Here is a 144,179-nt window from a genome sequence, read left to right as displayed (position 1 = left end):
CCTCACTTGGTTGGTGTAGAATGACAGTCCACTGTTTGTAGGGTAGTTAAGAATGTGTGTGTGTGTGTGTGTGTGTGTTTTTCATCATTAAATCTTAATAAAAATCATCAACCGTGACAGTGTAATGCAATGCAACTGAGACACAAACAATCCTACCTTTGTGAAGCCTTAAACAGCATCAGGTTTGATGGTTCAACCTGTTGTGTTTGAGGAAGTTTACAGAGACTGTGATACTTACAAAAGTGCGTTACAGGGTATCATGTCACTGGTGTGCTCAAGGTGGGGTGCGGGGGCATTGCCACCCTTGGTTCCCCCATGTCTGAAAAATCGCAGTGAAAGATGCCCCTGTCGGTGATAAAAAATGATAAAGTGCCCTCTGGGTGTCCTTCCAGTGGATAAATGATACATGTTGGAAAATTAGTTGGCCTCTGCACACTCCTCCTTGTGAGACAATGTGCCCTCATGGTATGCCTCTATAGCTAAAAATGCCCACGTTATTGTTTCGCATCACAACTTTCTGCACGCTGGTGCCCCATGGCATACAGCAGGTGCCCCCTATTTTTTGCCCCTGCCCCTAAAACAGCCTGAGTACGCCACTGATTCATGTTATTGTGTCCACCGCTTGTCCAATCTCAGATCCCATCGGCTACAGTCTGAGACGTTATTGCCTCTGGGGACACCGGTGAACATGCCGGGCGGTAAGTGATAATCGACTTCCTGTAAAGACTTCCTTTTCCGCGTGCTGCATTGTTACAGATAGAGAAAACGTTTTCTTGTGATTTACTTGTTATTAACGGGTCTTCTTTGCTGAAATGTCATCATCATGATGCAGATTTGTACTAGAAGTAAGAATTCAAGCTTTGTCAGGTCTGTCGTCAAGAGGAGAAGAAAACTTTTAGAATGCTCGTTTGTTGAACCGAGGTCGGATTGATCTGATGCATTCGCGGAAGTTGCGAAATCTGTGCGCTGAGCGGCTTCCGTGACATAGCATTAAGGGAATTCATCTCGAGTTAAATTTTAGCTCTAGAACAGATTGTTAGCTGTTAGCATGCAGATGTCTGTTTATAGAGATTAATAAGAAGCTAAATCGTAATCAGATGACACTGAAGGGAGCTGGGATGTCATTGCGGCGGATTAAGTTCCGCCTGGGTTTGCTCTCCTCACAGCTTGTTGATACTTGATTGGTCAGTATTATTCGGACTACAAGCGAAGTTCAAACATAACACTTGCCTTCCCAGAAATCCACGATTCTACATTTCTATATAGAATCTGTAAATAAAGATTACCCCTTGTCTAATATACTGTGATTTACACAACAACAATATTAACAGACAAGGACTTAGGTTTCATGACAGAAGATTTCAGCAAATGGCTCTTCTGCAGTGAACAAAAAAATAGATGAATTCTGTGTATATTCATTAAAAACTGTTTGGAAAAGATGCATCACAGTGATTAAATTAAAAAGAAGGGAAATTAAATGGAAAATAGGCTTAACTGTATATTTGCACATAGTCTGCAATGAAATTTCACCACAAACTATTCTGTTAGAGTTTGTTATAATTCAAGAGATAAAAAGTTTCAGGTGAAGTTAAAGGTTAAAAACATGATTATAGATACTGCGACACATGCAAACTGCACTCAGAAACCAAAGTGTTCATTTTGTGTGAGATGAAAGCCTTATGGTGCTCTCCTCTGAGGTGTGCACTTTATTTAACAGTTTTAGGGGACATAAAATCTGCTCCACACCATTGCCATCATCAGTATCAAGTCTAATTTAATTTATCCAAATCTCCATCATCTGTCCTAAATTATCCCTCACCTCATTGCATTAAAAGATTGGACCGTGTCCTTTTCAGGGCCTGGAATGACATTTGGTCTCCCTGAGAAGAGGAGATCAAATGTAACAACATTCCCTTTGTGCTTCTCTTCACTACCCGGTCTCTTGTGCCCTCATCCTTGAAGTCATTATTAATCACTCTCCCCCGCTGTGACTTGAAGAGCTTGAATGCAGATGATCGCACCACGCACATTAGAACAGGACCTCACTTTTCCGCTCATCATGGGACATTTGTTGCGATGACAAATCCTAATGCAATGAAATAAAAGTAATTGTTTCCTTTGCAGCGGCTTAGATTAGCTATGTCAGGCTTTCATTGGGTCCAATTTGGGTTATATCCGGCTTTCTTCCCTTTAGAACGACACTGTAAGGTTCTGCATCAAAGGCGGCGCTAGGTTAAACACTGTGATGAACCAAGAGGAAATGTCCCAGAGGAGCTGCAGTTTATGATTTTTTAAATGTTTCATTTGACAGTAATTATGGTAAATTATGGTTAAATTTGACATTGGTCTTTTAGCCAACTGATTATATCTCGATCATTGGAAAAATAAGTAAGCCAAAACATCCCAAAGGAAAGTTGGAATAATTTACTCAGCTTTTTCTTTGCTACGATCTTCGTGTGACTTTCAAAACTTTACTTCATCTTTAATGATAGGATATGAAGTAAAATGTATTTTATGAAACTCTTCAATTTTATGGTTCTCTTTAAAGTTGTAATCTCGAAGATCTCAGTTTCATTGTTTTTGGCGGCACCTATGGTGGTGATTTTCCTCGCTGAAGGTTGCTTTATCTGAGCGTCGAATTTGTTTCTTTTTCTTCGGATTTTTCACTTATTTTTGAAGTTGTATCTGTAGTAGAGGTCTTCACGGGTCTACCGAAACCTGAGGACCCGGGACCCAGCCCGGTACCCAGATGGGTTTGGGTCCGCGCGTAGCCATAGTAGATTACTGTTTACTCGCAACACTTGCAGAGACTGGAAAAGCAGCCGCTTAGCTCCGCCTACCCTCTCTGGCAGACCAACCACTGTTGGGTGATGAAAACACGTCGCTAACTGGCCGCTGCTTGTGATTTTTACCACGAAAGTCATACCAGACACCCAGTCTGTAATAATACTATATACTGCAAATGCAAAAGCTTTCATCAGTGGGCCATAGGTTTAATCACCATTGTGTTACCTCATTCGGCGATAGATAGTGACTTAACAGACATTTATTAACATGAAAATCATCGAGAATATACCCAAGCAGAAAGCACCCAAAACTTATTTTAAAACATCAGTACCTGTATATATACAACTTGTGAATTGCCAATCTACAACATATCTCAAACTATCAGTAGTAATATACCAATTTACTGCTGCAGTTTTCTCAATATCACCGCTCAACTCAGGGCTTTCCAGTTCAAGCCAGCATTTTTTATTCCACCCTTTTTGTCTGTTCGGTTCTTCAAAGGTACTTTGTATGGGCCCTTGCTCACTGAAACCCAAATTCAGACAGACAGAGGAGGAAATCAACACTCAGCCTGCCAATCACATACAATTAAACCAAAATGTCTCCTGGTCCCTGGGGCAATCTCGCACATCCATCGGTGAAAGATCAACAAGGCAAAGAGAAAAACAAAAAGAGGAGTTGTTTGGAATTCAAATCCGGGCCTTGGATGCTGCTGGATAACAAGTTGGCTGTCCATTTGTTTAGCCCTGATGTCATTCCTCTATTCTGCTCCTCTGTGAACTCTGCTTGTTTCATGGCAGAGTGTGAGGTCTGATAAATATTTATGCCTCAAGGTAGCTAATGTGATGAGGGCCTTTCAGGAATGTCTTAAGAGAGACTATTCTGCTCACAGTTCAGTTAACTGTTTAGACAACAAGAGTAGAAGAAAACAGGATACTTGAGTGTTTAAGACTTTAAGGAGAAAAGCAAGTACATTGATTTTGGTAGCACTTTTCATGTGCACATGTCAGATAGTCCTTCATGAAATGGCAACCGACAAGTATGCAGACGTACAACACAATGAAATAGAAAGAGATAGAGATATAACACAAAGGCAACTGTAAACAGATGGGTCTTGGGCTGCTTTCAAACACGTCCACACATTCTGCAGCCCTGAAGATCAAACGGAGAGAGTTGAAAAGTTCAAAAACCAAATCCTCAAAAGCACATTCCCCCTCATGTTTAGCCTAAATTCACCAACGACCAGCAGACTGTGATCAGAGCACCACAGAGAACCGCTGCTAATGTAGGGTTTAAGTAGACCTCTAATGTAAGCATGTGCCTGACCATGCCGTGACCGTCGCTATGCCGTTACAAGAACCTTGAATTGAATAATAAATATGATGGGAGCCATTAAAGAGAAAACATGAGCACCATTAAGTATATGGTAAATGTATGTTCCAATGATGGTGGAAAATATGAGAGGGCCTTGGGAGATGTTCATATTTAAAAGCTGGAGGATATGGTTGGAACATATGGGGAACAATGTAGCATGCCTGCAGCGGTTGCAAATAGAAGTATTTGTAGATGCACTGGTCTAATGTATTTATCCAATGTTGTAGCCTCTTGTAAAGTTCAGCTTAGGCCTTTTACAACCCTTGTTAAAGATAAGTTGTTAATAAGATATGAACAATAGATGGACAATAGATCTATAGTTTGACTCATGTCCCATCTGTTAACATGGAGGAGGCGGGCTTTATGACCAAAACTGCAGCCAGTCAGCAGGGGGCTCGACATGTTTTGGCCTCACTTTTAGGGAGCTGTCATGTCGTCTATCTTTTTATACAGTCTATGGATATGAACTGTGGCATGAACATCAATCATGCTATCTCAATATGGCCGTTGCTATAGTTTTGGATCACAGTTTGTAACATATGGTCAGAGGATAATATATTTTTCAAATTTAAGCTCCACTTATCCTAAAGGCACATCTTACATCTTTACTGACTGTCTCTGTAATCTTCTACAAGTTATCGGCAAATGTGTTTCTACTGGTAAAAACTTACCAGGGACCATGGAAACTAAAAGTCAGAAGTAAAAGACTAAACCGTTTTTAAAAAAGAAACTGCACTCATAAAGTGATTATAGTGATGCAAAGTGCTCAGTGGGGGCAATGAAGAAAACTGCACACAGGCCATGACTCCGCTACCGCTCACACAGGGAGTAATTATCCATGATATTCTTGTGGTTACATTATTCCTGGAAGAGGTTCACAGCCTCATCACACGTCCTCCAGGTGTCCATAACAAAACAGTACACTGACTAAATTGCACCTCAGCCAAATAAGCGTGTTTTGTTTTCAAGAATTGGTGCACATGAGAAATAACTCTTTTCTTCTGCTGGATGTAAATTTACCTACAAAATCTGTGTAAAAATGTTGACGTAAAAGCTAACTCACAGTTTGTAAACCATGGTAAGCATGGGTGTCTGCTCGGCGGGGGCGTTTCCAGGGGATGGCATTAACTCCCCTGAAATCTGATTGGCCACCCTAGCTGCCACCCCATAAACTCAAATTATAAATCTGCCTGGTCAGAGCAAACCAACTTTTTGGCTGTGTTGCAACAATTATGCACGAAAGATATGTTGAAACTCTGTTGTCCATTCATCCATCCATCATCTATACCGCTTATCCCGTTCAGGGTTGCGGGGGGCTTGAGCTGATCCCAGATGTCATTGGGTGAGAGGTAGGGAACACCCTGGACTGATCGGCAACCAATCACAGTGCTGACAATTAGAGACAGACCTATGGGCAATTTTAGAGTCACCTATTAACCTAACGAGAATGTCTTTGGACTGGGAATGCACACCTAGGGAGAGCATGTAAACTCCACATAGAAAGGCCCACTACATCCAAACTGGGATTCAAACCAGGAACCTTCTAGCGCTAACCACTGCACCGCTGTGCAGCCGAAACAACTGCACGATACCTCAATAGTTAAAGTCAATAAGATGAGTGGAGACAGTATGGTGACTAAATGCTATTCAGACATCAGTGTGAGCACACACCACTTCAGGTGACCTCTGCACGACTCTTTGCTCCCGTATGGCCATCCTAGCCAAAAAAATGATGGACATGCCCCAGCTGTTCAGGCTTTTAAGTCAGTTTTTTTTTATTGTAAAGCCCGAAGGTTTAGGTGAAATCAGTGGAACTCCACCGACACAGGTCAGTGTAGGCTTTTAGCCATGGTGGAATTCAAAGAGTCCCCTACCGCGGTGTGTAGATTCAGGCTGTGAGCGGCTTTAAGTACGTGTCAAATGTAGAATAACACGAGCCGAGGCAGGCCAGTTATTCCGTCCGAGGTAAGCATTTCAGCACAAATACCATATCATTTCGTTAAATCTGCCACACACTCTCTATTTAGAAAAGCTGCATGCTGTATATTACTGCTTGACAGAGAGAAAGTGCAGCACTAACATTTGTATATGAAGCTGACACCCACAGATTCCATCTGTTCAGACAGTGCAATTTGGCCCTTTCTCCTTTTTTTCTGCATTCCGGTGCCACATCTATTTAAATTAAACTTGTCATGCTCCAAATAAGGTGGCTGTCAAAATACCAGAGTGAGCCAGCAATGACTTGACAAGGAAATAAATAAATAATACTTCAGCAGGTTGTGGTCAGCAAAAGCGTCTGCTGCCGCTCCCCCCTGTGCTTTCCTTTTGCCTCCAAAAAAGATGTTAATACTTGCATGGACTCAGCAGTGCCAGGCTTAAGTTTTAGGATTAGGTTGTCAGAGACGGGTTGTATTTTTTTAAGGGATAGTCACGCAAGTAGGTAACCCACAGAGTCGGCATGTAGCTTTATACAGGTGTGTTATGTGATTAGAGCTGTGATGAGCCGCTGGTGAACATCCTCTGGCTTTGGACAGCTGCAAAGTTATCGCAGTGCTAATTTCCCCTCCAGAGCGAGGACTGCTATTAGAATTGGCAGCAGTTCAGGCCTGAAATATGGGAGGCGAGGGAACAGAAAGCACAGGAGATAACAAACACGTTTGCCCCTGACGAGCTGTACCTCCAGTGAAGCCGTAATATTATGATATTTTAATCCATTTGTGATAATTATTGTTTATCTGTTTGCGATTACTTATTGCTTTTCAAACACCGCATTTCCTTGCAGGAGGCCCTGATTGACTCATCCTTTTGAGGGCAATACAAGAGGCATTTTCATAAAGCAACTGAAGGATAAAACTATCCCATTAAAACAAACCTTTCTCAGAACATTTATCCCGTGCTATGCATAAAAGCGGTGAACACAAAGCACACAAACCACAGAAGTTAGGATCAGAGCCATCAAAATTATGCAATTAGGGCGGAAACGACATCTCTCAGCCTCCCTTGACGAATTTCCTTTTTATCATAGACCAGCTAAAAAGCTGCAGAATTTCAGACTTTTATGTGAAGGCAGCGATACGCTGGTTAGGCTGCAGCTACATCATGTCACCAAAGGAGCTCTCATGAAATGATTTTCTGAATTTAGCAGTTTTATTATTATTTTTATTCCATTATCATCATCTTTATAGATAGAAGACATATGAGGCAGTGATTTCCCATGCCTTACCTTTTTATGTTGCATTTGGTTGAACCTCACACAATACCCCGGCTCCTGCAGGATTAAAGGGTCTATTATAGCCTGCAGCCAGATACAGTAGTGCCTTAAAAATAATCTCTGGAATATGTAAAATCACTTTCTGGGCTTAAAAGCCAGCGCGGCAAGGGGGTTGAAAAGAAAAGGAGGTTATGTAATCACAACTCCAAGTTCTGGTGAAAGTATTGTTGCAGCAGAAGATGGAAAAAAGGCCAGCCGAAGGAGAGAGACGGAGGAAACTAAAGTTAAAGTTTATTCTACATAGATTATGTTAGATCCTTTTCACATGGAACTATAAAGCAGCTTTCACATCTATTAATAGATGCAGAAAGTGAAGGAGGTAAAGTGTGTAGATCAGTAATTATTCTCATGTTAATATCAACAACTCATAACCAGGCATGAATTGCAGATGCTCTGATCTCTGTCTTTAAACAAAGAAAGGTATAGGTTGCGTAACAATAATGAACTATATTGTGTTTGACAATAACAGGATTAAATGGAAAGGCCAACGCAGTGCAATGCACAGGATTAGATGATAATGGAGACTTTCTCGGTGCTACTAAGAAAGTTCTGCAGGTGAATTGGGACGTAAACAATTTAAGTGCTCTGTTGGTCCCAGTCTTACATGTTTGGAGGCAAAATGGCAGAGTTTATTCTATTGATTTCCACACAGGTTCGAAATGATTCAATTATTGTCCAGCAGTTACTTATCTTAAAAGACGACCCCGGGATCGGCGCTGCCTGAAGGGCTGTCTTAGAAACTGTAGATTTTCTCAAAAATATTGTGGAGGGTCATGAAAGGTATTATTGTAGCTCTTTTGAGTTTTTTTTTTTTTCTCTAGAACTGTGAAAGAGGATTAGGAGGTAGGCCCTGTGGCTACTCAAAGAGATTCAAGGGACAAATACTGGCTTTATTAAATGTTTAAAGCTGAATGGTGTCCAAAGAGGGCCTGAATTCAGCGATTGTACTCATGAAATGTAGACAATTTTCACTGTCATGTCATGTAAGTTGATGACAAGTCTACTTCAGGGGTCCAAGAACAAAAAACACTAAAGAGTTGTTATATATAGCATACAAAGTATATAGTAGTTTCTCTGATGCTTTTGAATGGCAACCAACTTAGATCCCAAAGTGTTAGACATGTATTAAAAATTGTTGGCGACATCTTAGAACTCTCTACTTGCCTTGGGTGTACTAAGCAGGTAGAGCTTTGTTGTTGTTTTATTCGTTGAATTCTTTAAAAAACTCTTTATTTTGTGTCAGCTTTTTGCTTTTAGGTCTTTGGATGTTTGAAATCACTAAAATGTCCCTACATTGTCTTCCATTGTTGAAAAATAAGTTATAATGTCAAATTGACAAGAGCAACCGAGATACATTCATCCGTCCGTCCGTCTGTTTTCAACACCATTTATCCTGTTCCAGGTCACGGGGGACTGGGTCTATCCCAGCTGTCATTGGGTGAAAGGCAGGGTACACCCTAACTGGTCACCAGTCAACACAGGGCTATAAAGATACATTATCCTCCGATTCAAACTTCACTAATGACAACCTTCCTTGTGATGATCTGTTGTCTCCTAAGCTGAAGGTATTAAAGGTAGCATATGGTCGGCTGGTTGGCTGTTAAAGGGGTGTTTTGCCCTTGAAGCATGAGGTAAAGAGTTGTACTTTGTCCGATTCTTACTATGTATCTACACCAACAAAACCTGCCTGCTTTGAATTGAATGCCCCTTACCACCTTTGGTTGTTTAGTTTTACCTCAGTGAAGTCTCTGAGAGAGAAAAAAAAAGACACTTCCCTTTTCAACTTTACAGTCGGAGAAAAGAGATGGCTCTCTTTTTTCTCTCCCGCAGTCAGCACTGGTGTTTATACTTTGGCCCTCTGGCACCAAAGCTTCTTACTGACTTTTACCTGAGAGAGCCTGAGGTTTGTGGCTGTTGTTGTGGCTGTGGTTCGAGAATGAGTCAGACTCAACTACATGGGCTTTGCAAGGCCACTTTCCCACGGGCAGCTCCCGGGGCAGAAAGTCACTTCTCTCCAGAGATTGTGGGGTCAGGAGAAGAAACAAACACAGTGAACAGGTGCTCTTTGAATCGTGGATTTGTCGGTGTGCACTGGTGTGTAATACGGTGGTGGTTGTGCTGGATGCATGATACTGCATGTTAGTCTTAGTTGCAGTATGTTGCCAAAGCGATACTTCATACCACCATATGATTTCAGTTCCAGTTTCCAGAAGCACTTGTGTTGGCACGAGGCATTCATCTTCACAGACTTGCTGCTGTGGCCTGAGGAAATTAATTCAATGATGTCATCAAAATTAGGTAGGAATCATAGATCATAATCTGGTTACAATCAGTCACCTTCACTGCAGACCAGGCGATCGTATGCAGTCTGAACCAATGGAAGGAGGAGGTTCAACTCCTTCAACTGACACAGGAAGTTTATCCTCTGTGGGTCTTTCTCACTGACAGACCTGATGTTCTCATGGCTGAATGCTTGACTTAAGGCAAAGAGACTAGTCCATGGCAGTTTGGGAAACTATATCAGCACACTAAACAGGAAGCTGGAGACACTGTTGATTGCCATCAGTAGCAAAGTGTACAACGTGTTTATCCATCCATCCATTTTTAACCACATTACTGGAGTCTGTGTTGAAGTGACAGCACACTAAACCAGAAATCCTTTACCCTATGGCCTTATCCACTCGTGGGGATATCAGAGGTTTTTCCAAGCCTGTCTGGCTCTGCTGGAATGCCTCCTTTGGGAGTTGCCTGGAAGGCATCCTAATCAATGCCGGATTCACCCCTCACGGCCCTTTTCAATGCAAATGAGCAGAATCTCTCCTCTGAGCTATTTCAGGATGTTTGAGCTCCTTGCACTTCCCCTAAGCTGATACTTTCACAACCTGTTAGCAAACTAACTTTAGTCGCTCCCGTCCATTCTTCAACTTTTTATCTGTTCAGGAACAGATGGTAAGCATTTGTAAGGTTAAAGACTTACAGTAGATTCTATTGGAATCTTTATGCCCGTCTCCTGTTGGCCATGCTTTCATGACAGCAGCTGCTTCACTGTTCGCCTGTTGTTGTGCTCCATTTTAACCTTACTTGAGGCAACTCCAAACCAGAAGGAGAAATGCACCTTTTCACAACAGACAAACTTACCCTTAGGTCAGAGGTTCTGCCCTCTATCCCAGCTGCTGTACACACAGCTGCCCCTGTGTGCACCTGATATTGCAGGGCTTATGACGCCAGCATGACTACTTCAGAGATGCAGCTCTGCAACCGCAAAACTGAACAACTCTGCCCATGAAAGTCTAAAAGACACCAGGTGACGAAGCACAACCTTGGCAGAGACCAAATCCCACTGAGAGCAGACATGACCTATATACCCACGATGCAGTCACAGCCAAGGTGCCACTATTGTAGCTACTTGTCACTGTGTGGAACGACGACTTAACCTGCTGTAAGCGTACTATGAATTTGGAAGCGAGACGGTGATTGGAGCAGACAGTTGTCTTCCCATTTTGACACATCAGTCAAGGTACATGCCATGCCCTTTAGCCACCAGGTACTATAAGACAGACGAAAGAGCACCACATGCTCCTGGAAATAGCTCACTCATAATCCTTACACACACACAAAGGCCAAGAGCAAATTTCAGGCCTGCACCACGTTATTGCAATTAAGTCTTTTAATAAAGAATCTGTTTGATTCAGGCTACAATGGGTTTCTATCTTTCACCCACACTTACACTGAAACACGTACATTGGCCAGTGGTTATTCTGAATGTGGTTACAGTACAGACTAAACTAGAGTAAATTTGTATGGAGAGTAGCGCTGCATATTGATTTTTCCTTGTGACAAACGCCCTGCAAAAGGTGAAAGCAACATATCAGTGATTACTGATTAGGCCAACTCAGATCAGGAGCCCTCTGCTACTGAGAGGTTGTCAGTTTTCCTCTCCCGCTCCATCCTTTTATTCCTGCCTGTCGGCCAGCAGACCGGACAGAAGGTCAGAGAGTTGATCTGTGCCAAAACTCAGAGGATTTTACCCCCTCCTCCCCTTTTTTCTCTCTTTTTCCCTTTCAGATATGCAGATTCTGGACCTCCTAATGAGAATATGTTACTCCCAGATACCATCTGTTCTGTTTGCACTCTGTATGAGAAAATAAAGAACATGTGACATCATTCCAATGAGACTGATTAATCAAAGTCATGGGGTATTTGCCCTTTGGAGAAGTGTGTCACAGTCTGTCTACAATAGGTTTCCGGTGTATTACCAAAAATACATGCAGATATCTATCGTGCATACGGACAACGGAACATGTTTGGTGAATTTGTGTGTAGGAATAGACAAGCTTCATACTGTCAGGCTCAGAACCAATATTCTCACATTTACGCACAACATGCACAAAAATACCTCAACACAAACACACAATAGCCCTGACTATAACTGGAATCCCTCTATTTAAAGCCTACAAACTAATACTGTGCAATAGAAACTAGGTGTTCCTGCCTCAGAAGTGCTAGATGTCTTAGATTTTGCTAACTCAAATCTTTGGTGTCTAATGTGACTGATATCTGTATTTTTGTGTGTATTCTCCTCCTCAAATATAGGCATTTTTCTCCATGATTTCTCCATGTACCTTGCTTCTATTTCTGCCGCATCTCACGAAGCATTCTGCAGTCACTGTCAAGACAGACATTTCTGCCTGCTCGGTGCACACCAGTGTTATTCCAATCAAATCCAGTCCTGTCTGTGGGCATGAGCATCCCCTCTTTCCCAAATAAGAAATGACAGCCGAGAGTTCTGCTCTGGTTGGCCAATCAAAGAACAGCTCCAGGATGTTTTACAGTGATTACCAGGACAACCTAGGCTCGGCCAGAAACAGGCCAGGAGCATTAGGAAGAGAAAAGTAACTTATTAACACTGTAACAGCCAGCAGTCATACTGTATGGTAACTGAGAGGCCAGCTGAAAAAGCGGCTATAGGAGAGCTATGAGCTAATATTCATGCCACAGGGCTCAGCAGAGGTGCCCACGTGAGGGTAGAAGACTACAGAGATACAGAACTATACAGGGACATTAGTGCAGGTTAGATTAGAAGTACAGGGTAAAGGCTAGCTGCCATTAAATAGGAAAACATCCCAACAACTACAAAGACATCAGACAAAGCAGTTAGCTTAAACGTTTAAGCTACTAGTTTGATGCTGTAGGCCAATTTCATGTCAAAAGTCCTGTCCTCACAGCTAGCTTACACATTTAAACAAAACAGCTGACTCTTTACAAGAGCTTGCAAGATAATTAAAACTCAGTGTCTCCTCATTTAAATACGCCAGACACGCTGTATAAAGAGCAACACTTTGGAGTTGTTGGCAGGCTTTTTACTAGGCTAGCAGTTTCCCTTTGCTTCCTTTTGTTTTAAGCTAACCAAGCATCTGTGCACTGATTGAGCACAAACTAAACTAATATTGATCGTCTCATCTGCAGGAGGACAGCAATTAAGTGCATCTCCGAAATGATCACAGTGTTCCCTCAAAAGACAGTGTTAAATTACAACGTTGGATGCATTCCATAGGTTTAGCTTCAGGGGCCGCAGAGGCTATGACACAACTTCTGAACCAATTAATTTCTTGTTATTGTTTAAAAAACATGATTTTTTTTAAGTGTTAGTTTGGTGTTATCCTAGTACCTATTTTTTTTCTTATTAAATCTCATGAAAAGATCAAAACCAGCATTGTGTTCAGGGTTATCTCTTAGGCTCTCTCTCCGTTCTTCATGGATGCAACACTATGAATGCCTTTGAAAGAAAAGTTGATAAATGTGCGCTGTTAGTCCTACTGGTATGATATGATTTTCTTTGGGGGGGGGGGGCTTTTTGCCTGTATTGATTGGACAGTGGATAAAGTCAGACATCAGGGAATGAGAGAGTAGGGATGACCTGCAGCCAAGGGCTGAGGGTTGGAGTCAAACCTGGCGCTGCTGCATGGAGGATTGGGCCTCTGTACATGGGCCTCATGCTTAACTGCTGAGCTAAACTGGCGCCCCTCTACTTGTATGATTAATACAGACTCTCACTCTCTCTATGACACCAAGCTTTTCTGCCCAACCGCAAGTGAGACTTTTCAGAGTAGCTCGAAACACAGATGTCTTCCAACGACACATTTAGCATTCTTCTGTGTTCAGTCCGTCTCTCAAGTCTCTCTGACAACCCTTCGCAAGCCCATATGTTACACTAAAGAAGTAATTCTCTGCAGTTGTATTTCCTAAAGTGGCAGGAAACTGGAGTATATATCACTTAGCTCTTAAGCTTTGTGTGAGAAACAATCAAAGTAAAACTCAGGATATCAAAGAATAAAAGATTTTTTGGCCGCCAATTGGTTGGACACTGCCGTCTCTTCACGGTGCTCGGCCTGAGTTAGTTGAAGTACTATCCAGTAAAGTTTAAAAGGGTTAAAGTGAATTTAATATGGTGCAAAATGCCAAGCGTGAGTGCATCGAAGGCCTGCTGCCACTGAAGCTCTTTCACTTCATTTTGATTGTCCCATTTGAATTGCTATTTGAATTTGGACTCCATCCCACAAATATCCAACAGTTCCAAACCAGTGAGCCAGAGTTGACAATGGGAAACGTGCGTGGTGTATCGGGATAAAGAGCTGAAATATAGACATTCAGAAAATAGGCCCGAACACAACACTGCTGCTCTGCAACACTAACTGCTGACAACGTCGCTGCTTGACTAAGTCTTTGGATCTCTTGTTACGGGTTTTGGCAACTTGGCATATAGTTTCACAAATATGGACTAAACTTGAGTCTGACTGCATGATGTAATATTTGAAATCACTGTAGTCATTTCTATTTTAAGATCCCACCCTTGTAACAAAGTCATTTCTACTCAGACAGAAAAAGCACCCTCTGGCAAGCTCCTTCTGTTGTTCATTTCAGTGTGCATGTCAGACTTTCACAGTTCGTCATTTTGCTACTCTAAAAACATTTCTGATGAGAACACATTTATATGATGGCCATAAACACACGTTTTTTTCTTATGAATATCAAAATGTGTTACAGTTTAAAACACAAAACTTTTAGTCAGTCCTCTCTCCAGCAAAGGCCTACGCTGATCACATAAACTCCACAATGTCACACTTAAAAGCATCGCTCTTTCAAGCACCAAAGCAGTGATTAGCAAATAGCACCATCTTTCATGAGGGATTGAATTAAGAAAGTAATTGTTAACAAGTTTAAACCGCCTGACCCAGCCGGCAATGTGCAAGACATTGCCTTTTTTGTCTTTGTAAAGCGGGGCTGCGCATGTTTAAACTTTGACTGCAGTAGCATTTTCAAGCTTCCTCAATCCGTTTGTCACAGAGACGTTTCACATCCTCTTTTGAGTGATTTTGTTGAGGTGTGAGTGTGCTTGCAAAGTACGGGAGAAAAGATAGGCATCAGTTTTAAAGTGAAATATGTGTCAGTCCCTCTGCAGGGGTACCGCAGTTTGTTTTTCTCCTCCTATCATGACAAGGAAAATCCTCCATGAGTGTTGTGGTCGTTTCACATGATGGACCGCGAAGAAGGCGTGACAGACCGCTCGGCTCTAGGTCATGTCCCGCGCATCTACATTCATAATGTGAGTGACAAGACTAACAGCTGTTGTGCATCTGCCATTGTGTCTCAGATGCATTAGCGGAGCTTTCACAGCGTTGTCCTTGGCGTTTTTGAATGAGCGGTCCATCAAATAATTAAGCTTCCACCTGCAGTGGTGTTTGTGGCTTTGTTAAATGCTACAAAAAGCTGTAAGTATTCAGTGACACAACCAAAGCAAGCAGAGTTACTCCCTGATTGTATTGTCTACAGTTACATTCATGTTAACAGAAGGCCATATCACCTGCTGCCAAGTTTCTTTCAAGTTGCATCACAGGAATTACAGACTTTAAACTTAATCAGTAAGCCGAATACTCTCTTTTCATATATGTGCAGGATATTGGATTTAATTAGAGAGGCAGCACCGACAACTAATGATGTATACCATCTTTTGTACAACAGGTTTGGAGGTTTAGGACAGTGCGTCACAGCCAAAACATATTTATCTCTACACGCCAATGCTGCTATGGAAACTGCACTGTGAGGAACAGCAACATGTGAAATAAACTCAGAGCCTTGAGATGTCAACACACACAAATTGACTCAAACAGACTAAGAATGTCTAAAATGTATATTCAGACATTGTTATTTCTGTAGGACAAACAGACCATCACCCACATGCAAAACGACTTGTGTCCTGTTGTGAATGAAGTTGTGTAAAGGTCAGATGTCAAATCTTATTCTGCTAGCTACAGTTGTTTGCTTTAGTTTGTAACTTTTAACCTGTGTTCAACATGTCTTGTGCAAAGTTGCCTCATCTGTTGAAGGACCCAGGGTGTTTCCACACCTAAAGTCTGTTTGATCTGAATCAAAGAACAAATTGTTACAATGTTGCATTTTGCCTCGAGTTTGGTTTGTGTTCACACGGCAGCTTTTACCAGCGGACCAAAAGTTTTCATGCGTGAGAAAACGGCTCTCTGATTGGTCGGAATTTCCACTTGGGAAAACTCGCTGAAGTAAATAAAGAGGGAGAACAAGAAGAGAGAGAATCGTGGACTTTAACCAGCATTGTTCCACACTTTGATCTACTCCGTTAGTTTTTCACTGCACAGTTTGAATACCTCTGTGTTCTTGTCCGTTTTCTCAAGCATTGGTGCAATAGTTTGGTCAGCCCATATTTCTATCAGAGCCCTCACCTGGTCGCTCCCCCACATCTGTCCTCTACTCATCTTGCTGCCTGGCTGTGGGTGTGTCTGCAAGTTTCAGCAAAATGCAGTTTTTGGTTTGCTTTCTATATTGGGTCCTACTTTGAGTCTGATTATGTTCTCACCTGTATAACCAGGCTGTGGTTCATTTGGAAAGGTGGTTCATCAGGTAGTTTGGTCCGCACCAGAGTTCGTATGCTTGTTCTCACCTATCCAAACGAACTGGACCAAAGCTGCCCGGTCTGAATGCACCCTCCGATGTTGTGGTACGAACTTGTTCCACTGAGGAAGATAAATCTGCACCGAGACTTCTTCTTAAACTACATAACAACTTGCACTCCTTGACTCATCAAGGTAATGTATTCCACACATGCAAGCGCTGGTTTAAGAGGCAGTTACACTTGTGCATTAATCGCTCCGCTGCTGTCCGCTTGCTAGTAAAATACCTCGTTAAGCAAAGTTCAAATGTTTTTCCAACTTAGTTGTTTTCACATTAAACATTCCAGTGGAGCTTTAACCGGCATTGATCAGTTTGGGAATCAGCAGTATAACTCCTTGAATGTGCGGATAGTACATCATTAGAGTTGTATCACAAATATTCACGGCCTGGAGTCAAGCGCTTCATATTTGAACTTGATTGAGCACCGAGGTTTCAGATTCTTCCCCTTTTTTATTCTGCGAGTAAGAACATGCTGCAGGTCTTCAGTAAAGACAAATAATTTACCTTTTGTGTCCTCTATTTTACTCCTCTGAGTCTTCCTGGGAAAGCTATTGTTAAAAGACGGACACAGAGGTAGAAAGGAAATAGAGTAGAGGGGAAAGGTGTTTTTCATCTGGTTGTATTGTATGGTATGGTAACAACAGCAATTGAACAGGCTCAGTATGATCTCTGTTGAGCTTTATATCCCTTGTGAAAAAAGGCCTTTGCTAGTCCAAAAGGAAGTTCCTGTAAGAATTCAATCATAATCCAACGTGCTTCTGAACAAATGTTTAAGACACTCCGTAAGAGCTGTGAAAGACAGAGATTTATGACCATATGGCGAAGGAATGGGACTATTGAGTCAGACATCCTGAAAGCTTTTAATATCCCCCTGAATTAGGTTTATATGCAGTAGTATGCAATTATAGTATAAAGAAAAGCTTATGGTCTTTATTAGATGTCATATTCAGGAAGTATGGGGCACCCTTTCAATGAACAATTTCTACTTTTGCCACAAACTATGCAAGCAACCCATTGTATCATTAAAATACTGCTATAAATCCCTTTTTCCATATTGAATCTGATACAGTATTGTATCCTATAACTTCTGCCTTCTATTGTCAGCCATGGCCTCTACTTGATGTTATTTTTTCCAACCCGCAGCTATGCACGAGTCCATCTCTCATGTTACTTGAAATTAAAAGTAATCATCGAAACAGATGGCACGACTCGGATCCAAAGAGAATGCCAAGAATTTGTCTGTACATGCTGAGTTTTACAGACATCTCGTGCAAGATGTCTTTTCACAGACAGGGACCGGATCATTTTAAGGAATGATTTGCATGGTTAGATCACGCTGCTTCAATCCGTCCCCTGTTCCTTCAGATAACACCTGGCAATAACACTCTTTCATCCCAAGGACATGTGCTGCATCAGATGGGTGGTGTTGATCAGATCTCAGGCTGCTCCTCTCCCGACAATTTGATGTTGATCATGTGCAGTTTTTTTTTTACAAAATGTTCGTTCTGTTTTCCATTACAAAGCGGTATTGATGTTTTAAATGCTGCATCATTTCATTCATTCATTCATAGCTTGTGCATGGGTTTGATTTTATGATGTCATCAGCGGTATTGATTTATTGCTTCCAGAGTTTCAAAATAAATGCATGTAAGGAAGACCAACATATTCCATTCGGTTCAATGCTATGTTCTTCGCATTTGTTCCAACTAATGGCACAAATATGAGCCAAAGAAACTACAAAACAAGATGGAAGAAAAACACAGTTGGACAGAGCGCTGTGTGCCTGCTCAGATAGGAGAGCATGTCTTAAAATAATCATAATGACAACAAAAAAATTAAACAAAACAAGCATTTCCATTTTCTACTTTCATAATTTTGCTGTGATCGTCACATAAAAAGTGGTTGCACATGACGTCCAGGCATTGGTTCTTATTGCCATTCACTCTGCATCTGACAGTTGTTGTTTAACTTCATTCTTTAATTTGATTAACATTTCTGGCATGGACTTGTCGGCAGACTGCTGTCTGCTTAGTGTATTATAACTCGGCTAAAATGTACAATGTCACAAAAGCCATCAAAGCCGACAAATGCATCCTCGATTTCCCCGGCAGCAAAGGATCCATCGCGTGCATCGTTCGTGGCCCATTGTATCCCAAGATGCATTGCGTGCTAATTCAAACGAAATGGTGGACTTTTAAACGGCCGAGGAATACACTTTAAAATGTAAACGTTTTTGGTTTCAACTCAATCGAATAGCCAGCGTTACACATGTTTAAGAAAACGAAAGGGCCCTTGAAACATATAAAAGGTTAAGTTACGCAACATTAGTTATGCTAGCTAATTAGCCCTCTAGCTACCTGTTGCTAGGCAACAGGAGCCGCATTTGGTGACGCAAGGGTAGACCAGACGGTCTCATTTTAGTTTGGCTTTAACGGTCATTGCAAGTCTCTTTGGACCGCCTCCCTCGAAGGCTGCAGCCTGTGGATTGGGACACAGCTATTTACTTGACTGTTCTTGCTTGGGCTTGCTGTGGGCGGCTGTTGTTTAATGGTAGAGTCAGTCATCTCTTGATTGAAAGGTTGGTGACTCGACCCCTGACAGTCACATGTCGAAGTGTCCTTGGGCAGGACACTGAGCCCCAAATTGCTCCTGAAGGCATAGCCATCAGGTATGAATGTATAGATCCTGATTGGAGATTAACACTTAGGCCTCTGTTATCAGCGTGTGATTGTGTGTGAATGGGTGAATGTGACATGTAGTGTAAAAGCGCTTTGAGCAGTCAGAAGACTAGAAAAGCGCTATAGTTCAGGTCCTTTTACCATCCATTGCTTGTTCCTGCCCAGGTTTCTCCCTGCAGTATCAGTAATATTAAAATTTGTCTCGCTGCCGTTGCTGTTTTCTACAAAGCATACAAATGAAGAGACAGACTTTTGTACGTTTCCCTTCCTTGGAGTAAAGTTTAAACGCCTCCTGGCTGGATTTTAGATGTGGAGAACTTTGCTGACTTTGTGTTTTCTTCTTGCAAGCGTCCTAACACTAACGTTGCGCTCTCAAAAGGTCAAAGGTCAGCGTCAAAGTCTTGCAAGATTGGAGATGCTGAGCACTGGGTGCAGGGTTAGCAGCAACTAGTCAGTAAAATGATTCTTAACTTCAGAAACTTCTGTCTACGTTTCTTTGCATAATTAAAATAGTAGCTAACCTGGACCTGCCACTTTACCTGCAGCCTATGATTACAGGAAAAAGGTCAACATCATGAAATCTTCTGAGAATAGCATACCTGAGTATGACGGTAATAAAGAATGACCAGCTTGAAACCTGCCTGCTCATTTTACACATAAAGGTCATTTCCTTAGAAGAGCAGTAATGCTGAGGGAAACGAGAGAGGTTTGAATCCAAGCCCAGCTACCCTCTCTTATATGCTTTAGCAATCCTTCCTCTGAAGCTTCCAGGAGAGTCTTTGCCTGTTTCCTTATATAAATCGGTCTCCAACCCTGTTGTGCCATGTCCGTCTGTCCATCCATATGGTTCAAGAGACTGTTTATAAATGCCTAACAAATAGTCGTATTGATTTACCCGGCTTGCGCACAGCATGTCGTCGAACAATCGTGGAGAGCTCTTACAGCAAATAATGGATTAAAAACCAAAGAAGAATTGGGGCGCTGTTTAGCTCAGTTGGTAGAGCAGGCGCCCCATGTACTGCTACAGTCCTCGTCGCACTGATCGCAGGCTCGACTCCCGCTCTGCCGATCATTTGGTGCATGTCATCCCCCACTCTCTACCCCAAACATTTCCTGTCTATCTTCAGCTGTCCTATAAACAAAGACAAAGGCCAAAAAAATAATCTTTAAAAAAAATAACATAGAAGAACGATAAGAAAGTATGGGAAGCAAACAAACACTATATGTATTTGGATTGCGACCAAGACCAAAATAGCAATCTAGTGATGAGTTTATAAACAGACCTATACAAAGTTTTGTAGACCACAGGATATATCTTCTTGATGATTTTTGCAACTTGTTTTTCCCCAGTATATGTAGCCAAGACACGTCCGATTCCACTATACAGGAAACACATTCCCCCATTGGATTGGATTGTTTATCGGCCAATGAGCTAAAAAAAACAAAACACTTTTAGTTTGTTTTTGTTTTCTAATTCAAATGACTCAATTTTTTATGCATTCCAAGTCGCATAAAATCTTTCTGCCGTTTCCAAGCTAGCAGAACAGCAACTAATTGACAGTCTAAACAGAACAACTTGTTACAGTTCCAAAGTTATTTGAAATAATTAAACCAGGCAGCAGATTGCTGGCATCTGTTGTTTGTGGCAAACAAATAGCAATATGCACAGTATCAACTTAGAAAAAAAGAATTGCTCCAAAGGTTTTGTTTTGCTTTGTTTTTCTGAGTGGTTAGGTCTCCATCATCTACTTGGATGGAATGCAAATACAATAAGTCCCAATGAAACACAACATAGATACAACTTAAACGGTCTAGTTGAATTCTGTGTCCTTTTCCAGATGATTGTGCTCTTATATAGCATTCACATGGATTAGGGTTAGGGTAAATGCACAGAAGGTTTTCTCGACTTTCTCTTCAGACAGATCATTGACAGGTCATAGCTAAGTTGAGTAGCTATTGCAAACTGAAGACACACGGCAGCATCATATACATTTACATACCAGAGCATTCTCTCCAGCGTCTTCTCTCAGTGGATCTACATCTACAGTCCCTCTAAGGCGCTGTGATCATCAAAAGCTGCAGATCAGACATGAAAAAGTACAAATCTGCATTACCTGTGCGGATTTGTCTTCAGTTCCACATTCATCACAGCGCTGAGGGAATTCCACGAGGTTGAAGAAGAAAAAAACATCTAATTTGCTAATGTGGAGATGCAGGTGTCGGAACGGGTACAAAATCTACAGCTACATTTGCTCAATATCTCTGGAGAATTGGGAGCATTCAGTAATCAAATAGGTAAAATTAAAGGAGTTTTAATCTGATTAAATACACTGAGTGAGACCCAGAGGTATGCACGTCTTCCAAAGTGTATTTGCTAATTTTATTTAATCACATTTTCCTTCTTCGAGTGATTTCAAGTATGCTGCTTCATTTCCCTTTTTACAGAGTGCGTCATTTACCACTTATGGCAGCATTTTATCAGTTTGTTCTGGAGCTACCTTTAAATGCTAACATGTACAGTCCACTCAACAGCGGCAGTGGGACCACAGAAAACTGGTTCATTTGGAATCATACGCCAAGCATGTAAAAAACCCCAACAGAAGATACGAGTAAAACAAAGCAGCGGAAGTTACACACGAAATCCTGCTGTCAAACACCACACAATGAAACACCATTTCATCGCCAGGTCGGCGTTTGAACGGGTAGGGCTTTCCTGTAGCGTCACCAGCAATATGATGACACATAATGGTGCTGAATGGACAGTTACATAACGGAAATAACACAAGAGACTGCCTCTTTATCGCTTCTTCCTCCATTGTGTCATTGGCCCATTCATTCATCCATCCCTTCATTGAACTACATAAACAACCATCTAAAGTTAGAGTACTAAAAGATTATTCAAACAAGCGAATATAATAGCCAGCGGGGGATTATCATTTCCCCTGTTTCCAATAAAAATCAACTTGTTCTAAGGCTTCTCTGTCATTTCCGTGATACCTGTGGAGCGCTTGCATCATTCCATCTTGTTTAAAACATTAATTAAAGGCATCTCTGCAGGACTCCTGCAACAAAGGAAACTGTGATGAGGACACATTGGTCTTCTCACTACATTGCCAGATTATTTCCTGTGTTGAAGCCCCAACTTTATAGACCGACAAGCACTTATGGTAATGTGCTTATTTAACTGCATGTGAAGGGTTCTGTGCTTTATCAGCAGATTGGCAACATTCTCATCTTACCTCATCCTTTGTCAGATCTGACAGTCCTGCAGTGAGTGGGAGGATTGCAGTGGCATAAGAGGGATGGAAGGAGACAGAGAAATAACTAAGGATAAGGCCTTTGCTCCGTACCTTTAGCAGCGTAGCTCTTAAGTGACACCTTCTATAATAGACGGGGCATTAAGGGGCAGCAAGTACAGACACATCCAGGCACTTTTACCAAAGTTCTCTTCACAAAGGAAAAAGAAGTCGTGGATACAAATCTGTAAAATGTGACTAAAAATGTTGCTGCTTGTTCTGACTTTAGCGCCCATTTTAACCACATACATGACCACTAATGTGATACTTTTGGAAACTCATATTGCTTCTAAGACGTTTGCTTCTATTGTTATTGAATAACATATACTTGTATGTTTTTGGGGACTATTTTATGTGACGGTTTCCAAGGGTCAGCTACAATGAAAGAAAACCTCATTGGTCGACATGCAGCCGTCTGAGCCTCCAGTATGCCCAGAGACTCTTAATCACTCTGCAGACAAAAGCAGCGAGTGAAATAGATAACACTCATTAGCATTCCACGCTACACCCCTGCTGTTAGCTGTCTTTTAGCTGCTTTCTTTAGGTATACCTTGGATCACCTCCAATTGCCGGTGAATCATCACTTTGGGAGTAGCGTTGCCAGTCGATAGGAGGGCGAGTGAAAGTTGGTGAAACACGGTACGAGGCAGCCTGAAAACACTTGTTTCGTGACCGTCTCTCTGGCCTAGCAGAGCTCTCTCCTTCTCCCCATGTCTCTGTCTAATTATGTGAGATCTGCAAGCTGCCATTTGGCGATATCGATTTGCACTACCTGTTACTCGCGAGGCACCGGGCCCTCAGGATAATGTCCGTGGAGTGTTTGCCCACACCGTGTAGTGATTATCGGCCAACTTTGTTGGTCAGGGTATGAATGAAGTGTCGACACTACAGGTAAGCTATTATCACCAATGACGTGTCTCTCTTGAGGTTGTTTGTGTGAGCGGAGGAGAAGAAGTGAGAGAGAGAGAAAGAAGAGAGCTCTGAAGCGCATCACTTCATCAGGAAATGTTCAAAGGGTTTATGTGTTAGGGAGAGACAGAGGCACATGACAATGCAACAAAAGAAATTAAGAAGTAATGTAGCATGTAATTCAACCATATGTTGTTGTGCACCTGCGGGGGAAGCAATATCACAGCAACATATGTGTTTACATTTGAATTCCCCACCCCTCCTGCAGCCCCCAAAATCCCTTCATAATTCTTTTAAGTAAAAAGAAAAAATGTTTAAAATCTGTTTCATTAACTGCAATGTGTAAAAAAAATAATTGCAGTGAGTATTGAGGAAAGTTTTCATTGACTGCTGTTGCATGTAAGGCCCGAGTACATAGGCAACTGTTCGCTAGGTTTTTAATAAGCCCACATTCACAACCCCTTAACCCAAACTTCATCAAACAACCTTCTGCATCCACTACAACCCCAACATCCCTCTCCACTATCCACCATCACCCCCACCAACAATCAGTATCCGTGAACAGGATGTGTGTCAGCTCCTTCAGGGACAAAAGATCAGAAGGCAGCCCAGATGGCTTCTCATCCTCCCCCTGACACTATTTGCTATCTTCAAGCAGATCTCCAACAAAACACCAGAGCTGTGTGAAGTCTCTTCATGTTTCAAACGCTCTCCAATCACCCTTGTCCCCCCAAAAAAACGCTCAATCACAGGATTAAATGCCTACAGGCCCATTCCCCTGACTGTGGTCAAGAAATCCTATTAGGGATTTGTGTTCACACACATGAAGGAGCCCTGCTGGGCCCCCTGCAGTTTGCCTACCAGGCAGGCATGTCAGTTGACGAAGTGCGTCTTCGCTACATCTCACAACACCTCAGCACCTTGGGGAGGTAGACAAGGATCCTGTCTGTGGAGTTTAACTTGAGTCAACACCATCATCTCAGACATCCTTCACACCAAACTCACCCAGCTCCCTGTTGAACCTGTCAGGAAGAAAATTCCCTTTAGCACCGGCTCTTTCTCTTGAACCAAACGACTGCACCTCCGGAGACCAGGAGTCTCAGGAGAAGTTTGCAGACAAACTGATAGTACCCATTTTTTCCCCCCCAGAATGGTGAAATGGATACAGACAGGAGGTAGAACAGCTGGTCCTAACAACTAGTTTACTACTCAAAACTTTGGAGACTAAATCTGCTGTGGAACCCTTCAGGTGTCATGGGTTTGCAATCACCCAGGACACACAAAGTTGGCGTCCAACACAGACGCAATTACTAAAAATTCTCAGCAGAGGATGTACTCTCTGTGCCAGCTCAATGTTCAACCTGCGTTTGGAGCTACTTATCCAGTTCTACTCTGCAATAATCCAGTCTGTTCTTTGCACATCCCTCTCTGTGTGGTTTGGATGAGACTACAATGGACATTCATGACTGCAGAAAGAAATCCCTGGTGCCAGCCTGCCCTTCATTCAGGACTTGTACATCCCCAGAGTCTGAAATTGGGCATGTCCACTGCATACCAATCACACCCTGTACACATTGGGCCCTATCTTACATGTAGCACAGAGCAGCTCAGTGTGCAAAGCAACTGTCATTGTTAGTTTCAGATCAACGCAGTCATTTCCATGCCCTGCGCATGCATTCTTTAAGTCAGGGGTGGCCAACCCTGCTCCTGGAGAGCTACCTTCCTGCATGTGTTAGGTTTCTCCGCACTCTAACACACCTGATTCGAATGTTTCGCTCGTTACCGATCCCCTGAGACGCTTCAGTTGGTTGATAACGAGCAGATCATTCAAATCAGGTGTGTTAGAGTGCGGAGAAACCTAACACATGCAGGAAGGTAGCTCTCCAGGAGCAGGGTTAACCGCCCCTGCTTTAAGTGGTTTAAGTTGTGAAAGTATAAAACTTTTGGTGCCGCTTTTGACTGACAAAAAACCTGGTGCCATATTTTCCTGTTTGAAAAGCACATTATTCACATAGTGAGATGCAACTACAGAGGGGGGTTCGCAATGCAACTACACTCTTCTTGTTAGACAAACAGGGATGTGTACCATGCTTCTAGACTCCAGTTAAATCAGTGCTGGATTGGACAGAGGAATTTCACCCATCTCCTGATATAATTATATCCCTCCTGCTTCACCTTAGGGAGCTTTGGGAAGTCCTGAGACTGATACCAAGTTCTCCCAGATTTCATATTTTATTTTGATTAATTAATTGATATATTTAATCAATGGGGATTCTATACTCTTCAGCCTGAAACTACACATGGGGTTTAGGACCTCATGTGAGGTTACTTGAGGGCTTCTAGTAAAACTAATTAAATTACATTTACATTTGTTTTATGTTTATTTATGGAATGAAAACACATCATTTACATATAATGGTAGTCCACATGGAGCTCCCACCAGGCATAGAATAGAAATTAGGCCACAATTGCAATTTTACAATAATTTTTAGATTCACAAAGGGGTGAAGATTGAGAAACAGAGGTAAACCGGTTTAAATAATTTACAATGGGGCGTCGGTTTAGCTCAGCGGTTAAATCGCCGACCATATACGGAGGCTATAGTCCTCGATGTGGCGGCCTTTGCCGCGTGTCATCCCCGCTTTCTCTTCCCCCATTTCCACCGTTATCCATTGTCCTCTCTCTAAAATTAAAGGCATAAATAGCCCAAAAATAAAAATCATAAAACAGGTGAAAACAAAAAAATGCTCATTAGATAATCTCCTCTAATGTTAGAGTGAATGTGTTTCATCAACCAGAGCGCATTCACTAAACTAAAAAGAAAAACATTACTCATGCACGCTGAAGATTACTGAGGCTGTGTTTCTGTCGCAGGCTGCTGGATTCTTGTAGGAGAAGGGCCACTGGGCTTCTGTTGCAAAGTGATTCAGCTTGTGACTTAGCAAATCTGAGTTCATTGCTTCGCTTTATATAAAAGCCCTGCATGGCTGCAGCTGTGGCTGTGGGAAAACAGTATTAGACAAATCTGCTTTGCTAAGTGTACAACGCTGCAAAGCATGTGTGTGCGTGTGTGTGTGTGTGTGTGTGTGTGTGTTTCTGTGGGCATGTTTGTCAGAGAGGGGAGGAGGATTGTCTCACCACTGTCCCTGTTTATTAATGTGGCCCTTTATTGCATTTAATACATTTGAGCCAGGGAATTACTCAGAGAAATACCAATGACTTTGATGCACTGTTGTTGACATTTCTGGAGTCGACTGATGCTGCTCTATTGAACTATTGTGAATGCAGTTGAGGTCATATATTTAGACACACCTGCTCTCAAAAAATTCAAACTCAATTTTTTGCTACTCCCTGTACTTCATGTTGCCCTACAATTCTCATGTTAACTAAATAGTGTATTCTACTTTATTTCAATAGTAGAGAGATTTCAAATTATACAATGTTTATTGACTAAAACAGATTTTCTGTGGGTCAGAAGTTTATAGATACTCTAGTATTTGTTGAAATGAACTTTTAATTGCTTCACTTTAACCCATACGTGCCTTCAAATACTGTGCCAAAATGTTCCCATTCTTCCTGACAGAATTGATGTTACTCTGTCAGGTTTGTGGGCCTCCTTACTCTGACATGAATTTTCATTTCAGTTTGCAATTGGATTCAGGGATTCATGGTTTTGTGATGGCCACTTAGATACATCACGAAGATATATATATTTACACTGCCTTGCTACATAAAAAAGTATCCACCTGGATTTAACTAAGCAAATAGGTAAGAGCCTTCCATTGGAAAATGACTGCAGTGGTTAATATGTTTCAGCTGGCAACAAGTTATTTAACCCTAACAGATGCAGTGAGTAGCCTCTCATTTCTTCAACAACCATGTCGGAAGACATATCCTGTGGTTGTGGAAAAGATGTGACTCTGTTTCAGAAGGCTGAAGGAGATGCTGAAACGACTAAAATTGGGTTAAGAAGTTTCCAAAACATTATTAAAACCTTGAAGGTTAGAGGTGAACCATCATCGTCAAGGAAGAAATGTGGTCGGAGGAAAATCTTGAACCATCTTGAACTTAAAAGTCGTAAAAAATCAACACTATATATGGTGGTAGCTCATATATATATACTGTATATATGTGTATGCACACAGAGAACTGCAGTACAGAGTTGCCTAACAACATCATTGTAACATTATTACTAAATAGCATGAAACATGACCCCCTGTAGGCTATGCCACCAAGGTTAAAGGACTGTGGAAGCTGAGACTATATGTTGTATCATTATGTTGGTTTCTGTCATAGACGCTGTCCATGGTGCTGATCCTTCTGTCTGCCAGCCTCTCAGCATCTCCTCATCTTTTTCCATTTGTTACTCCTCAAGATACAATGCCAGCATATAAAACAGAGAGCCCTTATGTTAACTGAAGGTAATAATACTTCAGGTGTATACAGTTTATTTTTTTGCGCCAATTTACCTTTGTTTGCCTACTATTTTAAAGTAACCTGGTTATATTCCCTAGTTACTCGATTGTGTGTGCGTATGCTCTGTGTCAGATGTGACCGCACGTGTGTACTGTATGCATTCAAGTTTGGAAAATTGCTCACTGAACATGCCACATGTTTTTAAATGATGCATTAGTGTTATATACAGTAATAGTTTTGGCAGACTGTACAGGGAGCAGATTCAAGCTGTGAGTCTAATGTGTGTTCTTTGTCTCCCAGGGCCACAGAGACACAGAGAGGAGTGCTTCCAAAGCATACTATAAAAGATGAATTTAAAAAAAACAGCAGTCCCTCAACATATACTGACTCGAAGAACACTTAGACTAAAGAAATAGACTCCAGCTTGCCCTTTTCCATGGCTTTCCTAAGATTAGTGAAACATATGTTGCACACTTGGACACAAAAGGGACTTCCAGGCGTGCATGGGTTTTTAACACTTTTAATCCTCTCTCTGGAAATACAGAGACACAAGCACATCAGCTCATCGTGGCTGCATACTACCGGACATCTCAGTCTACTGAATGACGCATATGCTTCACACTCTCGCTCACTCAAACATAAGGCTTTTAATGTTCGCTTGCACTGTAGTTCTCGCTCACACTCTGACAATATTCATCACACTCACACAGCTAATATTTTAGCAGGGCACATGTGGTTACGTTACTGACTTCCTAACTAGCAATCACGGCAGGTGCGGCGGTTTAAAGAGAATCAATTAGCTTGCAAAACTTTGACAAAACCGACTTATTTGCAATAACAGTCATACGTTTCTCTCACACACTCAATATACATTTGTGTCGCTACTTTTGTACATTGTTTCATCACTTTTGCTCACCTGGAAATACAGAAAGACAAGTACATCAGCTCATCGTGGCTGCATATTACCGGATGACGCATATGCAACGTTCATGCAAGACCCCTAAGCTGCCCAGAAGAGAGATAAACCTACTAAAATATTACTGATGCTTTTGTACATGAATATAAATCATCTTCTGACTAAACAAATATATTATATATATATATATAGATATATATATATCTATATATATATAATAGATATACAAAATAATGAAAATTAAACATGAGGTTGGGGGTGGGGTGGGGGGGTGCCGTTTATATGCTTAGCATCACCATGGGTCCCACACATAACAGCTGAAAGATGTTCATTTGAATTTGTTTTTTCACAAATTGTGCAATTGATGTGTAAAATGAAGTGTAAGTCCTCGACTGAGACGCTGTGATTGACCAGCTTAAGTGCACAGGATACATGCTTGGATTGTTATGCTTCACATGTAAATAGCTCGAGCCTGATGGTGTTTATATGGTTGGTAGACGGCAGGGTTTGGAAATGGTGGAGAAGAGCCGGGGCATCAATCTGCAAGGGAAGATAAAGATATTAAAAAAACAATCTGCAGACTAATCGATGATGAAAATAATTATTTGTTGCGACCCATGAGAACACGTTCAGGCTAAAGATATGATTATTACCAGACAGAAGCGATAAACAATCGCTACAACTGTCTTTCTGCTAAAGCTGAGGGAAAGCCTCAAAGATATAAGAAATGCATATTTATTTTGAAAGGCAGCATGAAACACAAACAGGCTCCTCTTCTTCCTCTCACACGTCCTTCAGGGATGTCTGAAATGAGCGGAATCAAGCATTAGAGATGCAGCAAAACTGTCGCTGCGTGTTCCAGAAAATCAGGCTGCATTGTGGTTTAAAATGATCTGTTAGATCCAGACTTCTGATACTTGTATTTACCGCCTAAGAGACCTGCATCCATACTACTCAGTCACAAAGGTAAATCCTTACTTATCCTCATAGTCAAAACACTCTAAGCTTGAAATGAGAGACACAACAGAGCTTAAATACACATCAGTCTGTCAAATTATACTGCAGGATGTTTAAACCCTGATCTTAAACATCGATTCTCTCTGTGTTTTCAGTCTGTGCATGCGCCACCTCTCTGTCTCCACTTCACTCCTGGGGTAAAGTGGTGGTAAATAGCAAAGAGGTGTTTGGATACACAAGTAGCCACATAGGTGGCTTTTACTGGGAGTGAGAGAAAAGTAATCACTGGTGTCAATAAAAGCACAACACTAATCCCCCTGAAATACATGGCTGTAGTTTGCTGCTTCAATGAGGTGTTGCTGCTGGTTATTAGAAACGATTCTGGATCCCTTCCATTCAAATTTAGGAATGGGCAAATTGTGAAAGTGCTTTGAATTATTCAGACAAAAGCTTTAATTCGGTTGATTGCAACAGTTTAATGTGAATGTAAATCAAGCCGTTGTTAGGTATGCATGCACTGATATCAGGAATGCAGTAATGGTAGGAGACACTCTGCCATTAAAGTTGAGTTTTGAGCCTATCAGCAAGATCGAAGGAGCTTATCCCAGCTGTCATTGGGCAAGAGGCGGGCAACAACTTGGACTGATCGCCAGTCAATCACAGGGCTGACACATAGAGACAGACAACCTTTCACACTCACACCTAAGGGCATTTTTAGAATCGCCAGTTAACCTAACGAGCATGTCTTTGGACTGTGGGAGGGAACCGGAGTACTTGGAGAAAACCCACGCGCAAACTCCACACAGAAAGGCCCCCCATGTACGATCCTTGATTTGAAACATGAACCTTCTAGCTGAGTGCCAGTTATCACTATGGTTACAATCATTATAATTTGTGTCTTTCCTTGCAAACCTTGCATTCAAACCTAAAGAGGTTACACCACTAAAAAGATTTGTTCATATTATTTTACTGTAAAAGAAAAAAAGTTCCTCCAGTCCTCATTGGCCAAATGGAGGTCCCTCCTAAACAACTTCACTGCCAAAAGAAACAGACCTCATTCAGAATGAAAACGACTGGTCGGGGATAATAGGAGGCTTCGGTGATATGAGATATTCAAGTCAAGTGGATATCTTCCAGAGTTAGTGTTCACACTGAAACAAATCTCTCTAGAGGATTGGATGAGGGATATAAACAAGTAGAAGGATTTTTAGTGCTAAAAAGATTGTAACTTTGGAGGATAGCCACTTCATTTATCCAAATCCCACCACTGATGCCAAATATTTGCTGCGGCTAAACTAAGCTTAGGAATATATATTTGATTAAATAATTGGACTGCATTTTGTTCCCAAACCACTTACATTAAAGGGGGGGGGGTATTATGCTAATTTCAAGCTTCATATTTCACTCTGTGACACCTGTGGAGTAGCTTAGCATAATCTAAAGTTAAAAAAACTCATTTTTCTCACACTGTTGCTCCTTGCAGGCCCTCATACAGCCTCCGCCTAAAATGACTCAGCCAGCGCTGTCCCTTTAAGAAACCCCGCCCCGACAAGCCCGCTTTCTTCTGATTGGCCAGCTCTCTGAAGCCTGCTGTAAAAAAAAAACTGTGTGAAACCTGGCGTTCACAGCAACCTGCATAGTGAGCTGAGAAGCCTGGGGATTGCTCCAACATACTTGGCCCATTTTTAAAAGCATGTCCAAAATATCATCAAGAAATGAGCACGCTTTCCTTTACAATTAAGGAGTATTACTGAACCGCGTACATTTCATTCGCCGGTGGCTGGGTTGGCATTTGGCTTGCAGAACATTATCAGCAGGGCACATTTTGAGAACTTCAGTAAGGGTAGATACTCGTCTGCATGTCAGCCAGTAGTGAGTCTGGGAGGGATTATGGCAAAGGGCAAGGCTTAAATTGCTGGCAGAGAGTTTGGAGGAAAAGATTATCACTGGTGTCTGTGGGCTTTTGTACAATGCTATCCACACAGGGTCAGACTGAGCTCCCGCACTTAGATTAAATTTAGCACAGACACACATCCAACCACATCCTCCGGTATGTGGTTTTGTTGTTTATCTCAGACTGCTGAGCCTTATTAATTAAGCAGATCTCAAGCTGCAAAGAAGATTAGTTGTTTTTCTGTCTTTTTCTTTGTTGCCTTGACATTTGCTTTCTCTTTTTCTGTTCCACTGTTACTTGTTCAAACAGTCACGACACCACGATTCAATGACTTGCTATATTAGTTAAACACAGCTAATGTTTTAGTGTGACTTTGATAGGGAGGTGTTGAAATGCAGTCACAGTATTAGAGAAGTGTTGTGTTGAGGTTCTAAATAGCAAGAATGCCGTTTTTTATTGAATTGCGTGTGATACTTTGTCCTTCGGTTTTAATGAATGCTTACTTTGATGCAGATACAGCAGAACAGCATCCTGCAGTTTGACTGATAGAAAGTTGCAGGTCAACGAAAGCAGCTCAAAGTTTTTGCTTTGCACTCATGACTTTGTGTGGTCTGTCCTCACTTCCCACTTGCGAAGTTTTTTGGCACAGGGATGTGTTTACCCAGCCCACTTTCGTCCTCTTCCAAACAGAAATACAGCATTTTAATATTGTTTTTTATAATTCATACAGCAAGTGGTAGAGATCAAGTGTTTTTTTTTATTTTCTATTTATTTTTGCCAGCAGCTTTTTCCAGTGCAGGGAAGCAGCCGTCGAGCTGCAGCTAACCCCCCAAAGAAGTCTGAAAACAATCTTTACATTTCAAAGGGAACACTATACAAGATACCCTCCACGTTTCTGTCAGCACCTTTAAACATTAACTCCAGTTCATCATATTGATTGTCCATTTGCAGAAGTAATGTATACTCAGAATGAAAGGCGCACACATCTGCAGCGCTGCACTGCATGTGTGTTTGGATTAAGTGTGGACATGTATTGCAGGCCGCTTTGGATATATTGGACTGTAGGAAGGATATCACTTAAATATATTTCCCGCGCAGCCGTCTAGCCGGAGATGAAAAATTGTTTTGATGACAGAACAATAACAGATCAGTGCAATTGAATTTTATTGTAATGTGCAGGGGTGATTTATTGTGCTGCGGGTGTTTTTGTGTGTGTGTGAGAATAACACTCACCGAGTACAATGCTTGAGTGGAAAGCTAAAGATGCACGAAAACGCCTTTAGAAATGCTTCCGCCTTGTGTTTGAAGTGCATAAATACTTTTGACACATATATTGTAATGTATTGCGCTGCAAACGGCAGCTGCGGCTCAGAGGTAGAGCGGGTCGCCCTCCAATCGGAAGGTCTATGGTTCGATCCCCATGTCCTGTCGAAGTATCCTTTGGAAAGATGCCGAACCCCGAGGTGCTCCCGAGGCTTAACCATTGGCTATGAATGGGTGTGAATGCATTAAAACGGTGATGGGCCTTGCATGGAACGGACATGAACGTATGAATGTGTGTCTTGAGTGGTCAGAAGAATAGAAAAGCGCTGTATGTGCGAGTGCAGTCCATTTACAAATACATTCATTATCTAAAAAGAGCTAATAACGTACTTTTCTTTATATCATTGTCATACTGTATCACACATAATTACTGTATTAGAATTGCCTGATATACAATGACCACCTGAGGCCTCCTGCCTTCACAAACGTGAAAAACTTAAATATCCTGTTTTTGATTGCCACTAATCATTATTTTTCAATCAATCAATCAATCAAATTTTATTTGTATAGCGCCAAATCATAACCAGGGTTATCTCGAGACACTTTACAGAAAGAGCAGGTCTAGACCGACTTTATTTTCCCTTTTTTACTTTATGAACAAACATAGTTTTTATACGACTACATCAAGTTTGCACACATGGCTTTCTTAGGTAAAACAATTGTACAATAAGACTTACATGCATCAGATGTGCAAAGGCAGCCGTGTTGAGTTGTGAAATGTATGGCAGGTGAATAGTTGTCCGCAGTAAATACGTTCCTAACTGTAAACATTTACAAATATCAAATCCCATAGTGAGTACATATGGGTCATGCTGTGTGTTAGAAAGGGTTTGCGTAGCTTGTGCATCAAAGGGTTAAAAAAATTAGCCCATTTTCTTGACTGTCACATTTATTAGTCAGTTTTAACAACGTACCCCAAGTTGTACCATGGCAACATAACACATGAAAACCGTCAAAACTGCAGCTACGAGGTTTCTGCCTGACACCAGCCATCTGCTGCGCTAACTCCAAACCATACATCGCTGATGCAGATGGACTGGAACTACTTAGCGGGGGCCATCTGATTTGTCAGATTGATTTGAATTGTGAAAAAAGGTTAAAAAGTAATCATGAAGTGACCATTTAGTAAGCACAGAAAGAGCAGAGGTGGTGAATTACTCTCCAGTCATCCTCCGTGTTTAATGGTCACACTTTTTCATGCCATGTCACATCTGGCTCCATATTCTATTGCTCATCTCGCTAATCTCTTTAAAATAGTGTTAGCTTGCCCATTAGACATTACCACAAGCAGCTCTTATGAATGTCATCATTTACCACTCATTGATTCTTATTGTCCGTAGTTAACCAGACTGTAAAATGACCTTTCTGGGAGAAAGATAATGAAGGCAATCAGAGTGGAGCTCATGGTGTTTCATTTTTTTTTTTTTTTTTAAAAACCTTTCAAGGTGATACCTTACAGAGGCAAATAGAGCTCGGACTGGACTCTTTATCCCCTTTTAAAGTTTCATTCTTCTTCTCTTAGCAGACGAGGCTTTATGATTTCAGCTGTTCTTCCTGAGAGCTGGGACATACAGTAAAAGCCCCCCCTTATATGCATCTGTAAGCCTTATAGAAAAATCTGGTGTATGTGTTAATGATTGTCAGCAATCATCACAGTTGTGCTGACATAAGAAAATGAAAATAATCATAAGAGAGTTTATAATTTTGGACATCAGAAAATCTCCTTATATCTGCATACAACTGTGTTACACCGTTATAAAGCCTTTATTACATGTTTATAAATGCTAAATAAGGTGATTTCAAGTGCAACAGATAAGACCTGATCTATTTAAGGTGAAAGTGTATTATCAAATCTTTTAGTATCTGAACTAAGCCATGTATGAATAAACAGCCGAAGCCAAGCCACTGCAAAAATCCTGTATTCTTTTCAATCCATTACTTGGCACGACTTCTCACACACCCATACAATTAACTGTTTTTCCATTTGTGTGTTTGTGATACCTACCTGAATGGACACTTAATTTAAGAGCTAATCAACCTCCATCCCACTTATTATGAGCGGTACACTATTGGCAGCAAACAAAGCTGATAAAATGTGCAATTCCTCCTAATGTTTCCCGTTGATTATATGGGCATTTACTCTGTGCTTTTTTTTTCCTCCTCTGTTTATCTGCCCTATGGCAGGCAGGATGTGAATGGATGGCCCACTCGATCCCCTATGTGTCTGAGCAGAAAGACAAGCGCGCGGAGGATTAGAGGGAAAAGGGGATCGGCCGTCACATCCAGATGCTGCAAATCTGCTCCCTGCCTCACATGTGAATAGGTACGCCATTGTCTGGAGCGGCGCTTTGCATGAAACAGCCGAGGAGATAAACAAGCTGAAAGTGAGGTTACACCCAGTCTAAATCTGCTATGATACGGGATTACAAGGTTTATGTCATGCTTAAAGCTTTATCCTCTGATTGTCAGTCAAGATTTTCTCAGTAGCAAACTTAGTAAGCCTTTAATGGCTGTGCATTAATAGACAATTCTATCAGGAATAGGAGAGTTGTTACAAGATGCACAGCATACTGATTGTGGACTATGAGTGGGAGGAGGCGCTCTGAACTGTATGTGGTCGGATGGTTGCAAGAATATGGCTCAGAATGGGCTCTATGTGTGAAATATGCTCAAAACCCTGCAGTGCATGATGTATTTTAATCATAATAACACATATTTGGACGCATTTATAGATGCCTTGCTTATCATAATCACAAAACCCACTTAAAAACCGTCCCGTCAAAATCTGCACCTACGTACCCTCTTTGGTTTATCATGCATAGAGTAATTCTCTCTGCTTTTGTTCACCTGCGAGGAAACAGCCAGTCATGCTTGACTTGAAACATCATTTCTTCAGAGGATACACAATTGAGGTTAGAACATTTCTAAATCCGTCACTGCGATACAACAGAGACATTCATTCGTAAACTTGACCTGCTTAAAGCATCAACTTTCTTGTCAGCTGTTATCGATTTCTACAGCGTTTTGGACAGGGTGTTTTACACGGTGTTTGATGGATGGAGCAGCAGATAAAAACAATATATGAACGGGCAGGCAGCGCTCTACATTCTGAGATGAGGACATTAAGAATATTCATTGGGGGATATAAAAAAAGTGTGATGAATGATGGAGGAAACTGCTAATGACTAATAAATCCCAGCTTAATTCCGGAGATAAAAGTGTTCGGGATAGCTTTGGTCACTGCGTGATAATCTCTCAATACGTTCTTCACTTGCAGCAAATAGAGGATGTTTCTATGCAGTATTCATGTATAGTGAGGACTGATTTCGCTTTCTTTCCCCTTAAACAATGTGAAACTCTCTCATTGTATAGACAGGCTTTGTCACCCCAAACTACAAAAGAATAAAATAAAGAAACAAAACAATTGTGTGTTAGATGAGGAAGTCCAGGCAATTGACGTGAGACAGACGGATAGATAATTCTTCATTGTCAGACCAAGTCTGACTTTTTCTTGCATCACAGCAGCTCCATGTGCAACATAAAACTTGAGGTTAGGATACAAAAAAACATTGACATAACATTTCATAACACAGAAGACAGTATTCATGGCCCTTTGACATACTTTATATCTGGGATTAAACTCTATATGTTTAACCTTACTTTATAATCTCTTACATTACACTACATATTGCTTTGGTATCAATAAATCAACCATTATTTATACTTGAGAGACCATTGAGGGGCAACCCTCATTTACAATGATATCGAGTAAATTACAGAAACAATAAAAAGACATTTTAACAAGCATTATAAGAAGCAGAAGAATGACGATTGATAAAAGGCCAATCAAATCACCAAACGGGGGATATATTCCAGTGTAAACGTGAAGACAATTAAAAGATAAAATAAAATATTTTGTATTAGATGAAGCCTAAAATGTAGTAAAATAGTTAAAGGGTCAGTTCGCTGATTTTCAACCTCAGTCCTATCATGTTATTATGGGGAGCGAATGCCATTGTGGTAGAAAGAAAATGCTCTGTGCCTTTGGAGGACGCTATCCACTTCTCCAACGGGCCCTGGAAAACGCTAAACGCGTCATCTGGCGGAGGCCAGGGAGCTCGCTAAACTACACTTCCTCAATCTAAGACTCCCACCTCCGATGTCATGTCTTGTTTAAATTTGTCAGGTTTGAAAAGTAGACTGCCGACCTGAAGGTTTTTTTAGACCATCCACCGGTATATTCTCGTTGTATTTCAGATCCTGTACCGCTCTGAGCCATTGCCTGCAGCGATCAATGTCCTTGACTGGAAAACGGTAGTATTTCACTCCAGCGGATCTCGCTGGGCCATTCCTTTCAGAGGGAGGGTTGCAATGCATGCTGGGTGTTGTAGGAATGTAGAATGGGCGAAACCACGAGCTGTTTGTACAACTTTCTCCACAGCTATGGCGCCAATTTCAAATATTATTGCTTCTATCGATTACAGAGAACACCAGCTTTGACTGACAGCGGCTTTTTCCAGGGGAGAATTGCTCCTTTAAGTAAGTTCAGTGATTAAAATGGGTAAAACAAATAAATAAGGTGCACTTAAAAGTCCATTTACTTAAGGAAGACGTTGTATGTTGTTCCAGGAGTCAGGCGCTGACTAACAAAAAGCAGCCTTTCCCAGTTCTGTCCTAACTTGAGGAACATGTAACAGTAATTGGTTTGAAGCAGGTCTGATTAAACCCCTCGGAGAATTGAATAAGTTCTGTTCAGTAAGATGGTAATTTTCCTGTAAGAGCTTTACAAATAAAACATCTTTCTCAGGTGTTTTCATCATCATATTTTCTGTTTTGCACTCACCTTGCCGTAAATAGACGCACAGTACATGTGATTCAATCCCAGAGATTTGAACAAAACGTTCAGCTCATTGTGCACAAATGAAGTGAGACCGAACTACCAAGCTTGCTCGAGTCACAAACATTCAAATTTTGGACGGACCTTAAATTGTACATTTCATCATTCTCTGTAGCGCCAATATCATTTTCCCGTATTGCCTCCCTCTCCATCAAATTTAACACAGTACATTTCAACTGCCTACATCATCTTTGCATCACAAAAATTGTGATATTTGCACTGAGTCATGACCCACAAAGAAGTTGCACACAGGCTGAAAGGAATACATAATTGCTTAATGCCCACGCGTTACAGCAACCAGACCTCCCGTAAACGTGCCCCCATGCCTCAAAGTTTGTCCATATTTGTTTAAGCTGTATTTAACCGTATGGCCAAGCTGTGGCGGAGATTCAAATGGCTGTATGTGTGGCAATATGTCTTCTGTTCTGACAGAGCTCGTGTTTTCTCTAAAAGAATTGGTACTCATCCAAAATTGTAAATTCAACTTTTATTTTTCCCTGGCATAACATTTGGATCGTGTCTTTGGGTCCTTCTTAAGGTCGAATTGGGCGAAGGTGGGCGAACATGGTCCAAACAGCCTATTCTGGCAATAAAAACGAACAATAATATTTCATAGCCAACAAAAAATTAATGAGTTAAAACTGTGTATTCTGTCAAAATAAAACAGAAGGAATTTCCAATTTTCTTATTTATAATTATCGTGCAATTTTGAACTGAATTTCTCAAAGAGAATTGGCACTAAAATTTTCCCTGAATACCATTTGGATCTTGTGGTTGGGTCCTCCTTTAAAGTTGTAATCCTGAAGATCACATTTCACTCTCTTTAGCGGCACCTATGGCGATAAACGGTAATTGCGGGAGCACACTTCCCAGATATCCAGACAGTGTTGCACGTGTGTCGTCCACAGTTGGCTCCGGTTGTAGCTTTTTCCTCTCTGACGGTCGCTTTCTTTTTTAGACTGTTTGCCTTCATCTGAGCGTCGAATTTGTTTCTTTTTCTTTGGATTTTCACTTATTTTTCAAGTTGTATCTGTAGTCATCCATCTTTTCTTTGTTTGTTTCCTGAGACCGTTAAAGCAGCCACTTAGCTCCGCCTACCCTCTCTGGCAGACTAACCACTGCTGTCTGATGGAAAACGCGTCACTAACTGGGTGACACTGGACCACACACTTTTTTGGCCACAGACACCCGGTCTGTAATAATACTATATACTGCAAATGCTAAGGCTTTCATCAGTGGGCCATCGGCTCAGTCATCATTGTGTTACCTCATTCAGCGATAGATGGTGACTTAACAGACATTTATTTAAATAAAAGTCTTTGAGATCTTTACGGTCAAATATGACTAATTTTGAGAATTGTTGGTGAAGTGGGTGAACATGGTCCAAACTGCCTATTGTGGCCATACAAATGAACAAAAATATATGACAGCCAACATGCGTAAAGCAACATGAAAAAGAACAAAGAAAAACTTGAACCTTAAATTTTCTTCCAGACTTTAAATTAGGCTAATAAGGACAATTATCATGCAAATCTTGATTAAAACAAGCATCTTAACTTTAATCCTTTACACTCACAAATCCCCCTTTAAAAACATTAATCTCAATTTACATGTATTTATTATTTATGTATTTTAGGTGCTATAAATTGGATCAGATTTGCTGGTATATGCTCTCTATGCTGATGCCGACCTTCCCCATTGGAAGCATGCTTGTACGCATCCAGCTGGAAATGAAACAATTTGTGCACGTGTTACTAATGCTTATTTCACTTTTACATTTTAAAGGACACCACTGACAGATGATGATTCTCCATGATACGATAACTAACATACTGATCAAATACTGATCATCAGCTGATTCCTCCTTCCCTGAGTGTGGGCCTTCTCATCTCGTGATGCCGACGCTTTGAGCCGCAGCCAATATCCAACGACTCAGCCGGCCGCCCTGCCTCTCTCACAGTTATATTATGCAGTAGAAGTAGCTTAGGGAGTTTTATTAGGGTGCTTTGAATTATTTTAATTTACCCTAGATACAGGGGTGAATCGAGAACCTGAGCCAAGAGTGGCGCAGAATGGAAACTAAGAATCACTCTTCAATCACGAGCCCTGTGGGCCGAAGGAAGCCTTGCATAAGAAGTACAGTTGGAGATTAGAGTGGATCAAAGGGGAGATTAAAAACAAGGGCAAACACATCGATGCACCTGATTATCAAGGCTGTGGTATTTGATGAAACATTGTCACCGTTGTGTTTGTGGAATTTCTCTCACTGACTCCGCACTAAACTAATTTCGGAGGTGTTTACAGAGAGTACAGTGGAAATCAAACATCGGACAGAGAGAGAGAGAGAGACAACACAACCCGGGGTGTGACACACTCACACACTCGCTTCTCCGTCTTACCGCACACCTGACTTCTTTATTCCGACGCCTCGGAGCCTTGCAGGATATCAGGAGTGATGTCTCATACCCTCCGAAACAACATCATGAATAATAAATGGCAGATCTCAAAATAAAAAACACACATTATTAATGTATTCAGAGCCTCCTTTTAAAAGGGGCGGCTGAAGGTGCCACAGTACCCCCGCTCTCGCACAGCCTCTGAGCAGGTAACTATTTTTGGGAGGAAGATCACACAGGCGGAGGGGTGTTAAAGCGTGTGCTTTTTAAAAATAACACTGAATTTTAAGAATAACAAAGTCCAACTGGTGGGATACATGATTTGAAGTGTGAAAGATTTTCTCAGCTGACATTTGCAGATCAGAGCGATAAGCTGAGATTGTATCTGGAGCACTGCATGTGCTTACGCTCTTAACTCCTTATGTTTGGATAAACCTATGCCATGTGTCCATATATTCCTTTTGATCACTGGTGGAGACCTACATGGCATACCCAACATGATTATTACATTATCTAATTGCATCCCAACACATGTATTATTCAGGCCCTGACAACATAACACTCTCAGGGAAGGGAAGAGATCTGAGTGCCTTAAGCCGTCCCTGAATGCCTCCTCGCTACTTTTCCCCCTCCTCTGTCAAAACAGCGGCTTTTTCGGGGTGGTGTTGGTAAAGTGATGATAAAGAGCGCAGCCTGGTAAAAAAAGATGATTTTAAAGCCTACACCAGCACTGCTGCTGCGTGTGTAATTCTCATTATTAATGTCGAGCAAGCCTCTTTTTTACGAGGACGCTGAAAGCATAACCAATAATCTATACGGGAGCATTCCCTTAAGTAAGGTTTTTTACTTGCCCTTGCCACTCCAAGAATAACTGGCCCCGAGAGTCTTGTATGTTTCTTGCCCTTTCAGGAACAAGGTCACATTGTTTACAATGGCAGCCCAACAGCGCTTAAAGCTCCTCCAAGGACAGGGTGATCTTTACTGTCATGTTCCAATAGTGGGCGAGACCTCTGATGGCATCAGCACAACCTGATTCCTGGTTTTATGTGAGCGGAAAGAAGATTTTGAATCATTTTTTTTACAGTTAAAGGAGAAGTTCGCTATGACTCATAGGAACAAAAACAGTCCAGTAGATAGCCTCTGCCGGGCAACTGCGCCCGATCAAAGTGCGTCCACTGAAAGTGCTGCTTTTTGCCACTGACTGGCCTCAGATCGTTGCTCCAGGTGTCCGACAACATTACGGAAATGATCCCTACAAGAGTAAGATCCTTTTTGTGAAACCAGAAACAGAAGTCTCGCTCTGAAATCTCAAGGCTGGTGAGATGTAACCTGAACAGGACGGTGGAAGCGTGAGTTAGAGTTGGAGAGAGGATTTGACGACCGCCAGCAGAAATATATTTCAAAAGCCATGGCCGAATATATTTACCTGATTTTGACGATGAAGATAAGGCATTTGAATTCCATGGTCAGGGGTGACCAGGTATGACACTACACAACGCAGTGTGACCACGTCGGAGGGTTTCCCCCCCTCTGATCAACAGGGCTGTGCTGCAGACGTTCGTTCATGTGCCCAGAATAAACTGGAGCAGGCGGCCAAGACCACAGGGACCACACGGGCAACTATTCAACAAATTCTTTACCTAGAAATGTCACTGTTTCTGGTTACACAAAAAGGAATTTAGTCTTGTAGGGATCATTTCCGTCATGTTGTTGGACACCTTGAGCAACAATCTGAGCCTGTCAGTGGGAAAAAGGAGCGCTTTAAGTGGACGTGCTTTGCTCGTCCAGGTTTAAATTAGGGCCCAGGTTTAAAAATACTGAACTACTCCTTTAGGAAATGTGTTTAAGGTGATAGGTTCATGGTAAAAAAGATCTGTCTATCCACAAGCAAAAACTCTATAGTCTCAAAAGCTACATAAATCAACAAAATATGGCCTCCACTGATGGTTCCCACACAGCGAATAAGACGTAAAGAAGTAAGGAGCATCACCAGACATCCTCAGACACTCAGCAGGTGGAAGAGCAAAAGCTTTAAATCAAAACCATTCAGCCAAGCTGTCATATGGCAACATGACACCAATTACGTAAGTGAGCACTCAGAAGTGACCCTCTGCAGTTACATGGGAATGGCGTGGAGACGTTATGGATTGAAAGGGGAATTATACAAAAACACTGCTGGCCGATCTTAGAGCGAGCAAAGTGGGTTTAATAGGTTTCATTCGCCCGCTTGGTCTGGGCCGAGGAAAGCGTGAGGCGAGAAGAATGGTGGGTGAAAAAGGAGTTATTTAATGATGTCTCCTTCGACTGGAAAGCAAGAGGGCGGCGCTCTTTACAACCATATGGCAGACACACAGACAGGGCAGGTCGACAGTTATGAAGACGGATGAATGATGCAACGCTTTCAGCACCGAGGGAAATGAGATGGGATGTTGACAGTTCGATGGACACATCCCTGCTCTGGCATTCAAATGTTTTCTCACATCTACCATGGCATGGCCTGTGAATGCGTACTCGTACAGATGGGGGCATTCTCGCACTCTTCTGTCTGCAAATTCATCCTTTTTTTTAAGCATCTCACAGCGCAGAGTTTAGCATGCTACGTGGTGTGCAGCAGGTTGCTTGAGATAAACGTTTTAAAGCAATAATCTCTCCGAAGAGGTGAAGTCTTCATGTTGAAAATGTGCAATGAGCATTTCATAGTTCATAACATAAATCTAGCGTTTATAAACGGTGACGCCTGAGAGAGATTACAACACATATTAAACCGTTGCTGGTTTGCCAAACGTGTCACAGTCCCACCCTCATGTGCTTTGACACTTATTCTATCCTGACACTGTGCTTACTGTTCTCTCCACCATGAAACAATTATGTAAGCCTATATGTCTCATGTTGTACCCTGCAGCTTTTTAGAATACAAACAGATATGGTGTGTATATATAACCCTATATAAACACAGCGCAGTCTGTCATGGGAGAGCAATCCTATGCGACAATCGGCCTGAGGCCACTATCATACAGCAAGCAGGCGACGGAAGCCGGTAGGTGGCAGTCGTGTCCCGTTTGCAGGAGACACATGGGAGGAATCTTTCTCTCTGTGTGTCTCTCTAACCCTCTCTTTTCTCTCTCTCACACGCACACGCACAAAAAAATAGTGCGCGCGTAAACAACAACTTCCATTACCTTTTAAAACTGACCAATGAAGGAGAAGAACAGAGGGCAATAATCAATTAATGAAAGCCAGTCTTCTGGGTGAGATTCCTGCAGTAGAGACATTTTGGCAGCCGCAGAAGTTCCGACAGAGAAACGTGAAGTCTGAAAGAGAGGGGGGGGGGGGGGGGGGGGGAACAATATTTCCTGCCCTCGCTGCTCCAGTCCTGCGGCTGCCTCTCCGATCCACCAGCAGTGACTGGCGGAACAGGCTCACTTGGGGAGAGCAGCTTGTCAGTGGGAGGTAACCTACATGAAGCCCCCCTCGTGCACTAATCAATTCAGTGTCCGTCTATCGCTGCGCCGTGCGTTTTTTGGAGGGATGTACGTAAATGCCCGAGCGCACTAAGGTACTGTAAAGCGCACCGATGGATACAGCCTGCCCGCGCGTATTGGAGCGGAATCATCTGTGAGCACAAGAAGCTTAAAACACCCTGCAGTCGACAGGAGAGGAGAAGTGGGGGCTCGGACGATCAGTATTCTGTGGATAATAACCCTTAAAACACATTTTACCTCCCCTTATGTGTGTGTCTCATCGATGGATCAGCGAGAATTGAATCGGCGAGATGCGTACACGGTTGGAACGAGAGCGCAGAAGTGATGCCCGCCTTTGGTGAACTATAACTCCCGTCCAGACAGTCTGAATCAGGGATCAGCGCGGAAAACATGTAAAAAAAATTTGAGCACAACGAAGGCTTCTTTCACTGCGAACGCTGCCTGAATGCCTGATGGGGTTTTAAAGGCTTCTTGAGGATACCTGCTGGATTTTTTTCCCCTCTCGATGTTGCATCCTCGATTAAAGCATTTTTCCTCTCGAAAATGGAGAACCTGAAGAGAAGAGAGAGATATTGCTTATTCTCGGAAACTTTATCAATCCTCCCACGCATAGGATACCAGTTCAATCGTTAACTATAACCAGGAGGGAAAATAGAAATAAGCGTCTTGGAATCCGCACTGGGTTGTGAGGTGAAATCTAATCAGATTCAGCAGCGTTGATGACTAAGAAGTAAAAGGGACTTGAAGAAAAGTTACATTCGGAAAGGAGAGCGAGCTGGACTTTAAAATAACCAACCTCTGCCCCGCTATGTATGGATGATTGTCTGCTATAGCCTAGTGTCCAATGACGAGCTTTTCAGGATGGATCTACCTGGAAATTGACCACACGAGGTTCTCTGCGCTCTACACGCTGTGGAGAGGCTACTTTTGAAAGATTTGATATAGTTTCTAGAGAAAATACAAACAGTGTAGCTTCACATTGACCTAAGTCATCAATTGGAGAAAATCTGGGACCACAGTGGGTATCTTTTTCGCATCGGGAGAGTAGTTTCAACAATGGCACTTGTGGGTGCCTGCGTGTTCTTTGCATCCTGAAAAAAGAAGAAGAGGAAATATCGGATGTGTTATAGCCACTGTGAGAGTTAAAGGCATGTCATACAGACTGATGTGTGGATTACATACCACGTCGTTTTAAGAGAAGGAGCAAAATGTGTCTGACAAGAAAATATCACCTCGGATTCTGCAAAATCGCCTGAGAATTGCGGATGTTTTTTCGATGCAGTTTTTGGGGAGGGAGCGGAAGAGGGACCCGTCTCCGTGCAGAGCAGAGATCCTGCAGACCTCGGCGTCTTTATGAACAAGTAAGTTTGTGTTTGTGGTGGAAGAAATTCTGTCGGTGTGATTGTCTTACTCGTGCATATAACATAACTACCCCAATCCCGCCTGTTCTAGCAGTTGGATGTCCAAATGTTGTAGTTTTTCCATCTTCTTTTTGATTACTGCATTGATATGAATTAAATCAGGGCAAATGAATCCCCAGGCTTCCCCGTCACTCACACTGCGGCCTCTGAATAAAAGATCTGTAATCACGCGCTGATTTAGAAGATAAGGAGAAGATGTGCGCGCTCGCGTCGGGCTGCTTGCGTTTCACCGCGCGCCCTTGAGTTGAGTGCGTGGCATCAAACGTGGACGTCATGCAAGAGTGAAATAAAAATCTTTGGCTTTCTACAAAGAAGAGCAAAGTGCATATTTATGAAAGAAATAACGCGTCTAACGTGCTGAACGCAACCCACCAATTCACTTTTACCCATACCTGGATACTCTCAACCTACATTGACAGCCTGCCATATGTAGCACTATCTGTATGCTGTGGTAACCTTTAGGGGGATGATGCATGATATATATCAAATATTTAGCATTGGAATTTAAAATTCAAGCATTGCACATTGGTTCGTTTCTTCTCCTTCTTCTTCTTTTTCTTGGCATGGCGCACACAGAAGGCGCTTGTTCACGGCCTCAGTGGAAGCCTGGGAGGGAGCTGTCCTTCTTGCGTGGTGCTGAAATTAAAATCTGCCGTCTTTTAGATCTGCCTCTGCTCAGCTGGAGAGGACATGGATGTTGTAGTTCCTGGCTGAAAAATCTGAGCCTCCAGTCAGCTGAATACATAATCCTTTTTCCCCAGTATGCTGTGAAGCAACAGATGACACATGAGAGGGTTTATGCCTGTGATGTACATCTATCTATCTATCTATCTATCTATCTATCTACTTCTATCTACGTGCCTTTATAAATTAAGGATTAAGATATCATTTGCTGCTAATTTCCCTAAACAAAGGTCAACTCAAACACATCAGATGTGTTGGATTTTTCAAGTGGGCTTAAAAATAGACGTCAGTCATGTCGCTGATGAAGCAGTGTTGGTGTTAAAAGCATAAATAGAGGTGGCTGTCACTCCTCAGACAAAGAATGGATTGCATCTCTCACCTGTGAAAGTGAGAAACATGGCGAACATTATTCACCCGCTGAAAGAAAAGCCCTCCGAATGATGGAGTGACACCACCTTGGGGAGACAAATTAGACTGCTGATTTTTATGTTTTTTGCCCTGTCAGAGGCTGAAGCATGATAAATCCTCCCTACATATTCCCCAGATTGTTTGTTGGCAACTGGCGCAGAGTGATTCATAGGAATAAGTAGAGAGACTTCTTCTCCTCCCCATTTAACACTTCTCAAACCTACTCATCCCTGCAGAGATTCTCTCTTGGAGATGAATGTGGGCTGTAGGTGCGGGATGTCATAGGCTGTGTAAAAATATGACACCAACATAAGGAGAAAATGACTTTAAATCTGACTGATTCGCTGGGAACCCACTCGGGAGCTGTGTTTGTTTATTTCTCTATGCTAGAGTGACAACAGCTGTATCCCCAGCGTGTCCCTATTAGTCCGTCTAAGCAGTGGGAAACAGCCTGAGAGCAGGTGCAGCACAGGGACCGAGAGGGACTTCCTGCTGCTCAGTCTTCAGACGATAATGTTGCTTCCTCAGACATCTGTTTTATGTCCAATTTCTCCAGCCATTGTTGTCTGACTTATCTATTTCACATCATTCCAAGCAGCCGTGTCAGAAAATTAATGAACCTGTCAGCTGGAAAAGGGCACGACTGCAATGAGGTGCCAGGGTCTTGCAAAGCGACAGCCTGTATACCCATGTTCCATTCCCACAATGCCTTATATCATTTTTTTTTCAGTCCTCCTCAGCCTGTGACTCAGTCCAGATCAGGGCCCAGCACTTTGTGCCTTATAATAAAATGTTCATTTCTTAAATCGGATTAATCTCAGTAAAGCCCGGCTTAGGACACCATTAGCATTCATTTCTTTCACTGCTGGGGACTTGTATCAATAATGGAGCTACCCCGACATTTCTCATCTTCTCTGGGTATAAAGACTCAAGGGGTTTCATTCAAAGAGAAGAGGGGAAGTTACAGTGATCTACTCCCTTGCCTATTGTGTGGAAGACCAGCACTGTGTTGCAGGGGGTCTGGAGTGGGGGAGCGGAGAGGAGCTGGGGGCCTTGTACTGCTGGAGGTGAAAGACGCCTTTGTAGGTTGACTTCATGCACATAATGGATTAGAGACACCACATTACAAAACAATATATAGTGAAGGAATTATATATGAAAGCTGTAGTAGGTTTGCCCATGAGCCCAGATTGAAATATCAGGTGTGTTGCATTTAATTTCATAACATAGCCTGCAGAGTATATTCCTATATGATTCTAATCCCTTGGGTATTTGGAGTGACAGCAGTTTCAAACATTGTGGTTTCTAATGCAACACAAACCAAAGGCGATAAATGTGCTTCCTAATATAATGTATCTTGCACCCAGTTTATTAGAATCTTTTATTACACGGCTGTGTTTAATATTCGATTCTGATTGGTTAATTTCTGCAGTCTGAGGTCTTTTATTTCTCACAGAAACTGGAGGACTAACTTTTTTCATATTAAACCGCAGAAAGAAGTCGTGTAACTTGATATTGGCTCATTTACTGTGGGATTATTTTCTTTTTAGCGGAAGAGATCAAAACTTTATTTAAACTGCTAATCCTGAGCGTTCTTTTTGGCGGCACCTTTGGCGATAAACGGTAATTGCGGGAGCACACGTCCCAGATAACAAGACGGTGTTGCATGTGGCGTCTTAGTGGTTGTAACTCTTGATTTTCCTCGCTGACGGTCGCTTTCCTTTTTAGACTGTTTGCCTTCATCTGAGCGTCGAGTTTGTTTCTTTTTCTTTGTATTTTCACTTATTGTTTATCGATCTTTTCTTTGCTTGTTCAGCCATAGTAGATTACTGTTTACTCGCAACACTTGCAGAGACCGGAAAAGCAGCCGCTCAGCTCCACCTACCCTCCAGACCAACCACTGCTTGGTGATGGAAAACGCGTCACTAACTGGGCGCTGCTTGTGATTTTTTCCGCAAATGTCACCCAGACACCAAGTCAAAATTTTGAATCAAAATCTGGATTTTTTTAGTAAGTGTAACATGCAGGATAATTCAGGGTGTTTGGGGTTCCATTATACTATAATAACTCACTCACTGTACATTATCCCTTACATAATGACATGAATTTTGATGTCTGTTCAATAGCCGCAGTGACTTAAGTTGCAAAGTGCATCATGACTGAAAATTGCTGCTTTTACACATGATGTCAGTATTTTTGGGATTAATCACGCATATTTGCAGCAACAAGAGAGTCACCTTAGAAGCTTACTCACTCTTGGCTTGTGAAAGCCGAGAGTGAGTAAGCTCTAAGATGATGGTCACTGTCACGCTGTTGTAAATCTGCATCACAGGCAGCTTTTGTGAATGTGATAAAAATAAAAACAGTTTCTTTTTAAACCGAGCTGCTGGTGGGTGACGCAGGCTCTGCTGTGAGGGGAGAGCTGTGGTCAGGCTGCTTGGCTGTAAACATGTCGCAATTTGTCACAAAAGCATCCAGCTATAGTCTTTATTTGGGAGTATTTTTCAGTCTGCTTTAGATGATCGTCCAAAACCCCAGACTTTATTTTGTTTATTATATTAGCAGGACACAAGCATGCATCACGCACACACACACACACAGACACAGTATCTTCAGTAGCCTCCTTCATTAGTCATCCTCTCCAGCATGTCTGGCCGAATCCTCTGTCCAGGGAAAGAACAGCTGAGCACGGGGACGGCCGCAGCACATTCCGTCAGTCGATGGATTAATCAATTGGCGTTCCAACTCGGCCCATCCATCTTGGGGAATAATCTGGGAGACATCATAAAAGTGCCATTCTGTCATTCTAGTGGCCAGGGAGCACTGCTTCCCTCTCTCTCTGCCTCCCTCATCTGCCTCCCTTATCGCAGGAACAGCAGTGGATTAAATGGAATATAGATAAGTGTTCCGCATGGCAACGTTTGGAGGTGTTTGCTTGTGTTTTTGCTATTTTGGAACAATACACCTTGAAATGTATTTGCGGCTGTGACTCAGGGCTAAAAAGGAATTCTTCCAACCCCGGCACTATCTCTCTGTTTCCTCGCCTCCTTCGTACAATTCAGCTAAGAGCGTCGACCTGAATTCTGGGCGCATCATTACTCACCACTTGCCTTGCATCACCCACCTTGCCAGTCATGATGAGGGTGCCTTTTCGACTTAGTAGTCTTCACCTTCCTCTGCGCTGCCAGCTTTTTCTTTTCTTGACCTCACTGTAATGTCACATGGCGCTCAAATGTGAGCGGCAGCACCCGAGGTAGGCTCCGACTCCACTGCTCCTTTAATAACAGCTTTGCAGGAGTACAGCACAAATACTCTCACGCACGCTCGCAGAAATATATACATATGTGCCTCTGTCATTCATCCTGCCTTGGGGGCGCCTGCAGCATCTGTTTAAAGTGATACTGGCCCTGGCCAGTAATCCCTGCTGCTAAATTAAAAGGTTAAACAGGCTGGGAAAAGGTGGCAGGCTATCTCTTACTGCCCCCCCTTTTCCTTTCTCCAGATTGTGCCTCGTATACGAAGATATTTAAGTCCTCTGGAAAAAAACAAGAGGATAATAAAAAAGAAAATTGAAGGCAGGGTATGAAAGAAGACCTTCCTCTCCAGCGCCGTCTTCTCAATCTTCTTGTTGTTGACAGTGGAATTTAGAGTGAGCTGAGCACGCTGGGTGCTCTGTGCTCTAAACACTCAAAGTTAAAAACATTTGAACTGGAGAGATGCCCTTCAAACAGGTTTTTAGTGGTCGCATAGCAACAGAGCCATAACTAGCGCATCCCCCGGCAGCTTATGAGCTTCTAGCTAAAATAGAGGTTGTCAGTGGACACGAGCCTTCAGTGACAAAACCAGTAAGAATCTCGATTTAATACTTCAGGCTATTTAAAAAATGCACCGACTGTTTGTCTCCTGGAAATGACGCTCGTATCCAGGTTCATTAAAGTGAATTTTCATCACACGCTGCCAGTATCCTGTCAGCCACGTTAGTCACTTTCTCAGTCTGAGAGGGGAGACAAAGAGAGGCTGTGTTATACAACAGTAGACACAAGCATGTGCATGTGCGTGCAGGAGGATGCACTGCTTACCTTTTAAACTCGTCGTGTTTTTCAGATGAAAGAAAATGCCCTGTAGCTATAATGGATACTTGACCTGTTAGAGCTGATGGGCTTCTCCCCAGAGGAGAGGAGGCATTTCCTTCATACACTGTTTTGTCCATAACAAATTGTGAGCTTTATCTGCAGGGGGGGAGGAGTCGCAAAGATGTTGTACTCGGCTCTCTAACAAATACAGGAAAAAGCCTTTCACTTAATTTGCAGCAATGTTTCTCCAGGTGAAACTATCATGATACAGGAAACAGAGGAAGCAGGGGGTGCAGAAGGACAAGAAATCAGTCCAACCCTTGCAGCTCCTGCAATGTGCATGAATCAAATTGAGCAGAAGACAAAACGGAATGAAAAATTCAGGTGCCCTTTGAGAACGCCTCACAAAGCTGTAATAGTAAAAACCAATGCATTTCAGTCGCATTCATCAGGGTTTGACCCTGAGCGAGGCTGCACCAGCAACTAGTCTCATCATGCTGTGACTGCTCTGAACAGGTGGCTGCTAATTCATGAAAAAAACTCACATTACCTCCCCAGGGTTTTCTTTTAAAATCAAATCTAATAAGCTCTTTGGAGAGAGACAAAGACAAAGGCAAATATTCATAACGAGTACATAATGTACTTAAATTACCTTTGCATGAAGGATAACATGCAAAATAGAAAAGGTGGCTTTGGCCTCCATGATTATGCATTCAATTCAGTTTTGCTCATTATGCACAGTGCAATAATGTGTCTCTTGGAGGAACAAAAAGTACAACCATCAAAATGACAGCGCTGCTAATACACCCCTCATCTCTCTGATGATTTCCACACAGACATAACTCTGTGTGTTCGTGCCCTCCTAAACCGCCGCCTTCTGCAGACCCAGGGGTGCAGAACGAGCGTCTGCGGATCTGGACATCTGGGTCGAGCTTCGCCGTCTGTCTCTCAGATCCGCTTTTTAGCACATTGAACCTGATCTGGCTGGCAATGAGACGGTCGCTCGGCTTTGTCGCAGGAGTCTGGTCATCGGTCAGAATGCAACACAGCATGGTCGCACCCCGGCCAGCAGTCACACGTTCACGGACTGTTGAGCAGGTAACGTGCAGATTGTAACATCTATGAAGACACACCGGTACGTTAAATCACAAAGAAAACTTCTGATTGCTCAAAAACCTTACTTAACCTTCAAATATTGCTCCAGTTTAAGGACACACTTCCTCCTCTGCTTTGCGCTCACAATTATTTATCTGTTTTCACTCATGAGCGCCCGTGCATGCATGTGAACGTGATGTGTGTTCATCTGAGCGTGTAGCACCGCGAGTGTCGGTATCTGTGTGCATTTCTCTCGCTACCCACTCGCTTTGTTAGTCTCTGACCTTAATGTGTCACTCATCCTGGCACCTGCATGTAGGCAAGGCTGCCCTACGATGATAGTTTTGATCTGACAAGGATAGACTTACACTTGATTTAATCCTAGTTGTCTCCGCGGAGTCTGCCGAGGTACCAGTCTGTTTCCCCGCTCAGGTCAAGGCCCTGTGACAGGGGCTCTCAGTCGGCTCCTTTACCGCGACGGGAGGAGAGAGACATGCTTTGGGCATTGAGACGCTAGCTGCGGGGAAAAAAAAGGGGGCCTGGGAGAGCTCACGCATGCCTGGTTAATGGGTAATCTCCCACCAACACAACAAGAATTAATCTTGAGCAGATGCCGCCCTCATATAATGAAACGCTTGCTCTTGTTTCCAAACAGGCAGCTTGTCAGGAATCAGGATGAGCAAATTAAAAAAGGGAAAAACAAAAGCTTTATTTCCATACTGGTGACAATTTAATTTAAAAGTTTGAATGTCACAGCTGTTTGAGCTTATAATAAGGTTGTTATAAAGGCCTGAAATAAACCACAAACGCCAAAGAATTAAATGCAAATCGTCGTAGTAACCACATTTTTCACAAGGTAATCAGGTCGCAGGTAATGAAAACAACAACACTCAGTTGATGCATGCAAGTAGTTAAAAGAGGTCGTCGAGAGGTAGCAAATGATGCTTGATGGGAGGAGTGAAACGTGTGTGTGTGTGTGTGTGTGTGTGTGTGTGTTGTTTGCATTAGCACAGCCCAGTGGCTAGCCTCCTGCAGCCCGTGCCAGACTCCTCAGCGTTTTGGCTGCAGACCGTCTGTCGCTGAGGAGAGATAATGGGAACATTCAAGGCCTTGTCATATTTTATTTCCTTTTAGTGAATAAATTAACATAATTGAATCATTGGCGGATACGTTTGAGCGTAAACCTACGTCAGTATATTTTGCGTCAGATGTATGCACTTATAGAAATGTATTTAAGGAAGTAGGGTGCAATTGTGTTGTGTATAAATGGATTACGTATGCAGGTTATACAATACCGCGTTTTGTTTACGGTCTTTCTTTTCCTGACCAATAAAGCTTTTTGTTTTAAATCAACTACAAAACTTTCCCCACAAAAATCTGTTTTTTGATGTCATGTAGTCTTTTATTGAGTTGTTTTCTAAGAGGCGAGATTGGGTCTAATAATATCCAATAAAAATAAACACTTTCCAAGAATGTTTCTACATGAGGCAGATTGTTGGACCAGCATCACTTATTCCACAAAATACATCAAAATGGACAACTGGGTTTTCTCTTTTAAAGGGAGAGGCGTGAATTTAGGGAATGCTTTAAGTTATCCTGTTGGACTGATGGTTGCATGAACCTTTTCAAAGGGACAAAATAGTCCTGGAAGCAGGCGCTGCCATCTTGCGCATCTTACCCTAACCCTTCTGGCAACCAAAACTCACATTTAACTGCCTGAAAAAAACAGCAAAGTTCGCTCATGTTGGCGCATTCAACAGCAGAACAGCGTCGTGTGTTGTTCTGAAGCAGATATTCATGGCGATGGAGGAGCTGTCAACAGAGCTGTCAATCATGGCGTTGACTTGGAAATAAATCAGCTTGATAAGAACTAACTATAATGACAGAAACCATGCTTGATTTTATAGTTTGACTCATGTCCCATCTGTTAACATGGAGGAGGCTGGCTTTATGACCTACACTGCAGCCAGTCAGCAGGGGGCGATAGGGAGGTTTTGGCTTCACTTGTAGGGAGCTGTCATGTCGTCCTTCCTTGTATACAGTCTAAACACTTTCGGACACACAGCAGGGGTCAACCCATACCCACATGACCCGAGTTAGATTCCCAGCAGCTACGGCTTGGTTGTAAATGATTTTAGCCTGTTATTTTTGGGTGGGAAGCCAGTGAGGGATCGCGTCATTGCTGCAGCATGGGTGCAGGGTGACTGTACAGACAGATTGCGCTGAAAGAAAAGGTCAAATTATCTATGTACAGAACTAATTTCTCAAGATTTGTTGAGTATGTTAAGATGCAAACTGTTTTAATGGCTCTGTGTAGCGTTTTGTGATGTCCATATTTTTTGTACACTTCCCAAAAATGTGTTTCGTCATTTTGCCCCCCCGCTGGGAGACTTTTTGCTTGATGGCCTGCTGGCTGCAGGGGCAGCACACAAACAAGGCTGTTTCCACAACATTACATAATTGTGTTTGTTTACAGCCGAGGATTTCATGCAGCGAGGAAGTCAGAGGGAAAAGGTAGCTTACTTCTTCATAAAGGTTTCCTGGCGAATATTCATGAGCAGCCACGACCTCCTCTTCTCTTCAACCTATCCGCAGAAGAGTCCTTGATATTTCTTGTATGTGATTGTGTGGTTTGATCCTCCCCTGCTCTGGAGTCTGTCGCAGTGATATAGTGATTATGTATTATAACAGGGGAACATTCCAGGCTCTATGTTGACTGCTAATTGGGCTCCAGTGTAACGACTGTGTCATATTAATGACCCAGATCCAGCTCGGTGTAATATTCATGAGCTGTGAGGATTGCCTCTCTCTGGGACTGAGTGTTGCAGAGGTTTGTGAGTGTGTGTGTGCGTGAGAATGCGTGGGTGTCGGGAAATAAAGGTTGATCACTGTGGACGGCCCTTCTTCAATGCATCCTTTTGTGTTCCTCAAAAGCGGCGAGCGCAAACGTCTATGATGTGGGTTTCCCCTCCTTTCCCAGCGCCATTGATATGTAAAGGAGTGCGTTGAGTTAAATCTGCATCTGATCTGCAGGCGAGTGTCGCATGCAGGGTAATCTGCGTGGAAGAAGAGACGGGGACAAACAGCCTTGGAACCAGGTGGTCTCTGTTAAATCGTCCGTTTCAAAAGCAAATCCACTGTGAGCTGTTGTCGCGGAGGATGACAAAGCCCTTTGGGAGATGTGTTTTTTTTCAGATCAGCGTGGACAGGTTAAAAGGGTCCTCTGTGCCTGATGAAACAGGTGGGACCCCTACAGTCACTGGCACGCAATCCTTCCTCTTCCTCCCCCCCTGAAACCGGTGCGCTCTGCATTTGCATAACACTAATCGAAGCATAAAAGAGAGTCGCATTCTTTCTAGCTTCATCTTCTAGGTGTTTCTTTATTCTATAAAGGCCCTATCATGTCCGGGCCATCATATTGCATAGGTCTCTAGGGCACAATTCTGCAGCGCTCTTTTTTTCTTTTTAAGCAATGCTTGAACTGGAGTTTTGTAGTTAAAAGAGGTCGTATGAATGTGAGGTGTCCCTTACGGCGAGAAAAAAAAAAAAGGCTAAACCTCGTCAGTATAGAAGCAGAACAGGAACAAGTTCCTCCTATTGTAGCCTGGATGAGATCACAATGGACACGGGTGATAACGCAGAGCAAGGTCTTCTGAAGGACAAACTGGTGTCACATCCTGATTGTGTGATGTATAAGTCAGGAACTGCTGCTCCACCGTTTTCCTTATCGGCCGCGCGAGCCGAGAACAATCGAGCGAAAAACTCTCCCCCCCTCTGCACTTCTCCCTCATTTGAACTTGTTTCCCTTTGGTGTTCGGTTTTGAAAGATGAACCTTAATGGCAAATTGTGTTTCCTTGTACCGAGTAAAATGATGCATACAAAAAGCAGAGGGTGTTGCGCTGGCTTCTGCCTGCCAAAGACAAATGAGATTTTAATGAAGAATGAAAGTGGCTGTGTGGAGGCTCTGGCACAGTGTCAGACCCAGCACAGTAAGTTTTAGGCAGTCATGAGGCATGCATTAAAGCCAGTTAAGAATGGCAGCTATCAATCTGTAAATGAGCTGTAGAAGTCAAATAAATTACACTGCGAGTATAAGGAGCAAACCTATAAACGTCAAGAGATGCAAATAGACTTCAATGGATAGCCGCGGCGAAGAGGGGAAGTGCGTAAGGAGGGTAATATCTCCCCAAAAAGCGAGTATCCTCCATCCCCTCATTTAACCTGACAATGGAGGATTTCATCATTGTGAAGGAAGAGAGATTCACTGACTTAGGGGAGATCTAGTGTTCTCAGCGGTGAAATAGGAGAACAAATCTCCGTAAGATGGTTCTGCCATTTTTTCGACTCGTTTGTTCCCACATCAAAGGATCAGCTGCATTGTGACAAGAGTCTCTGCAAAGTGGACCCTAATCCAGATGAGTTGATGGATCAATGCTAGAAGATGCTAACAAGAACTGTATTGTTTCAGCGCTACAGTGAGAAAGTTCAGCATGAATCTTTTAAAGTGGATTAAAATCTTTTTCAGAAGCATCTTTTTGTGTTTATAGATCAAAATGTAGCACAACCTTCTCCCCTTTGGCCCATGGATACACACTTTTATGTAAAGTAGGACCTTGGCAAATAGATCTCTTTGAAATATTGACAAGCTGTTTGAATTAAAGAGGAAACACTTGCTGTCCATCAATATCAGCATGGTCGCTCCACGCGGCTGGAAAAACCCAGCATGGAGCTTTTCTGTTAATGTAAAGGTGGAAGAAAATGTGTGCGCTCTGATGGACCTACATTTAATAAGCGTGAACATACAGGCTCGCTAATTGAATTAGCAACTTGTGATTGAAAATTGTTTGGTGTTGCATGTTTCAATTCATATAGTGGACCTTTATAACAGGACTATGTAACTGTTGCTGTTGTGGCCACACGTTGCAGCGGTGCTACATTGCTGAATGTGAGAAAGACAAAGGTGCATGAGCGTGTGAACTGAGCTGCCAGTTGCACAGAAATATCTAGCTAAGGTTTCCAAAGAAGAGCAGCTGTTAATCGTCTGATGATATTGAATAGGGTTGGGACAAAACATCGATGCGGCAATATATCGTCAGCACAATTATCTATTGACGCCATCTATTGATATTTTAATTTACAAACATTTGGCGCTCTGAACAGATTTCCCCGGCGATTTCGACTCACTACTTCATGACTCAAGGTGGTGCTTATGACGTGAATGAGGGTAAATAAATTGGCCAAAGAAGTGAATCAGATATCTTGAGGTATTGTTATATAATTGTCTCCCACCCCTAATATTGAAAAGAGACGGGGTGTGTTTGAAGCTTATTACTGAAACTATTTAATCTAAACTTCATCTAAAAAAGGAAGAATATGTTATTTCTTGCTGCACGGTGCTGCAGTGGTTAGCGCCTCATAACTAGAAGGTTCCTGGTACCATCCTGATGTTCTCCCTGTGCTTTCTTGGGTTTCCTCCAGGTCGTCCTGCTTCCTCCCACAGTCCAAAGACATGCTCGTTAGGTTCATTGGTAACTCATTGCTAATGTGATTGACTGGCGATCAGTCGAGGGTGTACCCTGCCACTCGCTCCAATGACAGTTGGCTTAGGCTCCAGCCCCTGCGACCCTGAGCAGGATAAGCGGTGTAGCGATACAAGTCACCCACCAGCTAGTTGCTGGGCTTAACATCAGGCCAACTTGAAATGACCTTTTAAACTGAATAATGTATTGTGTGATATAAACTTTATTTCAGCTGTAAATACCATCCGCAGCACTGAAATTAATCAAACAGAATAAATCCCAGAAATTGGACTGTGCTCAGGCAGTTATGAGCAACTCCATCCACCTGAGGAACAGGGTCAGTATATTGTATTTACTCACTGAATAGATGCATGAATAAAACTGTTTGTGGCCACATCATTAAGTCTTTTATTTGACTGTGAAATATATTATCCGTTTAGTTTGATACCTCCCTCACCTTGAAAATGGGCAACACACCAAGAAGACTTCTTTGTGCACCAAACGTGCTGTGTGGCGCTGACAAGCTCACGATCTCAGACATCAAGTTAACGTCCGCTTGCCAGTTTCCTACTGACCTGCTGTCGTGTAACATTGCTGCACCAGTTTCTTCAACTGTGTGTTTGGCTGTCATTCAGCTCAGCAGGACCGGGAAACCTTCTCCGTCCTGAGGTGCCCTGATGCTCCTGCTTCTAGACTTTGCAGCTCTATGATTGGCAGATTCTGAAAGAAATTTGCAGAAGCCCCCCACGTCTCAGACATAACCCCACGATTATGTCTTCGAATTACCCAAAAGTAAAGAGAGAAAAAATTACATTGGGACGACTACAGAGAGCTTGAGGGAGTGTGTTAAAATGCAGGATTACACTTTGACATAGCGTGGGGGGAGCCCTCCCCCTTTTTCAGTGCAGCTGAGGTCCAATGTAATTTACCATGTTTTAAGCTCAATGCCCGGGGGCTGTTACAGGATTTAAAGACCTTAAGAAATGTGCGAGACCACATGTGCTTATAAATAAAGTAAACACAGTGTAGGAATGAGACAAAGAGAGATCCTGGGTAGCATACAGGACAGTCCCTTTAACACATACATGTTTATTATCCCAATTAGACAGGGGGAAATGAGGATGTGTGTTGGGAAGTCATTAAACTGCAGAGTAGCAAGGAGGAGAAAAAACTCTTTAACCATCAATAATTAATTAAAGCAGTAGTTTATATTTAATGTTTTTTACGTTTGAAATAAGCAACAAGTACTAGTAGTTTATTTACTGCTATATGATTAATGAGACACCGTGCAGTGTATGATACATTATGCAGGTTATGTTTGGTGCAAATACTGTGCATGTTACAGTCCAATTCTACCAAGGAAAGGTTATGTGGTGGCTTTTCTTTAGAGAAAAGTGTGCTGATAATAATAATAATAATAATAAGTATCTTTTTGTAGCAGGAAACAACATTTGATCAAAAAAGTCCAGCGAGTATCAGTTTAGATTAATGACTGTACATAAAGATGAACGATGCGTCTCCATCTACTCTCATTGTACAAAATTGAAGCCAAATACAGGCGCTGACACGCAGACTGCGCAGTAGAGATCTGCAGGTGGAGCCGCTGTTGCCACCCCCACTAACCAAAACACACACTTAACTTCCAGGGAATAAAAGGCAAGTTTAACAGCAGAACAGCTTCTTGTGTTGGTCTGAAGCGGACGTTAACAGGTATGTAAACTTCAATGACTGTTGTGATTGTTTTAGTTACGTCTCCTCTCGCCGTTCCTCCTCTACTCTGCTAATCCAGAACAGATCGGCTGCAGGACCCGATTTGTCAACAGAGCTGTCAATCATCCTTTTGACAGCATCAAATAACTTGGACTAGGAATAACACTTGGACGTAAATCAGCATGATAAGAACTAACTATAATAACAGAAACCATGTTTGAGAAACATTTATTTGGCGTGTATTTTGATTTTCTAATTTGACTCATGTCCCATCTGTTAACATGGAGGAGGCGGGCTTTATGACCTATACTGCAGCCAGTCAGCAGGGGGCGCTCAAAATGTTCTGGCTTCACTTTTAGGGAGCTGTCATGTCGTCCATCTTTTTATACAGTCTATGGTTTCAACCAATCAGTTTCTTAAAGAATATTTTGTTAGATTGGTAAAAACAGAAAACAGTGAGTCCTATTTTTATCTATACACTGATTATTTGTTAAGGAATAATAAGTAGGATTTTTCCTTGCATTTTGTCAACAACACATTCAAACCCCTCAAAGCCCCTCCTCCTGGGCTCTTCGTCACCAGAAGCTCACTCTCACTCTCTCGTGCGAGAGCATGCCCACCCCGCCGAGCTAACACCGACAGCATCACGGTTACCTTTGCGCTAGCATGCTAATCGCCGGTTATTGTTGCGCTAGCATGCTAACCGTCCTGTGCAAAGCAAAACAACAGAATAGATGCAGATGGAAGGGTCTCACAAGGGTCTGCAGACACACTCACCAACACACATGTATAGAGGCCCATAATTGATGATTTATATATTATATTTGTAAAAGTCTATATTTTATTTTTCTAGCAAAATCCTACTTTTACCGTTAAACATGGTTAAGCTCTTAAATGATAAAATAAGGGGTCTATTATACTTGTAATAAAGAAGTCAAGCTTCAATATACAGTGTTATAAAGTATAAAGCGAAACACTGATGGAAAAGACATGTATGCTTAGTTGTTTTTCTAATGAATTTAATGGTTAAAAGATCTTTAAGGGGTATTCCTCTTATTCTCTCTCTCTCTCCTTCCAAACTCTCCCATCCTGTCCACTATGTTAAACTCTAAGTACTGTATCTTCATCTCTCATCTCTGCATTTTCCCTTTAGCTAATCTCACTGTCCTTTATGCAAACTAATTGGTTCAGAGACCTGTTTATCCACATCCTCCAGCACTCTGCAGCTCGTGTGCTGCAGAATCCCGTAACCTGTGTGCCTTCAATCACTCAGCCAATGCAGGAGAGCGACAATACCCCGCCTGATTTCAGCTCCACTGTTCCCCCCGGTAATGGGGAAAGCTAAAGACGGCTGGCTGCTGGGGCATCGCACAAACAAGGCAGGCTTGGGGGAGAGCAAAGCTCCTCCAGAAAGCAAGCACATCAGCACTATTGTTAGCACATAGCGGGAGATTAGCGCTGATGGCTGTATGTGAGCTAGCAGGCTTGGCTGGTGTTCTGTGTCTGATGCTAACCCAGCCCACCCCTGCTGCCTCTGCCACCATGTCACAATTAGCGCAAATGGCTGCAGACATGATTGCTCGTCTTGGTGGCAGTGCAGGCAATCCATCTCCAATCACTGTGAATGCTGCACCCATTTTTCACCTGCGAGATTAGCCAGACTCAGGAGATACAGTATGCATCGTTTGTGCTTTGATTTCTAAGGCTAACAAATTCACATTAGACGCAGGTATCCAGACGTGAGCGATCAACATAAACTAGTTCATATGTGTTCAAAGAAAAGAAGATAATAGTGAATTTTGAATTGTATTTCCCCCGAGCACAGGGAGCAACAAGAAAACTAGATGCACACTCTAAATGTCAAAGCCTGATTGCACGAACATTGTAACCACAGACGGGAACACTGCCACTGCAAATGACATGCAGTCTGCCTCTTTTATTCTCACTGTGTACCTGTTTCCTAACACACATGATGCTTCCGCAGCCCCTGCAAACACACACACTAAATCAGCGCTCTGACTGATTACAGTGCATGATTAATTAGCAGACAGATTGCTAAACGGTGGTGAACATGGTTTGATGTGCAGAGGTAAAGAGTACGCTCTCCACGGAATACAATAACGTCCTCTATGCCCTCCTCTCTTCCCCCTCACATCCTTCTCTCCCATCTATTTCTTCCTCTCTTTCTATATTAAGCCCTTCTGGGTTAATCATTCCTAGAGGACGACAGCGCTGCGTCTCCACGAAAAAAAACCCGACACACAGCTGTGTGGTTCTTGTGCACCCACTTCCAGTGATTACAGACCCTTTAAAGGATAACCACAGATCTTACAGCGACACTGTCTTCTGCACTTCAAAAGAGGTGAAGAGTTTTAAGCTCTGTCTCGGCCTCCTCTCATTTTTCACAGAACCAATTCACTTGACCTTATTCTTCATTTATCCTTATATTTGCCTGTCCTTTCCCTCCGGCGCCATGAGAGGCTTTTCTAATCTTCATCTTATTATATGGCGTTCCTTCACCTCTGCTTACATCAGTGCACCCTATTTTACTCGGCGGTGTCGCGGGCCCCGGTGGGAGGCAAGTGCGCTAATTTATTTGTTTGCATATGGGGGAGATGTCCAGCTCTGATGGATGGCTTTGGCTCCCGCAGTCCCTCAGTAGCTCGGGGTTTACAATAGAATTTGCTCGGAGTCTCTCAAAGGACCGCATCCTCAAATAGAGAGAGATAAATAAAACACCCCCACACACATGCAGCACATGGACATGCAACCACAAAGAGATATGCACACACACACGCAAACCTGGTTAAACATGTCTACAGGCTTGTAATCACATATATGCATGCAGAATACATTATTCAGTAAGGCCTACACATGCAGGACATGGCTGTAAAAAATAAAAGCTGCACAGAAATCAAACACTGAGTTGTGTTTATGTGCAACAGCCATTAAAGTCTCACATGAAATCAGCCGTTGCAAGCAATCGTTTTGTCTGCTCCGTGTCCAAATTAGTCTGCATGGTGACTCTCTTAATCAATGTGGTTGCAAACTGTGATGTGATGTGACTGCTAACATGAAGTCTCTTTCTGTCTCTCTTTCTCTCACACACACACACACACACACACACGCACCGTCGGGGTCTCCAGCTAAAGTTAAATGTCTGCCAGCTGAGCGTGTCCCTCAGTCAGGCTTTTGTTCGTCTCCAGCTGAAGCTCTGTAATTTGTCCGCCAGTAATTTGTCGGGAATTAAGGTAAACGGTTGCCAAGTCCGACACGAAAACACACACTTTGAATATTTTACCACATTTTTAGAGCGCTTTTAATTTGAAAGCAGGTCGAGAGAAGCAAATAATTTGTGTGAGCCTATCTGTGTGGAGATCTAAAATCTCACTAGAATCTATAATGCTCCGGTTCATTTCTAACCCAGTCACATAGTTATACTCTGTGTGTGTGTGTGTGTGTGTGTGTGTGTGTGTGTGTGTGTTTGGTCTCCTCACACACACAGTATGTAAGAATTCATTACTGGCTGAAGTCACACTCTCTAACGATGCTTTGTTGCAGACGCGGCTCTGAGTGCTGCGTGCAGCTTGTAGCGCTGAGTGCTCCGGCATCTTCTGTAATGGGATCTGTGTTCGAGTTCAAACTGAACCAGCACCCTGTCTCATGAGCAAATCTGAAACAAAGCTGTGTACGCCGTTGTTTTGATCCATGCTTTTTGATGCCAAATTAAATGCACGAGCCCCTGGGACATTCCTGCATCTGTGAAACCGCAGAGGCCAAGACGCCTGTGACTCGGCGGGGTGAGCGGCAGGCATGCGGCAGGGGAAATGTACTTCCTCGGTTCATTTCATCTCTCCACTCTCTCTCTCTCTTTCTCCGTGTCTTCCTATGGCTCTCTGCCTGGATCATTCTGGAAATAGAGCTACAAACCTGAGTGCCGTTTCTTGGTCAGGGAGCACCAGTAGTATTGTAGGAGAGCATCCGCGCACTTGTTCTATTATTAAATCCTGGTTATGTAAACCGCCAGGAGACGACACCAACGAATAATGATTCACCATAATTCAATTGTATAACAGGCCTATTTCGATGAGGAAATCAGAGGTGGTGCATGTGTGAGAGCGTGCACGGGTAGGGCTGCGGCGGTTGATTCATTTCCTGCTCATTGAAACAGTTTGTGTAGTGAACGTGAGTTTCAATGGTAACGTGATTTCTGGAGTACAACTGTCTGTAGGGGATTGATGGTGGAAGTGGAAGGATCTATATCCTGTATCTCTTCAGCGCAGTCAGACGTTATCTGTATACTTCTTTATTGTCAGAACCAATCAAAATCTGCATTCCAGCTGTATTTGATCACATGACTGAACGTGATTGGGGCATCAGGGTACTTAAAGTGATACTATTAACGAGCAAATCTTATTTTTATTCTAGTTCTGTGTTAATTGTTCTGCACCAAAACCACCAAAACAAATTCCTTGTATGTGTAAACCTACTTGGCAATAAACCTGATTCTGATACATTTTATCTTTCTAGCCAGGTGTGCTGCTGTAACCCATGCTGACCTTAAGTATGCTTTAATGGTAACTGCTGGTTTCTAACATAAGTGACAATGCCGGGGATAGTCTTGTTTCTTCATATGGTTCCTCTTCTGAAATACTCCTCTTTTTGGGATGATCTATAGTTAGAATGTAACCTGCCATTGGTTATTATCCACTTATAAGGCCGAGCAGGTGGACAAAATGGATAATTGGAAAGATGTATACTAACTTACTTGTAAACGCTTGGGACAAGTTACAAAAGGTTGGCTTTCATTGTCAAAGGGAAGCATTGTTGACTTGCCTGCTGAGTTGAAATCAAATGCTTTGTATGCCTTTCCAACATCCCACACATCCACAGCAAACATTATTATAACCTCACACTACTTCATACTTCAGCACTGCATATATTAGCTGAATGTATAAAACTGTTATTTAAACTTAAAAATAATAAATGTCTGTTAAGGCGAATGAGGTAACACAATGGTGATTGAGCCTATGGCCCACTGATGAAAGCCTTTGCAGTATATAGTATTATTACAGACTGGGTGTCTGGTGCGAATTTTGCAGAAAAGAATCGCAAGCAGCGCCCAGTTAGTGACGTGTTTTCCATCACCCAACAGTGGTTGGTCTGTCAGAGAGGGTAGGCGGAGCTAAGCGGCTGCTTTTCCGGTCTCTGCAAGTGTTGCGCGTAAACAGTAATCTACTATGGCTGAACAAATAAAGAAAAGATCGATGACTACAGATACAACTTCAACAATAAAGAAACAAACTCGACGCTCAGATGAAGGCAAACAGTCTAAAAAGGAAAGCGACTGTCAGCGAGGAAAATCAAGAGTTACAACTGGAGCCAAACGTGGACGTCACACATGCAGCACTGTCTGGATATCTGGGAAGTGTGCTCCCGCAATTACCGTTTATCAGCATAGGTGTCACAAAAGAGAATGAATCTGAGATCTTCGAGATTACCACTTAAAAGATAATAAGAGAATTTATTTATATCACATCACAAAAAATGTGGTTTTCTGAATATGGTGCTGTGACGTTGATGAAGAAGATTGACAAACTTGCCAGATACTCGACAAAAATATAAATAGTTAAGATGAAAAAATGCAAGTTGGAGGAATTTCTCAGGTAGGGTATTTGTTTAAAGATGCTTGGTTTCTTTTCCTTGAAACTTTGCGTCTATGTCCTGAACATCTTAATTGAAAATCCCTTTTTACCATTCAGTCAGAAGTTTGAAGTTATTTAATTGTGTAAGATTGAAACAACCTTGAAAAAATCAACATAACAAAATGAATTCACTGGCTATAAATAAAATGTTTCATAAAACCATACCTTAAGGTATTATTGTCTGGCCCCATAAGCAGCCCAATAGTTACATTAAAACTAAAACCAATACCCGAATGTGGAAGCGACATGTAAACAAGGATATTTCAGCGAGCTTATCTGCTGACCTGCAACAGACTGATGACCTACTTTATCCTCTCATCTCACTTCCTTTTTAAAACTGTCGCTCTGATTTTGCTTGATGTCCTTGATATCTTTGAGTGCTCCACATTGATGACGCCAAATAATCAGTGTCTAGATACTGTATTTAGATAATGCACCGTGATAATCCGAGTGCAATCGGGTAATACGCAACAAATAATGGAAAGTATGATTCCTGAGAGCGGTTATTTATTGGAACTGTGCTGCTGCAATAATGACTCCTCATGCAAGAAAAGTATCTTATAACCTCTATCAGGCCATTTTGTTTCTTAAGCTCTTGATATACACTTTACTCAAGCAGGAAGGATGAGTGGAATCAAACAAAAGGACACTCTTGGTATTTATCCAGATCTCACACGTATTTCTCAGTCCGGGTCAGAATTTACACGGCGCACTTAAAACAGAAAGATAAAACCCTGGCAAATGGCAGTAACATTTTACACAGGTCACGTCGTGCCGTGCCATCTGACCTGGCAGGCCTCCCGAAAAAACAAATAGAGGAGAATCACAGCTGCTGTCTCGCACTTTCTCTCTCCCCTCACTCTCTGTGTGTGTCTCGCCCCCTCACACACACACACACACACACATTACCCCATCTCTCCAATCCACATGGGGGGGAAGCACAGTCTTAGTTATCATGTTTAATTTGTTTCCCACTGTGTCTCTAGTGTTCTCGGCTGAATTATCAAAGCGGCTTGATCACTTTTTGTAACATACAGTGTGTAAAGAACAGAAGGAGAGGGTAAGAAAAAGCAACAATAAAAAGCCTTTTAGTGTGACTAGCTTTTTATTATATCACACATTTTGTTTTTTAATCCTGAGCTGCTTTGATCGTTTAAAGTGAGGCTGATTTTATGAATATAACGTCTGCGCGCCGATCAAAAACAGTGGCCCAAAGCCAGCACACGTGCAGCGTGAGAGCGCACAGTGAACCGGAGTGATGGGAGCACTGACCCATGCTGAGGTTCTGTTTCGATAATTAAAGTTCATTGCTTTTCCATTGCGCTTTTTTTTTTTTAATTTATAGGGTAATTTAATTTGGCATGGGGGGGGGCAAAAAAATAAAGTGCACTTTAGAGTCTAATTGATGCTGGTTTCTCTTTAGTCCTGCATCCTCAGCATTCCTCCTCTCGTACCAATGAAGTTAACTAGGCGAGGGATGGAGTGCAGAGGAAGATAGAGGGGAGGGAGGGAGAAGGAGGAGAAAATAAGGAGGTTATTGCAGGGAGGGGGTGCAAATTTGATTTCTTCTATATCCATTGTTAGCTCGTGGCATTGAGTCCATTTTCTCGTTACTGTTGTGAGGGAGATTAGCAGAGGCCGGGCTTGTTTCTATTTGAGAAATAATGAAGAGTGCGTCCCTATACAAACCCTGCTCTGCTATGCAGCCGGTCCTTTATTAGCCCTCCTCCTTCCTCCTCCTCACACACACGTCTCTCCTGCACAGAAAGAATGTGATGGTTCTAGGGATGCACGATGTTATTGGCACGTTATCGGTATCTGCAGATTATGGCTTGAAAATGACATTTATCTGCCGATATTTTCTGCAGATAAAACAACAATTTAATTATACCTAACTGCTCGGTGATTGCCTAAGAAAGCCTGAAGTAATGCTACGACATTAAGTCAGCATCAAAAATATGCAAATAACGACTAAAAAGTCACACAAAATCGAGCCAATGAATAGAAGTTAAACAACTTTCACAACTCTTAACTAGCTAACAGTTAGCTCACATTCTCGTCATTTTATTGGACTTAACATCAAAAACACTGAAAATACACTCACGGCCAAAGCCGACGCTAACAGAGAGTATCATAAACATCAGTGCAAAACTAACTTACATATTCATGGACGCACACACGATATAAAGAGTCCGTCGGCGATCACTGATGTCTCCGTAGGAGGTGCAGTGAACAAGTCCGGGCATGTCTCCCTCACTGCCGTGTTTCGGGGGGATGCTGCATTCAGGTGCGCTCAGAAACGTGAGTGATCAGACACGTGACCTTTTGTACAACGTCTCTTCTGTCAAGCGTGAAGAAGGGTGCAAAATGTGTGTGGTATGGCAGTTTTTGGCCGCTACAATAAGAGTAGGCATGATATCAATACCTCTACAGGGGAGACTTGATGTTCTCAGGATTGAGGTGGAAAAAAACATGTGCCTAATATATCGGTATCGAAATAAGCAAAAATTTGAAAATATTGGCATATCGGCAATCGTTGTCATCCTGTTTTTCTGCAGCTTTTAAAATAAGCTAGCAGGTGCAGTTTGCGTTGCAGCACTGCAGTCAGCGTGTGGAGGAAAAGTCATGTGGAAACGGCGAACTCCTGGGGTAGCACACGCTCACCAGGTGAGGATTCTTACAGAGGAGCTCTGCTGCCGAGGAGCACTTTACTATACTGTGGCAACAATGTCACCTTAATTATGTGCTTGCTCCAAACCTGCGCTGACACAAGAGCTGTATCCCTCCCTGGATGCTCGGAAGGGGAAAGGATTACCTCACATTGGCCTGAAAGTATGAGCTCCCTTGCATATTTGCTGCGGCACTCTTATTTTTAGTATCGTGACTTTTTGCAGCTATGGGGAACCTCCCAAATGGCCTGGATGTAAGGATGCATTTGACACCTTTGTTCATTAAGAGAAATAGGGAGCAGGAAGGCAGCCTTTCATGGGCTCCCACGACAACACAGGAGTGCCAGGAAAAGGCCGTGGAGAGGCAGCCTTACAAAGCTTATGCAGCCCCACTTCTCTGCCTCCCAATAATTCACTCAGGTCCTGGTGGAGTACAGGTGTCAGCCAAGACATTCACATCGCAGGTTCATCCACACACAGAAATGGAAGGATGAAAGGAAAACACCAGAGGGGATGGGGGAGGACAAGTGGCTCTTTTAATGACTCTGGAGTGTGATGGGAATGCTGTTAATGAGGAGGGCTGGGATAAGAAGCTATGCATCCCACGTAGAGACACACAAGCCGGGGTGGAGCCCGTGGAACAACTCGGCTCAGCCTGCTCGATGCAGTTAGAGCAGAGCAGAAGCCGAGCGCAGCTCAGCAGACCACGGCAGTGTGGGAAGAATCGAGTTTGACTGCAAGGCAGGCAAAGATGGCATCAAGAATGAGCAGCCCCTCTCTTTACTTCTCCTCTCGCCTCTTCTCCCAGAGAGACAGTGGCAGCTCTCCGGTGAAGATCAGAAAGGTGGGAGATGGAAAGTGAGCGGGAGAGGGAGAAAGAGGGAGAAGAGAGAGACAGTAGCCCTCAGGAGGCTACATCTCCAGTCAGTAATTCCACTGGGGCTCTCCCCCCACCGCTCTTAAGTTTCCATCTCCAGATGAAAAATAAATAACCTCTTCAGACGGCCTCCCTCTCCTTTGAGAAAGAAAGCGAGCTTTCCCAAGAGCGCCGTCGCTTTCCATGTAGTTATCTCTCCGTCTCCCATCTTTAACTCAATATTTTTCCATACTCTTACATGTACACTCAGTCCATATTTACTGCAGATGAAGATGACCACAGCATGCTAATGTTGCGCATGCATCCACATGTTAAACCCACAGCAACAACAGTGTAAACATGGTCATTCTGCCTCCACCCTTCCAGTGCAGCCTGTGTTATCACCCCATACTACCATTCTGCTTTGTACACAGAAGCAACATTCACTTATCTCTTCTGCAGTGGAGCATTTGCTCGATGTGCAGGCACGACTGGCGGAGCATAGCAGCTGGTGCTGCCAGGCACTGAAGCTAAAGGATGGTCTGGTGCAAGATTGTTCTGGAAAGCGCTGTCAGGCTGATGGCCTCGTCAAGAGAGAGACTCACGGCCGATTGTGCATGACGAGCGCTCGCTGCTATCTGATGCTACTCCCTGGGCTTTCATGCAAAAATATGAGCGGGGAAAATGGATGTCTTTTATGTGTATGTCCACTTTGTACTTGTCGAACCGATTACATAATCATTTGTTTTTCGGAATCACTTCACTCGCAGCTAATTCACATGCTGACGTTATACATTTTGGGAACATCTGAAACCTTTTCCTCTTTTGTGCAACACTTTTCTAACTTGGCTCCAGGAGGACACATTTATATTCTGATACCGACGCTCACTTTCTCTTTCCCTCCGTCTCTGTCTCTATCTTCCCCCGCCTGTGTTTAGCATGATAATGTTCAGCATTTTAATCTGGACTCTATATTACCTCTTCTCTCCGGTAGCATGTCAGCATTTCCTTTCTTAACTCTGCTATCGACTTCAGCTCCTGATACCTGTAATGAACGCTCTGCTTTGGGCTGATATGGTACTGGAAATCGGCTTAGGATCCCTTGTGTTTAGCCCAACAGGGAGTGCGGTAGCTGCACTCCTGGATGCTCACTCTCTCGCATGGTTCATCGCGGTAGCCTGATGTCTTTTGTGTGCTTGTGCATATCACAAGGAGATGTCTCCTCATGTCAGAGAGCAGGTGAAAGAAAGTGGGAAAAGATATGAGGTTGTTATGGGGCTCGTGAAATTATGGCAACTAGTTCATCTATACTCAAGCTTACATACTGCATAGACTTGTGTAGACACAATTGAACACAGCCATGCAAGCATTAAGCAAACACTAACGTCTGGAGCCCTGCAGCTGTGTGTGTCACAGTTAGGTATCTTCATTACACCGAGCACTTTGAAGCATTTGATGAAGAGAAAAATGTAATGTTAAGTTTGTCCTGAGGGTCGTGTGTCAGGAAATGACTTAGGATCATTAAAATGTAATAGGTTCATCTTCTTGGAATCATGAATATATTCAGTGAAGTTTCTTTTAAACACATGCACAGGGTTACACAACAGCAAAGGTCACGGGGTCACTGAAATGGGAAGGGTTGATCCTCAGGGGAGCATACATTTGCTCAAAGTTGTTGCAGTCTTTCTAGGGGTTCAAGGGTTTCATTGTTCCTGCAGTACATGTGATTTTTTTCCAAGTTTTCTTTAATGTCATGTCAACCATATAAATACACATGAGATGAGTTTTCTCCAGCACCATGATGCCACATACAAGAGGGAGAAAACAAGGTTACAAAAACAGTTAGATTGGCAGAGGAAGTGTGAAAACAGACCAGCATGAGCCAAGCGACACAGAACTTCTAAAATGCAGCTAGCATACACATACACACGGTGTTACATACAGTATTTGCTTCATCGCAGCAGAAAACAGCAGTAAATGAGGCTTTGTTTGTTCAGGAAGTCAAGTAGAGAACAGGGTACAGAAATAGAGCTGAGAACAAGATTCAACCACCGGGGGAGCAAAATTATTCAAAGCAATTTTAACAAAGCAATTTTTAAAAAGTCTAAAGTTCCACACTAAAATGAAATGTAGAACAAGATTAAAAACCCACAAAGTAGAACAGGTTCATCCTCTGGGGTGCTTAAATAAGCTAAATTCATGGAAATATTTTGATAATATTTCTGGCATTTTTGGGGAAAAATCGACACTTAAAGTGATCTGAAAGATTTTCATTTAAATAAATGTCTGTCAAGTCACTGTCGCCGAATGAGCTAACGCAGTGGAGATTGAGCCTATGACCTGCTGATGAAAGCCTTTGCATTTGCAGTATGTTGTATTATTATGGACTGGTGGTCTTTGGCGATATTCATGGCCAGCCTCTTGGTCTGCCAGAGAGGGCGGGGGAGCTAAGCGGCTGCTTTTCCGGTCTCTGCAAGTGTTGCAAGTAAACAGTAATCAGATCAACAGTAGTAAGATCGATGACTACAGATACAACTTCAAAAATAAGTGAAAATCCAAAGAAAAGAAACAAATTTGACGCTCAGATGAAGGCAAACAGTCTAAAAAGGAAAGCGACCGTCAGCGAGGAAAATCAAGAGTTACAACCGTGATAAAGGGAGCCAGTCAGGTTAAACGTCTGGTTAAATTAATATCCTCCCACAATTACTGTATATCGCCAAAAGGTGGCGCCCAAGAGAACGGAACTGAAATCTTCAAGATTGTCAGTCTAAGCTTGAAGCTAATGCTAGAAAAAAGGTCAAAGAGTCACCGAAATAATTCCTCTGAGCATCATGGATATCCAAAGCTAGTCTGACCCAGCAGTAGTGCTAAACAAAGGTGACGAGTGTTCTCCAAAAGCCGCTGAAATCCTGGCCTGGACCATGAATATTCAAAGTAAAAGTTACATCAGTGGTTTCAAAGATTGTGTACCTGATCAACAAAGCAACATTCTGATTTTAGGCATTCGTGATAACAGAGCCAAAAAAACAAACAGAAGTGACAGTGCATGTGCTGACACAACAGGCTTTTAAATATTGCATGCAGTTTAGTCTGCATGCTCTTAGCGCCTAAATACTTAATGTTCCAGATTTTCAGAGTTGGTTTTATAGCATAATTAGACGCAGGCATTCATCATAAAACAACCTAACGTGACTGTGCCAAGGAGTCAGTTCGTGGATCAAGTGGGAAAAACAACTGAGGCCTGATATTTAATTCCTGGAGTAAGATCCAAATGAAGAAAGAACCGCAGGGTGAATATCTCTCTAATTTACCGTGTTCCTTTGATGTGCAGCACGCTCGCCACTTCAGTGAGGGCCTTCATCTCCAAGAGACGGACACACCCAGTGACTCACCATGATGTCCATCACACCAGGAAATGAAATTAATGATAATCCAAAAAAAAAAAAATTCGGCAGCGCTCCTGTCTCTTCTTCTTTCTGCACTCCGTGTGTCTCTCACCTTCTTTGCTCTCATATCACACTCATTCCACAAAAAGATTTCCATGTCTCACTTTGCCTTTTCTGCTTAATTCGTATTCTCCTTGTCTCCCACTCTCAAGGTTTCATTTCTTAGCCTTACCTTACACTTTTTTCTTTGCCCTCTCATCCTACCCCACTCCATTTCTCTCGTCCTGTCTTTTTTAAAGAGTGATCTTGTCTTTCTTTCCTCCTTTCTTTCACGAATATTCATCAAAAACACACTTAATTTTAGCCTTTAGCCGCACACAGCTAGCCCGTAATTTATAATCCCAGATTGATTTCTCATTGCGTCCCATTATAGATGCTTCTTTTATCACTCCGTGGTTGCAATGCATCTGTTCTCATACATTTCTCTTCAGAGGCTTTTGCCAGCCTTTCATAAGAGTCAGACATTTCAAGGTAGAGATTTGATATCGGTAATTTACTCCTCTCTCCCTCTCTGGAGGTAACCATGCAGTCTGTGTCTTTCATCTTCCACGCTTCTCCTCACACTACCTTTTGCCTGACTTTCCCTCTGCCTCTCGTGTGCTGGCATTGTGTCGATATTCGGCTTTCTCTGTGTCGCCCCCAAAGTCTTCTCATCCATGTAAGGATCTTCATGCAGAACTTTTATCCCCACTGAGAGGGTCATAATGAAAACAGAACACAATGTCCCATTTGAAATTCATTTTTGATGGGGCCAAACCAATTACCCCGCCCATCAGGAACAACAGACAGCTGGTGTGTGTAGTGGAGGAACCTCAGACACGAAGATCACCGTGAATCCGCTTCAAAGGCGGATGAAGAGGGGGGACATTTTCTTGTCAAAAATAATTAATCAAACACGAGACTGGCCTGAGAGAAACGCTTCATATCGCTCTCTACCTTTTCCTCTTTCCTTCCTCTGCAGCTCATCTTCCTCCCTCTGCACAGATCATACACTATCTCATCCCTCCCCTCCTGCTTGAACTCTCTTTGGACTCCAAATGCTAATTCAGTCAGGCACTTAATCAGACATATTAATTCCATATCTCCCCTGATTGCACTAATTCCACTCTGCAGTGAGTTTCTCTGCGGCGTCCCTTTGGTGCAGCAGACATTTAAAACTGTCTTGCTGACCAAGGTCTGGAAAAGCACGGCTTTAAATCACAGGAGCCCATGTGCTCACAACAAACACACAGCAAGGATGATAAGTAAGACACAACTCAGCATGTGGCAGACTGTGTTCTATCATGTTCTGCTGTTATCAGTCAGCCCTACAGCTATTTCAATTCCACTGGACTTAATAGTCGTGTTTGTTGTCTGTATTGAAGTATGAAGCCATCATATTAAAAATAAATAGACCTCATCTTGCAGCGTTTTGTCAATTACAACTAACAAAATCAGGCAAGAAATAGTCCTGAATTGTTCCAGCTGAATGACACATGGCGGCGTATCCGTCTGTATATCAAGGATGTCTGGTTGTCAGTGTTTATTGACAGTAAATTCATTTTACAGTGCAGACTCTTTCCTCTTCAAACACACACACGTGCGCGCACACATACCAGCGCACAGAGATAAACAGAACACGCCTGAAAAGCCTGTAAGCTCTCACATTGTCTACTGACAAATGGTGTACGTAGCTGCGACGTGTATTAATTAAAATCATATTAAAGTGCTGATTTAGCCGCGTTCTAATTTAATTAAGACACAGATCATGTAATTGAGAGAATTACAAAATTGCATTCTTTGTTCCACATAATTGTATTCCATCTTAATGCCGACTCCAAAGTCCGTTAATTTGTTTTATCTCGTCGCCATCGTCTACTTCTTCTTTAACTCAAATCGAGAACGTGGAATGGAATCTCTGTGTGCAGTTGCATCATGTAAAAGCAAACCTTGGGGATTTCATGCATCTTTTTAAACTAAGCGTTGATATGATCTGTGTGCCTAATGCCTGGCCCAAACTAAAAGATTTTTCAAATCTTAACAGATGTTGAAAATGTGAGAGACGCCACACATGACGATATATAATCATGGATTCAACAGTTTTGCTCCTATAGTGTGTGGAGAGCAACGATTACGCCAGAGCAGCACACCACACATGAACAGATTCATTCACCAACAACCAGAGTCCGACTCTTAACACTGGAAATTTCACTAAATCTCGTGGTCGAATGAGACTTTAGAGTAAAAAAAATGGCGGACGACGGGCAGGAAGAATTGGCAATGTTTTACTGAAAATTCAGGAAGAAAAAAAGAACAAACTGTGGATGAAGTGAACACAGGCTGTACATGTTACTTTATATTCCCTGTTTGCTTTTGTTGTGCTTCCTTCTTCAGTCAGCTTGCTTCCCCATTGGCCCCATTGTTTCGTTCCACGTGACAATCCTCAGACTGCATGCTCGGCTGTCATCGGGGTTCTCCCCACACAACAGGATATTGGATCGTAAATATTGAACATGTTTAATATTTACGATTTGAAATCGGTGCGGCCTTCCGAGCAGATCAGGGGGAAGTTAAATCACTCTTAACATCCCTCACACCACAGGAACATCCGGCAAGATCATCTTTAGAAGCATCAAAAAATCGGGACTTTGCTTACGATTGTCAGAAGGGAATCGGGCCCAAAATCGGCCTGTTTATCTTGTAGTGTGGACCCCACTTTAGTAAGGGCAAAGGTGTAGTCATTTAACAACATGTTGTATCTTAGAATAACTAGACTTCAAACATTTGTATCCATCTATCCATCCTGGTTTCCTTTTCCTCACTACCTGGTGTCCTCAGCCTGGCGTGGACCTTCAACCAGACACAGATGGATTTACCATTAGATAATGACAAATGGCGGGCTCAGCCGAGCTGATTTCAGCACTTACGGCTCCTTTGGGAGCCTGCGCTCACCACACCGCAAACCACACTGACCACCCCCCCACACACCCAAGATCTTAATTGAACGAGTGGCCGTGCAGCCAATTGATTCAGCCTGACGTGCATCTCTGGTCATTTCCAGCGGGTGATGTAGTGTGACCTGTGGGTCAGAATATGCTGCGATCGGGAGCAGGAGGCACCAGCATTAGTCTTGATTTGTTGGACTGGTAGTCTTTCAGAGGGGGACTTTATCTGTGCGAGTTCATGGGAGATAAAGAGAGGAGAACAAATGGCTGAGTAGATCTTTGATGTCCTGCAGACCCTTACAGATACAACTTGAAGTTTATTGGACTGAAGATAAGAAATGTTGTCCATGCAACATGTACATTTATATCTGGAAATGTAGCTGCTGTAACTATGATGTTTTATTCCATATCATTTCGACAGCAATGTCTGAGATGTTTTGCTGATGTGATCTCATGAGTTCATCTCATAGCGTGACAGTGCCAGTGAAATTGTTACGAATGTCAGACGTGCATTTGCCTTACAATGTAGTTAATACAAAACACTGTATATGTACATAGAATTACACTTTGTTCCCTCATTGTAGAAAGACCCGTGCACAATTGAAGCAGCAGCTGTGTCTAACAGAGCAGACTGGCTGCATGTTTGAGTATGGCTCCACTTCTTTCTTTTTAATTAGACAGAACATACATCTTTTAGACACATTGTTCAACACTGACTCCAGACATGCTTTGAAAAATGGAATAATTCAGTGTTTTGTCAAAGTAGGAGGAAAGCCAGAGGGTGTTTTGTGCCTCAGTGTGAGTGAGTGTGTGTGTGTGCGTGAGGTGCAATATTGATGTTGTTGATAATAACAACAATGATAATGATTACAGCAGCAAAGCCCATATCCATCATCACTATCTGTGGGCATAATTTGTCATTCTTTGTGAAGTTTCAGCCAGAGAGCATTGGGTAGTTTTTCTTCAACTTATTGTGCTGCACTTCATTTTATTTTACAATTTGTACCATTTATGTCAATTATATTACAATTACTTCGCATCATGTTTACAGATCATTTATAAATATGTTTCCTGTACGGCTCTTTTTTTCTTATTACTGTCATTGCACCATTATTTTTCTATGTATCTTTATCACTGCAAAGCTAAGAGCTGCTGACTGGAGAGTTCAGACCTGCACTGAAGGTAGGGGTGGCTGTGGCTCAGTGGTAGGAATTTGGTGGTTCGATTCCCGGCTGTGTCCGCAAGACACTGAACCCAAGATTGCTCCTGAAGGCACAGCCATCTGCAACTGGTGTGTAACTGCACATCTTGATTGGCACTTGCCATGTACGATACTTAACTTTTGTAATACAGGTCAAACATATATTGGAACGAATTGGGTTACAAAGGGCGGCTGTGGCTCCGAGATATAGTGGGTCGCCCTCCAATTGGAATGTCAGCAGTTCGATCCCCAGCTCCTTCTGTCTACAAGTCGAGGTATTCTTGGCAAGATACTGAACCCAGTTGTTCCTGAGGTGTAGCTGTCAGCTATGAATGTGTGTGACTGTATAAAATAGCGATGGGCCTTGCATGGCCTCTGCCACTGGTGTGTGGTGTAAAAGCACTATAAATTGACTGAAGACTGGAAAAGCGCTATATAAGTGCAGTCCATCTGTTTGGTGACATTATATATTTCTTAATATCAACATATCTCATTAAAGGACAAAAGGACATTGAATTTATGACATTAGATGAAACTATGATGCACCTCCGTTGCCACGCCAACATTCGTGTGACATAAACTCTAATTGGTATCATCATGGGCATGTCACTTATTTTACTTTCACTGTCCTGATTCCTTAAATACTGCTGGAGCAACAAATCTGTGCCTGACAATCCCCATCAACTGTGCCGTTAACGCTTATGAAAAAGACAGAGAGAAAAAGAGGTTTTAGTTCAATGACACTTTTTCAAAGTTTACATCCTTGGTAGGGTTAAATCAGGTTCAGGCTCTGTGACACAAAAAGCTGAGGATGTCGGAAGATAATGAGAGACAGAATACATTTTTGGTGCTGGTCTAACAGGCCTTGCACAACCATACTCCTTAAATCATTAGGCCTGGTAACACAAGGACAAGACCTGTAGCTTGGTTTAGATTAGCCTTAGGACTCAAAGGGCCAGTTCGCCTCAGTCCTATCATGCTATTATGGGGAGCTAATGCCATTATGGTAGAAACAAAATGCAACTTTGCTATGTGCCTTTGGAGGACGCTATCCGCTTCTCCAATAGGCCCAGTAAAACCTCCGCCAGACTTTGTAAAAGACGTCATCTGGCGACTTCCTCAATCTAGGACGCCCGCCTCCGATGTCATGTCTCGTTCAGAATCGTCAGGTTTGAAATGTAGACTGCAAACCTGAAGATTTTTTAGACGATCCACTGGTATATTCTCCTCGTATTTTGGATTCTGTACCGCTCTGAGCCATTTCCCTCAGCGAAACGTTAGTATTTCACTCCAGCGTCTCTCGCTGGGCCGTTCCCCTCAGAAGGAGGGGCGCAATGCACGCTGGGTGTTGTTGGAATGTAGAATGGGCAAAACCACGAGCTGTTTGTACGACTTTCTCCACAGCTATGGCGCCAATTTCAAAGGTTCTTGCTTCTATCGATTACAGAGAACACCAGCTTTGACTGACAGCGGCTTTTTTCCAGGGGCGAACTGCTCCTTTAACACTCCAGATGACTTACTTAAAAATTGTCCTGAACTTGTGTTAAAAGACCTTCTGTTAAAACAGCTCCCAAAAAACCGGTTCCATTTGACTCCAACTGACTAATTCAAAAGCATCTGTCCCTAATTTTAAACATATTCTTCTCTGTTTAGTCAGCGAAACTATCAGGATGCGTCTGCATGTTTACAGCAGTTAGACGCTGGTCATCTGGCTGTAATGTCATTGTAATGTGAAAACAGCACTCACTAGTAATGCTGCATGAATGAGACAGAGACAGCAAACCCTTATCATAAACCAAAGGATGTGCTCATGATAGGCCCGCACAAAATAATGCTTTGGTGGATCAAACACACACTTATTTGCACTCTCAGTTCCAGCACTGCACTAATGGACGGCAGGCGAGATGGAGAGCTTTATCTCCGTTTGCTTTTGTCCCCGATAATTTATTCAGCAGGGTCTGTCCCTGTCAGGGTGTGTCGTGTGCACACGCCTGTGTGTGTACAGGCTACATGTGTGTGTGTTCGACTGTCCCCTCGTCCCCGGGGAGCGAGCTCTTCCGCCTTACAGTGCAGCAGCATACTGTAAAGCTCCTGTTAGATAGAGGTTCTCAACAGCACTAAAATATGAGCCTTGGCAGAGAGTGCTGAGGAAGCGGTTAAAAGGAAAACTAACAAGATGACTCAATGATTATTTAGAAACAGTAAAGAGAATTTTGGATTAGATATATTCTATCCTGGGGGTTTTTTAAAAAAAAGAGGCATTTCTGGTGGTTGAGTAGATGCATCATCATCTTTCCAAAAGGGTGCATTATTCATGGGCTGTACTCAGAGTGGCCACAGACTGCATCACTTTAAACTGTTACGTGTTGTTAAGTATTCTCACAGCTCGCCTCTTGTTTTTCAGGGACAGCTTCACGGCGGATTGGAAGTTAACATGAGGATGAACAGAGCCTTTTGGAACTGTGATTGAATTGGCAGGTAAGAGCGGAAGAAGACACGTCAGAAAAGTGATCGATCTAATTCAGAATTATTGGACATTAACATCAAATTTTAAACAGAACTGTTACGACTGTTAGGGTGGATACACCTGCCTTTTTCACTCAGTGTGTTCCCTGAAAATGGACCATTTCAGCCCAAATAAATCATCCTTATTATCTCAGCACACTACCGCTGCTACACTTCTTAAAGTGTGGGAACACAGCACAGTCCAAAGGTGTCTAATTCTGCTGGATTGGAAACTATAAATCACCAGTGTGCTGCTCTGTCTGCTGCCCCATGCGGGCTGGGATAAGCCTCCAGCGCCCTGTGATCATGAAAGGGATTTAGCAGGGAAAGTAAATGAATGGCTAAATGAATTAACTGTGAATATTTTGGGTTGTTTGTTCCAATTTATTTAAAGCCTTTTCAGGACTGAGTGATTGGATACGTTGAATTTATGTTACGTCCCTTTTAAATTAACGCCTGATCATATTTCTTCTTTGAATGTAAGATTGAAATGCTGCTGCCTCTCATATGGGTTTGAAAGTTCAGGGATATCGTTCATGAATATTTGGACTCTGCTAAAAGAGTGGAATGTACGACCGCGTAAGGGCCATTGTACAAAAAAGAGGAGGAGGAGAGTAATAGTGCAAGAAAAAAATGGAAAGTCCAAGATTAAAGTCGTAAATTTTCCAGATATTTCTGAAATTAAAGTGGTTCATTTGCCAGAAAAAAACTCTGCAACTACTCTGGCCCTACTTTTTGCATTATTCCGTTTGTAAAGCAGTCGTGTTGTCTCCTTCAGAATGAGTCGTGCGGTTGGATCTTGAATATAATGTAGAATTGTAAATTAAGCCAAACTGATTTAAAGTAGTTTTGTATATTTCTGGTCCGTAATGCAAAGTTTGTTTTCTTTTAGTAGCCGTCATGAGTGCGTAGGGTAACTCTCATGTGTGATCGTAACCCCTAAGGTAAACAGGGAGCATAGAAACGTTTGTTTTTGCAGTAAAAGGTCGCTCAACGCTATGAAGTCTGCTTCTTATGCACAGAGAAAACAGGTTAAATATGCGCCAACCTCCATGCCATGCGCACCTGTGTAAGCAGCAGTGCCAATATGGCAGAGAGCTGAAGAGACAAAGGTGAATAAAGAGGAGGGGGCAGTGAACCACAACACTATTTTCCTAGTTTTTGATGAAATGTATGATTTTATAATCTCATAAATTTGCTAGTTTTTTCTCTCACAAATTTTACCATTTTATCCTGGTTAATTTACCACTTTAATCTCAGAGATATCCGAGTGTTTTTCTGGCAAATTTATGACTTTAATCTCAGATTTTTTAAGTATTTTCTCTGAATATTACTCCTCTCCTCCAACTCCGATTTTTTCTTTACAATGGCCCTAATACGCCGTCTTAGGAAAGCCCTTTGTCTTCAATCCATGAAGACAAAATAATTAGTAGATCTGTTGAGAGTTATTGGCAGCTTGTCTATGGAGGAATAACCATTTCGGCAAATGGTGACAATATGTGGGGACAGTATATGCACCATGGAGTGCTCTGGGTGCATTAAAGTACCCTCACTCTCTTTGGATGTTTTACGATCGTGAGCAATTATTAAACACAATGGCTCCCGTAAGATGGCTAACCATACCGCTACACATTAGCCATCATGATTAACAGAAGGAGACGGTGCTGTGGGTATAACTGGGGCATCCTTTGACTCATCCCCAATGTAGATCCATTAAGCTGAAGGAATGGCAACTTTACATTAATAACTATTGGAGTATTTTAGACTTCAGTGTTGCTCTTTATGTGTCTTCATCCATGAATGCAGACAAGGCCGAGGTTTGTAGTAACTTTCTGAGACAGTAAAACATAAAGCTACTGTGTTGATTAATTGTTGAGCCAAAATTTTTTGCATTTTAAAGGGGGGGTGTTATGCTAATTTAAAGCTTCACATTTCACTCTGTGATACCTGTGAAGTAGCTTAGCATAATTTACAGTTTAAAAAAACTCTCACACTGGTGCTCTGAGCAGGCCCTCATACAGCCTCTGCCGGAAACGACTCAGTCAGCTCTGTCCCTTCAAGAAACCCCGCCCCAACAAGCCCACTTTCTTCTGATTGGCCAGCTCTCCCAAGTCTGCTTACTGCACTTTCTGACATCACAAAGTGCAACCTGGCGTTCACAGCAGCCTGCAGACTGAGCTGAGAAGCCTGGGGATTACTCCAACATACTTTTACCTACAGATTTGAAACTTCACCCACGTTTAGTTTGGACATCCAACATTGTAACATTTATATATACATGTCTTAAATATGAAACAGCATAATACAGCACAGACTCAATCATTTAGCCCTTATACCTCCAACTGAGTAAAATGTATTTTAAAAAATAAGGTCTACATTTCACAGAAATACACGATTAATTAAAAAAAACATTATTGATTACTGTTATTTCAGTTTTTAAAATATTAGATGCAAAATGACAGCTCAGTAACTTAAGGATAAAGTGTTATGAAATGTGATGGATAGACAAGGACAGAGGAAGATTTCATGGCTCTTATAAGCTTTACCAAATCACAGCCGAGCACTAAATGAGAAATGACATGCGGCTGCTTTCACGCATGAGCGAGTCTGCGGAGAAAATGGAAAGAAAGTACCACATAAGGTTACCGAAGTGGAAAAATAAGAGGAACTTTATGACTCTCAGCAGCGCCTCTGCGCTGGTACCTCTGCTCACACTGTTGGAAGTCTATTTTCACAAGACGTTTCACCTTTGTGTCAGCTGTTTCCCCCCCCCCCCCCCCCCCCCTCAAAGAGGGGTGCTGGAGTGCACACAGGAATACGCCTCTGGTGTGAACAGCCCTGCTGCAACTCATGCATGTAACTTCCACTACATGTCTGCTCCACTTCTGGTGTGAACTAAGGTCGCAGTGTCAGGGTGCTTTCACTTGCAACCACTGTTCCTCTCCAGGCTGGAGATGCTGAATGCCTGCATTGGACATATGTTGTTATAATTTTTGTGTTTATTATCCCTGCTGCAGTTTTTACACCGACTATGTCATCTTTTGTTTCCCCGTGTTGCTTTGGAAACTGATATAAAAGTAGTGATTGTCCGAACTTGTCACAAAGCTCAGTAGCATTCAGAATATCTGAAACGACTCGCATGAATAGCTGCTTTTGTGATTCATTTAGTTGAAAGCTCCTTTTCATGCGGTGTTTTGCTTATTTTGTCCAGACTTTATATTCATCCCAGGAGAAAGGGAGATTGGGTTTCTTTAAATTACATTCAATTTGCGCAACATCCATTCACATGTTTTAACCACCTCTGAAATGTAACATTTTACTGTGGCAGCACGTTTCAGAAAATCAGCAGGTGAGGAACATGTTCCCATTGTGTGTGGAGATGCGTTACTGTATGAAAAACATCACCATTACCCGACTGTATCACAGGGCCATCACGACCGCAGCCTAACAATGCGCCTCTGCAGAGAGTCCCTCTGTGTTTCCTGAATATAAGCGTCACTGCTCCTCGTTTTAATCCTGGCGTCTTTTAATCTAAACTCAGTGTGATGGATTCAGACACGAATAAAGACAAAGATAGTCCGGGAAAATGTTGTAATTTAATATCCTGTGTTTCTTTAGTGCTGCAAAAAGTGATAATGTTGTTTGGTTAAAATAGCGTCACTCTGCCTTCTCACCATTTCCTGTGTGAATTTGCCTTTGAAATGTGATCGTGAGCATCTCCAAATTAGGATGTTGCATGTGTATAAATATAAGGCAGACTGTGTAAAGGGAGAAGGTTAAAGAGATAGGGAACAGGTTTAATTGGGCCGTCTTTTCATTAGTATTCTGTGAAGTATTGTTGCAATTAGGGTTGTCAACATTTTCAATACATTTTGATACGACGTGTAACCCAAAGCTGCAGTGAGCAACAGAGAGAGAGCAGCTGGGTTTGAGCGACATAGACAGGAAGTGAAGGGAGCGAGCTGCCCTCTCTGGTACCATATCATGTTTTTAAAAAGCTAGTGTCTGAACTACTAAAGGAAGGTGATTGTAAGTGGTTGCAAGTATGAATATGTGTTTATGAACACACAGTATATGAAACTATTTGTATATTGTGTTCTGTTTTTACTCGTATAGCTGCAGGGGAACCCCTGGAAAAGAGCCCTCAGTCTCAGTGGGTCCTCCCTGCTAAAATAAAGGATAAATAAAAAATATAAATAAAGCAGTAAAACAGACTTTATTTTAGACATTATTTACTGATTGTTTTACACCGCTTAGGCTCTAACTAACTGACTACGTCTACACCTCCATTACAACCCCGCAGGAAGGTACAGGATTTAGTTTTTACAGGCCGAACTCGCGCTTCATCCTGCCTGTCTGCTCCACCCTCTGACACACCTGGAGCTTTCATACAGCAACGACACAACGGGCTGTCTCATAAAGATGCAAAAGCTATGATACTGTCGATTCACAGTTTATTAACAGTATATAAATTGAGCTGGTATGTGACTTTTTTCTGTGAAAAACAAGAAAGTTACCTCATTTTCTGTTCCTAGGACTTCTATTTCTGTTGCTGTGGTATCTTAACAGGTATTGAGTATCGTTCTTTTTTACTAGTATCATATCGAAGTTTAAAATTCTGGTATCGTGACAACCCTAGTTACGTAATTAAAAGAAGACCGATCTCAGATCCCATCGGCTATAGTCTGACGACGATATAGCCTCTTTGGACAACGGTGAACGTACCGGGCGTGTAGCCAGCGGTTAGCGATAAATGACTTCCAGTCAAGACTTCCTTTTCCACATGCTGCATTGTTTACAGAAGAACAACAAATTTTTTTCTTGTGACTGACTTTAATTAACGGGTCTTACCTTTGCCGAAATTTCAAAGTCATGAAGAAGATTTGTAAAAAGTAAAAATGAAGCGTTGTCAGGTCTGTCCTCAAGAGGAGAACAAATCTACTTTTAAAATGCTACAGCGGTCGGATCAATCATTTCTGATGCATTCGAGGAAGTCGGGAAATCTTAACAGCTTTCGTGCCACAGCGTCACAAGTTAAATTTTAGATCTAGAACAGATTGTTAGCTGTTAGCATGCAGATGTCTGTTTATAGAGATTAATAAGAAGTGAAATCATTGTCAGGTAGCCGCTGATGGGAGCCGGGATGTCATTACGGTGCATTACTCTCCACACAGACTGTTTTTCCTGCAGGCTGCTGATACGTGATTGGTCAATTTTACTCGGACTACAAGCGTACTTCAAACAGAAACCAGAACACTTGCTGTCCCTAAGATTAGTCCCTGCCTGCAGATTCTACATTTATATCTGTAATTATAAGAAGACTAAAGTCGACGACTGAAAGGCTTTTATTTCCAGACCAGCAGAGGTCCCCCCACCTCAGTGTTTACCATTACAACTACTGTTACTGTTACTATACTTTACTGCAGCTCTTCTTACAGCTGTCTGTCTGTTAGCAGATCCTCTGCAGAGCTGACCTTCAGTGCAGCTGCTGTTACTCAGGTATACTGACACATCAATCAGGGAGACATTATAAGCGAGTGTCCTTGAACATGTCAACACCGAACAGATGTTAAAAGCAGCGATGTGTTCAGAGGAGGAGAACGGAGGTGTTGTGTTTGCTCAGTCCTCCAGTTCTGCTCTTTTAACTCATCGACTCGTTGCGGTGATATCATTCAGCTCCGTGGCTTACCGTAAAAACCACAACGCTTATTGATTGTGTTAATCAGTCATTAGGCTCCTGCTGGACTGCAGCAGTCCATACAGATTATAGAGGAACATGAATTAAACTCAAAGCCCGCTGAATTAATTCACACGTTCAATCTTAGCTAACTCTTAGTTTTAATGTTTTTTTCTGACACCATAGCCTCCGGGTTCCTCTCCAGTTTGTAGATACGATCAGCGTGTGTCCTCTGCTCCTCTTATCTCACATGTTCCAGACTGAACGCAATCACAGGGAGCCCATTCTGGCTGCATGTCCGGGTTCGCAGCCTCAGAATGACCTCTGCGAGGCTTGGCCGCTCTCAAAAGTGATGCATGCTAACCCTGACCTCAACCAGACACCGGAGTGACAGCTGTATTCCGCGCAGACTCCTCTATCCTACATCCTCCAAGAGTAGTTAGCAGCCATTTTCTGCTCACAGCCTCTCTGAAATGTTCACAGGGTGAAGAATGATTTTATCAATACCTCTTGTCACCCACAAGCCCCCTCCGCTGACAATTGCTCGCTGTGAAACCAGAAGGCTGTCACATACACGGCTTGTGAAAAGCACACGTTCTCACACAGATACGCGCACACGCTGGTGAAAATCTGTGCAGATGGTATAGATCCTGTTTTTTCTTCTGGAATAATAGAGGATGGTGCAGGAAATCATATAGAAACCACAGTCATGTGGTTGTTAATAATAATGCACGCATATCCTATACTGTATGTGTTGGAACACGTGTGAACATTTGCATTTGTGTATTTTAAGACGTGCGCATGTGCCAGATAATGCAAACGTGTCTGCATCCTTGCGTGTGTTTCCAAGGCCAGCAGCCATAAAGCAGCTCCTGGAAGGCCACTTCTGTCCGAAGAGGCCAATTGAAATTACTGCGCCTCATTTATCAGGAAAATGCGTTTCTCCGGGGGTCACGCTCTCACTGAGGGGGAGGCCAATTGCTTTGTCTCCGTGTAAAACTGGCACGTACCTGAATCCAAAATGCGATGCCCCGCAGTAATGTTACACCGTCCTCATCGTGCCTCTTCGGGTGACACACCAGCCTCTCTAGCAGATACTCGAAGGTTGACTCACAAGTAAAAGCATCATCGCCAGAGCTGGTGTCTTGCAGAAATAGAGAGGGATGAGTCATGATGCAGAATGAGAGATGACATGTGTTTGTGTAAAGAAGCACAGAGGGAACCTGCTGAGACACAAACTGACAGGTAACCCTGTCCTGCTGATGAGGTGACAACAAGTCGTTACTCACAACCTTAACTTTAACACCTGAAATAGTGCACCACGATGAAGCATCTCAGTTTCAGCTTAGCGTGAATCATCTGCAGAGTCGCAATCAGAACCAGGTTTCATTTTTACATTCTTCTCTTCTCTTCTCTTCTCTTCTCTTCTCTTCTCTTCTCTTCTCTTCTCTTGAGGCATAACATATAGAAACAAAGTCGAAACCAACCAAGTTTTCTTAATGTTAGATTATCCATTCATCCATTATCTATAACGCTCATCTTGTTGTGGGTCGTGTGGGGTCTGGAGCCGATCCCAGCTGTGATGACGATAGACGACCTTTCATGCTCACAGAATATAAGAGGCACCAGTTAACCTAACAAGCATGTCTTTGGACTGTGAGAGGAGTTGGAGTACCCGGAGGGAAGCCACGCATGCACGGGGAGAACATGCAAACTCCACACAGAAAGGCCCACTACGTCCAAACCAGGACTCAAACCAGGAACCTTCTAGCTGTGAGGCGACAGCGCTAACCACTGCACCACTGTGCAGCCATATTATATCGTCTTAATAAAACTGAAACCACAAAAGTCCCCCTTTACTCATCATTTGGATGTTTGAAGTTCGGTGCACAGTTTAAAGCCAATTGTGGTCTTCACACACCTTACTCAAGGAACAAAACAGATTATAAACAAAGTGTTATTCCAAACAGAATATTTTAACAAGATTAGGTGGCTGACCGCATTAGGTCAATGTTTTTGTGTTACATTGCTGTCCCTTTGAGGTCAATGACATCGTGTGTGAAAGCAGGTGCCCGCTGCAGATCCAGGTGAGGGCAGCTGATGAGCAGCAGAGGAGCAGCCCCGCCTACTCCCCGTACAAAGTATCCAGAGCAGTATAGACAGAGTCGCGCCAGTGGAGGTCCAATATGCTCCATGATCCGCCATTGCGATGTCGCAAGTCTCTCTCTCTCTACGGCTGTGAAAGTACACTCACTCAGTCAGTCAGTCAGTCAGTCACATACAGACCCATGAGTAGCTGACGAAAGTGATCTCTTTATTAATTATTGTTCCCATCGTTTCGATTTGAAAAGCATCACAGTTTCAGGTGCCTGTGACCCTCGACTGTAGCTTTCCTGTCTCCACTGCCAAGGAGACACACAGCACTCATACACACACAGCAATACAAATAAAGGTCCTTTCATTTGACATTAATATTTGAAAGAAAAACAAACTATATCTGCCACTTCTGCTGCACATGACTCATGTTGCATTGAGTATTGAACATAATCGTGCAGGCAGAACTGTTCTCAGGCTGAGTACGAGCAAAAGTGTTGTTACTGAGTAATGGGCACATGGATCACTACTTCCATTAGTCTCCAAATGATTTATGGATTTGTGTTTTCAACCTTTGAAAACCAAAAAAGTTCATTTAAGGTTCGTAAATTACCACGGTCTGATAAACAGCTGGGTAAACGCAGCAGTCTGTTGAAAATGAGCTTATTATGTGAGTAAAGTGATAATTAAAAGTAAGCCTGCTCGGAGGCAACACTCCTGGTTAAACATGGGCTCCTTCAGTTCATGTTAAAACACTCATGTCTATATTTACACTTCAATAGAGACAGGAAATACAGGGAAACACAAAAATCTATACATATCTTGAAAAGCATGTATGTCTGTACACTGGCTACATCTTAAATCATTCACAGGCAGCCTGGCTGACAGTGAATGCTTACTTGTAGCTGACGTTATACAACAGCTCATTAGATGAGCTTGCGTCTTGCTCTGCTAATGGCTTTTTTTCCCCCCCTTTCCCCGTCATTGTGTACTTTCCAATTAGGACTGGATGTTGATGTTAACGAGCTGGCTAAGACCTTTTCTGCTCCTTCCATTGTCACGCAAAACTCAATCTGTGAATGGAGAGGATGGAGCAAATGAGAGGAACCACTGCAGCACCTGGAGCACAGAGCCTCAGAAGTGCACTTATCGATGCACGTATGATGAAAATCATTGATTATTCCAGGTACAACTGAAATCTCCAACCTTTAGTGATATTTTCTTGTTTTTCATTCCAAGTAATGTTGAAATATAGCGAGACGAGCCAGCTGTAAACGGCTGTGCTTTACTCACGTGCATTCTGTCGGTGAAAAATATAAAACCAGCTGATTCATAAAGATGAAAAAAATGTTAGGCTTCTATTGTACTGTAACTTCCTCCTAAATTTCTCGCAGAAATTGCTTGTTAAATCAGTGTTTGTTAGATGAATCGAATCAATTTCACCATCTTGTTATGGAGGAGACAGACAAGCTGTGAGTGGAAGCATGTCAGGCTGTGGGCAGGGGAGCAGCTGTCAGTTTGTCTCACTTGGCTAGTTAGCACCAATTCAAAGTACTCGGCTTGTCTGTTTCACTTGGCTGGCTGAAACAAAAGAGACTGAAAAGAGCTACAGTACGACCATCTTCAGTTTTTTTTTCCCTCTCAGCATCGCTGAACACTTTATTTGATGGTGGCTTAAAATGTGCAGTGCAGTGATCTGTTTCTTAAGCTGTGGGAATTAAGGACACAGCGGCGTACAAGTCATACCCAACCACACATGATGGGGTTTGGAGGTGTCCCTTTGCATGCAGTCCTGAATAATGCACCTGTATGATTCCATGATCTGGCTATTTAGTACATATGCATCGATTATCTAATACACAGCCTGCTAAGGAAGTTTACTACGTGTTTATTATGTGTGTTGGTTTGTGCTGGTGCTATATGGATGAGATTTCATGCAGCTGATTGTTAAAGCAATATTGTAAGTTGTTGTTTGAAAAGCACTCAAAATTAGCAGTTTTAGAAGGACCAGTATTAGCTAACTAGTTCTGTAGCTTTTCCCGGTGATGGGAAACAAATAACTTTGCTGTAACTGGTCAGTGTGTCGCAGAATTTTAATGAACAAATTGTTACGAAATTTAGAGACTAATACATAAATCAAAGGCAAATAAGCAAAAAATACAAGGAGTAAGGGTGGGAATCGCAGGGTAACTCACGATACGATACGCGATACGTGGCCCACGATAACAATAATATCACGATACAGCGATAATTGATATATTGCAAGACAATCTTTATACATCACGACATCTGTTTAACAAAGGAATACAAAATGCCCCTTCAAAAGTTTAGTGCAGGATTAATGTATTTATTCGCTGCAATTTGGTGACAGTCTCACAGAAGTTGACACAACCTGAGATGAAACAATAGGTGTGTTGTCAGTAGAACAAATTAGGACTTTGGATTTGAAAGTGGCTGGTGCATCGCTTAACTTCTTTTCATGGCTGTGCGACATTATCCTGCTGTCTTCTTCTTTTATCCTGCGGTCAACTTCTTCTTTTGCAAATTAATTTCCATTCAAGTCACCCTCATTCATGTCATTAGCGCCGCCGCAAGGACTCATGAATCAGTGACACAGTGAGTCAAAATTGCAGTGAAGTCTGTTTAGAGCGACATATATTTGTAAAATAAAGTATCCATATTTGGCACCAGGCTATCGGTAAATGTATTGCACAAGTCAGGACGACGATATATTAGTATATTATATATATATATATTAGCCATATCAGTATTTGTCCCCCCCTAATAAGGAGTATTATAAATACAGAGGAAAACAAATCTGTATAAGTAGACATAATTAATGTATATGTTACAATTTAAGCTGCTGTCAGTGAAGACAACCAGTTTCATCTTGGTTAGAAGGCTGAGAATACGTGTAATCTTTAAAGGGTTTAGGAAAATGTATTTAATTACAAAGACGGAAGCAAATTTTAATCACAAGTCGACAACAAGGTTTCATCTTTGAAATACTACACAGCTGCTTTAGCAGATATACGGCAGCCTGCGACACCGGCTCAAGGGGATGATGTCCTGTTTTAATCCAAGTGAAATCATAAACTGGGACAAACAGTGGCAAAATGCTGTATGCAAAATGTGACTACATGCATTTTATGATAAATACAATACAGAGGCCTTCCCGAATCCAATCTATTAATGGTTTTTTACTGTATGTAGTTGCTGTGCGGCTGGAGAGAAGGAGAGGAGGAGGAGAAAGGCTTGAGATGAATGTGGTGGGTATCCCTCCCACACTGAAATCCATGAAGGATTCTGGTTTATATTTGGAGTTGTTGTAAGATTCCTGGCAGTATTAAGAAGTGACCTGATTTGATTTATATCTCATTAATCCCCCTCTCTCTCTCTCTCTCTCACTCTCTCTAACTATAGCATACACGCCGACCTTCCTCTGTCACTCTGCAATCTCTCATCGTCCATCCTTCTGCTTCACATGCAGTGTGAAAGTCAAAGCTTTTGTCAGTCACTCTTCACCATAAAGTTCATATGCAGCGTGCAATCAAGCATTAACTGAAAAAAAAAAAGAAAACCTGGGGCGAGTTCTGTCTTAACTTTTCTCACCTTTCAAAGAAGGCCATGAATGTGTTTGTAAAAACTGAAGGCAGAAATGTTTGTTGACCCTGGAAAGAGAGCAGAATAAAATCACTCAGTGCTTTTTGACAAGCAGTGGCGTCATCAGACCTATTTTAGGGGGTTTAAGCCCCACTAGAATTTCCAGTAGCCTTGCTAAATAATTAATTCTGCCATTTCTGGCTGAGTTATAATGCAAAAAATATGATACATTTTACAGAATTACTCTACTCCTGAAAAAGAGGCTTATAGTAGGACCCGGAGGAAACTGTGTGCACTCTGGTAACCAACTACAGAGCTCTTTCTGTGTGTGCAGCTACATAAATGAAGTAATTTAATGATGAAAAATGCAACTTATAATGAGTGTAAGCAAGTTAATTTAGAATGTAAGTAGTTTAGAGACACACATCACTACCTGAGTAGACTTCTACCACTTGCAAAACTACTGGTACCCCATTAGGGTCAATGCTTTTGGAGATAAACTCACACCTCCCTCAAATAACCATTGTGATAACTTCTGCTGTAATGCCCCAATTGCATGTAAATGAGCCGGTTAGATTTTTAAAAGACTGAAATTCTTTCTGACAAAAAGGACAGATTTTTACTGGTTCATTCTCTAAACTGAAAATACGGCCACGTTGCTCAGGGTGAAATGCAAATCTATCCGGAAAGAGTGTGTATGCACTCTGAATGAGAAAGACAGATGTGTAATATTAGCAAGAAAGCTTTTGTATTTATGCAGTATGAGTATTGATTGGTTGTGTCAACCAAACGAGTGAGTCTCTTGTTTCTATGGCTGCCAAAGTATCTCCCCACTGGCTATCTTTAAGTGGTCTGATGGCAGATCCTCAGTGAGGCTGTTCTGGGAAACAGAGTGAAGAGGTGGTTGATGTAAGTGCAGTCTGACAGAAGCAGTAATAATGCACCTATGATTCTGCGCAGAGACGTTTGTTAGATATTTTTAGTACAGAAGTTGAATCATACAATGCAACACTGTTACTGCATTTAACTAAATGGACAACGTTGTCAACAGAGACAAAGTTGTGTGATATAATCAATAGTAAAGTTAAACAGCTTTTGTGTGGGGCAGATTACCCATCTACACATGAACTGCTGACTGTATACCTTAATATTATTTACCCAAAGAAAGCCTTTTTTTAATCTTTGGGCTTTTAACTTATGAGACTATCAAACATATGAAGGTTTAATGTTGCACTCCATTATAAGCAGTGTTGGGAGTAAGGGGTTACAAAGTAGAGTACTCGGATAACTTAACGAGATAAGAGTAACGTAACACGTTAGTTCTGCAATTACTTTTTCATAAAAAGTAATTGTTACTGAAAAAAAATGGCCCTATTTCCCTTTTCCTTTTGTTGCCACAAAAAATGAAAAACCCTAAAGCACTGTTTCTGTTTCTCTCCTACTTCTTGGCAGGTAGCTGCGTACCAGTGGAAGGTAAACACAGTTGTGTCAGCATGCATGCGTTGCTAGCTAATTCAGCTAGCGAGGTGGCAGAGAGGACAGCGTTTTACTTTGTGGAAATATTCCCATTATTTTGAACCTTTTGGCGAAAGGGACAAGAACAACATGACGGTGAAATGTAAGTTGTATCTAGAGGTTAAGTGCTTGTCAGCTGTGAAGCGCTCTAATTGAAATATGAAGAAGCATCTGCAGCTAAACACAGCTCCGCTACACTGGTGGGACTAAGAGTCTGTGTTGTATTGTTGTCATTGAAACAGCTGTGCCTAATACTGTATGCCTCTGCCCAGATCGCTGTCAGACTGTCTATTGTGTCTGTTATTCCTGATATTAGGCCGTAGAGTTACAGATTATGGGCCGTAAACGAGGTGATGCAGTGACGGTAGAGTCAATACATTCAAAGGTAGACGAACAGTAGGCTACACGCCATCCTGACAATATAACGGGCATGTAACGAGTCGTAAAGGGGTTTTAATTTTTGGTAACACAAAAGTAATCTGACGCATTACTTTTCTCAGTAGGTAATGCAGTAAGGTAATGAGTGACTTTTTAATGGCAGTAATCTTGTAACATAAGTTACTTTTCAAAGACACGTTACCCAACACTGTTATTAGTGACCTTATAAAGGAGTCTGATAAACTATTCCATTGACTCTTGGTCTATATCCACATTTACACACTCATATTCAGCATTATTCTTTACATACACACTCATTTTATTCGATTGTATGTGGATGACACACAGTTTTATCTCCCTGATTAAATCAAAAGACAGTGATGTTTTATGACTACGTTTTGGGGAACTTTGGGAAGTAATAATGTTAAACTATGATTTAGCAGTTTAAATCTGGCATTTATATTATTACATGAATAATAGCTTTAACTAAACAATGTCCTGTTTGATAAAATGCATATGGGTAACATGTTTTGGCATCTTTTAATATTTAATGTGGAATAGGTAACACAGAGTCATCTCTGGTGCTAAACAGCCGTATATAGCCATGTGCAGAGATATTTTGGATGGTTGGTTTCAGTGTGAATCATTTCCGTATCAGAAACCAGAAATTAATTCAGAAAAGTTGCAGATCTTGCTCTTCAATTGTCTGCTAATCTGGGTCACGCTTTAGTACTCTCCAGCAGACAAAGAGGCAGCCGGCAGTTCATAATCTGTGAGGACAAAAGTTTCAAAATGCTTTCTTTTCTTAATCTCATTTCCCTTATCTCTCTCCATCTAATTCCTTCACTGCACACGTAAATCCAATTTTCCTACTTTCATTGTCAGCGTGAGGACGTATTGTTTTGCTTTGTAAATCAACTTTATCTTTTCGCCGGCCATAATTTGGATTCCGTTCTGCTGATTCATTGTTTATCTTTTCAAGGTTTGATCCGTGGAAGAGGATGAGTAAATAGTGGAATAAGATACAGGGATTCTTTATCCGAGGGAGAGTTATTCACAAATCCAAACCGTGCAGGATTTTTTTTTCAAGTTATTGACGGGATTTCACCTTGAAAGGCATCGTACTTGTCTGAATAATAAGTGCATACCTGGAAATTCTTGTTGTTAATTCTTACGTCTGACAGGGTCAGTAGAACAAGTATTCTGATTGTACCATATTCAAGTGTTTTATTTCCTGACACATTGAAGGCAGCGCTAATGGAAAGTGTTCTGCAGCCTGGTGTGTGATCCCTGTCACATTTGTTGGTCCCCTGCATGAACACACATTCTTGCTCCACCCTCAGGCTTTGGCTGCTCGGAATTTGAATTTTGTAATTGAAGAATAAATGGAGTCAGTAATCAAGCAATTAATCAGTAGTTACAGTAATAGCTTGCTGGTTTTATAAGTGAAGAGCTTTCTGTTTCAGATTAGGCAGCGTGCTGAACACACTACAGAAGCAGAGAATACCCTAATCCCACAACAGCGTTCATGTATCTGATGTATTCTTTTCTGTTGAGGAATCAGCTGACTTATTAATGCTGTTGCACTGCAAAGACACGAGGGTTACTTGTCATGTTAAGGCACGTCATTTAGAGGATTTCCCCGATTAGCGCTCAAGTATTTGGGTCTATTTATAGAAACTATAATCCTTTTTAGTGAGTGTAAGAAAAATGAACTTATTAGCAATAAAAAAAACTGTTTATTTTGATGGCAGCTGTTACACTTCAAACAGCATCCCAAGAGATCCCCGGTCTCCAATACTCCGGTTATAGATTAAACGGTATTAGTCAGAGTTCTCTTCCTGAAAAATTCTGCGATTTACTGTAGCTATTCGTAGCTTAACCACACAGACAGCAGTGTTTATCATCGTCATTTCTCCGCCAGTTGCAACTCTAGCACTTTCTGTGTGAAGTTCAGATTTTTTTCCCTTCATGTTGACATTGATTTTCTGAATGTGCTCCAGTTTCCTCCCACATTCAAAAACATTCAGGTCAGGTAGATTAAAGACTCTATAAATGTTTCTCTCTATCTGTGTTAGCGCTGTGACTCACTTCCGACCTGCCCAGAGTGTTTCCTAGAGAGGAAAGAGAATCTGCTTTCTGTGACAGTGATGGAAAATAACGTGTGGGAAGGAATCCTGACAACAATACGATAAGCAGAATGTTGTTGAGACTGTCATCGCTCTTCTCAGATGGGGATGTTCTCAACATTTGTTCCCCAGAATAGTTCATAATTATAAGACTGATGAGTTACCTTCGATAGTAGCTAATGTAATTAGCATAGTAGTAGCGCAGAAAGCTAATGGATCTGCATTTCCACAGGAAAGCTGGATTTTTATATTTCATACAAGAACCCTTCAATCAGCTCCTTCCAGAAACGTACTCTTGTCAGCTCTGCATGACTCAGTCATAAAAGGGCGTCTGCTGGGATTTAATTCAATCTTAAGCGCCATCTCAATAATTTAGACACACTTAAGGGTATGGTGTTCACTTCTAGCAATTTCTGACTGATGCAGACTGCTTTGCTGTCACTTCTAAAACTGAGGTCTAAAGTTTTTGCTTTTCAAGTGAAAGTTTTTATTTCTAAGTTTACTTCTGCGAGCTGAAGTGTTGCTCTGCTGTCTCCTGTTTCGGCTTATTATTTATAATGTATGAGTTGCACCTCCTTTAACCGTTGCTCACTGTGCAGCCATAAACATGAACGACTTTGGGGAATTCTGGAATAATTGAGTGGAAAACGGCAAGATAACATACACTGAGTACATTTAATAAACAACCGTCATATAGTCAAACTGCCATAGAGTAATCTTTTGCAAATCTTAATCAAAGAGTTATTGTTTGTTTTCCCGCAGTTTTCTCTGGCTGATACATAAAAAGTTGCACAAACACATTCCCTGGTCCCATTTTTCAGGCTTGTTTGACATCCCAGTCACATACATGCCTTTGAGGAACTGCGAGTTGTAATCAGACGTTTCCAGATACCATGACTCGATTGAAGGTCTGGTGGATGGCGAGCTTTCTTATTATTTATGTCCCCCAAGTCTAAAATATAAATCACACAACACAGCAGTCATAGCTGATTTTCCTCCCAACCTTCCTTCTCACGCAAAGAAACTGCACAGATGTCTGTGGCTTCATTGTGATTTTATTTCATGTGACAAAGATTGAGAGGAGAGGACAGTGCACCCAGAAACAAAACATGAATACAAACTACTGCATAAAGGTGGCAAGTTTGGGTATAATATGTGTACGTGTGATCTTTAGTCACTGCAACAGATTTGGATTGTAGAGATAAGGATTAAAAGTGCAATTATCTAACGCATTTCCTTCTCTTTTTTCTCTTGTTTCATTACAGTGAGTCCAAATCCTCTTTCCAAAGAGTGGAAGACCAGTCAATGAATTATGAATGTTAAACAAGATGACCTCCTCTCAGCAGCAGCAGATGATGCGAGGTCCTAGGTGGAACCGGGCCTTGTCCGACCCTTTGTTTGTGCTGCTTCTGGCCCTCCAGCTGCTCGTGGTGGCAGGGCTGGTACGTGCTCAGACGTGCCCCTCCGTCTGCTCGTGCAGTAACCAGTTCAGCAAAGTCATCTGCACCAGACGAGGCCTGCGGGAAGTCCCTGATGGCATCTCGACCAACACACGCTACCTGAATCTACAAGAGAATCTCATTCAGGTCATAAAGGTGGACAGCTTCAAGCACCTAAGACACTTGGAGATTCTGCAGCTGAGCAAAAACCACATACGCAAAATTGAGCTGGGGGCCTTCAATGGACTGGCCAGCCTCAATACCCTGGAGCTTTTTGATAATCGCCTCACTACTATCCCAAATGGGGCGTTTGAGTACCTGTCCAAACTAAAGGAGCTTTGGCTGAGAAATAACCCCATAGAGAGCATTCCCTCCTATGCTTTCAACAGAGTGCCCTCGTTGCGGCGGTTGGACCTTGGGGAGCTCAAACGGCTCTCCTACATCTCTGAGGGAGCATTTGAAGGGCTGAGCAATCTGCGCTACTTAAATCTGGGAATGTGCAATCTGAAGGAAATTCCCAACCTTATTCCCCTGGTGAAGCTGGATGAACTGGAGATGTCGGGGAACCAGCTATCTGTCATCCGGCCTGGCTCTTTTAAAGGGCTTATCCATTTGCAGAAGCTATGGATGATGCACGCCCAGATCCAGACCATAGAAAGAAACTCTTTCGATGACCTGCAGTCACTAGTGGAGCTCAATCTAGCCCATAACAACCTTACCCTCTTGCCCCATGATCTCTTCACTCCTTTACATCACCTGGAGAGGGTGCACTTACACCACAACCCGTGGAATTGTAACTGCGACATCCTCTGGCTAAGCTGGTGGCTTAAGGAGATGGTACCAGCAAACACCAGCTGCTGCGCCCGCTGCAGCTCACCGACCCATCATAAGGGACGATACATTGGCGAGCTGGACCAGAACTACTTTCACTGTTATGCTCCTGTTATTGTGGAGCCTCCTGCGGATCTAAATGTGACGGAGGGAAGCGCTGCAGAGTTGAGATGCAGAGCCAGCTCCTTGACCTCTGTAAGCTGGATTACACCCAATGGTTCCATCATGACACACGGTGCATACAAGGTCAGAATTTCTGTGCTGAATGATGGCACTCTGAACTTCACCAATGTTACCATGCAGGACACGGGCACATACACATGTATGGTGAGTAATTCTGCGGGTAACACAACAGCATCTGCCACGCTCAATGTGTCGTCTACAGAGAACAGCAGCTTCAGCTACTTCACCACGGTCACAGTGGAGACCATCGAAACGCCGCATAATGAAGGCTTCACCACGACGGTGCAACAGAAGGTGGGTCCTACACCCTCTGCTGACACATGGGAGTCTGTTTCACCCACCTCTACGACTACAACCACAGTCCGGACCCCGCTCTCTACACGTGCAACGGAGAAGACCTACACGATCCCCGTCACGGAGCAGGGTGGTGAGGGCTCACTGAACGGCTTGGATGAGGTAATGAAGACCACTAAGATCATCATTGGCTGCTTTGTTGCAATCACACTCATGGCAGCTGTCATGCTGATTATCTTCTACAAGATGCGCAAACAGCACCACCAGCAGAACCACCACGCACCCACGCGCACCATTGAGATCATCAATGTGGATGAGGACTGCGTAACAGGAGGCCCGGGCATGGAGGGCCACCTGACTCTGCCTCCTCTTGAGCACGAGCACCTCAACCACTATAACACTTATAAGACTACATACAACCATGCCACTATCAACTCCATGCACAGCTCAGTGCACGAACCTTTGTTAATCCGGGCCAGCTCAAAAGACAATGTACAAGAGACCCAGATCTAACACTTTTTTCAAAATGAGACATTATAAAACTGAAGGAATTACATAAAGACATTAGCAACGGGACATTACAGACAATTGGTTGTGTGGTCTTTGGCTCAAACATGGAGGAACAGACTCGTGTGTTTGGCAAATCAGTGGCTGGTGATGTTTATTCAATGACTTTGGGAATTAGGGTATGTCTACTGTTTCAAAAAGTGTCTTTACAAAACAGAAGTTATTTATTTAAGAAAAAACTATTGTGGTTAAATCAAGAAAAAACTGTATTCTGCAATTATTTTTTCAGCACTTAAGTCATGTTTTTCTTTCTCCCCCCTCTCATTTCACGGGCTTGGTTTACTAATACGCCTTCAAACTCTGTCTAAAGACGTGTCGAAGAAAAAAAACTCCTGAAGCAAATTAGTGTTCTTTTCTTGGTAAACTGCAGACTTGGGATCAGATGAGAGAGTAACCTCATTCTGCCTGTGTCAATCAAAGGAATCTAGAGCACATTAGTGATTTTCTCCAGCTGTGGATTAAGTGACGAGATCTTTTGTGACCATCTGTAACCGAGATGAATGAACACGTGTTCATTATTTTTACAGTGAGTGACAGAACTGTCAGTATGGGAATTTGATCACAATTCACTGTTTAATTATATCTGTCACATACGTATTAGGCACTCTCTGCTCTGTTATCAGTCGAGCGAGGACCTTAAATGAGGGGGATATGTCCTGCGTTTTGCTATTGTAAACGTTGAGGCTCACTATTAGAAGTACGTTTTAGTTTAATTAAATTCTATTGATTAACTATGAAAGAAAGTCACATTTGTCTTTGTGTTCCTAATGTATATGCAAATTACTATTTTATCCCTAATCCCCACTTGTGTTGAGTCAAGTTCCCAGCTATTCTGAGATGTATTCTGATTATTATAGAGAACACTGTATTAATTGCATTAAGGCCGATTTGAAATTCCAAAAGTCATTATACAAGAGCAGCATTAATCAATAGAATTGTGATGGAAATTGAGGAAGATGAAGGCTTGTGCAAAATGTCTTTAATTATTAAAAAAAAAAGCCCACTAGCTCAAAATGTTTCAAATATATTATGGCCTCACCCTAACCTTAGAGCTTTGTACTGTTGCATAAGAAGATGATAGCTTTGAAGCCACCCTTTTTCATGCTGGGGACACCTTACCTCATGTGCAGAACGGCAGGACTGAGCGCTGTCAGAATTCCACTGATGAGCGGAGAAAAGAGCGTAAACCCTTTATGCAGCTGTCTGATCACATTGCCTGTCATCTGCGTGCCACATTTTCACATGGGCAGCGTCTGGCAGCCCCAGATTCACACCCTGCCCCTGCCAAACCACAGGACTTGGCCCCTTAGCTGCAGGGCTTATTCTGCGGGAGGCTTTAGGGGTGAACGTGTGGGTTCCGGCATCAACCAGATGTTTGGGGTTGCACCTGCCTCTCTCCCTCTATCCCTTAACGACAACACAATTTCCATTTTAATTGATGTGCCCATGGGCTGTGGATGGACACAGCGCTCCATTCGCTCAAGCCCTGGAAACCATTTCAAAGTCCCCTCCATTTAGAAAAGAGCCAGGCACCATGAAGGCAGAGGTTAGGCAGATATTTGTCAGATTCAACAAATGGGGAGATTTTCATGGTTTATTTTTAGCAATTAAATGCGAGTTATTCCTCCTCTTAAAATAGACAAAAAGGTCATCCTATTGACATTTCAGTTTGGTGATTTCATTATATCAAGGTCTTACAGTCGGAGCAGAATGCCACATAGAACTTCTGTTACAGACAGTGCCATGGGCTTTCTGTGGAAAAAAATACATCAGTATGCTGTGAGTTTCAAACTCTCATCTTCAAGCGTCTTGAAAGGTGTTTGTGAAAAATATATGATTTATCTCTTTACAATGGACGGAGGCCGAGATCAGCTGGGATTGGTGTTGGTGGCAGTGGATTCCAATGTTTTCTCTTTGTTTTTCTTACAGCAAAAAATCAAGTGTCCACACATCCAAATACACTTCTTAAGCTGCTCCAACTGCAGAGTCATTACCCCCTCGGTCAGCATGGATTCTCAGCTGGTCCATGACTGTCACAGGGCCTACCTACTAGCTTGTGCTACAGCTGAGCAAATAAGGTTACTAGTATGAATAAAGACACATTAAGAAATGATCATCATACAGGCCAAACTTTAAATGCACATATTTGACCCTCAAAGACAAGTAGGCCACCTCCTATATCAGAGAGTAGCGGTTTATCTCAGTATCCCATGACTAGGAATGTGAAAAGAGAATTAAATTGAACAAGATTACAGTCTTAAGCCATATTCACACAGGAGTGGTAGTACCTGGGGTTTACCTGTTCTATGTAGTAGAATAATTACATAGATTACACATGTGAAGAATCTATGGCTCCATCTGTTAAATAAAATGCAAATTGCCCTCCACAGTTCATGTAGTACAGAGCTAGTGGGATAAAACTAGTCCTGTGTGAAGGTACATCATTGTATTTTCTTTTTCCTGTTTATTTTTAAGGTTAAGAATAATTGGAAACTATTAATAGGACTTTTGTCTGCAAATGCAGGAGGCCCACAGTTAAGGTAATTTGATGATCACGATAATTCTGGAGATTGAAACACATAACTTTATTTATCACTTTGAATGTGCTGCACTCAACACAGTTATGGTTGGTAGATTCCTACTTAACATGAGGTCCCCAAGCACTAAATGAAGTAATTGATTATCCCATGTCATGCTTTTTTCGTCACCTGGACACGATTTATTCGGTAACTGCACTTCTGTGGAGTTTGGGACATTTGTAAACCATGGAATGACCCGGGCGTGTGTCATTTAGTCTGTGTTTGAGTCCCTAGTGGTGGGATGTGGATCACAGTTCTGCTCAGTTTACGTGAGAGAGTGTAACCATCCTCCCTTTTTGCCTTTAGTTGGAGGTAAATCGTCTGAAAATTTAAATCGTAAATTTGTTGCATTTTAGTCCAGCTGTCTCATGTATGTAAGATATCTAAATATTTTGGTCAATATTTTGTTTTTGTTTTTCCACATTCTTTTCTTTTTTGTTTTCTGAGATTGAATGCTGTTCTAGTGGTAGATTTATATAAAAACACATTTTGAGAATAAAACAAAACAAAAATTTTTAAATTTTGATTTTACATGTGCCAACAACCTGTTCAAAAAAGTGAAAAAGAGAAACATGCTGTAAAAGAATACCAGATTGATTTTCATGTAAGCATTCTTTAACGACCTTTAAAAGATATGGAGATCGATTATAGAGACCAGAGTTTGTAGTTCATACACAAAATATGGTTAAAATAAACTATTGTTGTTTTTCTGTATTGTCTGATTCTTGTTTTTATCCTATGCCACATGAAGACTGATAAAGATATCACAGTGTAACAATGAGGCTCATACTTCAAGAGACAAAGCTGCAGTACAACAATAGTCTCCACTCACACACTTTGAAACTGTAATTATCAGAAATGCCAACACTTAAAGCTCCTGTAAGGAATTTTTCACCCATTATGAAACAGACTGAAATTAATTCTGATGACTCTATACGAGCTACAAAAGCAAACCAGACCATCAGCGACAAGATTGATTATTTCTATATAGTTATTTTTAATGCCTGAAGCTGCTGGCGGGGGGGAGGGGTCAGACAAAGCGATTAAATGCACGCTACCTTTGTTTACATCTTCCAGGGCAAATATTCAAAGTGAGTGATACGACTGTTAAAAAGAAAACAGGAGGAGATTTTAAGCATGTACAAGACAGAATAAGCTAAAGATAAGAGGTACGGCTTTGTCCACAGGGGGCGCCAAAATCAACACAAACCGAAAGTTCCTCACAGCAGCTTTAAAACTTAATTATCAGTGACTCTTGCTTTGTATTGTGTTGATCAAAATGTAGATGCATGCATAACTATACATTAACGCTCAGTCTTTACATAAATCAGTGCTTGAACTACCTCACAACTTTTTAACTCCAATGTTAATGCACGTATTATACCTAGAGAATAAAAACTAAAACCCTTAAAAATATGATTAGAAAAACATTTGCTTTCTACCTTTATTTCAACTGAAATACACATTTCCATTTAGACTTGGTTGTCACTTTACAAATGGTCGCATAAGTACCAGGAATCTTGCTGATTGTTTGGTGGCTACAATCAATCATGTCGTCCAGCCCCTGCCTGTCAGTGTACATATACATTAGCAGACACTAACTGTAAAATTGACAGGCAGCAAAAAACACTGATAATAATTAAGCACAACTAGTCTTACCTTTGAAGAAGTTTTCACAATGCATTGTAAACGTTTTTGACTATAATGCAGAATATTACATTCTCTAAAAAGAATTCAAATTGGTGCTGGTCAAATAAACCCTATAGAGATAACAGAGTTTTAGATTAATAAGAAATACCTTTGATAAATATAATTATCTTACTTAAACAAAGGGATATTATTTAACATTTCTGCTTTCAAAGTGTTATCTTTTGGTGAGTTGACATTTAATCCCACATGTTTCCAACAATATCCGAACCCAGACATATCCTGATTTTATTCCTGGTAAAGGTGTTTCATTTGTTAACCTGTCTTCAGAGGAAACACAGCAAATACCAAACAACAACTTTAGGCAGTGAGAGAAGAAGTCTGTGAACTATTATTTTTTCCATTGCTGTTGTGATAAATCGTAGTTTTCCATTGCAGTTTGCTAAGCATTTTGTCACTGTTGGCATCCCCTGTAAAGCTCAAATGTACAGTTAACCAAAAGACCCTTGAGGATTTTGGGACAAGAAGAAAGCTGAAAAAAGTGTAAGTGTCAGTGTTGCATTTCTAAAACGGGAAATGGGAGCTTCGCTTCAAGCTTGGAATAAAGAGAGACGCCCATCTCGCTCTCTCATGTTCTACTTGACAGGTAAGTACCTGTTCTGCTAATGTCATGTACTTGGTTTCATGATTTCATCTAACGGCAGAAATTACATACTTCATAGCCATACATTATAATTCATCCAACTCTAAGTGATGTCATTTACAAGCTGTACATCTCTACACAATGCTTAATATCCAGCAGGATAAAAACAGTGTTAGCTTATGAAGAGGTAATAAAACTGCATTAGTTAAACATCATGAGATTTGTATCTTATCCTGAGCAGCACCACACAAACACGACGATAGCACTTTCTAATTAATTTCTGCATCATTAGCATTCATGAGCTTTTGTTCCACTCGGTAATTAGCCAAATGAAATAACAATTTCATTATTTTGTGATCAAATTACTGATACAAGGCAATAGCAAAAATCTGGACCCACAAGTGAAGACGTTCCCTTGAGGCCAACCAGTAGCAAGAAAACAACAGATGCGGTGGCGGATTGATCAATATCCTGCAAAATGTCTATAATGTAGAAAATTATGTTAAATTATATGTAAGGCAGTGGTATCAACTCTCATTAGTCTCATTATTAAGGCCTCAAGATTTACTGTATCATCAACTCGTAAGGGCATATACACAGAACATATGTAAGAAACGGCAATGTACAGAGAATGTAAGGTGAGCTAGCTTTCAGGTAAAACATCAATCAATTAAAAAACCAATCCATCAGATGTGCTCGCATTCAGCCCACTGACTCTTTACTCAGCATCATCAATATTGTCGCCGTTCTCCATCTGTGTGAGTGTATGTGTGTGAGAATGAGAAGGGATGCTCAATGAAGTTTTGCTTTTTTTTTCACAGCAGGAGGCTTTGATTCGACGTATCCATCAGAGGTGCGAACAGCATCAATCAAAGCCAATATAAATATATAAATGTCAGCGCGACGTGAGAATACAAAGCTGTTAACATCAATGAGAGAAGTAAGGAGAAGATCCCGCCGCATGAGGAAAATGTAATATGAGAAATGCACCTGTAATCAGGTTTGTTTTAACAGGCAGCTGTTAATAAAGCGCTTATTAAAACACTGTGAAACATGCCCACATTGATTATTAATGTTTGCTGAGCTATTCTGAGAAGTGGAAACTACGTTACATGGCAACAACATGCACACGGTTTATTACACATCTTTGGATGTATGCTTTTGAATAACTATTTACCAATTTAGGTTAACTCATGCAACCCTCTCACCTTAGCTGCGTGTCAACCATGAATAAACAAGTCCGCTCCTTGAGGCAAACAAAGCATTACAATGTATGTATGCCAACCGGTCTGCTCTTTCAAGTGTGTGACAGGTTAGTTTTCATAATAGTTGTTGCCTTTTCAGAACACAGCCCAGAGCCTGTTCCACCGGCTCCTCGCTAATGCGCAATTAAACTCCTCATTTTCTTATTTATTCTGCTCCTCAGGCTCGGGTAAATTAATGTGTGCTTAATGCCAGCGCACTGTTTGGTCTGCCGGTGTTTTTCTTATGCGTTTCATATTTGAGTTTATATAGGAGAGTGTGAAGGAAGAGTGTGTCACCAAGGAAAAAGGTTTATAAGTAAGTTAAATTGATTATTTCCTCAGTTTACATCACAATTACAGTTGTAAAGGCCGCTGTGATGTGACCCAAGGTCACATTTAAAATGGAAAAAATATCATCACATATCAATACAGAAGGATAACATTTGTAACCCTGTACATACCAGATGTTTTACACAGTGAAAGCATGCAGTTTTGAGTTACTTGAGGTTAATTAGAAGATATCCAGTTGTTGATGAGAAAATAGTTCACACTCATTTGTGAAGCCTGACTCACTACTGCGCCCACAGTACTCAAACTGCTGCCCTGAAGACAGAATGCATCTTTTATGCACAAAGAACAACAGTCTGCTTTAAAGGGATAGTTTGGATTTTTGGACACAAAGTTCTATGAAATACTTGCTAGTAGTGTAGTGGATGAAAGCTATTAGCTCACTCACCAAGTCCCATGGTCAGTTCTAAACGTAGAATAAGTGGTTCTGGCGAGATGCTAGGGTCATGAAACCAAAATGTTTGCAAAAACAACACGCAGGCAATGGTGATCCATTTTCAACACAAAATCATCGTCCTAGGATTTCATATACTGCGCCGTTTTTTTGGGCACTACTTGAACAATGCAGTATCACTACACTTGCGGCAGACCGGTTTCTCAGGTGACGTGATCCATCAGCTGTTTCTAAGAGAATACACTGGAATTGGTGACTTTGGAGATGTCGTTTGATGTCACAGAGGAAGATACATGTCACAATGGTGCAAATTTGTGATTTTAATGGCTGTAGTAATGAAAATATTCCACAGCACGTATTTCATCGTTGACATGGATCGTGGAGAACTTTGGTTTGTTGCAGTCTGTTTGAACATAGGTACCAAGGCGATGAGGGTAAAAAAAAAAAAGTATGTTTGCAGTGCAGAAGATTTTAAACCTACACGTCTAGGACAGAAGAAAATGCATGTTTTGTAGTGCATGGCTGTGCCCGCACCCCAGGTAAGACAGACTAGGTAATACTAACTTGTGTTTGGCTTCTCTCTCCTTTCTCTCTCTGCCTGTTCTATGTCCATCTGATGAAGTTCAGCATCAGTATATTCAGGTTCATACAGATCCCGTTGGATTCATTGTCATCACTTTCACAGTCCGACATGTTTACCTCAACGATGACATAAATCAGTCAGAATCAACGTGAAACAGCTACTAGGTCGGGTTACCTGAGAAACCGGCCTGCTGCAGGCGTAGTGATACTGGATTTCTCAAGAGAGAAAACAATGCCCAAAAAATGCCGTATGTGAAATCCTAGGACGATGATTTTGCGTTGGAAATGTATCAACGTTGCCTTTGTGTTGTTTTTGTAGTGTAAAACTTTTTGGTTTCCCGGGCATCTTGCGGGAAGTACGTTTGGAACTGGCCGGAACTCCAACCACGGGACTCGGTGAGTCAGCTAATAGGTTTGTATCCACTACACTACTAGCAAGTATTTCATACAACTTGGTGTCCAAAAATCCAAACTATCCTGTTAACGATAGCACCTCAATGTCCTGCAAATACTAGAAGGAGAGGCCTCTTCGCAAAGAGGTTGTCTTGGGCAGCTGTATCCTAGCGGCACTCCACTATAGTGCTCAAACATCCTAGCTTATCAGTTGTGACCACCATATTTAAAAAGGGTTGAAATCCCTCCATGTCGGTACAGATACATATAAAAGTTTAGCCCCAAAGATATTAGAATGAAAGTGGAGAGAGAGTTAAACTAAGGTGTACCCATATTCGCTGCCTCCTCTACCCTTGTTCCTCAAGCTGCAACATGCCCTAAGATGGCAATTGAGGTTAAAAGCACATACAAGATAGTTATCTATATGATCAGGGAGAAGTGACACTATTAGCATGTACTAGCTAGCAAAAGTTTCACTCTGTATCATGAACCAGTGGATGGCAGAGTATGGCCCCAAGTTATTATGAGCTTATCAGACAGATGTATAAATGGTACCTGGGAAGCAGCGAGTCAGTGACTCAGTGACTAACTGCTGACTGAAAACATTAGAAAAACATGAGGCTTTAAGCCAGCTGATGTTGGAAAGAGGTGCTGGGTGAGCGGAAAGTGAGTCAGGCAGAGTCTGGCTTCTGACAGATCCTGATGAAGTGTTTCTGCTGATGCTAAGCACACTCTGTATTGTAGTCTGATGGCATATAGCATCACTTAATGACTACCAAGTTCTCCCACAGACTGTCGAGATGGCTACCACTTAGTAGAGAGGGAGAGCTGCTTGCTCCCTATTTCCAGGCCTTCAATATCAGATAAGGACTGAGGCGGATGCAGGCTGCAGTGGTGGATCCACTGCAGTGAGAGTATGACAGAAGGGGTGGCGTCACATCAAAGGAGAGGGAGACAAGGCGAGAAGGTGATCAGCTCATTTGCCATGCTGCTCTTTAAGTTACTTGAAGAAAGCGGATGTCTTGTTACTGGCATGATTTCTATTTATACAGCCTGTAGTGTGTCGGGTTGGTGGGTTCATACTGTCTGATCTAGGACATGCAAATTGCAGTGCTTAGTGTTTCACAGGCATGAGCGAGCAGGTCTGCAGAGCTATTAGCACTTTGAAGTCTGTGTGATATAAAACATGAAGCATATGTTTTTTATCCTCCTTATTAAAATAAGTTGAGTAAACCTAAAGATGCAATCTGAGGGTGCATGAAATTCAATTGTTTGGGAACATTTTGAGTGCCAAGAAAACAAGACTCAAGCCCCCAGAAAGCAATGGGACATCATTTTGTAGAACACAGAAAAGGAATCTGCACGACCATATGCCTTTACATATAACAAACAACTAATCTGAAATGTAACCCTCTTTACTTTACAGAAAAACCCTTAAACAATTGACAAGAAATTTGAATGCAAACAAATGGCAATGCCAATTTTGTTTTCCCATATGACAATGTAGCTTAGAGATTTGAGAAAAGAGAAATTAAAAAGTACGAGGTGGCAGCTGTGGCTCTGTGGTAGAGTTGGTCGTTTCTCAATCAGAAGGTTGGTGGTTCAATCCCTGGCTGCAGTCAGACGTCGAAGCGTCCTTGGACAAGGCACTGGACCCATAGCCATCGGTGTATGAATGAGCATAAATGCATAAATTGTCATTTTTTAATATACATATATATTTGGCAAACACATGTTTTGTTGTCATTAGTTGAGCTGAGCCTGAGAGGAGAGCAGTTACTCATTAATTTTTCATAACTCCAGACACGCCGTCAGGTCCAGACAGGATCTTATGTTTATTAAAGTTCTGCGTGCTGACCATCAAAGAAAGGTCGGCTGTAAATGTTTAGTTATTTATTTTTGCTACTGGATCACATGGCTGTAGACTCACGTGCGTGCGTAATGGACACTGGATGGTGTATTAATGTCTGAGGGCACGATTGTTGGTGCCACAGGTAGATAGGTCTGAGGATCATAATAAATTTACTTCTTAGTCGTGTGTGTGTGTTTCTGCGAGTATTACGGAGAGCACTATAATAATAGAGAGCTTGTTGTCGGTGTCCGGCTGTTCTTTCTGAAGAATCCAATTCAAAAAGTACATTTTAATCTTGACGGTTAACCGGTTATTAATCGCTAAGAGTGTCATTTAACCGGTCAAAGTTTTTTTCCAAATGCACATCCCTTGTATGAATGTTTGTGTGAAAGATGAATGTGTCATGTAGTGTAGTAGTGTCGTGCAGAAGACTAGAAAAGCGCTATACAAGTGCAGTCCATTGACCATTGCAATGTAGCTCTTTATTTAAGCTAATGATTACTTCTACACAAAAACCACATTACAGTCCGTTCTTACTGCCATCATTATTTACGGCAGCCTGGTCGGTGGCCAGATGTATCAAAATATAATGCTGTAGGACCCCTTACCTTATTGTTTTTATGTGGCATTAGAGTTGACGTAGTATAAAGAGCACAAAAGTCTGCTTCAGTTGGTGGCTGGTAATGATGGAAGGCTCAAACCAACACTGGACTTTCATCGAGGAGACCATGGTTTGATTCCCCTGCGACACAAACAGCCTTTATTGACTTCTTTTATTAAGTTGACTTCTAGTTTGTATGCATTTATTATGCAACTAAGTATCTATGTATGCTACTTTACGCTACCTTACTACTGTACGCTAACTTTTGTTGCCTTAACATAACCAAACTGCAACCTTATAGTAAAGTTTACGTGTTAATGACTGTTGCAAACAAAATACTCATGAAACTTGAAAAGTTTGTCTGAAAATCTAACTAGATGTTGCCTATTTATTCCTAACTTTACTGCTTTATTTGGAACGTCTAATCAGATGATTCAAGTTTTTTAGTGCCACTTTATTTGATTAAGAATGTGCACAACACTACGCCCGAGGGCATTTGACATGAGTCATAACAGCCACAGTGTTTTGTAGGTTTAAAAGTGTGCAGTTGGAACACTGGGATGTTTGTGAAACTTTAGACATTAGTCAGGTGCAGGTCATTGTTATGTCTGACAGCAGTTTGTGTCCTATAACCTGGATACGTATGTAAAAGTAGAACAGCACACAATAGCTACTGTGCTTCTCTTCCCTATGAGGACAATCCCCTCCTCAGGGTGCGTTCGCCGTGTGCGTTGAACTAAGCAACCACCCAGCGTGGGTAACCAGCCATGTAAACTCTGACACCAACTCCCACTGTCCCTCTCTGTTTCTTTATTACGCACACATATGCACACATGTACACAAAACAGTGTTCTAACGGCCGGGCCTTGTTCTGCGTGGGCGATCACTGGAGGCGCCGTCAGCTGCTGCAGTGCTCTGTGTCTGTGTTCCCGTGGAAACTGTGATAGCGGGATGCACTACCAACCCTGTTTAGCATGCCAAGAATTAGCCATGCACGGAAACCCTTTCTTTAAGATTTTCAACACTCCAGTATTACAACTATACATTTCAGTCTCTTCATTTAATTTATCATAGCGCGATTTATATGCAGAGCACCTTCCAGGAAAAAATAGATGTAGGACATGCAGAACAATAAATTGCTGAGGGATAAAAAGAGCAGATATTGTAATTGAAAGAAAAAGGATGCATTTAAAGGCAGCACAATAAAAGCGACTAAAGATAGCGGTAAAGGAAATATGGTACTTAGAGTTGATCTGATTTAATTTTCGAATACATCACAAATCCTCTTGAGACTATGCAGATTGTGATGTCATAAGGCCGACTGGCAGGCTGTTTCTGGGAGGAGAGACTTTGACACCAAATGCTGCTCTTAAACAAATGTCCTCAGGAAGTGCCAGGCAACAACTACATCAGTGCAAAAGGTTTGCAGAAGAAGAGCAACGTTAAGCCTTTTCTTCCACAGCACAGTCATATTGCTTTGTCATCTTCTCTATTTTAGGCCGGTTAATGTTTGTCATTAAATTGTGTTTTTCAATCTCCGTGAAACAGCTAATTGTTCCTGTCAAACATTAGCAGAGTAAACTTTATTTTCAATTGATGTGGGTGCACTTGTAAAGACACGCCTTTGTAAGGTCAGTGTAATTTGAAGAAAAGGTACAGCTCTTTTAAATGACTATTACCTCTTATTGTTATTGGTTAACATTCAGGCTGATGCATTTTGGATTTATCAAAGTTAAATGTATGACATTTTTTCTGCCGGTGCATGCAGAAGCCATTAAAGGCCTGTTTTTAGGGGAAAAGGTGGCCCACTTTCTTGCCCATCCAGTCCAGGCAGACGGCTGTTCACAAGTGTGGTGACGTTCGCGAACGATCAGCTTCTTTTGAACGGCTCTTCGGTGCGAACGACGGGAACCGAGTCGTAGGAGAGAGCCGTTCTTTTTATAGTTTTGCCCAATTTTCAGTGCCTGCCCCAAATCCACTCCCCGTTATGCCAAATTACCACAGGCAGCTTTTTTTAAAGCTCCTGTGAGGAACTTTCGGTTTGTGTTGATTTAAGCGCCCCCTGTGGACAAAGCCGTACCTCTTATCTCTTTGCTCATTTTGTCCTGTACATGCTTAAGTAGTGGTGTGTAACAAAAAATCTCATCCTGCTTTCTTTAACAGTCATATGTATCACTCAGTTAAAATTTTTGCCCTGGAAAATGTTAACAAAGGCAGCGTGAAGTTAATCGCTTTGTCTGACACCTACCCGCCACCAGAGGTTTTAGTCATTAAAAATAACTATATAGAAATAATCAATCTGGCCGCTGATGGTCTGGTTTGCTTTTGTAGCGCATATAGAGTCATCAGAGTTAATTTCAATCTATTCCATAACCAGCGAAAAACTCCTCACAGGAGCTTTAACTGCAACTCCACTATAGGTCACATGCAGCTGAATCATGTCACCACAACATAACAGACCGTGAACAACATTATAACCCTCTGCCAAGTTCGTTATTTTTGTTGTCACCTCTGTAGTCATACAGTGTATCATAAATTAATGGCAAATCAATGACATTGATTAATTGTTCCTACATTATTCTGCTGTTTCCTTTTACATTTTAAAAGTGCAGAATTTCAAATATAAGTGTTGACACAGGAGTATATAAAGCAGGCACTTTCGCGAGTCTGACCAAAGAACAATGACTTGGCTCTCTGAAAGGTAACACAGCCATAAGATCCATAAGAAATTCCCAACACAATTGTTCCCCATGAGTCTGGTTCTGCTCGAGGTTTCTTTCTTTAAGGACGTTTTTCCTTGCCACTGTTGCCAAATGTTGCCAAGTGCTTGCTCAGGGTGGATTTATGTTGCGTCTAGACATATTCTATTTGTAAAGTGTCCTGTGTTAACTTTTGTTATGATTTGGCGTTATATGAATCAAAATTGATTGATTGAATATTCCTAAAACTGAAAGTGATGATAGTTCTTGTGTTGTTATCAGAACTCTTATCAGCAACTGAACAGGCTCAGAGCCGCTGATTGACAGCTCCTCTTTCTGAACCTCACAGCAATAAAACACTATGTGTCTCACCTTAGTGCAGCTGACAAGACTTCCTTGACATTCACAAGTGGATGTGATCGATACAGTGAACCACATACGGCGCACATCTTTGGGTGGTATGGAAATGCACAGCTGCAAGTAATCTGTACAGCTGTGAAAATCTATGCAGTGGTCCCAGTGAGGGAGCTACAAGACACAGCTTTCACTAATCAGGTGATTAGCAGCTTGCGGGTGGTATCTTCTCTTTCTCTCATACGTACATCTCACGGTAACTATTGTGGATTATGTTATAAAGGAAGTGACTTTAAATGCACTTTTTAATACTGAAAATAGTTTTGCCTTGTAATGCACATAGAAAAATTATTGCCTGTGTGTACAATTCCTGGTCACTTTCTGCAGATGTGCGTGTCCAAGCATCCAGTATCTCTTCAAACAAGAGGGGCAGACGGCATGGACAGTGCTCATACATTTTACAGTTGTAAAATGGGGTTGATGGTTACACAGTATTTGTGTTAAAACATGACTGCAACCGAGTCTGATTTTTTCTAACAAAGTGTACAGTTTGAAAGTATGTAAATTTGCTAGATGATCACTTAATGGGATTTTCCTAATGCAGGACTTTGTAAAATGCGGTGCATTAAAATCCATTTTCATCCAAAGCAATTAAAAATGTGCATAGTTTAGTTTACCTGGTGATGAGCTTAGAAAATTGGACTTTTATAAACAGTGCTGTGCACATTTTAAAAAAGTTGAAACATTATATTTTAGCACCATTTGTGATTGAACTAACACATAACGTAGAATGCACCATGGTCTTTCATGTGCTGCAGGGGTCGTGAGTAATTTATAGTCATGAAGGGTAACTGGGTCATTGCTGGAAAGGAATTATCAATACATTGAAATAGAAACCATCTGTTTCTGTCAAATGGATATTAAACATATTGAAGTAAACTGAATCAGATTATTCATTTCTGAAATTTCTGCCCCCACTTTGACCTTGAATTTAACACGCTACGCTGCAACCCAGGAAGCCCTGAAAGCTTGGGGGGTATTGACAATGCTGGAAGAAGGAAGTGATTTTTAAGCATCACTTTTTGCACCATAATGTAAATCAGTTGGTAGTGCAACGCATAAGGGCAAGACACTTGGAATGACTTATGCATGTGTCTATGGCTTGGAGATATATCTTGACCTTTCAGCATTTAGGTTGTATTCCCAGACAGCTGATATAGCACTGGGAGTCCATCAGCATCTGCTGTTGTTCATTATATTCATTCCATTGATTTTGAATGCATTCAGGGTGCATTTGGCAGCATGTTTGCCTCACTTACACTCCACACTGTAATAAACAACAGGGATTCTTTTTAATGTAATTTATTCTGTCATTGTTTTTTAAGACAAGTTCCCCAGTTACACACAGAGCTGTGTTTTTAGCACTATGTCCTCTTCCTAGTGTATGCCTAACAGTATCTAGGTTACCCCATGTGACTGAAAATACTGAATTCATTAGTCATGCAAATCTTTTGAGTAATGCAAACCAACAATGATGACCATTTTACAGTGTTGAATTATTCAAGCGTTATAAATTCAACTTAAGGGGTTCTCAATATGTGTGCATAATACTCCTGCATAATGATACACACTGAGTGATTTGATACTGTTGGAGCTTATTGTCACATGCAAGGCTATGGTGGGATACTAGCAGTGAGTATGAGTGGCCTAGGACGATGACACGCTCTGTCATTTGCAGGTTTTCACAAATGTGCTTTCAGGCAGCTGGGATAGTCAAAGAAGAAATAAGACTTTACCTGTGATTTCATGCCCTAATCTTAGAATATAAAACTCTTTCTGGCATGTTGCCTTTAATAGCTAATGGAGCGATGAGACGAGTGGAGAAGACTGTCTCAAAACACTGAAGGCCGAAGTTTTCTAATTAAACAAAGTTTGAAGTAAACACATTGTTGACCTTAGCGTCAGCTTTTCAGTTAATATGAAAAATGTGTTCGCAAACCGTTGCCTCTTCACACTTCACACAACAATTAGCATTCATTTGAAACTGCGTCTCTGGCCACCTGATGGATCGAGTCTAATATTTACTTTCCTTTAGCTCTGCTTCTCTTTGCTGGCAGAAATCACTTGTTCCTAAGCAGCTAATTGTTCCAATGTATTCAGAAGCTAACCCCTGACTTTGCTTGTCTACAGTTTGGTGATGGGAAGGTCACGTGCTATTTTTTTTGTGAAAATAAGTCATGCAATTACCTGTTCCCAGAAATAATGTTGATGAGAGCGGTCAGAGTGAAATACAACAGTAAGCTACGGAAGCCCAAAGGGGACATGCATCCTTACATTTTTATTTACTCCTTTTTCCTGTGATAACGAGTTATTTTGAGATCTCTTATTTGTCTTATTATCTCGAGATAACAAAGCGACACCACCATAGCGCCAGATGGTCATAACTTCGTATCCCCAGAGTATCCCCCAGAGTTTCTAGAGTAACTTTCCCATTAGTGGGGGCAATGGCAGCATGGCATGTCCTGGTCAGTAAGCCTATAAAAGCATCCCATTATCATAAGAAAACAAGCTTTGTTATCCCGATATAATGAGAACAATAAGTCAAGAACACGACCGTAAATTACTCGTCATCACGGGAAAACACGATGTAAATAAAATTGAGAGACACATGTCCGCTTAGGGCTTCCGTAGTTTGCACATGCAAAAATTTGGCACCATAGACTGTATGAAAAAATGGACGACATGACAGCTCCCGAAAAGTGAAGCAAAAACCTCTCTATCGCCCCCTGCTGACTGGCTGCAGTATAGGTCATAAAGCCCGCCTCCTCCATGTTAACAGATGGGACATGAGTCAAACTATAAAATCAAAATACACGTCAAATAAATGTTTCTCAAACATGGTTTCTGTCATTATAGCTAGTTCTTATCATGCTGATTTATGTCCAAGTGTTCATTTTTCTGACAAAGTTATTTTTAATTAGTTATTTGATGCTGTAAAAATGATGATTGACAGCTTTGTTGACAAATACAGCTCCCGCAGCCGATGTGTTCTGGATCAGCAGAGTAGAGGAGGAACGGGGAGAGGAGACGTAACTAAAACAATCACTACAGTCATTGAAGTTTCCATATCTGTGAACGTCTGCTTTTGGTTAGCGGAAGTGGCTATGGCAGCTCCCCCCGCAGATCTCTACCGCGCAGACTTTGGCTCCAAATGACGTCACCATCGCAAGATGGCAGCGCCTATCACAGGGGGTATTTTGGCATCAATTTCATGAGAGCAGATCACTTCCCTGTCTTTAATCTTTTAATCGTCCTCCATCTATATATACAGTCATTGTTTGGCACTAATGTAAATCTGGCCACGTGTAAGTCATAAGACTGCAGAATAAATGAGAGCATAATTTAAGTAAATCACACCATGCAATTTGGATTTTATTACATTTAATGTGGTTAAACTCTCTGATTAAGAACAGTACTTTATTATATACAGTAATTACATAATGAGTATCTAAATCTGTCAAGAAGAAAAAAGAGTGCTCAGGAGATATTACATTAAAATTTAATCACTTTATACTAACATGAGGTATATTTCATAATGAACATATAGAATAACATTAGTTTAGCACTAAAACAAAGCTCTTATACAGTCTGCATGCTGCTGTAAAACAGTGGAGCTGCTGCAAATGGAAGGTGCACATTTGAAGGTCAGGTCTTAAGGGGTAAAAACCTCCTAACTGTGCCAATTCATTAATCTAAGGCTCAGCGCAGGAACAAAATGTATTGGGATGATGAATGTCCAGATCATAGGCTTTTGCACCCCCAAAGGTATGAAATTAAACTGACATAAAGCTCTAACTGTTCTTATTAATGCAATGTATGCTATTAGAACAGGTGATTTTTCTTTCAGACGTACAGTTTATCATTACCATTCATAAACTGCTTATGTTTCTAGAAACTTTATTGTAAAGGACAAGAAAGTGAAGGAGTAGAAAGTTAGCAGGTAAGGGACGCTAAATGACTGATGACTGCTACCAAAGACTTGCCTTCAGCAGTGATAATAGAGTGAGTGGCAAGTATCCAGGAAGTAAATGGATGATTTTGTCGGATTTCAAATCTCACTTCGCAATTAAATCCTGGTGATTCAATTTCTTATAGACCTGTCAGGTGATATTTTAGTACTGCATCCATCGCCCACAATGCAGTGCCTTCTCACCTTTAATCGTCCCCTCTCTGTTCCGTCAGGAAGTTTAGGTTAAGCCCCTGGCCCCGATTCTATAGAGCAATTCAGATAGAAAGCTAAGAATAGCAGGCCTTTTTTTGGTAAAGCCTTCAGCTAACATCAACCAGCAGTCTTTAAACCCAGAATATACCAGCTGTTTTACCACTTTAACACATTGAGTAGAGATCTCAGGCACTGTTCAAGCAATTGAGGGTGCTTTCACACCTGAAGTCCGTTTGTTTGATCTGAATCAAAGACCAAATTGTTACAATGTTGCATTTTGCCTCGAGTTTGGTTTGTGTTCACACGGCAGCTTTTACCAGCAGACCAAAAGTTTTTATGCGCGAGGAAGCTGCTTTCTGATTGGTCAGAACAGCCACGTAGTACGGAAATTTATCCTTTTCCTCTGCCGAGCTACCAATTTTCCGCAAAGAATCACAGACTTAAATGTATTGTACATTTTCGGCGTGTGAGTTGCGTCAGATACATACATGTCACGCCAGCATTGTGAAGACTCTTATCTATTTTCATGCTTTTAAAATGAAAATTAACACGTCCCGCAGCTGTCACGCACACGCCACGCTTCCACAAAAGTGCACATTGACCTGACACGTTCAGCCACATTCTAGGTTTTGACCCAGTCTTGTTTAACTTTCAACCGACATTGTTCCACATTTTTATCAATTCCATTCTCCTTTAGTTTTTCACTGAACAGTTTGAACACCTCTGTGTTCTTGTGCGTTTCCACAAGTGTTTGTGAAATTGTTTGGTCAGCCCATATTTCCATTGGAGCCCTCGCCTCATTGCTCCCCCACATTTGTCCTCTACTCATCTTGCTACACATCCGTTAACAACCCACAATGCACAGTTTTTTGGTTTGCTTCCAATATTAGGTCCTACTTGAAGCCTGATTATGTTCTCACGTGAATCGAACCAGACCATGGTTTGTTTGGACCGAGTCCCGTCTTCTCTGGCGGGCAGTGGACCAAAGCTGTCAGGTCTGAATGCACCCTCAGACTTTGACAAATGGCAGAAATTCATCCTACATGCAGTTCACACTAAAAATATAGTGCTGCTGAAAAAGTATTCGTACGTTGTTGAAATTTTAAGATGATTGTCCTGGTCAAGGTCGTTGTGAGGGAACAAACCAACTCTTTCCTGCAACTTTCTTTAACTCCTCTTGAAGGGCGCATGTACTTTCAGGTCAGCAAAGTAATGTTGTGTCTTCAGTTACAAATACAAACTAATAAAACTGAACTGTATGTATCTATATGCTTCAAACTTTGTATAAAGATCACACCTCTGATACATTAGACCCAACCTTCCACTGTTCATATCAGAACACCGAAAAGAGGCAATACGTTGAAGAAGAATGGCATTCATTCTTCTGACAGTTGCAGGTGTGGTTCTAGAGGCTTGTATGATTTATTAAAAGGAGCACTTAAGCTGTTCTGGCAGCTTGTGGTGGCACAACAACTTACTAAGAGACAATATTTTGTTTTCCATTTTTATTTGTCAAAATCTGTCTGAACTCTCATTTGTAAATGGGAGAGTTGCCATTACAGTGTCACCGATCCAGACACTTTCCAGGCTGTGACTGGTGCTCCTGTGCACATTGTGTCAAAGAATATCAATAACTGGAAAGGGGATAAGGGGGCACTTTTGTAAGACATATCATTTTTATGGTGGGTATAGGCTTTCTTTGCAGTGTGTTGAACTTCCCTCTAGCCGTTTTTCTTAACTTGTTGTAGCTCGTCCTTTTGGCACTTTGGGGACAATGTTTCTGACAAGTGATATGTCTACCATGACACCCCAACATTACACAAAGCCTTCAGCATAGCAGCCTGAATCTCCCCAACCTTGCCTCGTTGCCACAGAGGAGCTTACTGATTTACCCCAGTGACCTCGGCCATGGAGACGGACTTCAAAGTCAGATTCTACGAGCACAATTTTCTGTTCAAAGGTTATTTCTCTCTGATTCTCAAAAGCTCTCCAGCCAACCTAGTAACCTCGTCCTCTAAAGGTTTCTCAGACTGCAGTCTCCATTAGAGAGCCCTTTATGTTTCAAACCAAAATCATTAATTATCATTAAATATATATTGTGCTGTGTTGCCTCTTGTTACAATTGGCTGACATTTGTGCCCAAATCCTTTCACACAGTCTCCACCTCCCTCATAAACTGGAAATAAACATGCATTATTTTAATGAATTTCCACCTAAAGTTTCATTAATATTCAAGATGCATTAAGATTCCTCTTAAATGTGTGTGCTTTCACAAACTGACTAGATTGAATACATAATTAAAGGCATGACACTTGTAATTTTTACACTTTAAAACAAATATATGTATGTATTTTTGGGCGTTAAACTTTCTGTTCTGTAAAAATTGAACTTTAAAGTTGTAATCTTGACGATCTCAGGTATTTCCTCTTTGGTGGCAACTAGGGCGATAAACGGTAATTGTGGGAGCACACTTCCCAGATATCCAGACAGTGTTTTATGTATGAAGTCCACGGTTGGCTTGTGTTCCTTTTTAGACTGTTTGCCTTCATCTGAGCGTCGAATTTGTTTCTTTTTCTTTGGATTTTCACTTATTTTTGAAGTTGTATCTGTAGTCATCGATCTTTTCTTTGTTTGTTCAGAAAACAGTAGATTACTGTTTATGTGCAACACTTGCAGAGACCGGAAAAGCAGCCGCTTTACACACAAGTGTAAGTTGCGTTAGCTCCGCCTACCCTCTCTGGCAGACCAACCACTGCTGGGTGAGCGTCACTAAACGGGCGCCGCTTGTGATTTTTTTCTGCTAAGGTTGTACCAGACAGCCAGTCTGTAATACTGTAAATGCAAAGGGCTTACTTCAGTGGGCCATAGGCTCAATCACCATTGTGATCTTCAGCCATCTGTCACATATATGTTTTCGCTCCTTCAGTCTGTATGGAATAGTTATTACATTATAATTAATTTGAACAAATTTAAAATAAAGGGAAAGGTTGAATATTGCTACAGTCGGAGTCTGGGACTCCAGGCTCTGGGACTCAAGAGAATTCTGGGAATACCAAAAACTAAGGAAAGTTACACCTGAGAAGTTATAATTAAAGAGAACATAGAAGCATATACTGTTGTATTATTCTGACTGAACCTGAACTTCTATCTTAATATATTTAGTTTGTTGTATCTATTTAAATGCTCTTAATGTTTTCAATGCTCTGCTTTTAACTATGTAAAGCACTTTGAATTGCTCTATGTATGAAAAGTGCTCTATAAATAAACTTGCCATGACTTGCCTTTTAGTTATTGCAAGACATTGTGAGTGATTGTTCTTCTCACAGCAAAGACTACAACGACTATTATTTATCAGTAATACTCCCACTCTCTCAGCGTACAAGTCATTGTTCCCTCAGCACTTCAATCTGCTCATACATCCCTCTTGTTATACGTGTGTACAATAAGTGTAGTGAAGAAATGAGCAGATTCCCATTGTTGCAGTAAATTGGTCATTCCTGTGGAAATCATGATTTTCACCAAAACTGCTGCATTAAAACTCAAGGACGCATTTCCATCACTCTGTTATTTAGTGATATTGTACATGTATTAAAACATCCATTTTAACATCTACGTGTCATATTGCAGTTATCAGTGTGATGCCTGTGCCCTGCTGAATACAGTCTCACTTTTGCCATACCTAGCATAAGATTGGGTCCAATGTAGTGCAGGAAAGCTGCTATAAATGTAGCAATTACATCAAAGTTAATTATATTTGCCATGATAGTGATCTGTTTCTCACTATTTCTGAATGAAATAACAGTTTTGCACAGGTCTTCTATCCCAAACTGATCCCACATTGGATTAGGTTGACCAGTTAAACAATCCAGTTTAGCACTTAAGTACTGTTGAGGCAAGGTTGTAGGTTGTAAACAAAGCCTGATATTTTGTATAGTACTACCACCTACTTTAAAATAGAAATCATGCTTTGCTTAATCATTCTGCCAAACAAGTGGTAACCTGACATCTCCAAGCCCTGTCCCAGATGCCCTCAAACTTTTCCAACGTACATTTCCTGTCACCTGCTCGTCTGTTTTCTATCCTCTCCTGTCCTGCCTTGTATTTTTGCATTTTAACGTCCATCAACAGAAGAGTACCTACATTCCTCCCTGCTTGTTGTTTGTCTACCTGTCGTTTTATGACCTTTCAGCCTACTTTAAAGTGCATAACCATAAATAAATAAATAAGGTGCATAATCCTGCCAGTACCATCTGCATTTGGGTCCGTCCCCTGCGTCTCGCGCTTCCAACCGTGAAAGCAAGCATATTTTTAACACCAATGTTTAACTCTTTTATTGGAAATGGAAACTTTTAAAAAAACGTCCTGCTTTTTTAAGGCCAGCGTCTCATCTTAATTCTAGTAGTTAAAGACCGCTCTCATCCCAAATTGTCTGCAATTCATGGGGAGAGAGTTGGTCGAAGTGGATGTCATCCCCGCATACGCTGTTGTTGTGTAAACTAGGCAGACTTTGCCACTGAATTGGTGTAAAATAAGCAGTGCCCCGTCACCGTCGGTACAAGCTGGTGTACTGGGCTAGTTATGTTAGAATAAAGGGATGCAAATGGGATTTTAAGGAGAGTCCCTCTTGGTTATGTTCAAGCCGCCAGCTTACAGTAGAATCCATGGCATTGTCCAAGAAAAACTAATTAACGGATGCATTCCATTTCATCACGGTCTGGGGAACCATCCATTGCACTCGGGGGACAAACAAAAATACAGTACTTGTATATATATATAGAGTCCTGGAGAGCCCCTACCTCAGGATAGATCATATTCATTTGCTTGTTAATTTATTTTTTTACAACTTTTTCTCTGTGATCCGACAGCCCGACCACAAGGAGCTCAAGGGAAACGCTGGGACACCGTCTATGAAGAGGACGTTTGAAAAAGAGTGTCACAAACTCAAGAATATTTGAGCCTATAGAGACGGTTGTGTAAGGAGGGTCATTATCACCAATTTGCTTTATCAAGGACCGTTTGACTTGGTCTTCCCTATGCAGACGACATCTCTAATAGCAGCACAGTAAAGTCTGTACACTGTTGCAAGTCGTAGCCACTTTATCCTACACCTTTAAAAATTGAAAATGCATTCCTTGTTTACAAGATCCTCACTTCACCCTGGTTGTTTCTTCAGTCAAAACAGGATTTGCATGTTTTAGGAGGCAGAGATGAAAAATCTGGATTATACCGAGGTAAGCCTATTAATGTTGAAAGCTATAGATTTGTAATAAGATGGATGGGCTTGGCTTTACCTTCAGCCTGTTTCTGTGAGATTGTAAAGTTAATCTTAACAAGACACTTCAGGTGATTAGGAGCATAAACCAAGCATCTATACACACAAAACCCCCCTGCATCCACAGGAAATCTAGCTGTGTACCTCCAGCTTGAGAAATGTAAACACGGTGAGTGGATCCGACTGGGTGGCTTAGACTCGCCAGTCATATTGGTTCACGGATTTACATATTCAGTTTTTTAGTCAAGAGTGAGTTCAGCAATAATAGAGTAGTGTCTTTTTGTGTAGCTGCCCTCTGGATTACATGTGCCACTAGACAGTTGGCAGTTTCAAAGCCTTTTAAGAGCCAAAGCAGGTAAATAAAGAAAGATTTGGCAAGGAGTTTCTTACTTACTTGTTTGTTTTTTTTGGACATTTTAAAATGAGCAAGCCTAATTATTACAAATAGTCTGTTGGAGAAACTGCTGAACCAGGTCACATCGTTTATCTGAGATTACTGTCCACAGATTCCTGCAACATGTGACCTCTGAGCCGTAAAACCGCACTATCCGACCTGTGTGGAATTGAAAGCATAAAAGGTCAATTTTTACGACAGTCAACTTGCTTTGCTATCAGTGTTTCCAAATGCATACATGTTTCTTGTACGTGCATATCGATACACACAAACGACTGATGACGCATCAACACAACCCTGTTCCGAATGAGGGAAAACTACATCACAGATAGGCATCACTGTGACCTCTTGGACCAAGAGATACTGATTGCATTGCAGGATGAAATGTAGATACATCTTTAACGTCAAATAGAGTTAGGGAAAATGTACAGCCAATGTGTTGTTATAGCAGAAAGTCGCCCAAATAGGGTGATATCTTATCTCACCCTCTCACTGACGGGATTTTGCTGAATGGGACCCATGGCAACCAACAATAAAGTCAATGGATCTCCAACAACCTATACTCACCCTGTTAAATAACATCTCCATATGTTTGTCTACAAAAAAACAGCTAGTAACATATTAAGATAAGCAGCATGTTGCTAACACTATCATGCTGCCCAAGCTAGCAAGAAACAACCCAAACAACCACCCTCTGATTTCTTATCTTAGCTAGCTACAAAGAATCAAGCGTTGCAAATACTACAGAGGAAAAACATTTCTAAAACTGAAAGCAAGTCTTGCTTCTACTCCACATGCCGTCTACAGCTCATCCTCTGACCACCATGCAAGTCCTGCTGGACCAAGCTGCATGGCAGGAGGGTTAGATCGGCCAATGAAAGAGGAGAAGAGTCAGGTTAATAGCTAAGCTAACCAAGCTTGGACCTCAGGTGCTACACTATCCTGCCTACTCCTGGCCTATGTTCTTTCACAGGAAAATGGAGTGGACAAAATGGGCCAGCAGTGGGAAATAAGACCTACTGAGCAAACATCTAGACCAGACCTGGCTCCATCACAACATCCTGGATGAAGCCTGGTGGGCGTTTCATGTTTGAGACAGCCGGAGGATGATTATTTGTTTAACTCAATCATGCTTTATGACATATTGGTTGTATGCATGTATAGCTGTATTAAAAATGGAGCCTATATGACTTGCAGACCTTGAATGTCAAATGGCTTTACCTTGATGTAGCTAAGGAGACCTTGTAAGACTTGTGCAATGGCTGGAGCAAAGTTCAAGACACTAGTTCTCTCAGTGTTGCCAAGGGAAAACCAGTGTGACGGCAGCTTATGAGGAGAGGGCTAATGTCAAGGAGGATGATGTACCCAACAACAGATGCTATCAATAGATTGAGTTGCTTACTGGCGGAACCTCGATCTCCCACACGTCAAGACCTGTTGGTGAGAAACGTGGCAGATGGGATTTATGAGGTTTTCATGAAAACAGAGTGTGTCATGGCGATGTCTTTAGCATCAGGGTGTGTATTCTGCGGAAAAGCGAAAAAGCCATTAAATCCAACAAGCAGGAACATGCTTTTCTTTACAGACGGAAGTTTTAAACCAAAGCTAAATTATTTGTTCTGTTTGTATAAGTAAACTCACATACAGTAAACCAAGGCAGAATGAGTGTGTGCCATGTATTGTAGAAGAGTATCAGTGTTTACAACCCCGTAGACTATCACTGCACATCATTCTGAATAATGATAAGCAATCACTTTCAACAGTAAACAAGAATTCTCACAAAAAAGAACCACTCTACATTTTCACCGTAAAAATGGAAAACAATGACAACAACGTTCTTTCTTCTCAATCAGATATTAGTGCTCAGCTCTGTACTGTACACATCTGAGGGTTCTGTCATCAGTCTTGAGTGACTACTGACTACTAACGCTAACATTGCTAACTACTACGTTTCAACAAGTTGCCTCTAAACGATAGCAGAGGCGTGTTTTGTTTTCGTGGTTGGAAATGTGCATAGTGGGGATTCTACAGTTTTGTGAATTATTAAAACTTCAGAATATCAGACAATTGATCATTTAAAGCAGAGCATTTTATTTGTCTTAAAACATGACTGGAGCAGTCAAATCATCACAGTAGAAATCATTTACAAGCTACAAACACTGTAAAACCACAGTATTTTGTGATGTCCATGTCAGCTACTAAGCAACCTTATGAACACATCCAAGGCCTTGGCTCTCTTGGACAACCACACCTAGCAACCTAAGGTCACTCAGTCTTTCATTTTCATTGTGGTGTGTGATGTTTTTTTTTTTCACCTGTTTCAATTAGAAAAAGCTTCAGTTTGCAAGCAGCTGTCCTTACAGGAATGACCATGGCCTTTTTTTGCCCATTCTGAACAGTTCAGAGAACCCCACTGAACTGGTTAGATTCTTCACTCAAGCCGCCAACCTTTACCTCTTAAAGATCTGCTTTGTTTGACGTGGCTCATTGCTTCAGATCATCCAGGTTTGAGTTGTAAATGGATCCCACCAAAAACTCAGGAGTCTCATTTAAATAGCGATTCATAGCTTTTGAAATGTAGGTGCAGCAAATGGTCAAACTAGGAGGTTCCTGCTGCTGTTACTTTCCTCCCCTATGCGGTCATCATCAGAATCAAATAAAGTGTTGATCAACATGGTCAATTCTTCATAAGCTATACTTTACATTTCATTGACATTTCAATCAATGAATAAATATTTAAAAGCAATACAGAGCCTTACATCATTATATTCCATTATATTTTGCTTTCCCTTTACATAAATGAAGACATTGTTTACATTGAAACTTACACCCATGTTGCCGTCAATAGTGACTGGTTGTGGGACGGTCAAAAAATCCAGGGCCATTTCATTGTCCTACTGATTTGTCCCCTGATTTTAGTTTTGCTTTTTGCAAGATAACACTCCCTGAAAAACTGTACAATCCTGAGAACAAATAACAACATACAGTATAGTATGTGGTGAAAAATATGTGCCACTGTGAGCAGTGAATTACATCCAAATCGAGGTATTAAGCATCTTTCCTCAGCTGTCCCAACTATATCTCTCCCTATGGAGTAGCTTCATATACATACCAACCCACATCTTCAATGTATGGTAACCTTTCTGGGTCAAAACCTTCCCTTTGAGTGCAGACATAGGGGAATATGTGAGAAATTAATGTATCTATATTCCACAGTTACCCGTGCAGGAGATGCATGAGGTCATCTTTTTGTGGAAATCATTGCTGACACACTTCTTACGATGAATGCAGGACACAGATATGTAATCTGTTTGAAGGAAAATGTCAGTAATATTTCATTGTCATCTGATTGAGCACGCGACTTGCTTAAGTTATTTAGAGGGCAGCTGCAATGGCAATAATGGGCATGAACATAACATGTTATCAGAGCTTTTGCAGGGAAGCTGTAAAGGGGCTTTTCCAGGCTTCATGCATACGAGGTTTCACTGCACCAACACCACTAGCCTTTATCTCTACACTTTCCACAGATCTATGCATTTAAAAGGATTTTGTCTGGGGCAATTATTACTGGTAGAGGGAAATTCTAGGAAGAGAGATGAAGTGGAACAGAAACTTGAGACAACACTGCCCAGAAGGAGTAAGCTGGAGGGGGAGATTTTACTGCAGAGAGAGGCGTAGAGAGGGAACGAAAGAGAGTATTAGTGGAGACCAGCGGCCAGTATAAGTCAGTCAGTCATTTGGTCAGGGGGTCCTGAGAATTCTGAAACACTTTCTTGAACATGGCATTATAGGACACAGCTGAAAGACTCTTCAAGCCTTGTGGTTACCATGTTTTATGTCTACTTCCAGAGCTGAAGCATCCCTCTCATGTGTGAGCGGCAGGGTGTTCATCTTCATTCACTGCAGGACTGGGCTCAGCAAATGTGTTGGACTAATACACGATAAGCTGCAACCAGGTTATCACAAATTATATGCCTCTTCTAATTATTTTTGGGTTATTGGAAAGGACACATTAAAACCAGAAGCAGTATGAAGCTGAGCGGGGCTGTAATTAGATTAATAAAGCAGGAAATGCTTATCATGCTCTCTTGTGTCACCGAGGCTGTGACATTCGTGTTAACCTCTAACAGCTCAGAGGTGAATCTTACAAACAAGATCTTTAGCCTGGTCAATAATGTGACTGTGTACTCAAGTCTTGCAAGCTTTTTTTGAGCTACATTTTTCTGTAATTTCTCACACTTTTTTTTTTGTAAAAGTGTTTCAATAACTGGGTTGTGGTCAAATTTCAGAAATAGGCATAAGTAAACAGGCTTGAAACCGGAAGCTAGCGTAAAGCGAGTTAGTTGAGTTTCATTAGCTTATCAGTGATATAATGACTTTTTAATGCCAACTCTCACAGCATGATTTTAATCAGTAATATAACAACATCAGTGGTAGTTATTTGTGTGTACGAGATGGGCCTGCAAAGTCAGTGGCGTATACCATATTACCATATTGACACTTGTCTTTGTTAAATATCCCATTAGGGAAGCCCCCAATCTCAGATCCCATCAGCTATAGTCTGATGACGATATAGCCTCTGGGGTAAACTGTGAACATGCCGGGCGTGTTCGGTTTAGCCAGCAGTTAGCGATAAACTCCTTCCAATCAAGACTTCCTTTTCTGTTTACAGAAAAATATGTGATTGACTTAAGGCGTCTTACTTCTGCCGGAATTTCAACGCCGATTTGTAAAAAGTAAAAATGAAGCTTTGTCAGGTCTATCCTCAAGAGGAGAAAAAAACTACTTTTACAATGCTTGTTAGTTGAACGGAGGTCGGAGCGATCATTTCTGATGCATTTGAGGAAGTCGGGAAATGTGAGCAGGAATTTATCTCAAGTTGAATTTTAGGTCTTCTAGCTGTACTTGCTGCAGATGTCTGTTTATAGAGATTAATAAGAAGCTAAATCATTGTCAGATGACGCTGATGGGAGCCGGGATGTCATTATGGCGCATTACGCTCCACCTGCTTTTGCTCTCCACACGGACTGTTTTTCCTGCAGCGCAGATTGGTCAATATTACTCGGACTACAATTGTTCAAACAGAAACCAGAACACTTGCCAGCCCTTAAATCCACGCCCCTGCCTACAGATTCGACTTTTCTCTGTAGTATCTGTAAATAGAGATTAGGGGAGCCCCTAATCTGTCACCAGTAACTTGCAAAGAAAACCGTACTACCTTTTTAAGCCATTTCAGTCCAGTTAGACAACAAACAAAGTCAAGGTTCATTGCAAGAAAAGATTGGGGCATAAGTGCATGCTAGTAAGTGTAGTTTGTTGAGCATTGAGTTTCAGTCGTTATAAAACTAAGCATGTGAGAAACGTCAGTGATGAGTACAAAAGCTGACTGAGCATGTGGCAAAAACATGCTCACTGAAAACACTGTGTACATCCAAAAATCAGGCTAAAGGTATGCGATTATGTGTGCAGGAAACACAGGACACTATCCACAGACTGAGATGCATAAAGCAGGCTCTCCTGAACTGTGCAGAAGCTTTTTGAAAGGACGGCTGCGTAACGCCGATCATATCCACGATGAAAGCCTCTGCCTTCAAGAACTGTTGAGTGGCACATTCCTGAAATGGTGGGGAATGTAAACATCCAGCAACTGTTCCAGCGACAAATGCACCTGTTCAGTGTGTCTGTGGATGAAAGTGCGTGTGGACATCAATGACATCCTGCGTCTCACAGCTGGCTGACAACAAACCATTACGAGGCGGTTGAGAGTGTCACCATACAGAGCAGACAAAGCGTGACTGAGCAGTGAAAGGAAGAGGCAGAGCTCTCATTAATTGGCGCCCAGTTTACGTTTTATCAGCAGCCGACATCAAAGTATGGTTTTGTATGTGTGCGAGAGGGACTAACAGTGGGGAACCTGCACAAAATATAGGCCTTCAACTGTGTTATTAAGACATACAAGGTCAAAGTGCAATATAATGGTTGAACTACTTTCGTGCAGGTTTCTTTATGTTTTCCATGAGCACGTTTCAGCTGCGTTTCAGAAACAGAAGGATCGCTGTATGGAAGAGAGTCGGACATGGCAGCACCACCGAGAATCCAGGCAATTCTCCAAATTAAAACACTCTGTGCAGACTGTGATTGTATATAACACGACTTCATCAACATCTAACGAAGTAGCAAATGGCAGAAGTATCTAAAATTCTGAAAATGGGAGCAAGGTAATCAACTCGGGCAGGAAATAGACGTCGCTTCTGACACACTCGATGGGATTTGAAGCCATTTGGAAGACGAACTGGAGGAATCATGGTGTTAGAGTCATTACAAAAAGCCATTATGCAACTGTTGCAGTATATTATGAAAAATATCCTCTTGACAGACGGCTTATACCAGTTGAAATTTAGTAGCTGGTGCATCATTTTATTACAATACTATAGTGGTGTTTTGGTGACTGGATGTAAACATAGGTTTCCCCATTTCTCTTGAAATTCCCGCCCTGACCTTCTGACCCCTTTCTCAAAGGGGCATCAGAGAAGAAAGGGAGATGAAACGAAACTGCAAAGACACTGGACAGGATAATTTAGTGTTACCTCATTATGCCTGCTTGGAGGTGCAAAAAAAATGTTGGTCTAGTAATGAGAATATACAATGAAAACAATGCAACCTTTTCATTGTGCAACCAAGCAGGCAGCACGCCCGGTTGCTGTTGCTTTTTCAGAGGAGAAAATATAACTGGCCATGCAAAAGTATTGCTATTCCCACCTCTGCTGTCTCTGTCCTCTGAGAGCATGCACCAACTTAGAGCTGTGAGAATTCCTGGAAAAGCCTGGTTGCGATTTCAGATGTGGTGAGCACTTTTTGCTAACCAGGGACTTCTGCTGTTTCTATCCTCTAAGAACATTCACCAACTTTGTGCTCAGCAGATTCCTGGAAAGGCCTGGCCAGTGATCTCAACACAGATACAGATACTGACAATCTTAGACAGAGGTAAAGCACTCCACTTCTTTCCAATCTGTTAAAGCACAAAGCTTTGTTCCTGTGATGAACCTTCTCTTTTTCTATTGTTTAGCAACCAACTAAAAAAAAAACCCTCAGTCATATAGTCAATGCTGCCTGTGGCTGGAAAGCACTGTCTTCCTAAACACAGTTCTACCTTTGAGTGATGGATCTATAGGAACGAGTGACTGCAGCCCACGCTCTGCTGTCAAAATCACTGCAACGCCATCGACCAAACAGGAGGAGCCAGATGGGCGCATAAGGGCTGCCGTATGAGGGAACTCAAGACACACCAGACTTGCACTGCTGTCACTTTTTACCACCAGAAAAAAACCCATCTATTTTATACAAACTCGAAGCGCACTTAAAGTTGTTGCAAAAACGGTCTCAACCCCTTGGTTGTACGGATAATTTCCACCATTGTCAGTATAAAACGTAACCTCTGTTAAACATAGTTGATCAATAGTGTTAGAGATTAGTCTGCGATCAATGCTTTGACTCACAAATTGCAATTGTGCAAACAGTGTCAATACTCACAATTAAGTAATCAAGTAATTTAGCCAGATATGATAGAATGGTACCATGTGCATTATCCTAAAGCATGACAGAAGAGTGTAATATCTCTACATTTAAATGCTGAATGCATCGCCCTTATGTTTTTATTCAATGGCATCAAATGTAAATGAACTGACTGTATGTATTCTGTCTGTTGCAGTGGGTAACAGTTCAATAGAAACCATGTTATGACTAATTACGTGAGGATTTCTTGCTAATTAGGCATTGATAAACTTTTGTGTAAGCCCCCTTCATTGTAATTCCTCTTCACTGACTACTCCAGTTAATCATATGTAGATGCTGTATTGCCTGTATTGGGAAACATTTGACCTTAGCTGAGTGTCATAAACTTGCGATCTAAGCTGCTTCATATTATCTCCATGCCTAAAACATGTCTTTGCCTCTATGCCAGGATTTTCACATTCTAAATGTTTAAGTACACATCTGTTTATCTTGATTTTGTAATACCTATAGACAAGACAATAATAAATCAAGAGCTTCCACCTACAAAGTCAGTCTTATATGTGTTTGAATTGGATGTTGGATGTTTACAGGGAGTCTCGAGGCCTTCATGCCAAGATTAACCAAGGCAGGATTACTCAAACATATTTCAGGTGTGTGGGCCCTGCTTGTTAATCCTTTATCTCCTATTTTTTTCTTTACTCATGTCAGTCCATTCTACCAGTAATGTGAGGTTGAGGAGCCGTGTAATTGTTACTTGCAACTGGTTTCCTCCTGTCTCCTTCTGTCAGTGCTCACCTATTTTTGGTTCATACCCTCCTTTGTCATTACTGTCATCATAGTGTCATTGCTTAAGGAAGATAAGAATGTGACAGACAACCAGTGACACCGACTGAAAATCAACCAATGTCCGTGTTACACTTATCAGTTTCATTTTCTGTTCTGAAAACTAGATCAATAATTCCAACTAGGTGAATTAATTCTTAATTTAAAGCCGCTTTCTCACTGGTCAAAAACCCCGCTAACACCTGGCTTTTATGCTTAGTGGGAAAGGTTACAATTGGCATTCAGACCCGGGTAATTATCGCCTCGGCTCTGATCGGCATTGATGGGAACACAAAATCTGGGTCGAGATGCTAATCTCCGCTCCCTTTCTGGCGCCATGCTGTGACATGCATTGGAGTTCTGGTCGCTGTCGCGTAAATACAGAAGAACAAAATACAAGGACAACATAGGACAAGTGTTTCAGATGAATGGCAGATACAAGTAAAGATGTTCCAATTCAACTCAAGAACCAAACAATTAACCTCATGGTGGCACAGGGAAAAAAGTGAGAGAATCACCAAAGTCAGCAGGATAAATTGCCTAGGCAGCATGGCTATCTCTACCAAATGTTGTCCCAATCCATGAAGTCAAGAGTGAAATATTTCACGGGATATTTGAAAACGGTAACTTGCTGGTTGTATGAGAGGAAAAGTAAGGGGTTCACCAAAGTCATTAAGATTCAATCCATTTGACAATTATAGTACTATTTTAGTGAAGACAAATGATTCTCTCTTCTTTGAAAGCAAGGCACCTTCATTGCCAGAACGTTTTACAAGGACAACTATTTTTATTTAGAAAAAAAAATGTTTCCAGTAATTTGTTAATATTTTGAGATTTGAGAGATTTCTTGCTTGGAATTGGATTTTAGGCAGATAAACTGGTGGCAGGCAGAACCAGTGGGTTGTCTCTATACTCCTATATACATATATTAAACTCTGTTGTTTGTTCTTCAACTTAATAAACCTGATGGGTATTTTTTGAGTTGCATTTTCACTAATTTAGGCATAGTGTCTTAATGCTTGAGGTGGTAGAAAATTGAGCTCAACTTATTCGGGTTAGAAGGGATCAGATACAGCTGGAGACATGTTGCTACCATAGACTGTACAAATGATGGATGTAGTCTCAGTGACGTCACCAATAGGTTTCTGAAGAAGTGTTTAGAAGCCCAAATTGCGCCGGCGCTGGGGGTCGCCATATTGGGAATGTCAGAACCAGCTAATCCAGAGGCAGGCAAAGAGGCAGAGCACGACCGAGTTGAAGCCTATGGCTGAGGACTATGGGCTGGCCACATGAATCAGCCAGCTACGGCTATGAAGCTAGGCTATATGCTCCTCAGCGTAGCTAGCAGTTATTAGCCATAGCCATGTGTAATGAAAAATGAAAATAATGAATGAGCTAGTTTAACTTTGCCAGGTGGAGATCCTGTTTGTGACGGTGATTTACTGCAGGTGTTTATTTATCAGACTAAAGAAGTAGCGGACTCGCTGCTCCCTCGCCCAGTGAGAGAACGGCGAGCCGACACGTAACGGCAAACTTACAATAACCAGTCTTGTCATCACTACAATGTACGCTGTAATCTCTTAGGGCAAAAGCCAACAACTCCTGACTCCTATATACTGGCCGACAATTAAAATATTTTTGATAAACACTTAACAGGCTAACAAGCCAGCTAAAGTGAGCACAGTATACCTGCTAGTGCTAAAAATGTATCAATACAATGACACTAGCATTTAACTCACTGAAAAGCTGGAGCTCAGACTTCTTGCACGGCCATAAAGTTCCATAAATCTCACAGAGAGATTATTTGTCCAAACTTTGAATGAAAAAATCGCCAAAAGGCCAATCTGCGGTTATGTTATTTCCCGTTTTCTGGAGCCAGCCTCCAGTGGCCACTCGAGGAACTGCAGTTGTTTGCACTTCCGCATTGGCTTCATTTTTCCGAATGGACTAACATGAGGTTGCTGCTTGGTTGCTACTCCAGGGGAAAGACAAAAACAGGAAATGTGATCTCACAAAGTGTGTTGTTGACGTGTCAACCTTCAAATTACCCGAAAGATCAAATCACTAAAGAGGATGCAGCCCACACGTGGGTCCTTTGGAAAACCCAGAGTTTATGATGAAACTAGTCTATCACTAGTGTTTTGGATAGTGGCTGAATTTAACAATAGACCAGTGACAATAGTCTGTTGGATACTGAAGGCTGCAGAGGATAAAGTGACAGACTGTGTCCTTCACATTCTGGCAGAATTTCTCAGCTGCATTTTGCGGAGCCTTTGGAATGGGACAGACCTTGTCAGCCCCTTGTGACATACGAGTCTAGAAATGTAGGCCTCAGAGCATGGATACTTCCCTCGCTAGAGAGGCCATCAGTAAAAATCTGCAGTGTTGGATGATGGTGCAGAGGTGATCATTAGCTAACATGCTCCTGGACGTGTCCTGCCAAGCTGGCACTAAGTCTAGTTTTCTGTTCTACAGAGACAACCTGAAATGAGAGCATCTGCTGATCCAGGAATCCATCAATCAAGTCTTGATTCCAACCTTGCTAAGCACAAAGCCTGGAGTCTGTGATCTGATCTGTGGGATGCAATGCATTCCTGTTTCATGGCACTTAAAAAGGGAAAAAAAGAATTAGGAAGACGAAGAATTTGAAGGATAGAAATAAGTGCGACAGCCTTTGATTTGTGCGCCATTGATTTTTCATTCCTCGTTTTGTCAAAGTAAAAATTGTTTCAGGCAGGAATTGACAGTTTATTCACGGGATAAAAGAACACCCAAGATTATACAACAGTTGTCTGAAATATCATCTTTTCTTACCGTTGCTTTGTGCACATATCTCTAGCAATTGCACGGCGATATGAATTTGCTTAACATATAAAAAACTGCATTCATATCTTCCGTCTGTCTGCCAGAAAATCCGTGCCTCAGCAGGCAAATGTCTAACACAGCAGTAGCTGCCCTTTCTCAATCCCCCACAGGTGTTCCATGATTCAATGGCCTTCTCTGAAAGCTGTTAGCATTGGCAGACCTGATACACGTAGTGTACTCACAGTCACAGCGTACCACTAGCATTGACCTTAATCTGTATGCATCGAAACATCCTTCTGTAGTTCTTTGCAGATAAATGCCAGTTTTCAAAAGAAGTTGCTTTATGGGATCTGTGCTGGAGAGACAGACACGGCGGAGGCAGTAAGGAGAGCTTAAATAAATTCTTAAGTATCTCTACTGTGGATGAAAGAGAATCTGGTTTCCTACCTGCATTTATAGAGACTCACTTTAATATATCAAAGAAATAACAGTATTTTGCTTACTATCAAGCTATCTTTTGTTTAACCACTGCTGCTGTAAACCCAAAGAATCTACTGGACAGGCTTTCCAGGCTCTGCCCTGGAAATCACTAAAATACACATACTGCTGTATTTGTTTTTTTGTAGGGCTGTGAGGAACATAAACATCAGTTTTGGTGATGAGAACACCTGTTTAATAAAAACAGGACGTGCCAGAGAACATTTCAGCTTTTTAAAAGACATTGGAGTTGTAAGTGTTCTGAGATGGAAGACACCGTTGGCCAAGATGAGAAACGTCCGTCCCAATGGAGCTGTTTGGCGTACGCTCGTTAATTCAAGTCTGCATTGTTATACTGTTTCGTCGTTGTGTTTCTTTTATTCTCTCTTAGACCTTTTTAATTGGAACACAATGTCATTTTGCATTTACTGTATATCGGAATTAATTCAACTTAAAATGCTGGGGGTGGTATGTCAGTGAATTTAATCTGTTTGTGGTGCTTTATTGTTCGTTGAGTTGTTTAGTTCTGTTTACTTTGGTTTCTAAATATGGTTTTCTTATTTCTTATGACCTTAATAAGGTCGGCTTTACTTTTCTTCTCCAAACATGATAACTGATGTCAAAGGCTCCACAAACCTGACACCACTTGAGCCGTCTGGTAGAATCCATACAGTAAAGTATCCTTATTCATTGAAAAGACTTGACATGCTCTTGGCTTTCAGTTAGAAGTCACAAAAGAAAACCGTACAGCTTGTCAACCCCTATACCTGCCTCTATAAGCAGTTGAGTTATAAAGCATGTATTGAGTGGACTGTAATCTCTTTTTACAGATTCTACATAGAAATGTAGATCTGTAGGCAGGCTGCGGCGTATACAGGAAAAACAGTCTGTGTAGAGAGCAAAAGCAGGCGGAAAGTAATCCCGGCTCCAATCAGCGTTCATCTGACAACAATTTAGCTTCGTATTTATCTCTATAAACAGATATCTGCAGCAAGTCCAGCTAAAAATCCGTTCTACATCTAAAATTCAACTTGAGATAAATTCCCTTCACGCTGTGTCACGAAAGCCGCTCAGCATTCAGATTTCCCAACTTCCTCGAATGCCTTATAAATGACCGCTCCGACCTCCGTTCAACGAACGAGCATTTTAAAAGTAGTTTTCTTCTCCTCATTTAAGTCAAGAGTGGGAGTCATTTATCGCTCACCGTGGCTACACGCCCGGCATGTTCATCGTCTTCCCCAGAGGCTATACCGACTGTTATTTTTAGAGTTTGTTTCTTTTAAGTGACGGGGGCTATTGGGAAGGGTGGAAATGTGTTTGGAAGAAAAATCACATTACTGAAAGGAATAATGCAGGTAATCCACTAACATAATGATTAGGGAGTCACCCTGGACTCTGCAGGTCAAACCTTGACATTGTCTTTACTTAAGCCTTTGATTACCTGGCAGTTAGATTAATGACTGATGTCTGAAGCACGCAACCTTGTTATAATTGAAATAAAGGACATTAGCTCATGTTTGGAATATGTGTACATGTGAGAGATGGATAAGTATATGATCTCTTTATGTTTTTGAAACTAAATGTGAGGTATAAAATATGTCAAATGTCATCTTATGGTTTCTACACTGAAACAGCGAAGAGGTCCATTCAAATAATGTAACCCCAACTCCCATGGTGCATGCAGCCTGAGACCCACACATGTAATGTAAAGTGGCAACCATGGTCCCATATGTCATATAATCTGCACTCTCTCATGTGTCTCTTAGCTGTTATGAGCTTGTGGCCTCTTGCCACCCGCTCAATATGGCTGACCGTCTGAGTGATTGGCCCATTTATTCCCCCGATGTGCATCGATTTCATCCTGACACGGCTGCAACCCTCGTCTCGGAGCCTTACCTTGGACATGTTCCTTTAATAGTGCTCTCCCATGTCACGTTTATGAATGGTTAGAAACCATAATAGTAACATTTCTACGCTACTTACTTTAACAGATGCCCCCTCTGATATGGAGCTTCCCGGCATTACATTTAGGGACTGCTGTCCTAGAGTGAAAATATATGTATCAGTGAGGCGCGCCAGTAAATCTCTGATCCATTTTGACCCTGTCTTGGAGATTATCCTGCTCTTTTGCTCTCGTTCTCTCTCGGTTGCTCCAGTGTATGTCAGGTTCTGTCACAGGTCTGCCATTACAGACAGGAACTACAGAAAGAACTCTATCTTACTATCCTACTGCCATCTGTGTAACTGTGATTCTTCACATGCTACACACATAACACATACTCTATAGCATTCTGTTCATCTGTTGTCCTATTTCATCCTAGAGCCAGCCAAATGTTTCTAAATGATGTTATGGATCTTATATAAATTATCAAATGGACAGCTGAGCAGTTATGCATATTATTGAGCTATACTAACGAGTTAATGTGGCAGTGTCCTGCCAAGCGGCGCTTAGTGTTCTGATGGGAATGTTTTACGTGACTTAACGGGAGTATCTACAGAACTGATGACCAGATATATGTATCTCTTTATTGTCACTGTGCGCCATGTTTGAAATGGATATGTATGTTGCGTCACAAAGAACAAATACTCCCAAACTGTTGGAGTTTGCAGCTGGGCCTGCAAACTCCAACATGTCTGCAGAGAAGCTTAAGGTAAAAGTGGATGTTTACCACTTAAAGAGCTTTGCTGAAATGTGTGACTCTTTTCCAATAGTGTGGGCATACATCCCTACGGAACAGTTGTTGTTGAACTTTGGTCATTAAAACGTTCTCTGTGTATGTAATAGAGTAGTTTTTTGAACTGCAGTTTTCTCCCAAAATAACTAAAGCAATAAAAGTGGTCAGCAGTTAAATTCTGCTGCTCATTCACATTTATTTAGAATAAAAGTTAAATTGAGAGAAATTACTTGAAATGTATTTTCATACACAAATTTGGTCAATCCTACATAAAGGCCATACTCAAACAGAAACAACTGTTTTTCCACTGGCAATCGGGACAGGGTAATGTTCTGACTTCTAGAATCGAATAAGGAATGATACTGGATTTAATCACTGTCATCAGAGCCGACACTGGCCTCCCTGGGGCCCTAAACACAGTCATGCTATCCGTCATGCTCTTGACAACATTTGAAATGCTGCTTTGACATGGGAGTCCATGTCCCATGGGTATATGGTAGACCTGGGCAGCTGTACATACACAAGGAATCAATGAAATGATATGAACACATGGGTCAAAGCTTGGGTCTCTTCCTACATGCCGGTTATCCCAGACAGGTATATGTTGGGGTGGGGAGACGTCTACATGACCGAAGAACTTGATGGCAGCTGGGCTACAGAGGAGTGCCAACATCAATATCTTGGACGTTTAAAAAACATGTCTCATCGGTACTGGACTTCATAAATGGACCAGGGGACCTGAAAATTGTTTGCCCACACTGCCGCTACCAGACTAAGAAGATAAGGGGAGCTGGCTTGTCAGTATTGCAGGTCCTGTTCACACCTGGCATTTACATGCGTCCTGGGTGATCAAATCACATGTGGACTACTCTCAATACACAAGTTCACAACTTGCATAATAATGTGTTTCAGCCAAGCGGCAACCTCCGGTGTTGAAAAATGAAGCCAATGCGGAACTGTAAAAAAACTGCAGTTCCTCGAGTGGTCACTTGAGGCTCCAGAAAACAAGAAATAACATTACAGCAGGTGGGAAAATGCCAATTTTTACAGCAGAAATAAACATGTTTACAGCCTGGTACAAAAAATGGTTTTGTTATAAATAGCTAATTCTATTGTTCATGATAACTGTACGGGGGGTAAATTTTTGTGAACGCACCTGTTTTAATTATATTAAGCCTTAAATCATAGGGGCCGGATCACTTGAGTGACAGGTGGATCCTGCTGGCTGTCTGCTAGACGTCAACACAGACACAGACACTGAGCTTAACTTCACCTGTTTGTGTTGTTGGAGACCTTTGGGGATTTTTTCATTCAAAGTTTGGACAAATAATCTCTCTCTGGGATTAATGGAACATTATTGCTGTGCAAGAAGTCTGAGCTCCAGCTTTTCGGTGAGTTGAATTATAGTATTATTGTATTGACATATTTTTAGCACTCGTAGCAGGAATACTGTGCTCGCTTTAGCTGCTTGTTAGCCTGGTCAGTGTTTATCAAACATTTATTTAATCGTCGGTCAGTAAATAGGAGTCAGGAGTTGTTAGCTTTTCCCTGGAGAGATTACAGCGGACTGCAGTGATGAGAAGATCGGTTATTTTACGTTTCCTGTTACGTGTTGGCTCGCCGCTACTTCTTTAGTCTGATAACTAAACACCTGCAGTCAGTCACCGACAGACTATTAATAATGAATGAGCTAGTTTGACTTTGCCAGGAGTCAAACTAGCACATTCATCATTTATACAGTCTATGGCTAATAACCGCATATAGCCTAGCTTCATAGCCGTAGCTGGCTGATTCATGTGGCCCGCCCATTAGTCCTCAGCCATAGGCTGTAGCTCGGTCCCGCTCCGCCTCTTTGCCCGTCTCTGGATTAGCCGGCTCTGGCATTTCTAATATGGCGACCCCCAGCAGCGGCGCAATTAGGGCTTCAAAACACTTCTTCAGAAACCAATGGGTGACGTCACTGAGACTACGTCCATTATTTATACAGTCTCAGGTGGTTTCAGCATGGGTCTCCAGTTACAAAAAGTGTTTTATCATTTTCATCAATAGATAATATGAGAGCACAAAAGAGAAAGCAGAATATGGACACTGAAGTCTTATGTTATTCTCCAGTTTTAAAGGTCTATCAGTGAGTGTATAACCTATATGCAGTCTAAGCGACCTGACCTGATTGCATCCTCGATGCGTCTTCAATCCATCTGGGATGCATTGACACCTGTACTATGAGCTGTCCACTTGGATCTCCAAGGACACATTTTAGTACCAGGTGTAAATAGGGCCATGGATGGATGGATAACTGGACCAACTTCTAGGTACAAATCCCTGACTCCTCTACCAAAGACTCAGTATGAAGTGATCGTTACCATTTCTAGTTGGAAACTCAAAAGGCCCAAAGAGATGCAAAACAACCACGGAGACATGCAAAAGGACAACAAGAGTTACTGTGAAGAGATGAAAACATCCAAAAAGAGAAACACAACCACCTTTAAACTTTAAACATTTTTTAAGTTTAAAGGTTTTATTCCAAAAGGCAACTGGACTTCAAGTTCTCGAAGACGTTTCACCTCTCATTGTAAGGCTTCTTTAGTTCACATTTATTAAGCATTCCTTCTTGGTAGGAAAACATTCCAATAAGATATACTAGATAACAGTCAGGTCGTTTTTCAGTGCTGTCATCATTAAAGCAAAGCCGTTTGATAAAATCTTGTAGCTTTTACAACAGTGCTGTTCTTTCAATGTTTTTTTTCTGTTTGACAGTAAGATCACTTAAAAATCTGAGATTACAAGAGACCCAACTGGCAGCCCTACAGGCACATCAGTGTCAGGTGTATGACAGCGCTGCCTTGTTATGCCTGGCTGAGGGCCTCTCCCTGATCTGCTTGTCGGGAGTTTGGAAGGCATGCACATCAAGTGGCCAAGATGATCTGAATACACAAGTGTAGAGATCGCTGACTGTGCTTGTTTTCAAGGTAATTCCAAAGCACATATTGAGCATGTGTTCCATCAGACGGCTTGTGAGTTGTGTTTAACTTTCCAGAGTTTCCGACTCCATGATAATCAGAGCAGTCAAATATGAAAGAAACCTTTCTCTCTGTGCACTGGAGAGACTTGACTTGATGTTACATCCTTTTAAAGGAAAGATCCAGAAAGGAACGCAGCGAACACAGTGCAGTTGCTTCAAGTTTAACATGTAATGCAGGAGCAAAAACAGACATGTCACCAGGTTCCACACCACGCTGTCTGTACTTCACTTGCACTGCTGAAAGTCAAATACATGCACTATTCCTAACAACCAACACTACAAGAAATATGCATTTCCCCTAAATGAACTAGAGGAAACAAACATGTACTTTCACTTTAAGAGACAAAAATACATGCGCTGCACCTTTCCCGATACTTAACACATTGCTGTAACTCCACTTCACTCTTCCTCAGCTTAATTAGTGGTTATCACCTACACATAAAACACATGGTGCTTGGCATATCTCCATCATGCTCCAGCTGCGTGGCTGAAGTTAGCAAACACACAGCTGTCAGACGACAGTGTACATGTTTGGACTAACTAAATTCACTTTCTGAAAATATAATTTAATTACTTGTTAAAGTTAAACTTATTGGAATAATTGCTCTTACCTGTAAGGGGATAAATAGAAAGAAATGAAGCTGTGTGTGAATGCAGCAGGTAAAAGTAAGAAACATTCACAGCGAGCGAGTGGGTGGAGTGATGATGATCATGCGACTTTGCAATACCAGAAGAAAAATTATCATTTTCAAGACGACATCAGCAACGATGTGAAGAGATTCAGGAGCTGTGAGGATTGACGCCAAAATTGTTTGCCGGTTGTGGGGACTTTTTAAGTCATGTGAGGCCTCATGAGACCTCCCCTTTCACACATGTCCATCACAGATCTCCCTCTGTAAGGGACGTGAGTGAAAGGGCCGCTCTGGAAGAAAAAAGGTGGCAGACAGTGTTGAAATTTTCTGGAAAAACTAAGGACATTGTTTTTCTTGTAGTATGGCTGAAATGTATTATAAACCTGTTTTTGTTAGTTATTAGCGTGGCTGCAGACCTTTGTTTCTTTATTACTCTTACTTTTCTCTCTCATTTTGTTTGTTCTGATTTACATTTTATCTTATTTTTCATTCATATATTCCAAAAAAATAACTTTTAACCCTGCTGCGTCACTCCACACATGGACTACAGTGCACCACACAAAACATGAAGAGAAAACATCATCATGCAATTAAAGCTCACTGTTCACGTTCACCAGAGGAAGAGGTGTGACCTTTGTCTGATGCTCTTCCTTAAATGCCACGAGTCCACGCGGCTGATTATCAGCCTCTTTGATTGAAGGGTAAAAGCATCACACTTGTTTGTTACCTTAAATAATAAGGGTTACACTGTCTTTTGCAATGCACTTGAAAAATCAGATGCAATAAATGACAATACTTTTTTTTACAAAGACAAAGTAAGACTGAATTTATGAGATTCTTTCCACCTGTATCGAGCCCTTCGTCGTGTGCAGCCCTTTGCTAATAACATGGTGTTATTAATTTTTCAGAACGTATTGAATACCTATTAGGAAATGACTGAATGCACAGAGGGGGGGTCACAGTTGACTAGATATTCACACTGGGGATCCATGTTTGTGGGATAAGTGGTATTAATATAATGCTGGGTCAAAAAAAGAAACAAGTCCTTAAATTTCCTCCTTTTATTTAAAGAGCTGGAGAAGAACACAGTGTTCTGCATTAGGTCCTTATTATGCACTAGTACGTAGTTGGAAGCATGCTGAATACCTTCATCGCTATAATTAAGTATCATGTGTCACCTGAGTAATTGTTTATTCCTGTTCCGTTAAAATGATCACATACTAGATTGGAGGAGGGTTTGTCTGAACATCACAACAGTGAGTGTCTTTTTACCCGCCACCAGCTGTATATTCATATTCATCTTTTTTCAGTAATTCTAAAGCGGGGTACACACTACAAGATATTCAGGCTGACTTCAGGCCTGATTCACCTTCCAACAAAAGCAAAGTCCACATTTTCTGATGGTTCTAAAGATTATCTCGCCACATTTCCCTGTGGTGTGAGGTATACTATACGATTTTACTTTCACAGACCTGCGTAAATATTGAACATGTTTAATATTTACGTTCTGATATCCTGTTGTGTGGGGGAGAACCCCGAGGACAGCCAAGCACGCAGTCTGCAGATTGTCACGTGGAATGAAGCCAGTTAGGAAGCAAGCTGATTGAAGGAGGAAGCACAACTCGCACTGTAACATGTACAGCCCATGTGATCACTAATTCGCCCTGCCCGTCGCCTGCAATGCTTGTTTCCGCTAAAGTCACGTTTGACTGCGAGAGATTTTGCGAGGTTTCCAGTTATAGTTTTAGAGCGTCGGGACTCTGGTTGTTGGTGAATTGAATCTGTTAGTGTGTGGTGCTGTTTTGGTCATATCGTTGCTCTCTTACGTCCGACTTTTTAATTGGAATTTACACCGAGTGCACCAAATCTAACTGACACCGGTCGTAGCTGCGCCCGGTCTTATGATGCCCGTCCAGGTGAACATTTGAAAAGCGGTGACTGTTACCAAGCAACACACGTCTCCGCTCACTAACTTATCTCATCAAATGATCAACAGAAGATATAGTTGACAAAACAAAAGTAAAGAAAAATAAATTTTTACGAACAGTGAAATGAGGAAACATTAATAATCAAGCATGCCGTTGTCCGATGTACATTTATCATGTCTCCCTCTGTGTTTTGAAAGGCCCTACTGGAACAAAACCTGAGTTCAACCAGCACCTGCAGGCAGGGACAGCGCCGTGTTTCTGTCTGACACATGCCGTAGCTGAGAGGAGAGCTCTTTAATTAATTCAAACAGGAACAAAAACTAAACCTTTCGATCAACTCACTGTCACTGATAACTGTCTCTCGTCGCCTTTTTAGTAATCCTGTAAAACAACAAGACGCACGGCCACGGTGTTTTTCATTTAGGTTTTGTGATTGTTACTTTTACCGTTTGTTTTACCGTTGATTTAAGTCTGACTTTCTTAACTTACGCCTGCTCCATCCTAGGCTTAAGTCTAACTGGTGCCGTTGTAACTTTCAGCTCTAAGTCGGACGTAAGGTTATGACCAGGCTAACGCCCGGCTGGTGCACGCGGCTCCAGGGAAATTTCACATGTAAGGATGTCTTGTAGGACTTCATGTATCCCTTTCCAATAGTCTTTGATAACATAAGGATTTTTAATACAGCAAACACTCCCTCCATATCTGTGAAGTGGTACATTTCCATTCATACCTTCATATTGTTGTCCACACCATATATCACTCTGATTTATCGACACAAAGTTGTAATCCTATCCTGGAAACCTCCCTCTGAATATCCCCTGCTTTCAGCTTCGATTCATCCCATTGACAGGATGATGGGTGGTCCCAGTAAACTGCCAGGGGTCTTGGTTTAAGGGCTTAATTGGTATTAATATTAAATGGAGTTTGACGACTGTCTCTCTTATCTGTGGAGACACGAAACGGCAATTTAGTGTTAGAGAGAGTTCTTATTTTCTTAATATAATTCGATCATCTTCTTAGAGTGCTATAGCCTTTAGAGTATATCTGTTCTGTATTTATTTCAACCCTTCACATGTTAATATGTTATCTACAGCGTCCTCTGCACTGCACATCATCAAACATTGATACATCCTGTTTGTGATTTTACTTTTTAAACAGTCTTTTCACTTGTTGTGCGGACACAGGGGACTGCTTGGCATATTTCTACATCTCTGCCAGATGCTCTTTTCTGCTGCTGACTTACTGTTTGTGAGTTTGGAGGAAGGGAAAAGGCAGGAAGTAACTTGGCGCAAAGATTTCTCCTCAAAAGTCAGATAAGGATTCTCTCCACACTTACAGACTGTCACGGTGGTCGAAGTAAATCTATCGCAGTTGTTCCCGCGAGTTAATCAATTGATGATCAACAAAGCGGTTTAAACAAGTCGAGGTGCAAAGGTTAAATCAGTGTAACAATCCGTGGGAGAAAGATGCGTTATTGTTTTTCCTTCAATAATCCACTGCGTGACCTTGTGCTCTCGCTTTGTGTAACGTACATCTGTCGGTCCTTTCTCCGTGCATAGAGGAGAGGAAGCTCTGCTCAGACATTAACCAGAGATATTATGATTAATCTACAACACAGAAGATTATACAAAAGATAATATTCACATTCAGGAAGAGAGTTATGAGATTTGTCTGAAGCACATCCTTTCAGGCCCGCTTCCTCACTATTAAATAAGGCTGCTTTATTGCTTTGAATTATAACTGAATTAACTTGTTAGATCTTTTGGACATTAATGACTTTTTTCAATCACCTGTATTCAGTACTAACTTTTTAAAACCCCTTTCTTATAACTTTGTGTTCATTAATATTTCATACTTTATTGAAGACCATAAGGAAGTGGGAGAACACACAGAGGGTGGTCGCAGTGGAGGGGAATTTCTCACAGGGGATCATGTTCGTAGGATAAGTGGTATTCATAATGCGCTGTTTCAACAACTCAACAAGATTGCACATCCAAGCAATCAATACAGATTAATTTCTCCAAATTGAACAGACAACACATCTATCAACACTTCTAAAGCTCAGTGACAAATATTGTTCATGGGTGAGTCATAGGTGAGAACCAACATGTTCACAGGCAAAATTATGAATCTTGGATGTGGTGGCCTCACAGCGACTAATCTAAGCAAATGAAATATTGGCTTTATTCTGAAACACTGAATAAACAAGAACCACACACAAGAGTAAAAATGTAATGCTTTTATTCTGATAAATTATTCTGTGCTACAAAAGATGGCAGATAGCATCAGTTTTAATATCAGGACCAGAACCCCTTCTACCATAGTGGAAAATCAAGTCTTTTTTTTGTGTGTGTGTGTGTGTGTGTGTGTGTGTGTGTGTGTGTGTGTGTGTAGAATTTCAGGATCGCGCGGGGGCTCGAGCCTATCTCAACTGTCATTGGGCGAGAGGCGGGGTACACCTGAACTAATCGCCGGTCAGCAGGGCTGATAACATAAGCCCTTTTTTCGTTGCACTTCGGCCACAGCGCTGTAACGAAGCTCCGCATGTCGCCTTCGTCATTATACATTGACCCTCCTAACCCCACGCCGGCGTGAAGCTGCACCAGTGTGTGCTTTTACGTTCCGTTCTGGCATTGTGGAAGCAAAACGTGCGCTAGGTGCCTCAACTACACATTAACGGCTACATTGTTTACACTAACACCGTTTCACCTCTGTTACTACTTTCGATGCTGGCTCAGAGGCGGAGCTACTTCACCTCACCAGTCAGCCTCCGAGTAATCCCTCCTTGAACTGGCAGTGTAAAAAGGGCTACAGACACAAACGAGTGTGTCTTAGGATTGTGGGAGGAAACTGGATTAGCCATGCATGCACAAAGAGAACATACAAACTCCACACTGAAGGGCCCTCTTTGTCCGAACCAGGAGTTGAACTTGGAACCTTCTACTTCTGAGGGAGCAGAGCTAACCACCGTGCAGCCTACATGTCCTCTAGCCAAGGTGCAAGTAAATGTGTATATTTCTATAGAAGCAACACACTATGTACAAAAAAGAAGTGACAGATAATAATCGTCTTCTCAGATATGTCACTCATCAAATACCTTTTAAGCAGCTGAGCGTGATGGAAATGGCTCAACTGGAGGAGAAAAGAGTCCAGATGGGCTTTTAGCACTACAGTTTGCCACCAAATGCAGCCTTAAATTACATGCACTACCTGTTGTCACTTTTAATTGAAGCACTATGGTCGGATTCTTCCAAGGCATCACGTATCAGACGCCACAGTAAAAGCTTTGGCTCCCTTCAGTCCAAATGAATTACAGCCCTATTATGATGTTGCATTGCTTAATGTTTCAAAGTCATTATCAGTCATCATCTGCGCTGGGATAATTCTGATGTATGACAGTGATTATCACACATTACTTGTATTGATTTGTGTTTTTATTTTTAATGTGACGGCCGCTCTGACAACATGCGATGAATATCAAACGGTCACATTTCGCAGTTCCTGGAAACGGTGTAGATCTCCATTAAAGGTCGCACACACCCACAAGACAAATGAGGATATCAAAACGCAACATTCATCAATGTTGTGTGCTTTATGCTCCGTCAACGTCTCAGCACAAAAATTGTATCAGGGACTTTGCTCATGCTTTAAAGTCTCGTGCCAAATGTGTCAGCAGAAAACAGGTCACAGTCGACTCCTTTGCCTTCTTTGCTAATTATTCCAGCCGTCATATTCTCATGTCATTTCTACACGACCAAATGCTTCCCCTCAATACCAGTTTTAATCTAAAAATGGAGTAATATTCTCATGCTTTTTTTACCACGCTGAGCTAATTTCCTTTTGGTCTGAGCTGATGACACAAGACAAGCTGTGCGTAAACAGAACCTGTGGCACGGCATGACTGCTAACTGCAAGCACGCCTCTCTGCCACCCAAGTGACACCTTCGGGGGAGGTTGTTTAGATGAAGAAGAGGCAGCCCCTTTGCGTCTCATAATGACAGCACCCATGACCCCATGACTGTCTGTGACATTTAGGTCCCTGTTACCCCTCGGTAGATCATTTCCAGGCAGCCCGAGGTCAGCCTCAGGGCAGATTTGTCTAACTCCACAGGCCAGTTGGTTCTACAAGCACTTGGCTCGTGAGCAAAGCAATGCATTTAGTGTTTCTGTTCTCTTTTGGGCATTTACAATATTCACACTCAATGATAGCAATTAAATCTGTTACAAGTTGTTGTAAAAAGAAATGGAAGATATTCCAGAGTCATAGAGGATTATTACAGGCCTTAGCCTCAGACATTTACTATCACTTTAATACAGATTTCAGGCATTAATGTCTCTTCCTGCAAATCCTTCAGCAGTTGTAGTGATTTATTTTCAACGATCAGAAATCAGTTACTTGGGATGCATGCATATTAGTTCTCACATACTTGAGATGATTTGTAATGTCTGGTAAAACGGGAATAAAACCTCAAAGCTAATGTGGATTCTGAACTCTTCTTTGTCACACACTGACAGCTTTTAAGTAGGGGAAGAAAACAATCATCATCTGAAATGGGAAAACACATTGGACATCTTCT

General features: G+C 41.7%; 1 protein-coding gene across 1 annotated transcript; it reads left to right on the top strand.

The window, feature by feature from the left end:
* Positions 1–44,875: 44,875 nt before the first annotated feature.
* LOC138613527 (leucine-rich repeat-containing protein 4C-like) lies at positions 44,876–96,791 on the top strand. Its single transcript, XM_069687220.1, has 3 exons — positions 44,876–44,939; positions 77,695–77,768; positions 94,457–96,791. The coding sequence occupies exon 3, from the start codon at positions 94,508–94,510 to the stop codon at positions 96,449–96,451; it is 1,944 nt and encodes a 647-aa protein (XP_069543321.1). The 5' UTR covers positions 44,876–44,939; positions 77,695–77,768; positions 94,457–94,507; the 3' UTR covers positions 96,452–96,791.
* The last annotated feature ends 47,388 nt before the right edge of the window (positions 96,792–144,179 follow it).

The sequence above is a fragment of the Semicossyphus pulcher genome, unplaced genomic scaffold (assembly GCF_022749685.1).
Source record: "Semicossyphus pulcher isolate SPU_LCO1_2020_fin unplaced genomic scaffold, fSemPul1.0.p SCAF_8, whole genome shotgun sequence".
Classification (NCBI taxonomy): domain Eukaryota; kingdom Metazoa; phylum Chordata; class Actinopteri; order Labriformes; family Labridae; genus Semicossyphus; species Semicossyphus pulcher.
Note: the sequence above shows the minus strand (reverse complement) of the source record. Positions and strands in the feature narration are given on the sequence as shown.

Bases quoted from the DNA above. Each gene is read 5' to 3' on its own strand.
- LOC138613527 (XM_069687220.1), top strand. From the start codon at position 94,508: ATGTTAAACAAGATGACCTCCTCTCAGCAGCAGCAGATGATGCGAGGT.